General features: G+C 38.5%; 1 protein-coding gene across 1 annotated transcript; it reads right to left on the bottom strand.

The window, feature by feature from the left end:
• Window positions 1-62,087: 62,087 nt before the first annotated feature.
• Window positions 62,088-120,116, bottom strand: LOC149183898 (auxin transport protein BIG-like). Its single transcript, XM_089417305.1, is given in 16 exon segments — window positions 62,088-63,383; window positions 63,539-64,042; window positions 64,168-64,541; window positions 64,712-65,363; window positions 65,502-65,645; window positions 66,373-66,777; window positions 67,416-67,638; window positions 67,742-67,861; window positions 67,863-72,311; window positions 72,444-72,684; window positions 95,852-96,032; window positions 96,242-96,853; window positions 97,069-103,262; window positions 103,433-103,598; window positions 104,439-104,545; window positions 119,624-120,116. Coding segments are annotated over 16 exon segments (15,504 nt in total). The 5' UTR covers window positions 119,862-120,116; the 3' UTR covers window positions 62,088-62,489.
• Between the last annotated feature and the right edge of the window lie 24,063 nt (window positions 120,117-144,179).

The following is a 144,179-nucleotide window of genomic DNA, read 5'->3' as shown; positions in this document are numbered from 1 at the left end:
CATCGTACTCTCTTTTGTTGTATCATTTTATGACGAACTGAGAAGAAGAATATTCGCAAGGGTTTTTCCCATAGTGGGTTTTTACCTAGTCTCAGACCAGTCTTGGTGTCTCTATGTGTGTCCACGATTTTCTTTTATTGTTCCTTTATGTTCTGTTGTATTGATGATGATGATGACGTTATTTCTATATAATTGTATATGTTGATGTATAATGGTGTAGATCTGAATAATTTAATGATGATTTGGGGTGAACTTAATGTATTAATGATGAAATGAAATTATCAAAGAAAAGAACAATGTGTCCCTATGAAAAATTAACATGGTATCAGAGTTGGGTTGAAGAAAATCCATGGAGATCACCCCGAAGATGACACCTTTGATGGAAGCAAGAAGAGGATGGTGGAGACCTAAAATAATTCTAGGGTTTGAAGAAAACCCTAGGCAACTTTATTATTAGGATTTGATGGTTAGGGTTTTATGAGAAACCATGGTTTATGGAAAAGACTTTAGATTTGATGTATGAAACTCTAGCATGCTCTATGTGAAGATTCTCAAGCACTTGGGATAGATTTGATGAAGCCCTAGATGGGATAATATCTAGCAGACTTGGTTGGATAACTGAAGGAAACATTGGTATAAGGACCATGGACATTGATGGCTCTTGAATATTGGTTAAATAGGGAAAGTATCACTTCTCATGGAAGATAAGTATTTCTTGACTTATGATACTTCTTACTTGTTATACTTATAGATCTTATGATTATTTTTATTTCTTGTACTTCATGCATGTCTATTTGAGTATATGGATTTTTGTAACCTCCTTGATGAGATGTGATGCGTAGATCCTTCTTGAGGATAATTTTGAGATGCAGAACTAGAAAGAGATAAATAGGTAATTGATGAAAAGATGACAAACTGCTTCAAGCGGCCTATGTCTAATGAAAAGGTGTACAGGTAATACCACAAGGTATGCATGGTATGTTTCAGCTATTAGCTCCGTAAGCCCTAAGGTATGTTGAGAATGTATCTTTCTTTAATGGCTCATACATGCATATGAAAGTGACTTAGATATATGTTTCCTAAGATGAAATGATGTACTTGGTGTTGAAAATTTTTATCTTCCTGAATTCTATAAAGCCTATCTAATGTTGATACATTGATACACTTGATGTCTGGCTAACATCTATGATCTATCTGTTGGATATCTTGATCCTATAAATAATTCTAGCACCTTGACTCTAGTAAATGATACTCTTGATACTTGTCATGATGGATTTCATATAGAAGGATAGCTCATTGACTCCTATACATGAGTCTACTGGTAATGCTTGTGATAAGCATGATGAAATCATATGAAAAGAGTGATTGACACTCTTATTGTTTTGATAAAGCTTTATTGAATGACATAATTTGACCTCATTGGTCATGAAGAGCATGGTAACCTTGATGTGAGAGGGATAAGTGTAAGATTGATAATTAGATCTCTTACTAACTATGGTCATGTCTTGACAACATATGGTTAAAATGAATGTCCTAACTTGATGGAGTGACTTGATATAAAGTGCTATTGTGTTCATATTCTTTGAAATATGATGTTGTATCTATCTATTTCTTTGATTCTAACCTCTAATGAAAAACATTGATGTCAGAATGTTGATAGCCACAATAGATATATGGTTATGATCTAACAAGATTTGTTGTTGGTTGACTCTAGTAGAGATAGGTTGATGACATGAATGAAGATGAATGATGTAGATCCCCAATCAAATGGAGAATCTCTTCTCAAGACTCTTACTCATATTACTATTTTGTGTTGTTGAAGTATGGTTTATGTGCATTTGATGTTATTGATCTGCAACAAAAGTCTCGGATCTGGAGCCTGTATAGAAATTAGGGTTTCTTCCCTTATGCAGTAATAGATCTTGGAGGTCCTGTCCCTAGACATGCGCATGCTAAGGCCTAGATAGCGTCGAGGTAGCTAAAGGCTCTCCCACGCTAACCTGAAGGGAGAATCCATAGGTTTGACTATATTGACCATCATCTAAATCTTTCTAAAGTTGTCTAAACTTTGAATCAAGATGTCTCTGACATATTTTTCTGTTGTAATATGATTTCTGAAGTTTTTGCATTAAATTGTTGATCATTGTGCTTGAAATTAGATGTTCACCTAGTAGATGCCAGTCCTACAGATATGTGGCAAATATCAATATCAACAAGTAGGAAAATGTTGAATGCTTGCCATAATATGAACATCTAGACTGAACTTGTGATTGCAGGTAACCGAGACATACGTATAGATATGTCACTATGTTTGTGCTACAAGGTTGGCATGATTTGGCATACTAGTACATATGAATAGTGTTTTGTCATGGTGCTTGACAATAACTTTTAATTGATTATTGAGATATGCTTTGACTATAGATCTCTCTACGATAGAAAATTTGGACTTGACCTTATGTCTAATGATCTGATGCTATGTGGGCATAACGAATTATGTGAACATTTGGAAAAATGATTTTGTATTGGCCTCCTTGTTCCTAGCACAATGGATGAAGTAATGATAGTTGTGATTCAGCATGAAAATTGAACCTGCATGACTCATCCTTGTTTTATGCATTTTCACCTAGTGACAGAAATGACTAACATTATGGTTATGAGAATGACTTGATCAAGTTCGGATTGATAATGCATGGTTGATAGTAACTTGTTAGCATGATGCATTCATGATTTGATATGAGCTCCACCTGTCTCCTGGTTAAGTATTAATATTGTGATAATGATGACTTTGATAATGGTTGTGTTCGAACTTCTAAGGTTTGATAAGCTGACTTTGTTTATGTGATGGTACAAAATTGAGTTATGCAAGGTTGATTATGATTCCATACAAAGGCATTATGCTTAGAGCAATGCAACCAAGATATGTGTATATTTGACAGATATATGAGGAAGTCAGGATGATCAGTTCCAAGTTATGGATTTGATATTGATTATGGTTTTGGTTTTATATCTTGATGAGCTACTTGTGAAAGGTGATGAGCCTTTGATGATCTAAATCAGAGTGAGATGGCTTCTGAAGCTCAAAATGATGTATCATAGCACGATGAATCGATTTCTAGAATTTGGGAAAGAAATTCCATATTGCAAAGCTATTGGAAAAAAAATTGAATAATGAAGATGTAAATCCTTGGATACTCTTATTTGTAGTTCAATATGATGTTTGACTTGACATAGCATTGGACAGTGTTTCTGATGTTTTGTTTTGAATATCCATCTCTATATATATGATGTGCATAGAACCTGAATAAATTCATGATTGACCTACTTCATTCACATAGAGTTGTCACCGAGCATGCTTTGAAATATTTGCATGAGGTGTTTTATTTTTGAGAATAATATATTTCTCCTATGATATGTGACAACATGGATGTATTACTGAGATTATTGTTGATCAGCACATTTAGATGTTTCTTTAGATCTACCATGATATTTTGGATGAGAGGTCCATAATACGATTGAGGATGAGTATGATGTTACTAGCATGGCTAGCTATGAGGCAGGATGAAGAAGTTCCTTAGAGATTTGTCTGAGCATGATCTGGATATGACATGGATACATTGAGATCTGATTCGCTGAAAGTCCCATATTTATAGTTGGGACCGAGATACTCTCATACATTGAGACAATGGAGTTGTTTGAAACAAGCTCAGGCTTATGGTCGACACCTCATTGAGAGGGAGGGTGATTATGGTATCCTTTTGTGATTTATATGATTATTTATGTTGTGACATGATATTTGATTTGATGTTGAAAAGGAAATAGATGTTATTGAGACAAACTAATACCATATATGAGTCTGATGAGAGCAGTGTTGAGTGAGGACACTGAGCCAACTCTTCCCCCCTATTTGAGCTCCTAGAGTGAGGAATTGAGGGAGAAGGGCTCCTAGGGTTAAGGGAACTCTAGACAATAGGGCATGACCCCTATCTGTTACCCATAGGGTTGAGGGTGCTACTCCCTTTTCCGGTCTTTGCAGAGTATACCCCATTTGGCATCACACCCACAAGCAGGGCTTGTTGGGAATACCACTCCTCGTCTGGCCAATGAGTTGAGAATGTACTTGGGGTGTACAACACAACGCGATTATGGTGCAGGTGTTCTACCACATGACTAGTGAGAGTCATTGTTGGGAGGATCGATAGGTAATAGGATTTTGGGTTGAGGGTAAGATCCCCGATGAAATTTCGGGTTGAGGGTAACATCCCTGATGAGATTGCAGGGTCAAGGGTGTACTCCCATGTATGATGAGTTATCCTATTGCTTGGTATGGGTGGAAGCTATTTCTCCCCGATGTGGTTCTAGGTTGAGATGTGCTCCCTGATGATATGCTCTCCAACCGATGATGATATTACAGGTAGCAACTCGCTGGCAAAGATTCTAGGTAGCAGCCTGATGGATAGAGGGTGGGAGCTTGAGATCCCCTCTGGTGAAAAATTCTTCTTCTTCTAGATCTGAGAATTTTCAGCATACGAGTAGGAACAATCAAGAGATAAGCAGGAATAAGAAAAGGACATATCAATATGTACAATGATGATTTGTGATGGCATGATGACTACATGACATGGATGATCTATTATGATACGTGATGACTCTTGAAGATTCTAGAATGGCATATTTATCGATGGACAGATAGTGGTAGGTGAAATTCTCCTAGTTGAGTGGGAGTGTTAATTTTTGCAACTCTAGTCAAATTCCACCTTGGAAATCTCAAATAACCAAGATAATTATTCTATTATATTCCTCTTTTCAAGAGGACCAAAATCGACCTAAAGATCACCCAATTTGGTCAAGCAGAAGTTGAGTTAGGAATTAGTTTATTCATACATGTATTATGGAATGGATCGGCCCTAACCACATGAGTAACTGCTTGGGTTAGCCTTAACCCCAATTGGACCCTCATGAAACCTATAAATAGGAGAGACCTCAAGCTCATTTGGACACATTCGATCAATATATCTTCTCTTCTCTTTTGTCTTGGTCTGCACATGTTCGACGGAAGGAGTTCATGCAAGGGTCTGAAATCACAGGCGTGAGGTTCGCTCTGAGTTAGGGATTTCTAGTTTTTGGACATTGGCCCAGAAAAGGGCATTTTCATCCCTAGACATTGGCACACAGTGGTCATGGAAATGTCCTTAAAGCCTTGGACACTGGAACAAAAGCTTATGGGAGTGTTCAAGGCTTCAGAGGCATATTTGGAAGTGTCAGTACATAGACACTCGCACAGAGTGGTCATGAGAGCGTCCAGTCTATCACGAACAGATGCAGAGTAACTACAACGGATCGTCCAATGTTTTTTAAGTAGATATGATGAGTTGGTCCCCGGACGCATGCACATAAGTGTCTTAGAACATTCAGGATTCCATAGATGCTAGCATAAAGTTCACAAAGAGCGTCCAGTTTTGCTATAGACGCTTGCACAACTCCTCCTCCCTACATCTAAGACTCAGAGATGAGAATTTAGTAGTCTAAATTTTCTGCTCAGTGAAAATAGTGTTCAGCAATATTCGACAGAGTGACAGCAGTATACAATTGTTGATTTTAGTTTGTGACAACACATTATAGCCATCAGTATGAGGGTTTTGATTTCAAACATGATTATATATGTTTCATGGATATCATTGTTGTTTTCTTGCATAGATAAAGTTATGAATCATTTTACTCTCTTTTATTACATCATTTGATGATGGTCTAAGAATAAGAATATTTACATCATTTTTCCCCAAAGTAGGTTTTTCCCTCCTCTCAAACCAATCCTAGTGTCTATGTGTGTGCATGATTTTCTTCTATTGTTCCTTTATGTTCAGTTGTATTGATGATGATGATGTTGTTGTTCTTTCTATATAATTGTATATGTTGATGTCTAATTGTGTATATATGAATAATTTAATTATTATTTGGGGTAAAATTAATGTATTAATGATGAAATGCAATTATCAAAGAAAAGAACAATGTAGCCCTATGAAAAATTAACATGGTATCTGAGTTGTACTGAAGAAAATCCATGGAGATCACCCCGAGGATAACAACTTTGATGGAAGTGAGAAGAGGATGTTGGAGACCTAAAATAATTATAGGGTTTGAAGAAAACCCTAGGAAACTTGATTATTAGGATTTGATGGTTAGGGTTTGAGAGAAACCCTGGTTTATGTCAAAGACTTGAGGTTTGATGTATAACTCTAGCATGGTCTATGTGAAGATGCTTAAGCACTTGGGACATATTTGATGAAGTCCTAGATGGGATAATCTCTAGTAGACTTGGTTGGATAACTAAAGGCAACATTAGTATATGGACCATGGACATTGATGACTCTTGAAGATTGGTTCAAGAGGGAGAGGATCACCTCTCAATGAAGATAAGTATTTCTTGACTTAGATACTTCTTACTTGTTAGACTTGTAGATCTTATGATTATGTTTATTTTTTGTACTTCCTGCATATGTATTTGGGTATATGGATGTTTCTAACCTCCTTGATTAGATGTAATGAGTAGATCCTTCTTGAGGATAATTTTGAGATGCAGATATGGAAACAAATAAAGAGGTACTTGATGAAAATATGACAAATTTCTTCAAGCGCCCTATGTCTAATGAAAATGTGCACAACTAATACCACAAGGTATGAATGGTATGTTTCATCTATTGGATCCGTAAGCCCTAAGGTATGATGAGAATGTATATTTCTTTAATGGCTCATACATGCATATGAAAGTGACTTGGATATATGTTTCCTATGATGAAATGATGCACTTGGTGTTGAACATTTTCGTCTTCTTGAATTCTATGAGGCTATCTAATGTTGATACATTTATAAACTTGATGTTTGGCTAACATATATGATCTATTTGTTGCATATATTGATCCTATAAAGAAGGCTAGCACCTTGACTATAGTAAATTATACTCTTGATACTTGTCATGATGGATTTCATATAAAGGATAGCTCATCGACTCCTATACATGAGTATGTTGGTAATTCTTGCGATAATCATATGAAAAGGGTGATTGACACTCTTGTTGTTTTAATAAAGCTTTATTGAATGACCTAATTTGATCTCATTGGTCATGAAGAGCATGGTAACCTTGATGTGAGAGTTATAAGTGTAAGATTGATAAGTAGATCTCTTACTAACTATGGTCATGTCTCGATAGCATATGGTTAAACTGAATGTCCTAACTTGATGAAGTGACTTGCTAGAAAGTGTTATTATGTTCATAATATTTGAAATATTATGTTGCATCTATCTGTTGCTTTAATTCTAACCTTTGATGAAAGAATATTGATAGCCATTATAGATATATGTTTATGATCTAAAAAGATTGTTGTTGCTTGACTCTAGTAGAGACAAGTTGATGACATGAAAGAAGATGAATGATGTAGATCCACACTCAAAGGGAGAATCTCTTCTCAAGAATCTTACTCATATTACTATTATGTGTTGTTGAAGTATGGTTTTTGTGCATCTGATATTATTGATCTTCAGCAAAAGTCTTAGATCTAAAACCTGTATAGAAATTAGGATTTCTACTCCAGACGCAGTCACAAATATGGGAGATCTCATCCCTAAACGCACGCATGATAAAGCCTAGACAGTGTCCAGGAAGTTAATGATGCTCCCATGCTAACCTGAAGGGGGTGTCCAAATGTTTGGCTACAGTTTACCCTCATCTTAAGCTTTCTGAAGCTATATAAACTTTGAATCAAAATGTCTCTGACATATTCTACCATTGTAATATGATTTCTAAAGTTTTTGGGTTAAATCGTTGATCATTATGCTTGGAATCGGATGTTCACCTAGGATATTCTAGTCCTACAGATGTGTGTCAGATAACAAGATCTACAAATTGGTAAAGTTGAATGTTTACCATAATATGAACATGCAGACTGAACTTGTGATTGCAGGTGGTTAGGACATACATATAGATATGTCACTATGTTTGTGCTACAAGATGTTGGCATGATTTGGCTTACCGGTATATATGAACAGAGTCTTGTCATGATGCTTGACAATAACTTTGAATTGATGATTAAGATATGCTTTGAATATAGATCTCCCTACGATAGAAAATTTGGACTTGACCTTATGTCTAATGATCTGATGCTATGTGGGCATAATGACTTATGTGAATATTTGGAAAATTTATTTTGTATTGGTCTCCTTGTTCCTAGAAAAATGGTTGAAGTAATGATAGTTGAGATTCAGCATGCAAATGGAACTTGCATGATTCATCCTTGGTGACAGTATGCATTTGCAACTAGCGACAGAAATGACTTTTATTATGATTATGAGAATGACTTGATCAAGTTCAGATTTATAATGCTTGGTTGATAATAACTTGTTAGCATGATGAAGTCATGATTTGATATGAGCTCCCCCTGTCTCCTGGTTGAAAGTATTAATATTGTGATAACGATGACTTTGATAATGGTTGTGATTTGACTTCTAAAGTTTGATAATTTGACTATGTTTATGTGATGGTACAACATTGAGTTGTGTAAGGTTGATTATGATGGCTTAGAAAGGCATTATTCTTAGATCGTTGCAATCCAAATATGTCTATATTTGACAGTAATCTGATGAAGTCGGGATGATGAGTTCCAAGGTATGGCTTTGATATTGATTATGGTTTTAGTTTTATATATGGATTATCTATTTGTGACAGGTGATGAGCCTCTAATGATCTAAATCAAAGGGAGATGGCTTCTGAAGCCTGAAATGATGTATCATGGCATGATGAATGGATTTCTGGAATTTGGGAAAGAAATTCCATATTGCAAAGCTATTGGAAAATGTTTTTGAATAATGAAGATGTAAATCCTTGGATACTTTGATTTGTAGTTCAAGATGTTTCTTAACTTGAAATGGCATCAGATAGTTGTTTTTATGTTCCTTTATTAATATCCATCTATATATATATATATATATATATATATATATATATATATATATATGATGTGCATAGAACTTGAATAAATCCATGATTGACCTGCTTCATTCACATAAAGTTGCTACCGAGCATGCTTTGAAATATCTACATGAGGTGTTCTATTTTTGAGAATAATATATTTCTCCTATGGTATGTGACTACATGGATGTATTGTTGAGATTATTGTTGATAATCACATTTAAATGTTGCTTTAGATCTTCCATGATATTTTGGATGAGAGGTCCATAATACAATTGAGGATGAGTATGATGTTGCTAGCAAGGCTAGCTGCGACACGGGATGAAGAAGCTCCTTAGAGGGTTGTCTAAGCATGATCTAGATATGACATGGATACATTAAGATTTGATCAGCTGAAAGTCCCATAATTATAGTTGGGACCGAGATACTCTCATACATTGAGAAAGTGCAGTGGTTTGAAACAAGCTCGGGCTTGTGGTTGAAACCTCCTTGAGAGGGAGGATCATTATGGTATCAGTTTCTATTTATATAATTATTTGTGTTCTAAAACGATATTTTATTTGATGTTTTGTATGAACAGGAAATAGTTTCTATTGAGACAAGTTAATACCATATATGAGTATGATGAAAGCAGTGTTGATCGAGAACATTGAGCCAACTCTTCCTCCCTGTTTGAGCTCCTAGGGTGAGGAATTGAGGGAGAAGAGCTCCTAGGGTTGAGTGAACTCTAGACAATAGGGCATGACCCCTATCTATTACCCACAGGGTTGGGGGTGCTACTCCCCTATATGGTCTCTGCAGAGTATACCCCATTTGGCATCACACCCACAAGTAGGGCTTGTTGGGAATATTTCTCCTCATTTGGCCAATGAGTTGAGAGTGTACTTGGGGTGTACAACACAAGGAAATTACAATGAAGGTGTTCTAACACATGACTAATGAGAGTCATTGTTTTGAAGATTGATATGCAATAGGATTCTGGGTTGAGGGTAAGATCCCTGATGAAATTACGGATTGAGGGTAAGCTCCCCTGATGAGATTCCAGGGTCGAGGGTGTACTCCCTTGTATGATGAGTTATCCTATTGCATGGTATGGGTGGAATTTATTGCTCCCCGATGTGGTTCTAGGTTTAGATGTGCTCCCTGAAGATATGCTCTTCGACCAATGATGATATTCCGGGTAGCATCTCACTGGCAAAGATTCCAACTAGCATCTTGATGGATAGAGGGTGGTAGATTGAGCTCCCCTCTGGTAACAAATTCTTCCTCTTTTAGATCCGAGAATGTTCAACATACGAGCAAGAACAATCAAGAGATAAGCAGGAATAAGAAAAGGATATATCAATATGTACAATGATGATTTGTGATGGCGCGATGATTACATGACAGGGATGATCTTTGATAATATGTGATGACACTTGAAGATTCTAGAATGGAATATTTATCGATGGACTTATATTGGCAAGTGAAATTCTCCCTAGTTGAGAGGGAGTGTTAATTTTTTAAACTACGATTGAATTATGCCTTATAGATAAAATAACAGAGACAATGATTGTATTAGATTCCTCTTTTCGAGAGCACCAAAAGTGACTTAAATATCACCCAATCTAGTTAAGCGGAAGTTGAGTTATGAATTATTTTATTCATACATGTATTATAGAATGGGTCGGCCCTAACCACATGAGTAAATGCTTGAGTCAACCTTAACCCCAAGTGAATCCTTGGGAAATCCAATAAATAGAAGATACCTCAAGCTCATTTGGACACATTCGATCAAGATATCTTCTCTTCTCTTTTATCTTGATTTTCATAAGTTTGACAGAAAGAGTTCATGCAAGGGTCTAAAATCACAAGCGTGAGGTTCACTCTGAGTTAGGGTTTTCTAGTTTCTGGATACTGGCATAGAACAGGGAAATTTAGTCCCTGGACGTTGGCACACAATGGTCATGACAAAATCCATAGAGCCTTGGACATTGGCACAGAGGCTTATGGGAACGTCCAACGCTTCAGAGGTAGATCTGGAGATGTCAGTCCATGGACGCTCACACAGAGTGGTCTTAAGAGCGTCCAGGCTATCCCGAACACATGCACAGTAACTACAAGGGAGCGTCCAAGGTTTTTTTAGTAGATCTGATGAGTTGGTCCCCGAATTCATGTAATAAATGGTCTGAGAACATTCATGCTACCATAAACACAGGCATACATCTCACAGAGAGTGTCCATATCTGCCATAGAGGCTCGCACAGCTCCTCCTCCCTGTGTCTGAAACTCAGAGATGAGATGTCAGTATTCTGAAGTTTCCGCTCAGTGACAGAAGTGTTTAGGTGTTTTTCATAATGACAGAAGTATACAGCATTGAATTTAGTTTGTGACAACACATTACATCCTTCAGTATGAGGGTTTTGATAGCAAGCATGATTAGATATGTTTCATGGATATCATTATTTTTTTGTTACATAAATAAAGGTATGGATGTTTTCACTCTCTTTTGTTTCATCATTTGATGATGATCTAAGAAGAAGAAATTTTGCAAGGGTTTTCCCATAGTGGGTTTTTCCGTGGTCTCATACCACTCCAGGGGTCTCTATGCATGTCCATGCTTTTCTTCTATTGTTCCTTTATGTTCGTTGTATTGATGATGATGATGATGATGTTATTTCTATATAATTGTACATAGCTATTGTATAATGGTGTAGATCTGAATAATTTAATGATGATTTGGGGTGAACTTAATGTATTAATGATGAAATGAAATTATCAAAGAAAAGAAAAATGTAGCCCTATGAAAAATTAACATGGTATCGGAGTTGGGCTGAAAAAAATCCATGGATATCACCCCGAGGATGACACCTTTGATGGAAGCAAGAAGAGGATAGTGGAGACCTAAAAGAATTCTAGGGTTTGAAGAAAACCCTAGGAAACTTGATTATTAGGATTTGATGGTTAGGGTTTGAGAGAAACCTTGGTTTATGGCAAAGACTTTAGATTTTATGTATGAAACTCTAGCATGGTCTATGTGAAGATGCTCAAGCACTTGGGATAGATTTGATGAAGTCCTAAATGAGATCATCTCTAGCAGACTTGGTTGGATAACTAAATGAAACATTGGTATATGGACCATGGAAATTAATGGCTCTTGAAGATTGGTTCAAGAGGGAGAGGATCATATCTCATTGAAGATAAGTATTTCTTGACTTTTGATACTTCTTATTTTTTAGACTTATAGATCTGATGATTACGTTTATTTCCTGTACTTCCTACATGTATATTTGAGTATGTGGATTTTTGTAACCTCCTTAATGAGATATGATGAGTAGATCCTTCTTGAGGATAATTTTGAGATGCAGAACTGGAAAGAGATAAATAGGTACTTGATGAAAAGATGACAAAGTGCTTCAAGCAGCCTATGTCTAACGAAAAGGTGCACAGGTAATACCAGAAGGTATGCATGGAATGTTTTAGCTATTAGCTCGGTAAGCGCTAAGGTATGATGAGAATGTATCTTTATTTAATGGCTCATACATGCATATGAAAGTGACTTGGATATATGTTTCCTATGATGAAATGATGCACTTGGTGTTGAAAATTTTGATCTTCTTGAATTCTATGAGGCTATCTAATGTTGATACATTGATACACTTGATGTTTGTCTAACATCTATGATCTATCTATTGGATATCTTGATCCTATAAAGAAGGCTAGCACCTTGACTCTAGTAAATGATACTCTTGATACTTGTCATGATGGATTTCATATAGAAGGATGGATCATTGACTCCTATACATGAGTCTGCTGGTAATGCTTGCGATAAGCATGATGAAAGCATATGAAAAGAGTGATTGACACTCTTATTGTTTTGATAAAGCTTTATTGAATGACATAATTTAATCACATTGGTCATGAAGAGTATGGTAACCTTGATGTGAGAGGGATAAGTGTAAAATTGATAGGTAGATCTCTTACTAACTAGGGTCATGTCTTGACAGCATATGGTTAAACTGAATGTCCTAACTTGATGGAATGACTTGATAGAAAGTGCTATTGTGTTCATAATCTTTGAAATATGATGTTGCATCAATATGTTGCTTTGAGTCTAACCTTTGATGAAAAAAATTGATGTCAGAATGTTGATAGCCATGATAGCTATATGGTTATGATCTAACAAGATATGTTGTTGGTTGACTCTAGTAGAGATAGGTTGATGACATGAATGAATATGAATGATGTAGATCCCAAGTCAAAGGGAGAATCTCTTCTCAAACTCTTAATCATATTACTATTTTATGTTGTGAAAGTATGGTTTATGTGCATTTGATGTTATTGATCTATAGCAAAAGTCTCAGATCTAGAGCCTGTAAATAAATTAGGATTTCTGCTCTGGACGCTATCACAAATTTAGGAGATCTCATCCCTAGACGCATGGATTCTAAGGCCTAGACAGCATCTAGGCAGCTAAAGACACTCCCACGCTAACTTGAAGGGAGCGTCCAGAGGTTTGACTATAGCTTACCATCATCTGAAGCCTTCTGAAGTTGTCTAAACTTTGAATCAAGGTGTCTCTAACATATTCTTCCATTGTAATCTTATTTTTGAAGTTTTTGCATTAAATTATCATTGTTCTTGAAATCAGATGTTCACCTAGGAGATGCTAGTCTTACAGATGTGTGGAAAATAACAATATCAACAAGTCGGAAACGGTTGAATGTTTTCCATAATATGAACATGTAGACTGAACTTGTGATTGCAGGTGACCAAGGCATACATAGATATATGTCACTATGTTTGTGCTACAAGAGGTTGGCATGATTTGGCTTACTGGTATATATGAACAGTGTTTTGTCATGATGCTTGACAATAGCTTTTAATTGATGATTGAGATATGCTTTGACTATAGATCTCTCTACGATAGAAAATTTGGACTTGACCTAATGTCTAATGATCTGATATTATGTGTGCATAATGACTTATGTGAATATTTGGAAAAATGATTTTGTATTGGCCTCCTTGTTCCCAGCACGATGGTTGAAGTAATGATAGTTGTGAATCAGCATAAAAAAGGAACCTGCATGACTCATCCCTGGTTTATGCATTTTCACCTAGTGACAGAAATGACTTGTATTATGATTATGACAATGAATTTATCAAGTTCGGATTGATGATGCATGGTTGACAATAACTTGTTAGCATGATGCAATCATGATTTGATATGAGCTCCACCTGTCTCCTGGTTAAAAGTATTAATACTGTGACAATGATGACATTGATCATGGTCGTGTTCTGACTTATAAGATTTGATAAGATGACTTTGTTTATGTGATGGTACAACATTGAGTTATGCAAGGTTGATTATGATGGCATAACAAGGAATTATGCCTAGAGAATTACAATCAAGATATGTATATATTTGACAGTTATCTGATGAAGTTAGGATGATCAGTTCCAAGGTATGGATTTGATATTGATTATGGTTTTGGTTTTATATCCTGATGAGCTACTTGTGACAGGTGATGAGCTTCTCATGATCTAAGTTAGAGGGAGATCGCTTCTGAAGCCTAAAATGATGTATCGTGGCATGATGAATCGATTTCTGGTATTTGGGAAAGAAATTCCATATTGCAAAGCTATTGGAAAAAAAATTGAATAATGAAGATGTAAATCCTTGGATACTCTGATTTGTAGTTCAATTGTTGTTTAACTTGACATAGCATCGGACAGTTGTTTTGATGTTTCGTTTTGAATATCCATCTATATATATAGGATGTGCATTGAACCTAAATAAATTCATGATTGACCTTCTTGATTCACATAGAGTTCTCACCGAGCTTGCTTTGAAATATTTGCGTGAGGTGTTTTATTTTTGAGAATAAGATATTTCTCCTATGATATGTGACAACATGGATGTATTACTGAGATTATTGTTGATAAGCACATTTAGATGTTGCTTTAGTTCTACCATGATATTTTAGATGAGAGGTCCATAGTACGATTGAGGATGAGTAAGATGTTGCTAGCATGGCTAGATGTGAGGTAGGATGAAGAAGCTCCTTAGAGAGTCGTTTGAGCATGGTCTAGACATGACATGGATACATTGAGATCTGGTTAGCTAAAAGTCCCATATTTATAGTTGGGACCGAGATATTCTCATACATTGAGATAGTGCAGTTCTTCGAAACAAGCTCAGGCTTGTGGTCGACACCTCCTTAAGAGGGAGTGTGATTATGGTATCCTTTTGTGATTTATATAATTATTTATTTTCTAACTTGATATTTGATTTGATGTTCTGTATGAAAAGTAAATATATGTTATTGAGAAAATCTAATACCATATATGAGTATGATGAGAGCAGTGTTGATCGAGGACACTGAGCCAACTCTTTCCCCCTGTTTGCACTCCCAAGGTGAGGAATGGAGGGAGAAGGGCTCCTAGGGTTGAGGGAACCCTAAAAAATAGGGCATGACCCCTATCTATTACCCACATGGTTGAGGGTGCTACTCCCCTGTCTATCTTTGCAGAGTATAACCCATTTGGAATCACACCCACAAGAAGGGCTTGTTGGGAATATCGCTTCTCGTCTGGCCAACGAGTTGAGAGTGTACTTGGGGTGTACAACACAAGTTGGTTATGATGAAGGTGTTCCATCACATGACTAATGAGAGTCATTGTTGGGAAGATCGATAGGCAATAGGATTCTAGGTTGAGGGTAAGTTCCCCGATGAAATTCCAATTTGAGGGTAAGCTCCCTCATGAGATTCCAGGGTCGAGGGTGTACTCCCCTGTATGATGAGTTATCCTATTGCTCAGTATGGGTGGAAGTTATTTCTCCCCGATGTGGTTCCAGGTTGAGATGTGCTCCCTGATGATATGCTCCCTGACTGATAATGATATTCTGGGTAGCAACCCACTGGCAGAAATTCTAGGTAGTAGCCTGATGGATAGAGGGTGGGAGCTTGAGATCCCCTCTGGTAACAAATTCTTCTTCCTCTAGATATGAGAATGTTCAACATACGAGAATGAATAAGCAAAGGAAAAATCAATATGTAAAATGATGATTTGTGATGGCGCGATGACTACATGAGAGAGATGATCTATGATGATACGTGATGAAACTTGAAGATTCTATAATGGAATATTTATCAATGGACAGATATTGGCAGGTGAAATTCTCCCTAGTTGAGAGGGAGTGTTAATTTTTGCATATCTAGTCAAATTCCACCTTTGTTAGGATCCCACCCTAACCCCCTTATTTATGTAGTGGGATCGAGTCATAGTAAAGAGTCAATAAAGCCCATATTAATAATTGTAAGTGGTTAACCCGCAATTAATGACGGGACCACAGTTAGTTGCAAATGGGCCATGGTATTAGATAGATGGTATTAATAAAACCCATGGTATTGATCCATGGTATTGCATGTATGAGTCATATATAAAGGATAGAGACACCCTGCGAGGAGCATCGTGTCTTATTTTTGAATCGAGCTCTGCTCTATTGGAGGTTGACCCCTCGAAGAGGCCAGTGAACATTGCTTTCTGAATAATAAACTATTTACTGTTGTCTCTCACTATTCTATGTTCTGGGTATCTTTCTTCGCATATTCTGTATTTGGGTATTTTTTTGCAGGTTAAGAGCATAACAAGTGGTATTAGAGCACTTTCCTGGGCCGGTGGGATCTCCATTTCTTAGCAAAAAAAAATTTGGCTAGAGACGTGTTCCGGCGTCTTTAAACCACAGGATCTGTCGTTGAGCGCATAAACCTGCGGATTTGGGGAGGCATGCACGCAGGAAATACAAGAGGTGGTCACACTTGTTGGACTCCCTTGTAACCCCTGTGGGTACCCCTTCGAGTAGTAGCGCATTAGACAGAACCACGTACGGACTGTCTTCCAAGTACCTTCTGGGTATATCGGAAGCCCCTTAGCTCCTCTGCAACCTAGCCATAGATAAACCGTCGGTCGTCTTGCTGCTACAGTACACCGAGAACAGCACTCAGAGAGATTACTCGCCCGTATGATAGGGTAATCGGGTTGTACGGCTAAGGGTACGGTTGATCCTCCTTAGTTAGAGCCCTAAAACATTGGGCCGAGTACTACTATCAGACCCTTATGTATATTGCGGTAGCACCTGACACTCCTCGAGACCATAGTTCCCTTTTCTATCTTGGGATCACACATCATCTCTGCCAGATCCGCTCGCGCAAAGGGGTGCAGCAGCAGCAGACATCAGTCCCGCAGTTCCGAGTTAGCAGACCAGCCATTCCGATCTATTAGATCCATTAGATCAGCATCAGCAATCTGTTCCGCCGCTCAAAGATATCCGATCCGCCATTCAGATCTCTCAGATCCACCTGATCTCCCGGGGTGCTTATTGGTGATCTAGCCCATCAGAATCAGGACGACGAGCTGAGCACGGTGGTACCATTCAATTCTTACTGAAAAAAAATTTGGGCGGTCCCAAATTTCAAGAACATCAGGTCGGTGCATGGTAGAAACTAGAGCTCAAGCTATGGCCAATGAGAGGATGGATAAACTTGAACAATCCTTACAATCCCTCCAAACTCAGCTTGACAGACTAACTAGCATAATCCCAAAGGGCAAGGAGGAAGCCCATGAGGAGGCGTATATTAGCAATGGACACAGTGAGGGTGAGTCTAGCCATTCTCTTCACCTCTGGGGCCCCCACCAACAATCCCGTTTGCGACCTCCCAAGTTGGATATGCATAAATTTGATGGTTCTCACCCGGCAGCATGGATAGCACAAATGGAGCAGTATTTCAATCTGAATAACATCTTAGATAATGAGACTCAGCTTATGGTGGGGAGCATGTACTTGGACAATGAAAGGTGGCAATGGTGGGAATGGCATCAACGTTGCAATGGACCTTTTGTGACTTGGACCACCTTCAAAAAAGCTCTTACAGAACGCTTTGACCAGGAATCTTCTTTTTTGGGTCGTCTTACTAAGCTCCGACAGACTGGCACAGTGGATGAATATATTACAGCCTTTGAAGCCTTAGCCTTCCGCACTAGGGGTCTCTCAGATGTGTTCTACACGGAATGTTTTATCAGCGGTCTTAAAGAAGCCATAAAAGCCCACGTCCTACTGCACCACCCTCCCACATGGACGGAGGCTTGCAAGGTAGCTCGTAACGTGGAACATGCGTTAGCAGCCCAGTACAGTCGCCCAAATTTCACCGCTAAGGGTCGTCCCCCACAGGCTCACAGCACGACTCAAACACTTAAGGTTCAAAAGGTGTCACCTGCAGAAATGGCCGAAAGAAGAAAGCAAGGATTATGTTACTACTGTGATGAAAAATACTTCCCAGATCATAAATGCAAGGAGCCCAAATTTTTTCAAATTGATGCCACTGATTACAGCTCATCAGAGGAAGATTCACCACTGGAGGAACATGAGGCAGTAGAAGAGGACAACCAAAAGGACAATGTCCCTGACGAACCAGTTATTTCGCTGCATGCTTTGGCAGGGATTTCTTCTCCCAAACTCTCAAAATCAGAGGTTTTATTAAACATCGCCCAGTAGTAGTCTTGATTGATAGTGGAAGTACACATAATTTCATCCATTAAAAAGTCGCGGAAGCAGTGCATTGTTTTGTACGAGCAATTTCTAACTTCCAAGTCCAAATTGCGGATGGGGGCACAATGAAATGTGAAGGCCGCTGTGAAAATGTCAAACTTCAAATGGGGGATTATCAGTTGAAGACCCACATGTTTGCCATACACATGGGAGGGTGCGACATTGTCCTCGGTGCTGAATGGCTTCGCACTCTTGGGCCAATCACAATGGATTTCCAGGAGTTATATATGAGTTTTAAGCAGAACAACTCCACACATACCCTCCGTGGACTCTAGGCGGGAGCTCCCTCTATCATCAGCTCGCATAGGATGGAAAAATTGCTAAAAAAGGGCCATCATGGAGTTATATCTCAATTTAATGCCATCTAGGCAGTGGAAACCAAGTCTCTGCCGATTCATCCTGAGAAGCAACTAGGGAAAATTTTAAGAACCCCCTCTAAATTTACATGTATAATAAATGGGCGAATCTCCACGGTATATAGGAAAAATGGAAGGCGATTTTATCAATAATATGATATGTATATATAATTTTTTGGCGCACCAGGCATGGCGAATATTTTACTCAATTATAAAATCTTGTGTTTATTGAATACACAAATGAAATCATTGCATTTCTTTAAAATATCTTTTGAAATCAAAATTACCGAAATTATATATGATAACCTAGTGGGTGTAGGATAAAATTGACCTGTGCCATTCACAGAAAGCATGAGAAAAAACCTAATACTATATATAAAACCAAGAAAAATTCAAATCATCACTTCTAGGGACCTCGTAACCACCCTGCCAATACACAAGTATGTTCCTGTTTGAAATTAGAAAAATTACCCAAATTACAATCTTTTCACTCCAGCATATGTTGGAAAGTTATAGAAGGATGACTAGTGCAATCAATCCATTCCTTTTAGCCCTGGATTTGTTTCAGTTTAAAATAGAAGTATACAAATATACTTGTCCAATGTCTATGCTTTAACCATTCACCTTAAGATGTTTTTACAATATAATTTCCTGAGTCTATTTAATATCTTCATTATCATAAAAACCAACCTATATCCATCTTAACTCCACATCTACCACTCTCAGGGGGATGAAACCTATTTATCCCTATGAGCACTTGGTAGACCCAGAATTAAGATGGATCTAAGATGATAAAATTTCCCCTTTAAATAATCTATGCTCACATGAATACCATGGTATTACCATGGGTCAATACCATGGGTTATCATAAACGAGCTTAAAAGTTACTATTAGTAATTTATAAAAATTAATAAAATTAATAGTTGATTTTTAATTTATTTTTTATTTTAACCAAGCTAAAATGTTTAACATACATTAAATTACAACATCCATTTTTACTCTTGATCGGATCAAATATTTTTTCACTCTATGCTAGTTTGCATATCACGATATTTGATACCTCTCGGGGGTTAGTAGATCCAGAGTAAAGATGGATCTATGCTGGTTTAATTCCCCCATTTAAATAGGCTACATTCCAGATGAATACCATGGGTCAATACCATGTGCCATTTTTATTTTTATTAATACTAATATTAGGGTTAATAATGTTTTTTTGCATGGTAATAATAACAATAAAGTCCATGGTATTTGTCCCATAGTATTTTGCCCATAGGTTTCACCTAAATATAACGCATTTTTTGAGTGTTTGTAAATATAAGGTGACTTATGGAGTAAATATAACAAATTTTTTTATTTGTTTACCATACCTCTCGTTTATTTATATTTTTATTAATTTACCATACCTCTTTTACAAATATGGTATTTAGCCCATAGGATTCACTTAAATAAAACCTCTTTCTTGAGCCTTCATAAATAGAACGAGGGTTATGGACTAAATATAAAAAGAGGTTTTATTTATTTACCATGCATCTAGTTTATTTATATTTTTATTTATTTACCGTACCTTTTGAGTAGGTATAAAAAGACGTTTTATTTATTTACCATACCTCCACTTTACTTATATTTTTATTTGTTTACACCCTTGCATGTATATAAGGTGACTTATGGAGTAAATATAAAAAATGTTTTATTTATTTACCATACCTCTCATTTATTTATATTTTTATTAATTTACCATACCTCTTTTATAAATATGGTATTTGGGCCTTTGGCCCATAGGATTCACTTAAATAAAACCTATTCTTGAAAATATGGATTCACTTAAATAAAACCTATTCTTGAAAATGGGCGAATGGAAGGTTGTAACTCCTAATTTCAAGGGCTAAATTTACCTTTTTTACCCTCTCCCTTAAAATAAGGTGGGCTATTTGAGGTGATTTGTAAAACCCCTTAATTTCGCCAAAGGGCGAACATTCGCCCCTAAAATTTTCTATGGAAGCAACCAATTTTAAATAACCATCTGCCGGTCTTTGACAAGCCTCATGAGCTTCCACCCTCGAGAGGAGAACATGATAGCATCACCTTGGTTCCAGGGGCCCAACCCCCAAATGTGCGCCCATACAAATATCCGTTCACCCAAAAGAATGAAATAAAAAAAATAATCAAGGAACTTTTGGAAGCAGGTGTCATTTGTCCCAGCATTAGTCCTTATTCATCACCAGTGGTCATGGTGCTCAAGAAATATGGGGAGTGGCGGATGTGTCCAGACTTCAAGACCCTCAATAAATTGACAGTAAAAGATAAATTTCCCATCTCGGTGGTTGATGATTTGCTAGATGAACTCAATGGGGCTCAATTCTTCACAAAGCTGGATCTTCGCTCAGGCTACCACCAAATTCGCATGAAGGAAGTCGACATTCCAAAAACTGCTTTCCGAACTCATGAAGGCCATTATGAGTTCCTGGTCATGCCATTTGGTCTTTGTAATGCCCCATCTACTTTTTAGAGCCTTATGAACCACCTTCTCAAACCATATCTCAGGAAATTTGTCCTTGTCTTCTTCGATGACATCCTCATCTATAGTTGCACTTGGGCCGCACATCTTCAGCATGTAGATCTACTCTTGCAACTGCTCCGCAAGCATAAATTATTTGTCAAGATGTCCAAGTGTTCGTTTGGCATGGAAGAAGTTGAGTATTTGGGCCACATTGTGGGGCGTGAAGGTGTCAAGGTGGACCCCAAAAAGATCCAGGCAATGCAGGATTGGCCTCAACCTAAGACCTTGAAGAGCCTGAGAGGATTTTTGGGTCTCACAGGCTATTATCGCAAATTTTTCCGCAATTATGGTCACATAGAGAAGCCCTCACTCAACTCCTGAAGAAAAATTCATTCTTCTGGAATGAGGACGCACAACAGGCATTTACAGCTCTCAAAAATGCCATGTGTTCCACTCCAGTCTTAGCACTACCTGACTTCACCAAATCTTTTGTCATTGAATGTGATGCTTCGGGTATGGGTATTGGGGCGGTCTTAATGTAGGAAGGGCGACCTTTGGCCTTCACAAGCCAACAACTAAGTGGGAAAAACCTGGGCCAATCTACCTATGAGAAGGAAATGATGGCCATTTTACATGCAGTAGAGACCTGGCAACCTTACTTATTGGGGCGACGTTTCCAAATCTGCACAGACCATCACAGTCTTAAATATTTTCTGGAGCAACGCCTATCCTCCCCACAACAAAATAAATGGCTCGCCAAAATGCTGGGATATGATTATGAGATCATTTACAAGAAAGGGCAAGAAAATAGTGTAGCAGATGCATTATCTCGCCAATTTAAGGAGGGAAGTACCCTGCTAACAATTTCCCTTCCCATTCCAGAATGGATTGAAGAGGCTCGCAGGGAATGGTTTTCACATCCCGGGCTCTCCCAACTCATTTCTCAATTGCAGGCAGATCCAAATTCCACCAAGGGCTACTCGTGGCAGGATGAGATTCTTCGCTACAGGGACAGAGTCGTAATATCACCAACATCCACCCTCAAAAGTCGCATTTTGGCAAAATTTCACTCATCCCCCATTGCAGGACATTCATGCTTTCAGAAGACGTATGCTCGCACCAGAAGATCATTTTTTTGGACAGGCATGAAAAAGGACATCCTCACTTTTGTAGCAGAATGCGATGTCTGTCAACGCCACAAAGGGGAGACCGCCAAAGCACCAGGCACATTACAACCGTTGCCCATCCCGACAACAATATGAACGGAGGTTTCTATGGATTTCATTACAAGTCTTCCAAAGTCAGGAAACAAGTCAGTCATCATGGTGGTTGTAGACAGACTTTCAAAGTATGCTCATTTCTGCGCCCTACCCCACCCGTTTACACCGACTTTGGTCGCTCAATCTTTCATGGATTAGATCTTCAAATTGCATGGTAGGCCCACTTCTATTGTGTCTGATCGCGACCCGATCTTCACCAGTAATTTTTGGCAGGAACTCTTCAGGCTACAAGGCACCCAACTAAAACTCAGTACTTCTTATCATCCTCAAACGGATGGCAAAACGGAAGCCGTCAACAAATGTCTGGAAACCTACCTTAGGTGTTTCACTTCAGAAAAGCAACATCTTTGGGTACAATGGTTACCTCTGGTTGAATGGTGGTATAACACCAACTATCATGCCACCACCAAAATGAATCCCTATGAAATAGTATATGGTCAACTCCCTCCTTCCCCTACTTCTTATATCAAGGGGGGCTCAAAGGTACAAGCAGTGGATCAACTCCTACAAAACCGCGCAACCATGCTCGCCCATCTTAGAGAGAATCTTCATCAAGCTCAAAACTGCATGAAGCAACAGATAGACCAGCATCACTCAGAGCGCCAATTTCAAGAAGGGGATCAGGTCTTTTTAAGGCTGCAACCATATAAGAAAACATCACTCAAAGACAAGGGTTGTCAGAAACTATCTCCAAAATTCTACGGACCATTTCAAGTACTTCAGCGCATTGGAGAAGTAGCCTACAAGCTGGCTTTGCCGCCTACTGCAAAATTCCATCCAGTTTTCCATGTCTCATGCCTCAAGAAAGTGATTGGGAACAATTGCAGAATTCAATCCAGTCTACCTGAATTGGACGAGGAAGGGTCAATCTGGCTCCAACCTGAACAGGTCTAAACACATGAGAAAGGCATCTACGTGGCCGCATGATTAGGGAAGTTCTCGTCAAGTGGAAAGACACCTCTCCGGAAGATGCAACTTGGGAACCAGCCACTATTCTTCAGCAGTTTCCGCAGCTTCAGCCTTGAGGACAAGGCTATTATTAAGGGGGAGGGCATGTTAGGGTCCCACCCTAACCCCCTTATTTATGTAGTGGGATCGAGTCATAGTAAAGAGTCAATAAAGCCCATATTAATAATTTTAAGTGGTTAACCCGCAATTAATGACGGGACCACAGTTAGTTGCAAATGGACCATGGTATTAGATAGATGGTATTAATAAAACCCATGGTATTGATCCATGGTATTGCATGTATGAGTCATATATAAAGGATAGAGATTCCGTGCGAGGAGCATTGTGTCTTATTTTTGAATCGAGCTCTGCTCTATTGGAGGTTTCCCCCTTGAAGAGGCCAGTGAACATTGCTTTCTGAATAATAAAATATTTGTTGTTGTCTCTCACTATTCTATGTTCTGGGTATCTTTCTTCGCATATTCTGTATTTGGGTATCTTTTTGTAGGTTAAAAGCATAACAACCTTGGAAAGCTCAAATAACCAAGATAATGATTTTATTAGATTCCTCTTTTCACGAGTACCAAAATCGACCTAAAGATCACCCAATTTGGTCAAGTGGAAGTTGAGTTATGAATTATTTTATTCATACATGTATTATGGAATGGGTCATCCCTAACCACATGAGTAACTGCTTGGGTCATCCTTAACCCGAAGTGAACCCTCAAGAAATAATATAAATAGAAGATACCTCAAGCTCATTTGAACACATTCGATCAATTTATCTTCTTCTCTTTTGTCTTGGTTTGCACAGGTTTCACGGAAGGAGTTCGCACAAGGGTCTGAAATCACAAGTGTGGGGTTCACTTTGAGTTAGGTTTTTCCAATTTTTGGATGTTGGCACAAAACAGGGAATTTTAGTCCCTGGATGTTGGCACATAGTGGTCATGGAAATGTCCTAAGAGACTTGGACATTGGCACAGAATCTTATGGGAGCGTCCAAGGCTTCAGAGACATATTTGGAGGTGTCGGTACACGGACACTCGCACAGAGTGTTCCTCAGAGCGTCTAGGCTATCTTGAACGCATGCACAGTAACTAAAAGGGAGCATCTAAGGGTTTTTTATTAGATCTTATGATTTGGTCCCTGGACACATGCACATAATGGTCTAAGAACATCCAAGATGCCATTGACATTGGCATACAGTTCACCGAGAGCGTCCAGGTCTGCTATAGATGCTTTCACAACTCCTCCTCCCTATGTCCAAGACTCAGAGATGAAATTTTAGTATTCTAAAGTTTCTACTCAGTGACAATAGTGTTTATAATTTTTCGGCATAGTGACAGCAGTATACAATAGTTGACTTCAACTTGTGACAGCACATTACAGCCATCAATATGATGGTTTTGATTTCAAGCATGATTATATATATTTCGTGGATATCGTTGTTGTTTTTTTGCATAGATAAAGTTATGGATCATTGTACTCTCTTTTGATGCATCATTTGATGACAATCTAAGAAGAAGAATATTTGCAAGGGTTTTCCCCAAAGTTGGTTTTTCCCTGGTCTCGGGCCAATCCCGGTGTCTCTATGTGTGTGCATGCTTTTCTTCTATTGTTCCTTTATTTTTCGTTGTATTTATGATGATGATGATGTTTTTCTTTCTATATAATTGCATATATTGATGGATAATTGTGTAGATATGAATAATTTAATGATGATTTGGGGTGAACTTAATGTATTAATGATGAAATGCAATTATCAAAGCAAAGAACAATGTAGCCCTATGAAAAATTAACATCGTATCGGAGTTGGGCTGAATAAAATCCATGGAGATCACCCCGAGGATAACACCTTTGATGGAAGTGAGAAGAGGATGGTGGAGACCTAAAATAATTATAGGGTTTGAAGAAAACCCTAGGAAACTTGATAATTAGGATTTGATGGTTATGGTTTGAGAGAAACCCTGGTTTATGTCAAAGGCTTGAGATTTGATGTATGAAACTCTAGCATGGTCTATGTGAAGATGCTCAAGCACTTGGGTCATATTTGATGAAGCCCTAGATGGGATACTCTCTAGTAGACTTGGTTGGATAACTAAAGGCAACATTCGTATATGGACCATGGACATTGATGGCTCTTGAAGATTGGTTCAAGAGGGAGAGGATCACCTCTCAATGAAGATAAGTATTTCTTGACTTATGATACTTCTTACTTGTTAGACTTATAGATCTTATGATTATGTTTATTGTTTGTACTTCTTGCATATGTATTTGAGTATATGGATGTTTCTAACCTCCTTGATGAGATGTAATGAGTAGATCCTTCTTCAGGATAATTTCAAGATGCATATATGGAAACAGATAAAGAGGTACTTGATGAAAATATGACAAAGTTCTTCAAGGGGCCTATGTCTAATGAAAATAGGCACAGGTAATACCACAAGGTATGAATGGTGTGTTTCAACTATTGGCTCGATAAGCCTTAAGGTATGATGAGAGTGTATCTTTATTTAATGGCTCATACATGCATATGAAAGTGAATTGGATATATGTTTCCTATGATGAAATGATGCACTTGGTGTTGAACATTTTGATCTTCTTGAATTCTATGAGGCAATCTAATGTTGATACATTGATACACTTTATGTTTGGCTAACATCTATGATCTATCTGTTGGATATCTTGTTCCTATAAAGAAGGCTAGCACCTTGACTATAGTAATTGATACTCTTGATACTTGTCATGATGGATTTCATATAGAAGGATAGCTCATTGACTCCTATACATGAGTTTGTTGGTAATGCTAGCGATAAGCATATGAAAAGAGTGATTGACACTCTTGTTGTTTTGATAAAGCTTTATTGAATGACCTAATTTGATCTCATTGTTCATAAGCATGGTAACCTTGATGTGAGGGTTATAAGTGTAAGATTGATAAGTAGATCTCTTGCTAACTATGGTCATGTCTTGATAGCATATGGTTAAAATTAATTTCCTTACTTGATGGAGTGACTTGATAGAAAGTGCTATTGTGTTCATAATCTTTGAAATATGTTGTTGCATCTATCTATTGCTTTAAGTCTAACCTTTGATGAAAAAAATTGATGATAGAATACTGATAGCCATGATAGATATATGTTTATGATATAACAATATCTATTGTTGCTTGAATCTAGTAGAGACAGGTTGATGACATGAATGAATATGAATGAAGTAGATCCCCAATCAAAGGGAGAATCTCTTCTCAAGACTCTTACTCATATTACTATTATGTGTTGTTGAAGTATGGTTTATGTGCATCTGATATTACTGATCTTCAGCAAAAGTCTCAGATCTAGAGCCTGTATAGAAATTAGGGTTTCTACTCCAGACACAATCCCATATCTGGGAGATCTCGTCCCTAGATGCACACATGCTAAGGCCTAGACAGCGTCCGGGCAACTAAAGACGCTCCCCTGCTAACCTAAAGGGAGCGTCCAGAGATTTGACTATAGTTGACCCTCATCTGAAGCTTTATGAAGCTGTCTTAACTTTGAATCAAGATGTCTCCAACATATTCTGCTATTGTAATATGATTTCTGAAGTTTTTGGGTTAAATTGTTGATCATTGTGCTTGAAATCATATGTTCATGTGGGAGATGCTAGTCCTACAGGTGTGTGGCAGATAACAATATCTGAAAATAGGAAAAGGTTGAATGTTTGCCATAATATGACCATGCATACTAAACTTGTGATTGCAGGTGGTTGGGACATATATATATAGATATGTCACTATGTTTGTGCTACAAGAGGCTGGCATGATTTGGCTTACCGGTATATATGAACAGTGTTTTTTCATGATGCTTGACAATAACTTTGAATTGATGATTGAGATATTCTTTGACTATATATCTCCCTATGATAGCAAATTTGGACTTGACCTAATGTCTAATGATCTGATGCTATGTGGGCATAATGACTTATGTGAATATTTGGAAAAATGATTTTGTATTGGTCTCCTTGTTCCTAGCACAATGGTTGAAGTAATGATAGTTGTGATTCAACATGTAAATGGAACCTGCATGACTCGTCCTTGGTGACAGTATGCATTTGCACCTAATGACATAAATGACTTGTATTATGATTATGAGAATGTCTTGCTCAAGTTAGGATTGATAATGTGTGGTTGATAATAACTTGTTAGCATGATGAATTCATGATTTGATATGAGCTCCACCTATCTCCTGATTGAAAGTATTAATATTGTGATAATGATGACTTTGATAATGGTTGTGATTTGACTTCTAATATTTGATAAGTTGACTATGTTTATGTGATGGTACAACATTGAGTTATGTAATTTTGATTATGATGGATTAGCAAGGCATTATGCTTAGAGCATTGCAATCTAGATATGTCTATATTTAATAGTTATCTGATGAAGTCAGGATGATGAATTCCAAGTTATGGATTTGATATTAATTATGTTTTTGGTTTTATATCATTATGATCTACTTATGGTAGTTTATGAGCCTCTAATGATCTAAATCAAAGGGAGATGGATTCCAAGGCCTGAAATGATGTACCATGGCATGATGAACTGATTTCTAGAATTTGGGAAATAAATTCCATGTTGCAAATCTATTGGAAAATGTTTTTGAATAATGGAGATGTAAATCCTTGGATACTCTAATTTGTAGTTCAAGATGTTGAATTGAGACTTTTGTGATCCATAACAATTATAAGAAGAGCTTCGGCATAAATCACATATAGAAAGACCTTTGTCGACGCGTTTCGAAACAACAACTGTGGTTCATCGTCAGAACCACACTTGTTGGTTCGAAACGCGTCGACAAAGGTCTTTCTATATGTGATTTACGCCGAAGCTCTTCTTAGTTCAAGATGTTGTTGAAATTGATATGGAATCCGACATTTCTTTTGATGTTCTGTTTTGAACATCCATCTGTATATATATGATGTGCATAGAACCTAAATAAATTCATGATTGAACTGCTTCATTCACATAGAGTTGCCACCGAGCATGCTTTGAAATATCTACATGAGGTGTTCTATTTTTTAGAATAATATATTTCTCTTATGATATTTAACTACATGTATGTATTGTTGATATTATTGTTGATAAGCACATTTATATGTTGCTTTAGATTTGCCCATGTTGCATACTTTTGATGGACCCTAGTACATGAAAAACGTGATTGCAATCACGTTTTTCATGTATTTCTCATTTTTCTTATAGCAGGGTCCATAAAAAGTATGCAACACTGGTACTCCTTGGATGAGGAATTAAATTTTGAATCCAACGAGTACTCCTGCTCAAAATTTGAGTAAAGCCTTAGGGAGATAAGTTCAAAATATGAGTTGAAAAAAGTAGTTTTATTATTTTATTATTTTTTAATCTTTTTACTTTTTTACTCCAAAAATGGTGAATCATCCACCATGGTTGAAAGGTTCTTATAAGGTTTATTTTGGTTGTACCTCAAAATTCCCCTAATGATCTAAAAAAGGAAAGGTACTTACACTTTTCGAGGATGGGACAGGTATCCAAGATAAGAGTGGTCGAAGAGGACCGATATTCTTTGAGGATTAGAGGTTAAAAAAAAATCCAAGATAAGAATAGTCTAAAAAGGACATACCTTCTAAACATTTGGATGGGGTATGTGCCTTATAGAGGTAGTGTGGTATCACACATAAAGCCTCCCGGCATAATGCTCTTGAGTGAAGTTGAGTTTGTCTAGTTAGGCCTTGAAAGACAATGTTGGTTATAATATTGATGCTTACAGATGACTTATCATTCTGACTCTTCTTATGAGAACTCTTCAGTTTAAGAATGATGTTGTACTAGTTGTACAATTATGAATACCTCCCTAGTTAAGAGGGAGTGTTGAAAATGTAACTAGTTTCGGTCTTCATAATTTTTGTTGTACTCATTTCAATATATATCTTATGTAACAAACAAAGGAAGAAAAGAAGCAATTATTATTTTAAAGCATGGGTTCCATGCTCCTTCTTGATGGTCTTCTAGGTAAAATCATTTTCTTCATGTGTTTATGGTTTTTTAGGTCATAGGATATATTTTCATGAGTAAAGAGAGTCAACATCATGTTTATAAGACCCTTCCGGGATATATATATATATATATATATATATAAAAGAATTTATTTTGAGTCTAGAAAGTCCTCCAAACCTCCAAAGTACAAGTCATCCCTGACAGCTTCAAGTCGGCCTAAAGGAGGGAATTTGACCCCTTTGAAAGGTTATATAAAGGAGTAAATTCGACCTCATTTGGCATTCACTCACTCACAATTTCAATCTCAAGAAAGGAAGTTTGATTTGTAGTTGGGAAGCAAGAAGACAAGAAGAATGAAGGTCTAGAAGAAGAAAAGAAGGAATAAAACTTGTTTTTAGGGTTTATATCTCTCACATGTGTGAAGAATTAGGGTTTCTACAGCTTCAAGGAATGTCAAAATTGCAGGTCTAAGTTGCAGAAGGACGAGTTACAGTATCAAGTCGTTAGAAGAGGAAATACTCTATTTTGACTTCGTTGACCTTGGGAAGTCTCTTGCTTAGAAAAGGATCTCTTGAAGAAGATGAATTAGGGTTTTTGTAGCAGCTATAGGGCCGAAGTTGCAATACGAAGTTACAAGATTAAATTTGTGGTCGAAGTTGTAGATTCATGCAGGATTGAGTTATGGTGATATAATTCTATTGTAAGGGATAACTTGGTAATTGGAGGAGGACTTGGTCTAGGGTTTGGGGTTTTGTTGTCTCATTTGAAGCATATTCTATAAGAAGAGGATATTTTTTGGGTTTTCCCTTTGAAGGGGTTTTTCCTTGACTTGGAGCCTAATATTTGTGTCCATTGTCTTTTTTGTATTACTCTTGATATTTGTTTGATGAAAAGATATAATAAAGAAGAACACAGGAAGATAAAAAATTTCACAAGCAAATGTTAAGGAAAATGAATATTTGAATTAATAGATTCCATATTGCATTTTCCAACAACCACCAATATTGGATGATCTACTATTTGCAGGATCAAATGTTTGTCAGAATGACGAGGCACTTTAGCTCTCGTTGATGGTTATGTCGGGTCCTCACATTCTTGAAAAATTTCCTCGACGGGATCAAATTAGGGTTTCCGCATTGGATTCCTCTCATATCTCAGTTGCACCAAGTGGATGCCCATCTTTGGAAAATTTTCAGGGTTTTCTAGTTGGTCATTTTGAATACTATGATAAGATTGTTAATTGGTTGGAAGAATTTTATCTAGAAAATTCCTCTGCAAGCAGAGATTCTAGAAAATTCCTCTGAAGGCAGGGAGAATCTCGTCTCTCTTGTATTGTATTTAGGGTTAAGAACAAATGAATGCATATTGTGGAGAAATTCTCAAGGTTTTCAATTTTATCATTCTATTTATCAAGACAAAGTTGTGGTCTAGTTAGAACAGTCTTTTCTAGCACGCTTTCCTGCCAGTAGGCACAACCTTCTTGCTTGTATGCATGATTTAGAGGTAAGTATATTTGTTTTTGCACAATGCTTTATACTATTTTTAATCATTGGCATCTTTATTGTTGCACTTCGAGAAATTTTATGTTGTTTTCACTGGAAGTTTGAGTTCACATGACCTGATCTCCTCTCTAGCTAAATTAGGGTTTTAGGTTTAGACTAGTTAGGGTACATTTTTTGTATTTTCTTTATTGCATATAGTTTTGTTAATTTCATTACATTGTGCACTTATCTTGAATTCATCTTACTACATTACTCTTCACTACGTTTCATTTATGAATTGTCTGCATAATCATTACATGGCTCTTTTAGTCACAGTTAGCCAAATTTTCTTGCATTGCACTGCATTGTTTTTCCAGTATTGCATGTAGTTTTTCCTGTTGCATTAGATCATCCATTATTTTTGTGCCTGACATGGTCTTCTCCTTACATTGTGTTCACTTCCTATACACCTAACATCGATTTTGTTCTCTATGTTGCATGGCACTGCATTAGCTTTCACACTTTCATCCAAGCCTTGTTCTATGCATGCTCCCTACAGACCTTGTGAGTCGTGATGATATTCCCTTATGCCTCTTTCCACATGTTGAAACCCTAGAAGATCTTTTTTGGTCACTTTTCCCTAATGATGAAACCCTAATCAAATGGTTGTGTGTGGTTGTAATGGCTTCTCCAAGAGGCAACCTCTCATAGATCAAGTTATTAAAACTACATCCTGGACATACTTCCTATGATTCTAACTCATTAACAAGGAAAATATGAATAGGTTCCCATGGGGAACCCTATTCGATTCATATGACCTACATTTTAAACTTGAACCCTATATCTGGCATGGTATAGGATATTTCGATGGTATGTTTTCACTATCAGTTGAACATATGATGTAGGAATGTTTCTGAAAACAAGAAACAACCTCTCTTTCCCATAAAATAATTCAATATCCCTCATCCGCCCTAACATAATAAATACACAATAAATGATTCCAACGTGCATGTAAAAGAAAATTAATTAAATAGAGGGTAAAGTTTTGAGAAATGCTTCCTGTATAGAGAGGTGATGCAAGAAACTTCATTGGGATATTGAATAGGCTTATTGGCAACGAATCAATGCTTTCCTTGAGTGACTCCATCGAGGTACTGAACAAGCATGTTGGCAATGGAACAACACCGGAAACTCACTTTAAATTTTTGGATATAATAAGCCCTAAGTCATGTTCTATGCATCATGGTCAAAGACTTGCATGTGTGAGCTCTTGTTTTAACATGTAAAGATTGACAAGACCTAGTTGGGAGAGAGGGCAAGAGCATATCTCTAAAACATCAAGTATCCCAAGAGGTACCCACAGTGTCTATTCAATACTTCCTTGCATTATTAACAAGACTTGATCTATTGTAGGGATGTAGGTAGAGATCCTGGATTCTACCAATGTAGCCGCTACAACACCACCAAAAATTTTCAACCTGTATATCTAAATTTTGGGTCTCCTTGTGCTTTTCATGGTCTTAATAGATATCCTTGTCAATTGTAATGGTCAAACTCCTATCATTGAGGCTAAGAGTGCTAGTATGTCCATGAGGCAAACTGCCTATACTTGCATGTCTAGCTTCATCCTTCACATTAGCGTTTATGGCAGTTTGCATTCATTTGTTTTGCAAATAATTTTTCAGCACTACCTCTCCATTTGTGTTTAAGAAGATAAAATAAATTGTGGTTGGATCAATTAATTAGAGTTGAGGGTCTAACTAGAGTCATGTAGAGTGTCTCCTACATTATAGGAGCCCTGGTTGACTTCATTTTGAGTTGTAATTAATTAATTCAGTCTAATTGAGTTAAAGTCAGCTAAACTAGTCCCAACTGATGGAGGAACTAGTGGGAGATCTAGTGGTGTGGTGTTGTATTTAGTCGAATATGGTGCTTCCTGAAGTGCAATGTGGTGTTGCCTGAAGTGTAGTATGGCACTGCCCGAAGTCGAGTGTGGTGCTTCCTACAGTGATCAACCAGTAAACTAAATATTCACTCATAATTAGCTCGTGCATGTCAAATCAGAGAAAGACCAAGTTGAGATTGGAGTTCAAGGACAGTGTACTATCAGTTGTATAATTTTCCAAATTGTAAAGATGGTGCATGCAGTTATAGGAAGAGCCTAAAAGAACTGTGCAATCCAATGGAGGAAAATTCCTATTAAATAAGGGTTTAATTCCTCATTGAACAGGGCAAGGAATTAGGAGCTTGGAGGCTTGGAAATTTGGCTAAGTATTGTCCAAAGGAATTCAGTCAAGCAATGGATAGAAAATACTTGTGCAGGTTGAGCAAAAGATATTATATCATCCATATTCTTTGACTAATGCAATATATAAATAGCAGGGGTTTTTAGTTGTGGCTTTCCCTGAAAAATCATTGTGTTATATGTTATTGAATTATTTCTCTTATATGCTTTGTGATTTCATTGATCGTTTGTTTTCCGCTGATGAGTAGAGTATATTCAAGTCCATTAGTTTAGCATATTACCATTTGCAGTTTGAATCTACAAAAAAAATTCTACTATGCAGTTTGCATCCTTCTACAGGAGCTTATATCTGGAAGAGAAGCTTCAATTCAAAATTCTTTGGCACTTATTGTTTTGGAAAAGCAATATCTCCATTGCAATGATAAGATGACATATATAGCAAATCTTGTCTTAAAGAATGTTGTTGCAGGAGAGTTCAACTCTATATGTGAAATTGATGTTGGAGAAAATGTAACTAGGTTCGTTCTTCATAAACGTAATTTTGATATTTGTACTTATTCAAGAAAAGAGAAATTATTTTTGTATTGTTTGTCAATGAGTTTCTTGCTCACTAAAAATAGGTTAAGCACATTTTGAAGTTCTTCTAGAGAGTCAAAGTCAAAATGTAATTATGATAAGACCCTTTGAGGGCATGTTACATCATGTATAATGTCATACAAGGTCAAGGGAACACCTCCAAGCATGGTCAAATCCTCTCCTAGCAGCAACGAAGACTACAATTAGCAAAAACAATGAAGAAGGTGAAACAGTGAAGAAGAAAAGATTGTCTTTAGAGCATAGACACAGTCACACGTGTGAAGAAGTAAGGGTTGCCTACAGCTACAACTACAGTAAGGTGCAGGTCATTATATCTCACAATTTTTTGGTACAAATTAGGCCTACAGGGCCTCTCTCATCAGCGAGAAAAGGAGGAAGAGCCACTGAGAATAGAAGGATTGTTCTAGGGTTCTTATTGTCCACACATGCGAGGATTTCATAGGTAAGTTGTTACAGATTGACATCAATTTAAAGGCAGCACTTTGAAGGATATCATTTGGATGTAGAGAAAGGTCTACAAGATCTCCAAGATAAGAAAAGAAGGACCTACTTATATCGAATAAGAGGAGCCCTAATATTCTAGAGTTTACTAACCTAGAAGACAAAGTGTCGGAAGAAGAGCCAAAAGATGTGTTGGAAGTGACTATGCAGAAAGAGGAAGGATTTGACTCATGCTTGGAGGACATCCTAGTCAAGGGTCTAGGATTTGGCAGTTGTTCAAATAATAAGCTTCAATAAGAGAAAACTTACAAAGGGTTTCCCTCTCAAGATTGGAGAGGCTTTGTCCCTATCAAAGAGCCAAATTTTTGTTCTTGTTATTTTGTTTTGGTAGCAGTTTGATGAAGCACACACATATGCACTAATAAGAAGAAGAAGAAGTATAAGCTAACTAAGAAAAAGTAATAAGAATTCACAAATTGTTATCAAGTCTCATAGAATCATCACAACACTCATTTTCCCTAGGTTCTCTAACATGGTATCAGAGCGATAGGTGGCACATCAAGGAAAGGGCAACTCAAGAAGACTCAAGCATCCACAAAGTTGAAGCATCAAGCCTAGAAGTCTCAACCACTTCAAGGACAAGAAGGGTCTACAATCCATCATTCATCAAGGAGGGCTAGAAAGCTAGAAGGAGAGCCTTATATAAAAGAAGAATCAGATCTACATCAAGCTACAAGCCCTCAAGCACACCTCATCACCAGGCAAGTCCACTTGGAGAATACAACTTGAAGGACATCAAGATCTAGGGAAGACAATCCATAAAGCTTTCAAGGAGGAAGAAAATCCATCAAATCTCAAAATCTATCAAGTAATTACATGTCCCCTTGTGAATATACATCAATGTATTTTTGCAAGGAAATCAATAAATTGGTAGGCACCAATAACTTTCTTTCAGGGAAGAAGAGGATTGATCTACTTCTCAAGGAGAATGAGCTCCTAGAATATGTCAAGGGGAACATCATTGTCCCTACTAAGGAACAGACTCAAGCCTTAGCCAAGTACAATAAGGATGAGACAAGAGCTCAAAGGATTCTGATAGAATCAATCAAGGACTCTCTCATTCCCTATGTCTCCAAGTTTGAGACATCAAAAGAAATTTATGATAAGCTAGTATAGCTATTCGCGGTATCCACCACCAAATAAGTATTATTTCTGAGAAATAAAGTATATAAGATGAAGATAACAAAGGAATTAATAGCTCCCTACTTCATGAAAATATCTTAGATGAGAGGTAAACTTCAAGAGCTTGGGTAAGTCATGTCTGACATAGAGATGAAAACTGTTGTACTCAATGCTCTACCTGAGGAGTGGGGAAACTTCACATCAAGAATTTATGCCAAGAAGGAAGCAACCACTCTCAGTGATATGTGGTCTCTATGCAGAACAAAGGAGACTAGACTTAAGGCGAAATAAGATGTGGGATCAAAGGAGCAAGTATTTGCTACCATGGCCAAAAGAAAGGGTAAATTTGGCAAGTTTGGTCCCCAAAGAACAAGCAACAAAGACATGTCCAAGATCCAATGTTTTGGATGCCAAGAATATGGACACTACAAAAGGAATTGTCCCAAGCTTAAGAAGGACAACAACAACAAGAGAAAGAGAGAAGAAGCTCATATAACTCGAGAGGTGGAAGAAGAAGGAAAGAAGCAAAAGAAGGAAAATCCTTTGGATCTCTACTATGACAAGTTCAAAATCTTTCCTTCTAGAATTCTTTCAAAGTTTTGAGTAGAATAGGAGCATGTAGGAATAAATTAAATTGCATGGCTAGAATTACCCTCTATAATGTAGAAGGAGCATACCTAGAATAGGACCTCATATATGATGGAAGAAAACTTGATCATGACAAGAATCTTAGAATACCTAAATCATCAAAGGTAGGAAACATTTGCAAGGTGTGGATATTTAAGATCCTATGATGGAATCTTCAAGAGAAGGTTCATGAACCAAGGCATATGTCTCATTGGGAATCCCACTCATGGGATTCAAGAAAAGGGATGTTATGCAGGCAGGCTAAGATGAAGCAAGAAGGGATACACCAAATAATGATCAAGGAGGATCAAGATGAGGTATGTATGCATCAAATTTAAGTCATGTCATCATTTGTATATTATTGAGTCATGGGTATAGTTCTATAACATGATCAAGCATGAAAGGATCTCTTTCACCAAGAACATGCTCGAAGGCATGTACCACGATGTAATGAAGGTCAACGAAAGAACATGCTCACATAAGGAGCATAAGATTGTTGACTAAGAAGCAAGAATAAATGCTGACAAGTCCAAAAAGCAAAGGATGAAGGAATGCTTCCACAAGAAGCATTAGGTGGTTGATCAATCTATCTGAGAAGAAGCAAATGAAGAAAGAGATCAAGCATGTGAAGAACACCATCATCACTGAGAATCATTATCTGACAAAATGCGTTTGATAGATATCTCCCAAAATAAGGCAGGATAAATCTGATGAAGGAAGAAAGGACCCTTGACATCTATGAAGACCTTGGAGATATAAAAGGTGCATATAACTGATTCTACTCTATGAAGATGTTGTGATGAAGAAGCCATACAACAAAAGGAAAAAAAATGTTGAAGCAATATCAGGATGAAGTCATGATGGGCTACCAGGTCAAATCATATAACCTAGCAAGTATGATGGAGCATCCATGAGGAGAGCATTCTGAAACATGGACAAGATGACAAAGGAGTATCTAAGATGACTAGAAGAACCTGATAGTCACGTTTCACGAAGCAATGACATGACTAACCAAGAAGGAAAGTGATGGATGGATGTTGCCCTACCGAGAAGAAGTTCGATCAAAGACTTCATGACATCAAGAAAGGAAGGAGATCATGCAGCTGAAGGACCCATGAAAAAGAAGTTATTGATGAAGGAAAGAGTCCCCAGATAAGAGGGAGATTTGACAAGTCCCTGATCAAGAGGGAGTTTTGAATCACCCATGAATACAAAGGAGTGACTATTGTGTTTTCCATGTCGTGGATCATGCAGGACTAACAATCGTAAGTCTAGATGAGGGCCATGAATGGAAATGTAGACACAAGATAGAGACAACATTCTTGTCTTCATTTGGAAGAAAGAATGGGAGGATTAGGTAATCATCTAGCATTTGATACTCTTTGAGGATGTGTAGGGCATCCATGACAAGAGTAGGAAAGAGGACCGATATTCTTTGAGGGCTGGGAACCAAATATAAGAATAGTCCTAGAAGGTCATACTCGAGAACACCCGGGTAGGTATGTACCTTGAGAGACAATGATGAAGGTGTCTATAAATCATTGGTCTCGCTAGCATTGTGGCTCATGGTCTCGTAAAGAGATGGAGTTATTATTCAAGGCCTTGCACTATGATAATGTTGATGAATATGATGCTATAACAGATGGATTTCTAATCCGGTTTCTCTTATGTGAATTCTTCAAGATTGAAAATTTCCAAACACCTTGTAATGTTGTATGAATACCTCCCTAGTTAAGAGGGAGTGTTGGAGGAAATGTAACTAGGTTTGATCTTCATAAACATAATTTTGATATTTGTACTTATTCAAGAAAAGAGAAATTATTTTTGTATTATTTGTCAATGAGTTTCTTGCTCATTGAAAATAGGTTAAGCACATTTTGAAGTGCTTCTAGAGAGTCAAAGTCAAAATTTAATTATGATAAGACCCATTGAGGGCATGTTACATCATGTATAATGTCATACAAGGTCAAGGGAACAACTCCAAGCATGGTCAAATCCTTTCCTAGTAGCAACGAAGACTACAAGCAGCAAAAACGATGAAGAAATGTCGAATTATGGCACAAACTATAAGTCAACCTAATGGGCAGTCATGTCGTCTGGAGAGAGGAGGGACAAGCCTCTATTTATAGAGGTTGTCCACTCCTCATTTGGACACAATCATATCTCTGAAATCTGCACGCAAGGAGGACAAAGTAAGATGAAGAAAAGGTGAGAAAAATGGCTACAAGGGCAGCAAAGAAAGTAGGTGAAACAACGAAGAAGAAAATATTGTCTTTAGGGAATACATACAGTCACACGTGCAAAGAAGTAAGGGTTGCCTGCAACTACAACTATAGTAAGGTGCATGTCATTATATCTCACAATTTTTTGGTACAAATTAGGGCTACAAGGCCTCTCTCATCAGCGAGAAAAGGAGGAAGAGCCAGTGAGAATAGGACTATTCTATGGTTCTTGATGTCCACACGTGCGAGGATTTCAGAGGTAAGTTGTTACAGATTGACAGCAATTTAAAGGCAGCACTTTGAAGGGTATCATTTGGATGTAGAGAAAGGTCTACAAGGTCTCCAAGATAAGCAAAGAAGGACCTCCTTATAGCGAAGAAGAGGAGCCCTAATATTCTAGGGTTTACTAACCTAGAAGACAAAAGTACTAGAAGACAAAGTGCCGGAAGAAGAGACGGAAGATGTGCTGGAAGTGACAATGCAGAAAGAGGAAGGATTTGACTCATGCTTGGAGGACATCCTAGTCAAGGGTCTAGGCTTTGGTAGTTGTTCAAATAAGAAGCTTCAATAAGAGAAAACTTACAAAGGGTTTCCCTCTCAAGAGTGGAGAGGGTTTGTCCCTGGCAGAGAGCCAAATTTGTGTTCTTGTTATTTTGTTTTGGTAGTAGTTTGATGAAGCACACACATATGCACTAATAAGAAGAAGAAGAAGTATAAGCTAACTAAGAAAAGGTAATAAGACTTCACAAATTATTATTTGTTAAACACACACATGGCAGAAAGAGTATGAAAGATAAAACATGAGAGTACATTTTTTATTAACAAATATTATACATTTATACTACATGGTGTGACCGTTGGGTTCCACATCCCAAGGTCTCTTGGACTTCCTTAGTCTATTCCTCTTCCACACTAACCCATAGAGGATTAGGTGTCCAACATTCCCCGCCTTAATCTGAAGGGTTATGTATGAGTCCAAGAAGAGAGCTATAATACAAAATGTGCATAAATGCATGGCAGCACTAGGCTGAATGTGCTCTCTGAAATGTTGGTATAAAGGGTGGTGGTTTAAGGATGACCACCAACACTGGAACACTTAGTGTAGTTCCCAGAACTCTTCCAATTCTGGCATGAAGCTCAAGTCTTCTGCTAGAGGAAGTGTTCCTGATGTTTTGAAGAGGGAAACCTTCAACCATGAAAGGGAGGTCTCACCCCGCATAAAAGGGAGAACCTCAACCTGAAAAGGGAGGTCTCAACCTGTGATGGTTTAAGGATTACCACCAACTCTGTAATGCTTAATGCAATTCCTAGAACTCTTCCGAAACTGGCAAGAAGATAAAGTCTTCTACTAGAGGAAGTGTCCCCAATTCTATTGCTGGAATTCTTCTGAAACTGGCAAGAAGCTGAAGTCTTCTGCTAGAGGAAGTGTCCCAAATTCTTTGAAGATGCATTACCAACTGAAGGCATGCTCAAGGGCATCTTTGTCTCTGGCTGAAACTCTGAAACTGGTGTGGCAGGTTGTGGCTCAGGCTCGCTTGATGTGACTTTGAAGATTGTAGATGACCATTATTTCCCCCCTGTCAGATACAAGGTGAGATGGTGGAGAAAACTCAATTGCAAGACTGTTCAATACTCTTGAACAAGTTCTGACATGTGACTGAAATATCTTCTTAGCTGTTGATGCCCATTTCCAAGAAGCGATCCATCCAAGATGAATCTTTGTTCTTGCAGGAGGTTTGTTTCTGAAGCATCTGTTTGAAGAATGACTGGTTTATGACAGTGCTAACATGGATGAAGATCAAAACAGTGATCTTTCAGATGGCCAACTCGGTCACAGTGTTGGCATTTCACAATCTGTTGTGGTTGCTGTGGAAGAGAACCAGAATCTGAAACAGCTAAAAATGAACTGTCATGAGGAGCAGGTGAAGATGAACCATCCTGAAGAAATCCAACACTTTGAAATTGGATTGGTTTGGAGTAGTCTGGAATATGAAAGGACACGCCCTTGTCATATCCAAGACCAATTTTTTCTTATGGACAAGCTCTTCCCAAGGTTTGATGATTGGCTTGGGAAGTGTTGGCTGAATTTTTGTGTCTGCATGTAACTCTGTTGCTTTATTGGGCACTGGATCTGAATGAACTTCAACAATATTGACTTGTTGTTTATGGGAGTCTTTTTCAATCTTTTAAACATAAACAGGTTCAGAATGATGACTCCACTGCTGTAATTCTTCATGCTGTAGTTGAGATTCAAGCTGCAAAAATTCAATATGTTATTGTGCATATTGTAGACATGTCTGAATTTCTGAGAGAGAGCCTTTGCTGATTTGAAATGTGTCATCAATAGTAGATTGTATAAGAGTTTTCAAGAACTCTAATACTTCACCAATTCGATCCATTTTTCAAAAAAATGCAGTGCCTTGATGATACTTTGAATTCCTCTCAATGAAGGAATGGTATTCAACTTACAGCACCAAGCAACTCCACGCTCACCGCAACTCCACGCTCACCACATCTCCACCAGACCCCGAACGGGAACGAGATTTGGGGGTTGATACCACTACACCAGATGCCCATAGTGCATTTGATTGTCAAGCTGAGAGCAATCTGTCATAGCGCAATCCAAAGGAGGAAATATTTGCCTATACCATGTTGGCTGCCAATGAATTATCTAATGTGATTTCCAGCACTTATTCTGTTGCCAATGAATGCTCTAATGTGACTTGGAGCTTTTATTCTGCTGCCAATGATGAAGGAAGTTCAAGAAAATATTTACGCGTCAACAGTATCATCACTCCAAAGGTACGTGTTGTGCATGTTTATGAACCCAAAATTATCAAAACTAACCCAGAAAACTTTCAGACTCTGGTTTAGAGACTAACAGGGAAATCTAGCCATAAATCAAAGGAGAAGAAGAGGCAATCAAATCACAGCAGTTCAACCACTGAGGTAATGGCCACAGAAATAGGCTCTAAAAATCTTGAATATATGGAAGCCCCTTTCTATAGCAGAGATCAGTCGTTTATCATGGAAAACGAAACTACAAAATTTTCAACTGAAGATTGCATTGGTAGAGAAGAGTGGTTGCAAGCGTTGCCTCTGGCATTAGTAGCAGGATTTGTTAAAATTGACAAGGAATTCCAGAGGAAGGAGGAAACTTCTGGAACTACGGTTACATTTGTTTTGGTTGATGGATGGGCAAAACAAACGCTTCGATGCCAAGGTATGAGGGGCGTATGGACGCAGAGCGAAGGGGCGTTTAAACACAAGCGTAAGAGCAGCCTTCACAAGCATTTAGACAACGGACAGTGGTATATAACCGAACACTGAGGGAGCCATTCATTCATGCGCAGAGAATCACCATTGTTCAGAGTCAGGAATTTGTGCTGGCAGAAGGCAGATGTGTCAGGCTGCAGAAATGCAGAACATGGGCAGAATAGGCAAGAGTGCAGGTGCGTTTTTTTTCTATTTGAGACAGTGGATAGAGAACCCAGCACAAATCTAGCTGAGAGAGGTCAGCCAGACAGTTTGCAGCATGAAATAGGCATGCACACAATAATGACAGTTCTATCCACAGGAATGCAGAATTGACATGCACAGAGAGGCCACAACTAGTGGCTCAAATTTGAGCAGGGCATAAATTCGCCTGCAACTCTGATACCATATTAAACACACACATGGCAGAAAGAGTATAAAAGATCAAACATGAGAGTACATTTTTTATTAACAAATGATATACATTTATAGTACATGGTGTGACCGTTGGGTTCCACATCCCAAGGTCTCTTGGACTTCCTTAGTCTATTCCGCTTCTACACTAACCCATAAAAGATTAGGTGTCCAACATTATCAAGTCTCAGAGAATCATCACAACACTACTTTGCCCTAGATTCTCTAACAATTGATTTTCATTGTATTCATCATGATGCAAAAGTTGAGTCAAACCCAGAAGATGTTATTATATTACTTATGCAAGCTCTAGGGTAATGTTTCAAATTTTTATATATGTTGAAATAATGGTGCATGCAATACTATATTCTTGCTAACAAAGGCCATTGGAATAGCATTTTCAAGAATTAAAAGGAGCTTATTTTAATCTAGCAGCTCAAGTATGCTAATATTCACTCACATTGAAAGGTCATGTCGAGGGTTGCAATAGTGTCAAGGCAATGATTGAGATACTCTTAAATGTTGTAATCAAGGCAATGAACATTATATATCCAAGCATGCCATGAGACCATAGTTTCCATCTTATGCTTGGAGAAGGAAAACTTGCATTGAGATATTTTAAAGATGGTTGAAGGCATCTAAATGAATTAGAGACGATAGATTTGAACTTAGCATGTGAAGATTTAGAAGGAATAAGGAAGGTAGAGCAAGTGTACGATAAGATTGATGAAGCAGTAAATCTTCTTAGTGCAAAACAAAACTCAGATGGTGTATCACATGCATTGCATCTAGTAAACGAGGCTCTTTTAATCTGCTCCATTCTAATAAATGGATTGAATTAAAGGCTCTAGCTCTTTTATCATTAGGCAAGTACAAGCATGTGATACAGGCTTGTGAAGAGGGCTTGGATTCTGTTGATTAGAATCATTATTGTGAAAAAAAGTGACAGTGAAAATCAAATGGGTAAGGACGAAGTGTATGGAGGCCATTGCAATTATCCCATAAAGTTATCATTCATTCTAGCAAATGAATGGAAAGGAAAAATTATATTGAATAAGCACTTGGTTCACTCTTAAATCACGAGGAAGCAATTTCTACATTTGTAATGTCTCCGAAAGGGAGAGTGGAATGATCAGCACCATTGATAGCTACCATCCATAATCTCTTGCATCATAAGGTTGCAGGGAATGAAACATTCCAGGCAGGAAAATATGCAACAGTAAAGGAACACTACATTGTTGCATTGGTATGCAGTAATGCATCAAAGCCTTTTACTTTAGTGTGATTTTTCAATCGAGCTGTATCTAGACTATGATCAACAAACGTGATTTGTGATCATGCCTTCCACATTAGTCGCAAGTCGAATTTTGAGTTTAGAGTGGCTCCTCACTGTGATCTGAAATTGCGACCTGCGACCTCGTTGATCCCGTAGCACGTGATAAACTTAGCACGCATTTCCTATCCGTGACCTTTCCTCTAGCTACCATCATTGTTCTTGTTTCAGTGACAAGTGTCCATTCCCTTCATTACCCTCCCTTGCGCTCTTATACATTTGACATTCGTTCTCTCCTATTACCTCTACGCTTACCCATCAGACCATTGCCCTTAATTATTCCCTTAGCCTCCAAACTCGGCGCTTATGGTCTAATATGCCCATCCCTTGCCATATCATGTTCTGTTCATTTATTTTCACCTTGGTTTGCCCTAAACATTCTAAATTGGGTGACGACTACCAGGTCGAGTTCATGAACTTGAGCTCATGACTCGGATTCTATTTATTTCCATGTGTTTGTGATTGGAGTATGTGGGAATCTGGTTGATTTTTAATCGTTGTTATTTATCACCACCGTGCATTGATTTATGGTTTGAATTATACGATGTATAACTGAATGACACATTTGTGAAAGACATGCGTCAAAGCTAGTATTGGGACCGATGCAGGTCGCAAGTCGCATGTGTATTTCCCTCTCGAGATAGAACCTGCGACAAGGACGTTCATCCTTCCCACCCTCGAATCAATCACATATCACACTATCACCCAAAGTTTCGACATACATAAAAGTTGTGAGTAGCTACTATCATAAGTTTATAGAAGAAGAAATTATGTTAAAGTTTATGGGTAAAGATAGTTTATGGGACAGATTGTTTTTTCATCTGTTTGATGTATTACGTAGTTTTTTTTCTCGGAAGTTTCACAATAAATGCTCCAAGTTTCTAGACAAACCCCTTGCTAAATAGATTATTCCAAGAGCTAACTGCCAGCATATCTTCGTAACTTTACTTTTTCATCTGTTTGATGAATTCGGTCGCCTCACATTCTAAAATGAAATGCACTTATCACCCATGTTTATTGTCTAATTATTCTTTCAAGTTTCACAATAAATGATCCCAGAGTCTACACAAACCTCTCCCTAAATAGATTATCCTATAAGCTAGCTGCCAGCATATCTGCAAAACTTTCCATGTTGTTTCTGAAAATCTCACAGTCATATCTGCATAACTTTCCCTGTTGTCTTTGAAAAATTCACATTCTAAAATGAAATACACTTAACTCAATTGTATGTTTGTCTGCTATAGAGACACAACCTGCAATAGGGACACAAGGTGCGACTTACATTGAAGACTAGGTTTGCATCTTGGACATACCAGTCTTGCCAATAATCGCAAGTCGCATTCCCGGTCAGTAGCACTAAAATCAAAACATGTGACCTGCACTAGGGACACAACCTAGTGCACATACCAGTCTTGCCAATAATCGGCAAGTCGCATTCCCGGTCAGTAGCACTAAAATCAAAAAATGTGACCTGCACTGCTAATTAAAATTGTGACCTGCACTAAAATTCTGAACTGTGACTTGCATTGGCAGTGTAATTGTGAACGCATGGTAAGTTTGTTCATCTATCCACATATCACATACATTGCTTTACTTCTCTCCATATGTCATCCTTTCACATTTTTAGCTTTGTCCTTCATGCCTAAAGGGAGTTTCAACAAAATTCAAAAATGAAAGCAAAGCATTAGCTATCTTCGTATGAAGATTCATTTGCCCACCCTGTAGGCTCTAAAAGGATCCAGTAGCCAGAACATCAGATTTTTCAAGGTCCCAAAAGGCATTCTCAGCATCACAAATGAAGATAAAATCCAGCCTTCTACAGAGATGCAACAAAATGCATTTGCGTGGAAAACCTCAATGGAACGAAGGATAAATGCATGTGCAAAAGATCAAAGCTCAAATAACACTCCTCTCGTGGTATGGCTGATATTTGTTTCAACCCAAAAATTGTATCGGCTTGAGATGCTTTTGCTTACTACACCATGGCTGGATTTCAACCACCCGTGCAAGTGCTAATGAATTCGATGAAAAACGAAAAAAGTTGGAGATCACGTGCAACCCTATCATTTTAAAAAGATGTTATCACTCATATCCCTGGTTATGCCTATGGAACTGAAGATTCTTCCAACTAAGGTTACATTATGATACAAATGCATGATCTAAAATTTAAAGGGAAATGGGCACGGATTGCTATCAATATTTCAATGAATACATGCAACCTGTGCAAGAATACCACCAGCAGTGGATTTTGACCTCATTCTCTTGCTGCATTCTTGAAAGGAATTCAATATGCAGGTTTCTCACCATATAAAATTCCAATTAAAAGAAAGAGTTGATAATGGTCCAAATGGTTAAGGTGTGAAGGTCAATTAATTACTTTGGAACTCGGTCAAATGCAAGGAGAGATAAACACAATTACCTCAGGTTAGGTAGTTTGAAGGCAGTGTCAAATAAGGGTATATCTTGAACCATATATGCTCTCTGGGTGTATTTATTTATGAGTGGGCCAAGGCAAGCTAACACCTTAATGTTGCTGAAATAGTTAGTGGAGCTTTCTGATGGAGAATTGAATCCATATTGTAGATCTCCACGTAAATAGCAAATTTTATATGTGTCACTTTTCTTGCAAAGAGGAGCCAAACAATTCAAGGTGTTTGATTGTTCAGCACTACAGAAAGTAAACCTTTTATAGGGATCATTGAGGAAGAAAAGGTAGTTCTCATTATTGGGCAGCAAGAGAGCTTTCCAATATAGGAAGGTTTTACCCCAAGACAATGAATGAGCCTTGACTAGAATTCTAAGAAAGTTTAGATGAATTTGTTTAGCTTGACAGAAGATTGCATGACATGAATGACACTCAAAAACTTGGCATGGGATGTACAGTGCACGATTAACCATACAGAGCCTTATCATGTCAACTAAGATGTATAAAGCAAATGACCATGAAATTTGGCTCAAAAAATAGGACATTCAACATAGCAAATGGACATCGCCACCATCTTCATCATTTCAAGCAAGTCTCCATGTCTTTGCAACAACATTGGCAACAAACACTCTTGGGTTTTTAATAACCATCTCTGCATTCCAGCCCCTTTGGCATTGAGCAGTAGTACGGACAGCAGAGCTAGCAGTTCTGAGCTGTGTGAGATTTGGCACCGCAGGATGGGGCATATGTATCATGGAGCCTTGAGGACCTTGCGGGAGATCACTACAGGTATGCCAGATTTCAGTACTGATTACTTTGATACTTGCAGAGGATGTGCGATGGGCAAGTTTGCCAAATCCCCTTTTCCCAGCAGTGACAGCAGAGCGACTGGGATACTTGATTTGATTCATTCTTATGTGAGCGGTCAGATGTCTCATGTTTCCTTGAGTGGATATGAGTACTATGTTTTATTCATTGATGATCACTCCAGGAGGACCTGGATTTATTTCTTGAAGACTAAGAATGAGGTCTTCAAGTGGTTTCAGGAGTTTAGAGCTCTTGTGGAGACACAGACAGGTCGGAAGATCAAGTCCCTGAGGTCAGACAATGGGGGAGAGTACACCCTTGGAGAGTTTGTTGACTATTGTGCGGAGGCAGGCATTAGGAGGGAGTTCACTATTCCTTACAACCCCCAGCAGAACGGGGTTGCGGAGAGGAAGAACAGATCCATCGAAGGGGCTGTCAAAACCATGTTACATGATCAGGGGTTGGCATTGTTCTTGTGGGCAGAGTCCTGCAACACAGCTGTTTATTTGCAGAACAGGAGTCTGCATCGTGCCTTGAAGCACATGAGTCCGAAGGAGGCTTTTTCTAGGAAGAAGCCTGATATTGGTCATCTTCGTATCTTTGGGTGCATTACATACTCCTACATACCCAAGGAGAAGAGGACCAAACTAGAGCCCACAACAGAGAAGGGTATCTTTGTGGCCTACAGTGAGACCTCAAAGGCCTTTCGGATTTACATTCCTACACAGAGGAAAGTTGTTGTCAGGCGGGATGTGAATTTCAAGGAGGACAGGGCCTTTAGGAGGTCACAGGAGTTAGAGTATCTGGATCAGCCAGACCCTCAGCAGCAGTTGAGTCAGTCGCAGGGATCCAGTGGGCAGGGATCAGGAGGATTCGGAGGTACATCTATGAGGATGTGAGGGCCGTCAGTGAGCAGTGGCTCGCTGAGCCAGAGGGGTGGTGCTCTGGGCAGCATGCAGAGCAGTTCACTAGGGAGTCCACTGATGGACAGTTCACACGGTACCTCAGCTTCTACAGGTTCAGGTGCAGGCAGGAGGACAGCAGACAGACAGTCAGGAGTTCAGGCTCTTGATGATGATGAGGAGGAGGAGTTTCATTCTCCAATGGGAGAAGTACGCTCAGGGAAGAGGAAGCCCAAGTGGCTTCAGGACACCTTGAGAGATGCCACATCTGTTGTTGAGCCTAAGAGGCCAGTCAGAGAGAGTAGACCACCTGAGAGTTTTTGTAGCTATATGGCAATGGCTACCAGCATCCTTGACTCTGAGCCTTCTAGCTATGAGGAGGCAGCTAGCCAACAAGTCTAGAGAGAGGCCATGCAAGAGGAGTATTCTTCTATCATGAAGAATGATGTTTGGGAGGTGGTGTCAAGGCCGGAGGGCAAATCCATGGTTACTTCCAGATGGCTTTACAAGGTAAAGCATGCTGCAGATGGCAGCATTGAGAAATTCAAAGCGAGGTTTGTGGCTAGAGGGTTCTCCCAGGTAGAGGGAGTTGATTATGAGGAGACCTTCGCTCCCGTGGCTCGATATACTTCGATCCACTCCATTATATCGATAGCAGCAGAGATGGGTTGGAAGATCCACCAGATGGATGTGAAGACTGCATTTCTCAATGGCTTCATACAAGAGGAGGTGTACATTGAGCAGCCACAGGGCTTTGAGGTGCATGGGAAGGAGTCCCATGTGTGCAGACTGAAGAAGGCCCTTTACGCCCTGAAGCAAGCTCCCAGAGCTTGGTACTCCAGGATAGATACATACTTGTAGGGGATGGGTTTCACAAAGAGTGAGGCAAATCCGAACCTTTACTATATTGTGATAGGTGAGGAGCCTCTCGTTCTGGTGTTGTATGTGGATGACTTGGTCATTACAGGTGCAGAGAGACTCATAGAGCACTACAAGAGAGATCTTGCGGCGGAGTTTGAGATGAAGGACATCAGCTTGATGCATTACTTTTTGGGTTTGGAGGTGTGGCAGGAGGAGGGGCATTTCTTCCTGGGGCGGGGGAAGTATATTGTGGACATCCTTGGCAGATTCCACATGGAGGATAGTAAACCCATGTCAATATCGATGATCACCAACTGGAAGAAGCTTCATGCTTCGGATTCCGAATTGGTGGATCCCACATTGTACAGGCAGCTGATTGGTTCCTTGATGTATTTGGTCAACACTAAACCAGATATTTGTTTTGCAGTCAACACGATGAGTCAGTTTATGTGTGAGCCTAGGAAGGTTCACTGGGTGGCTGCAAAACACATTTTGTGGTACTTGCATGGGACAGTGGATTATGGTCTGGACTACAGGCAGGGGGATGGAGTGAGATTGGCAGGTTATACTGATTCTGATTGGGCAGGTTGTGCTTCTGATAGGAAGAGCACTTCAGGGTGATGTTTTGGGTTGGGTTCGGCAGTAGTGTCATGGTTCAGTGGGAAGCAGCAGTCAGTAGCATTGAGTTCAGCGAAAGCAGAGTATATGGCAGCCAGTCTAGCTACTTGTGAGGCCATCTGGCTTCGCAAGATGTTGTTTGGCTTATTTTGTCAGCCGTTGAGACCTTCAGTGATTTACTATGATAATCAGAGTTGCATTAAACTCACGGAGAATCCAGTATTTCATGACAGGTCAAAGCATATCGAGATCAAATATCATTTCATCAGAGACTATGTTCAAAAGGGAGCTGTGAAGCTTGACTATATTCCCACTGATGAGCAGGTTGCAGATATTCTTACCAAAGCCTTACCACGGAGCAAGCATGTCTACTTCAGAGACAAGATGGGTGTGGTGAGGAACACCTTCCTCGGTAAGAGGGAGTGTTGAAATTTGGTACCAGAGGACAGGTGGTTCCCTAAGGCTTTGATCTTTGGCCTAGGGAAAAGTGTCCAAAAGAATTTAATTTTTCTCCTAAAGTGACTTTATAATTTTTATAAAGTCAAATCTAATTTAAAAGTGACTTTAAGTGATAAAGTTACTAAAGTCTAATTTTAAAGTGACTTTAATAAAGTCAATGTAAAATTAAAAAGGAAAAGTGACTTTGGAAATAAATGACTAAGTGGTCTTTATTAAAGTGGGGTGAATTAAAAAATAGAAAGTGAGATTTAAATGAGCATTTAATCTCAGCCCTAAATCTCAATCTATTCCAACCATTGGATTTAAGGATTCCCCAAAAGTCACTTAGGGTTAATTAAAGGAGGGAAAGGAGGAAAAGGTCATTTATTCTTTATGAGCAGATTGAGAGAAGGAGAGTAAGAGAGCAAAGGAGATTTCTGGACGGTGAGGAGAAGGAGGCAGCAACTTGGCACACATTCCAAGGCAGTGTTTCAGCAAGTCCGTACAGTTGAGTTAGCACAAAGTGAAAGGCAGGTTTTGGGCACGATTTTCTAGAAAGGTCGTACAGCAGTTTTGATTCAGATTCCAAGGAGGTTGTACAGCAAGTTAGCACAGAAATCGAGGAGCAGAAAATCTGAAGTTTGCTGGCACATTTTCCAAGGGAGGCCATACAGCAAGTGGTTGTACCTTGGCACGCTTTTCTAGGCAAAAATCCGTACAGCCGTACTGCTGTTTTCTGCACAGAAATCGAGAAAAACTGTACAGCAGCATTTTATGGCAGCATGCATGCTTTTCTAGGCAATCTGTATAGCAGCGTTTAAGGCTGAAATTTGGGCACAAAAATCGAGGAGGTCGTACAGCATTTATTGATGTTCTGTTTTGCTGTTTGCAAGTTTTTCCAGTTCGCTGTGAGGCACGAAAAACGAGATAAGTTGTAAAAATTTGCTTACTGATTTTTTGCTGAATATTTCTCTTACTGTCAAAGCATTTTCCAGAAATAAAAAGGAGTTTTCGAATTGGTTTTCCCCAAGAGTTGTAGGGGGTTTTTCCAGGGTGACCTTGACCAAAAATCATTGTGTTTAAATGTGTTAAATCGTTGTTTGTATGTGCTGATATTTATTTCTGCATTTTCCAGCATTCTGTTATATTTCCAGAATTTGTGTTTTCAGCAAAATTTATTTTTCTGTTGTTGAATGTATGGATATGGGAAAGGGCATTTAACTATTTTTGGAGAAATAAGGTGAAACTGAAAACCGGGGTGGGAAATGAAAATTTTCTACATGCAACAACATTGGCAGGAAGAGAGCTTTCTAATATAGGAAGGTTTGACCCCATGACAATGAATGAACCTTGACTAGAATTCTAAGAAAGTTTAGATGAATTTGTCTAGCTTGATAGAAGATTGCATGACATGAATGACACTCAAAAACTTGACATGGGATGTACAGTGCACGATTAACCATACAGAGCCTTATCATGTCAACTAAGATGTGTAAAGCAAATGACCATGAAATTTGGCTCAAAAAATAGGACATTCAACATAGCAAATGAACATCGCCACCATCTTCATCAGTTCAAGCAAGTCTCCATGTCTTTGCAACAACATTGGCAACAAACACTCTTGGGTTTCTAATAACCATCTATGTTATCCTCATAACTTCTCTTCTATCATGGTGTAAATATTTCTTATCATAATTCCCACAGTTCTGTAGAGATTGATTGAGCATATGATAGTAATGAGAGAGTCATGAGGAAGTTCAAGAGTCATGAGGGTAAGCGAAAGGTCATGGTAGGTGAATATTAACCTCACTTCTATAAATATGCCATCATGCCTCATTTGTAAGCGGACTTTTAGCACTTGAGCTAGGCTAGCTTTAGATAATTGTTCCGTTCTTAAGGAGCTAGAGGCACTCAACTCTTGGCAACTAGTAGTCTGAGTTGTGGTGAGGATAAGCTTTTACTTTGGAAGATGGTATGAACATCCCATGTTCCACTATTGAGATGTGATGGTTTGAAGGACATGTACTTGTATTTGCAGCAGCATTCATAAGAAATTCTTCACTTTCGGCATTGATTATTGTGCTTCTTCATTATGGTTGTATAGGTTGTCTGGTATTTCCATTGTGTTTGTATTTTTGTTTTCACGTGGGAAATATCTTAAAGAACTAGTTCGTGGCTTATGGATTGCATATCCACTTTGAACCCTTGCTTTCTTATTTTACGCTATGTCGGTAACTTATTGTGAATTGATTTGTAATTAACTTATGGCACTTATTCATGTATGTCTAAGATGCTTTTAGCTCACTAACCCTTCTTAACGCATGCTTCTTCTTAGTGTTTTGTTGTTACATTCTTGTATTTTGTTCTGCAAGTTATCAATCATGAGTTGATATCATCCCCTCTTAGGTATTTCATTCTTATCCTAGCTCTAACATCTCCACATTTGATAGCAGCCAAGAAAAAAACTTACATGGTGAGCCCTCATACAGGATCAGGCTCTTATCCCAAACGATGTGAGGTCTAATTGAGACTTAACACCAAGGAGACCCCCTAACTATTGGTGGGACATTTCCCCCATCAACACCTTCATCCATGGGAAAATATAACGGAGGTAGTTCCTGAGCTTTCTCCTTAATTCTCTTTACTACATTGTTCGTCTCTATGGACCAAGGAGGAGGATTTTTCTTCAACCTTTGCTGCAAAACTAAGATGTCTTTAGCTTTCCCTTTATGGAATGGTCTAACATAGTTCAGAGTCCCTAAGAATATCTACAGTTGTATTTTGTCAAGTAAAGATTCTGGAAAATGGTTGTGGGATTTTAAGATATGGTCTTGTAATAATATTTGGCTTTTTGTAATTTTGAAACCCAAGAATTTAATGTCTTACCAATTTCCATATTTGTCTTTGAGAGTACCAAGCCATGTTTAATAACCATGTCACAGAGTTGGTGTAAATTATTCAAATGCTCCTAAATATTCATAGAGCATATCAGTATATCATCAATATAGACATTTATCCAGGGGTACTCCCTGAAAATGTTTTTCATCCTCTTTTGGAATTTACTAGGGGCATTTTTTATACTAAAAATCATCACCTTTCATTGATAATGTCCATGCAGGACAAAGGTTGTCTTGTGTCTATCCTCTAGGGTTATTCCTATCTGGTAAAACCATATTTCAAGTCAAACTTGTTGAATATAGTTTTTCCCTTTATTTTATGCAACAATGAACTTTTGTTTGATAGAGGGTATTGAATGTCTTGCAGAACTTTATTCGAAGGTTTATAGTTCACAAGAAACCTTGGTTTACCTCTCTTTTTCTCAAAATGTTTGTTTACATAAAAGGGTCTACAATCCCAAGCACTCCTAGAGGGATCTACCAAACCTTTTAAAAAAGGTCATTTATATCTTCTTGGAAAGTCTTAATTTCAAAAGGACTCATCAATGCTATAGAAGCCTTTTTGAGGGTTGATATTTACCAAGGATTATATGGCAAAGAGACATAATATTTATCTCTATGCGAAAAAGTGTTTGGTGCTTATGAAGTGCATTCTTCCATAATTTTTTCAACAATTGGGGATAGCATCTTTTTTCCATGAATTTGAGCATAACAAATACTATGTTGTATCTTGTTTAAATCACTAAATTGATTTCAAGATTAGCTCTATGGGGTTCTTTTTGTTCCATTTACCTACTCTTACTTTTTCCTTCCAATAATAGTAGAGCCTTTAATGTCATACCATCAGCATGGAATTCAAAAAAAAAACCCTCTTTAATTGTTGTCACCCAATCAAATAGTTCAAGGAACTATGATCACATTATACAATCATCATTGATTTGGATGACACAATGGAAGGAATGTTTAAAGTGATGATCACATACCTTTACTGGAAAATCTTGTGTCTTCCTTTGCATTGGTACACTTGATCCATCTATAGCTTTTCCCATCACCATAGGATTTTCCCAATATAATTTTGGATTATCTTTTTTCTCAGCGGGTTGAGATGGCATCCAGAGTCGATAAGGAAATCAATCTCATATGGCTTCACTTCTGGTGGATGGAACAATACCTTGATATAGAATTTCACTCCTCAAAAATCTAAGAGTGTTGGTTGTTGTGGTTCTTTTGGGAATTATGGATATTCATAATCATAGCTTTCTAGTCTCTGAAATTGTTATGTTTTTTCTTTGTTTGAATATTTCTTTCTATATCCCTCAGGGCCCTGTAGAAATTCTTCATAGATTCTTGTCAACTCGTATTATGATGAATTGTTCCTTTCCGTTATGCTTTCTTCTAAATCTTCTTTTAATTCTCTAATATATTTTAATCTTTTCTTAAGCACTATTGGTTGTTCTTTGATTTGTAACTTCAAGAATTTATCTTTGTCTTTCCTAAAATCATGCCTACCTTGATGACTTGCCTTGCAGTCTATATATAATTCACTTGGAGCATATTTACTGGGGGAAGCATTGCAAGGAGCTTTCTTTACAAGTTGTCTTTCTTGGCGAAGCAATTTTCCTCTGTAATTCATCTTATTATTTCTTCCAAATTTCTATTTCTATATATTTTCATGTAGGTGTTTCTTCTAACTCCTACCCAATTTATTTTGTTCTTTGTTCTAGGTTTTTCAAATATTGGGTTCTGAACATGCATAAATCAAACTCTAGTTGGGATGAATAGTCTTCTTCACCCCCAACCCAATTTAGTGTCTTGTGATCACTAAATTCATCAGAGGAATCAAAATCACTTATGTCAGAAAATTTATAAGGGTCTAAGAAAATAATATTTCCTTCCGGTCTATCAATGGGAGTGCAAAACTTTTAAACCCACCATTTTGTTTTAAGCTCGTTTGCAAAAAAAAAAAAACTGAAAATTTTGGGTTAGAATTCTTCTTTAGACTGAAAAATTTGGGTTAGAATCCTTCTTTAGACATTGGTGCGCCTTATAGCAAGGCTTATGACAATTGAAGTAAAGTGACTTTTTAGATGGTTGTTGAGTTCTAGAGATAAATGTCATTGGAATACCATTTGAAGTAATTTTTGAAAAAATAATTGTATCTAAAGAAGGATCCATATTGATAATGAATAAAAAAATTCTTGAAAAGAAGATAGATTCAAAAGACCATGCTAAGGAATAGCTTATGGCCACAATACACCTATCCTCAGCTTAAAAGACCAACAAAATGTCTCACATCCCACTATCTTACGCTTTCCATAAAATTACCAACAACAAAAAATTACAACAATGGACACCCCAACTAACAATAAGTGTAGAGAACATCACAAATATTTTGTATACACAAATATTTTATGCAAAAAAATAAGTTCTTACAAACGCAGAGGTCTTGATTGAACTTTACAAAGTATGGCTCTCATATCACTTTCCATGACAAGACTCGACTCTAAGTTCAGTGACATGCTCCATATTCCAATATTCATCACATATAGATTCAAATATCAGTGAAGCATATTTTTTATCACCAAGTTTGTATATGAGCACTGTAGAAATTCCTTGTAGATTTAAACTGCATATTGTAATATGCTAAAATAATTGACTTGAATCTAACCTACTCATCAGCGGAAACAATAATTGATTGATGAAATCACGAAGCAGAAAAATGAAGAATTCAATCACACATAACACAATAATTTTCTGGGGAAAGCCACAGCTAAAAACCCTTTCTATCTGTATATTGCATTAATTAGAAAATTTGAGAAGATTATAATGCTTTGCTCAAGCCCGAGCAAACTCTGCACTATCACAATCTATATCACTGCTTCACAAACAAGCTCTAGCGAATACTTAGCCAAATTTGTTGCCTGCCAAGCTCCTATTTTCTTGTGCAGTTTCCTTGGGAATTAGCATGTATTTCATTGGGAAATTCCTCATCCATCACTGCACAATCCATCATAGGCCTTCCTCTGATTGCATGCACCACCTGTACAATTCGGATGATTATACAATTGATAGTACCCTGTCCCTGAACTCCAATTTCAACTGGGTCTTTCTCTAATCTGACATGTATGAGTTAATTATGAGTGAATCCTCAGTTCATTGGTTGATCAGTGTTGGTTACACCCCACTACTAGATCTCCCGCTAATTCCTCCATCTATTGGAACTAGTTTAATGGAATTTAACTCAGTTAAATTGAATTAAATAATTACAACTCAAAAGAAATCGACATGGGCCCCTAAAATTTAGGAACCACTCTACATGACTCTAGATAGGCATAGGGAGTTTTGAGGTCTAAAATGGGCCTCCTAAGAAAATTATAAAATAATGGTGGAAATAATCAAATAAGATTAGATTACATCACCAAATTTTAGAGGAATAAAAAAAAAAAAACTATTTTTCCAACTCGTATTTTGAACTTATCTCCCTATGGGTTTACTCTAATTTTGCGTGGAAACACTCACTGGATGCAAAATTTGATTCCTCATCCAATGAGTACCCATGTTGCATACTTTCGATGGATCTTACTACATGAAAAATGAAAAATGAAAAATACATGAAAACGTGATTGCAATCATATTTTTCATGTATTTCTCATTTTTCGTGTAATAGGGTCCATTGAAAGCATGCAACATGGATACTCATTAGATGAGGAATCAAATTTTTCATCCAACGAGTACTCTCACTCGAAATTTGAGTAAACCCTTAGAAAGATAAGTTGAAAAAATGGTTTTATTTTTTTTTTATATTTTTTTTTTTTTTTTACTCAAAAAATGGTGAATTATCCCCCATGGTTGACATCATCATCTTGAATCCTATTGGTTCTTATAAAATTGATTTTGGTTGTACATTTTTCTTAGGAGACCCATTTTAGAACTCAAAATTCCCCTAATGCTCCCAACTCGAATCTACTAAGTCAACTAAGTCAAATTAACTTAGTTAACTACTACAAGTTGCTATGAAAACTAGAATTATAATTTAATTCCATGACAAATTAAATTATAATTTTTTATTAATGTTATTTTCAACAAGCGCAAGGTGAGAGCATATGCAGGCTTTCCTGAGAGACTATTTAGATAGGCAAGCCAAACCTTTCTGTTTTTCCAAATCGCAAAGATTGCGGGAAAAGAGTATACTCAAATTCAGACTCGACTCAACTCCAACTCTTGATCATGAGAATAAGAGCTTCACCCATTATTTACAAGATCTAGTTGGTTTTCCTAGTGAGTATGATTGGTACTTTTTTTCAAGGAGAAAAAACCGAAACATCTTCATTAAAAGTGAAATGCTTTACATATTCGTATATCCTTAACACTTTGTATTGTGGACAATATTACAGTCATTCATCAATCGACAGACAAAGGAAAAACCCTTGTTTCACAACCGACAAAGCGGAGAAAAAAATCACCAACACATCAAAAAGAAGCAGAGCTATGCTGTGCAAACAAACCATCAAGGGAAACAAAAAGTGATATGGATGAAGATACATGACTAAGGCAGAAAACATGAACCGCCCCTTGAAAGCAAATATGAAAGCCCAATCAAAAACAGAGTGAGATCAGTGATATGCAAAGGAGCCCTCACTTTGAATGGATCCATCCACTATCTGTTCAAAAAACATATTACCAAGAAAAAGAGAGAACACACTTGGAGAGGACATCAGTGTCGACATTCTTCTCTCTGTAGATATGTTGAAATGAAACCTTTGTGAAGTGATCTTTAAGGTATGAAATGCATTGCACCTAGTTGAGAAGGGTTGGAACCTGAAAAACAAAACAGAGTTGTATCCAACAGATCGTGGAAAGGTCGAGTCCTTGGCTATCAAAATTCTATCAATGTTAAGCCATTGGGCCACCTATAATGCTCCCCATAATCCCAAAATCTCAGCCCTGCAGTTGTTTCCCGGACCCCCGAACCATTTGAAGTGAAAGGATAGAAGAGAGTCAATATGGAGAGAAACTCCACACCCACAATGCCCATTAGCAGAGGCCCCATGAAAGAAACAAATACGAAAGGTATCAGCCAAATCCACATCAACTAGGGTTCAATACCATACTAAATAACTGCATTAAAGATCATATAACATGGATATTCCAAATGGAACAATTATTTGATCTACACCAAGTCACAACCTTACAGAAGGTAACTCACACATCCTTATATTTAAAAAATGATCAATTAGTATCAATGGGTTTGTGGGTTAAAAAAAAAATTATTGCTATAACATCGATATTCCAAATGGTGCAATTCTTTACAGACAAACATTATGGAGATGTTAACAGCAATGCATTCATTCATTACCCAATAGACCAGCCTAGATCCATCATAACTCTAGATCTACCAAGCGTCGAGAGGGATCAAATCTCTTTTTACTTTAAAATAGGTTTGCATCCTGAGAAATTTGATCCCTCCCAGCGCTTGGTAGATATGAGGTTTGCATCCTGAGAAATTTGATCCCTCCTAGCGCTTGGTAGATATGAGGTTGGTTTAATTATTAATTATTATTAATTATAATTATAAATATAAATGTAATGATTAATTTAAGTTTTTTATTTTATTTTTACAAGACAAAATGTTAAATATTACAACATCTCTTCCATACTATGATCAAACGTTTACATAGGAGTTAAGTTTACTTATGATCCTCAAATATAAAGAGTTTTTTTAATAAAAAGTGGGGATGGGGGAAATACTATTTAAAATGTAACATTACTACGTTTTACCTACGCCTAAGCCTAAATATTACATTTTACTCAGTATTTCTACTCACCACTATTAATTTTATAGTCGAGTTTGTTTACTTTCAAACATCAAGTACAAAGAAAAATTACAATAGAAAGTTGACAAGTTGAGAGGGAAATATTGAGTAAAATGTAATATTATAATATTATATTTTACCTAATATAACCTAGTAAAAAGTGGATGGAGGTAGGCAAAAATATTAGATAAAATATAATAATTACATTTTTCCCTAATACTTCTCCCACCTCTGAACATATCCAAGGCAAATTCAACTGTCATTATTTCCTACAACTAATTATGTATTTAAATATAACATCAAACTAAGATGGCCAAATTCAACGCCATCATTTTCTACAACTAATTATGTATCTAAATATAACATCAAACTAAGATGGATCTAGGCTACTTTCATTTCCTACAACTAATTATGTATCTAAATACAATATCAAACTAAGATGGACAAATTCAACACCATCATATCCTACAACTAATTATGCATCAAATATAACATCAAACTATGATGGATCTAGGCTACTTTCATTTCCTACAACTAATTATGTATCTAAATATAACATCAAACTAAGATGGACAAATTCAACGCCATCATTTCCTACAACTAATTATTTATCTAAATATAACATCAAACTAAGATGGATTTAGGCTACTTTCATTTCCTACAACTAATTATGTATCTAAATATAACATCAAACTAAGATGGATTTAGACTACTTACATTTCCTACAACTAATTACGTATCTAAATATAACATCAAACTAAGATGAACAAATTTAACACCATCATTTTCTACAACTAATTATGTATCTAAATATAACATCAAACTAAGATGAACAAATTTAACACCATCATTTTCTACAACTAATTATGTATCTAAATATATCATCAAACTAAGATGAATCTAGGCTAGTTTAATTTCCCCCCAAACAAGTTATATTCCATATGAATACCATGGTAATTCTTAAACCATGGGTCACTTTTATTTTTTTATTATTTAATTTTTACATGGTTACTTTTATTTTGTTATTTTTATCTTATTTTCACATAGTTAAAATATTTACATTACATTACCTTACAGATTTTTAGCATACTATAGGCATTAAAGGAATTATATCCCTCGTACTAAAAAGTCATATATCCAAGGAATTATATCCACGTATTAAAAAGTCATATATCCCTCATACTAAAAAGTAATTTTCTTTTTTTATAATTTCAATTACTTTAACTCACTATATAAAGTTTGATATAAAATAAAGGTGAAAATTGAAGTATTTTATTTATGGCCGACATTGATTTTTAAAATAATATTATTATTTTTTTGGAAGTACAACATCCCTTGTCCACGGGGTCTTGGATAGACAATGATCAGGTGCTCTATTAAGGCACTCCTTAATGTGAAATCCCTGGTTGAATTCCCCACTGCAATCGAGGTGATATATTGGACATGTTGAAGATATAGTCATGCCAAGCTTACCACATAAAACACGTACATCATCCCTTGCATATATATATTATTAGTATTTTAATGTAACATTACATGACAACATCTCCCTCATGTACTGCACTATAAGTATTTTATTTTTGGCCGACACTGATTTTTAATGTAATGTTATTATTTCATTTTAAGTAGCATTACGCACAACGTCCCTTGCATATACATATATTCGCTGACGCATTTTAATTTTTTTATGTAACGTTATATGACAACATCTCCCTCATCTACTCAACTATAGAGCTCCTCTAGGCGCAATAAATCTTTGGCAAATAGATCCAATTACAGAACATGTTTAGCAATACCAAAAACCAAGTCTCAAAGTCCAAGACATTTCAAATGATAATTTGTTGAATCTCTTTATGGGCACTTTCAACGACAATATTAAACATAAAATGCACCTCTTAAAATCTAGCAAAGAAAGTTGATGGATACTAGAAGGGTGATCACTAAAACCCATAGAAAGAACCATGTTCTCCTAACCTCAAGAACCATGTTATCCTAACCTCACTCAACCAAGATTGACACCTCAACAAAGGGATGAAAAAATAATTAAGAGATTGTTTCAATTATGACAAGTACAGCAATAGGGCAAAGATGCAATGACAATAAAATATTCTACATAGATTGTGGAGGAACAAAATCAACAATTGAAAATCAACAATTGAAAATCACAAAATCGACAGATAAAAGAAAGTACTCCAACAATATCATGTCATGCATTGACCAGCATTGGTACTCTATAAACCCAACCCTCGAGATAGAAAAAACATATCAGAAGAATAGTAAATCAATAATTGAAAATCACAAAATTGACAGATAAAAGAGAGTACTCCAACAATATCATGTCATGCATTGACCAGCAACAATATCATAACAATATCATGTCATGCATTAACAATATCATGTCATGCATTGACCAGCATTGGTACTCTACGAACCCAACCCTCAAGATAGAAAAAACATATCAGAGAAAAAAAAAGTAAAAATAACGATTAATTCTGGCAAAGTTCTTAAATGCTTTGTATTTTCAATGCCAAAGTTTCAGTTATGATACAAGTGGTTATTGAAGCACCCCGAAGGAGTATTTTCAATGCCAAAGTTCAAGTTATGATACAAGTTATCGAAGCACCCCTATGGAGTAAAGGGAACACTCAAAAAGTCATTAAAGCATACAAATTATCTACCCATATTGATCATTTTATTGTTGTATAATGATTTTGTGGGGTTATATCTTCATGGGCCACGGTTCACTTTCTCTACCCCCCACAAATAAAAGATTCATTTTTCTTCACCATGGCCTCTGCTAATAGGAGAGCAAGGCTCCTGGGCTCCCCCAAAGTCATACAACCAAGGCAGGCTTATCTGACCCAGGCATATCATGGACTTATCCAATAGTTAAATCGGTAATTTTCACTATTGTAGACAACCCCGATGATGAGACTACCTCTTGGTCCTACTCCTTTGACCTCAGCCACCGTCTCCAGCATATCGTCGCATCCTATCCTTCATATCTCCATCGAACCCACTCAAGTTCTAGGGTTTTAGATCAACTACATCCCATCTTATATATTGTATGGTTTGTTTCAACGCTTTACTTCACATCCTCTATTAGTTATCTGCTTATATATTGTATTTCGTTTCAACGCTTTACTTCACATCCTCTATTAGTTGTTATCTGCTTAAACATGTTTCTTGCTTTTGGTCTAAAACATGCATTTGCATTCTCACGTTATTTTATGTACTCTTATGATACCACTGAAGTACTTTTGTGATTAAGTTTCACATGCTAAAACACCTCTTATTTACATACCCTCAGGAATGAACCATAAAAGGCCTGTCAACTCGTTCCGAAATTTGTTATCATTTTTGGAAAGCTGTAAATAGTGTATATTCCAATGGTTAAAAACTGTAAATATCACAAAATCTTATTTCTACACCCTAATGAAAGAAATGGAGCTTGGTTTAGGAAGCTTAATCCCATAACAGCAAAGGCAAGGCGAAAAAGCCATTTCAGAAGAAGTAAAATACATTGGGATCATTGTTAGTCGTATTGAAGTTAATTCTACGAATGTGATCTTATGTTTTCTCAAAAACCAATCTCTGTGTATTATTCTTTGCATGTGTCCTTTTGCCTTAAGAAATTACGTAACTGTCAAACTTTTACGGGCCAGATGTAACATTCAAGTAGTGACAGAAACATGCACAATTTATCTTAGTCCATGTTGATCCTTTTATTGTTGTACAATGACTGGTAGGTTTATATCTCAGAGGCACCTTCTGAGAGTTCACTCTCCACTTACCCCCACATTAAAAATGTTCATTCTTCTCTACATATCCGTACAAATGAACCATAAGAAGCCTATAAGCTCATTGTTCTAAAAGATTCGTTCTCATCATTTCCGGAAATCTGAACATGGTATCCATTACTAGGGTTTAAAAACATAAGTGAAGGTTCTCAGAACCAAATACCAAGACATTCTTATTTCTACTCCCTAATGAAAGAAATGGAACTTGAATTAGGAAGTTAATACCATAACAACAAAGGCAAACCTCCATTACATATCATGCAATGTCCCGCACTCAAAAACCACCCTCTTCACTTTACACTGGCTGAAGAATTACTATTACAGATTCCCCACCATCCCAACATCATTGCAACCTCAAGAAGCATCTCGTCTAATGTGGCACTTAAAAGAGAAAAAAAAATGCTAATATGCCATAATAGAAATGCTTTCAGCACCCCCACAACAGTCCAGAGTCCAGACACCAAGAATCCTTAAATACCTTCAGGATGAACCTCATCTAGTGTGGCCAGAGGCAATAGCATGCTGCACAAAATCCTCACACCGAGAAAACCCACCAGAGAGAACATCACCAAGTGCACCCATTATATCAAAAGCTTCCTGCATATCACTGGCACTTTGCATCTCTTCCAGCCAATTCATCAACTCCTTTGAAAAGCCCAACATACCCTTTACATCCTGCAACCTCTCCCTCATGGTAACTTCCCAGGGTTCCATACTTACAGGACCACTGCCACTGTCGTCTCCAATTTTTTCACTATTCTCTCTTTCATTTTCGATAGTCCTACTTTTTCGGGCAGTTGGCTTAACCCACTTTAGAAAACGCTGCAGCTGTTCTACAAGGCCAGTATATATAAGCATGGGTTGAACAATAGCAAAATAATTTTCACTGGTTTCACTCGATTCTGCATCTTCTCTACTGATATCATCACTTTTGGAATCCACTGGTGCCAAATCCGAAGATGAAGCACGAGAAGATGAAGGTGAGGATGCAGGGGCTGCCAATGCTGAGCGTCCATGCTTGTATTGCATGTATGCATGGTATATCCCCCTTTGAAGGAAAGTGTGACGATGTTGCTCCCACTCATCAAGAGATTGAAGTAGCACAGCATGTACCATCATATACTGGACTGTTTCTTCTGTTGCTGCATATCTTTGTGTAGTAGGCGTAGATGGTTTTGATCCAGAGGCAGGTGTATCCAATTGAGATGGTGAAGTGAGGTAACTGGTTATAACTTTTGCCATATTACGTCGCTGACTCATACCTCCTTGGTCTAGTAAATGGTGGGCCATCTGTACCATGAAAGGAAGTAGCCGGGAGTTGCTCTCTCTTCCACCACCTTTGCTATCAGTGCTGAATGATGCTCCAGTTGCAAAACGAGCCAGCATCTGCACAAAATCCAATTAATTGTGTGAAGAATTTACATCTCATGACAGTCATCATTAGTTATAGCTTAGACAATTATCGACAATTGTAGAATCATGTCCAGCTCCAAAAGCCATCCTTACACCCACTTAAAAAATGAAGAAAAGTAGATTCATACCAGCACAATATCATAAGTCAGCAATCGAAGACGACCCCCATCAGCTCGCCCAAGGGCATTCAAACAATCCCAAAATTGATCAACACAGCGTGCATATTGGGGAATAGGCACAGAAGGCCCCCTCAAAGGAAAAAGACTGTTACAGAGAGTTTCATTGTTGCGTAAGGCTGCTCCCTCCCATTCCTTCTTAGGGTTCTTTAGTGAAGCATCTGCTCGCTTGGCCTCTTGATGGCACTGAAAATGTATAATATTAAAATGACTAACAGTTGTATACACCCATTCCCCACGAGCATGACTTGTGGTTCCAAGAGGCAAATTTACACGTTTACTAAAAGAGTAAGCCCCCAGCATATCTGTGGGCCTTAGGCTATATCCTTCTCTGCACACCATGCATGCTAATCCAGCCTCCTCCTCTTCAACTTCTTCTAAGCCTTCAATAACAGGTTGTGAAACCACTATTCGCTCACCGCCATCAGAAGCAAGTTCCCGTCGCATACCAAGACCCTGCATAGCACAAAAGAATTTTTATTCAACAATTAAAATTTATATTTGAATAAAATTCACTTTTTGCCATTCTAAATAAACATAACCACCCCTTATGCATATATCATAAAGAGACTTCATCACACCTGAAGTAACTCCTCCCTCCTCCTCAAGGCTCGACGGCGCATCTCATCCCTGGTTGCATGCCTTAGCTGGTGTACCTTATCTGCAAGAAAGCCTTCCCCCTTGCTATCCTTGTCCGCAAGAGTATCCAACAGATTTTCTGCCCTTGCACCAATCTCACTTTCTCCAGGAACACCTTCTAGTGCATGGAGGAGAGGCAATACTCCTCCTTCATCAATGCATTGTTGCATACCAAGATGTCCCCTGGCAAGGCCTCTCAACATGGATAGAATCACAGGCACTGATGGCAACTTTAAGCCGTGCATCCATTCTGGGGAAGTCTTAAAGTCGCCTCTCTCAAAGACAGCAAATACTTCTTTTAAATGTTGAACTGCCACTGCATCCAATAAACACAAACAATAATATTTATCAACTAGGAAGCATCAAAAATATATAAAGGCTTCGTAAAACCAGGAAATTGCTTTTTAGAATTTTAAAAACTGGCCTATAAAAATAACAGCAATGGATGATTGCAGATGCAAAAGGGTTATATGTTTTGTACCATACCTCTTGCAATGCCTTTTTCAATGATAATATCTTTTAGCCTCTCACCAAATGAATTAATCTTGGTTGATTCAGAAACCTTGACAAAGTTCTCAACTGCAAGCCTTTGTTCAGCTGCTATTTTTGCTAAACTTTCATCTTTCATATTTTCTTGGTGCCTCTTTTGTAACTCATCAAATTCAGTCCAATCCTTCAAATAGGGATTGAAGTGCTCAACAAGAACTTCCATGGCTGCCTGTTCTCCATAGGTCAAGTACGGCAAAATGCGTGCCACCATCTCATTGTTACGCTGCTGTTTGTTTGACACTTTGGGACCAGATGGGTGACTTAGTCTCTCCAAAAACATCAGAACTACTTTTGCAGCTTGCTCACCAGCAGCATTACAGTCATCTGACATGGTTGACACACTCTCTGTGATCCCAATGTCACTTTCATTAGCTTCCATAACTAGACTTTCAACAATCAGAAGAATGCCTTCCGCAGGTTCAACAGCATCTACAGAAAATGCCCTCCTAGCTGTCTCCAAGAGCAATGCCAATGCACCAAGGCGCAACAATGCCTGCCTATTATCTCGTATTTTGCAGCAGTATAATAGAAGTTTGAGCACTAAACCCAGCTCTTCTTGATTAGATTTCAATTCATCATCCCTCAAGTGCTGTCCATAGTTAGCATTTACAAAATCAGAAAGGCTCAATATGAAGAATATTATAAGAAAAACTACAAATATATTTTTATTGACCAGACAAGCCCAATAGCGGCAAAGAAAATATAAAATAATGAAGGCATAACTCACCTGAACCATGCTCAAAATAAGATTTAAACCACCACATTCCATCATTGCACCAGCAATTGCAAATTCAACTTCTGGATCCTGTGTCTCTTCTCTATCCTCCTCCAGTTCTTTAGTCATAGGCTCTGTAGCTTCTCCATCAAGCCCCTACATAACAGACATTCCACAACATAGTATATTACCGCAGAGTCCCCTTTTACAGTGAAAACAGAGAAATAAAAATAGTTTTTGTCATATCTGAGAATTCTGTTTTCTTCAACCATCTCATAAAGATATTAAACTTTATTTCTCAACCATCTCACAGAAACAGAACACTCTGCAGTAGTCCTTCACATTAACCCAAAAGTGAGCAAATTAAGTGCAAAACCTATTCCAAGCAAAAAAAACATAGCTGCCTGGCCTCATTAGCCCTGGACATTCTCCTATGGATATTATCCTATCCTGTATTGTTCCAATCTGTGTGGTGGATGATGACACCACCAGTCCTGCTTGAAGCATTGCTATGGACATGTGACAACACAGATCAGTTGCCTCAGCTTCCAGCTCTGGATTCTTTGAAGGCAATGTGTACATGTAATTGGATCATATAACTTCAGATTACTGTGCCCCCCACCCTCTCTTGCTACAATTAAATTGTTCACATTGTCTATATTTTCAGTCCCTGGAGTTCTTTTCCTAGCCGAATTCTTCTCTACTTTACTGCATATAATTTCAAGTCCCGATGACCTATTTTGGTCAATCATGGACATTGATATTCTCTCTCTCTTTTACCATAAAAGCAGAGTCCTGAACAACCACATAAGTGCCTAGATAAGCCCTGCAATGACGATGATGAGAATAAACAAGAAATAAAAGAAGAGAAATAGAAATAAACCTGGAGTCTGTATGTTACAGTCATAGGTGGGCAATCCCTATTGGACACTGTTCCTGAAGCAGATAAAACCCCAGTAGCAGCTGCACTATTTGTAGCCTGACTATGTGTCTTTCTCCAAACCTGTTCATAAACTTGAGCAATACTGAGATCCAGAGAGATGATGTTACCAGCCACTAGCAACTCCATGCCATAGTCATCTTCCAAAAGGCCCAATAAATCCAACTGGTGACAAATTTTATTTTTAACATCACGCATAAGTGGACCAATTTCTGCACTTGAATACGGATTTTTAGTCATTGAACCCCTGATGAACTCTTCTTGTGTATGAGCTTTGCTCAAAATCAAAAAGTAGACTGGCTCAGGCTTCGTCGGACAGATTATATTACACAGCTGCTCCAAAATAAACTGCGCAAAAAATGAAAACCATCAAAGTTACAATGAACAGAGCATAATAGTTCAAACAAGAATGAAGAAAGAAATGAAAACAAGTTCAGTCTCTTAATTATGAAAACAAATCCATCATAGAAAATAATATCGTTCAAAATTTATAGCTCCTTACTCAACTTAGTCAAGATTCAAGAACAAGAACATTGTAAATGAGAACAATGCTCAACTGATAAAAACAAATTGCCATTAACGATTCCTTTGACTATAAAACTAATATATATGTATATAGGAAAAGAGCAGGCCACACACATAGTCACCACAAGCACTAGCTAAAGCAGCTAGCTTAGGCCAAAACACCCAAAAACATACAGCCACTAGTAAAATAAAGCATAGTAGCTTGCTGCTTAGTCCGAGGTGCCACAAGGACTGACTTGTTTCAGAAACAAATCTTATGGCATCACAATAAAATTCACTGCCATTTACTCCAGATCTCCCACATGTGGGAATAACTAATTACACATCAGAACAAAAAAATAACGATAATTAGCAGCTGGTCATTCTTATAAACATACATTCCACTTTCTGCTTAGGGTAGTGATATTGTACAGTAAAAGAAGGCATTAATTTAAACGAAACAATTTAAAATATGGGCATACCAGAGATGTCCTCCCCTTTCTCTCCCGACCATGACTTTGTAGACCTGATATGCATGCCCGTATGAAATGACGCTTGTTTTCATTACTCTCGTGTAGAAGGGAATCCAACAGCTCTCTTAAGAGGCGATTGCAATCACTGATTAGTTTTGTCTTTTGTACAATCAGACCTCTTATCACTAGGAGTGCCTCCAACACTTGAGATAGTAGTCCATCACGCATGAATCTACATTCAATACATATAACAAGCATTGAAACATAAAAATGCTCACATAGAACAGAAGCTGGACCAACCAAAATGCACAGAAAAGCAAGGCAACAAACCATACCTTGAACGTATGTTGGGCACCTCCAGGAATTTGCTAAGGAGCTCTATCAATTTATGAAGTATAAAACCTTGTGATATGTCAATGTGGAAGCTTCGCTCTTGTGCCTCTATTCGGACCACCTAATCCCTTTACTGTCAAATACAGTCGTGCATCTTCAGACTCTACCATCTTGAAGAGCAACTCAAACAATTCCGCAGCACTTTCACCTGCAGATTGTGCTGCAGGGAGCAAAGTCATCAGCAAGTTGAGGAATCTAGACCGCCTTGCTGAACTCTGAGCACACAGCACACTAATTAAGCCACACATTTCTGATCTTATCGACTGGGAACATGCACTCAAAACTAACTCAGATACCCAAGAACTCTGTTCAAATGCTGAGAACTCATTGGTAACGGACACCTTACAAGCTCGCCTTTTCCATCTTAGAACATACTTGAGTGCAAGATAATCAGCTCTCTTGGAATCCCTACGGGATTTTTGAACTGAAACTTTGGTAGATTGTAACACTTTGTATTGCCTCCTCACAAAGTCCAAATATGAGGCACCCTTTTCCCATTCACCATAATTTAACAGCTGAACATCCCGGCTTCTTGCATCCCGTTCTGAATCCTTTTCTGAAAAACCATGATGGGATTTGTTTCCATTGACACTGCTGTTATTTGATGGAGAAAATGCATTTTTAGCACTTTCATCAGATTTTGTTTCAGAATTCAATCCACTTTTTCCATTGCCTGCCTCTTTGTTGGTTACTTCTGACTTTGGAGGAGTACATGCCTGAGATATAATCCTTAGGCAAGGAAGAATAATATGCTCAGCAATTGCTGGATGACGAGCACCAACTTTAATGGAAGAAAACAATAACTGGAAAGCAATGCGCAACCTAGCTTCCCAAAATTCATCTGCAACTGAACAAGTTTCTGATAGTAATTGCATTTCTTCACGTATAGAAGCAGCAATGTCCATAGAACGATGGTGCTCCAGACAATACATGACTTTCTTTTTAATTAGATTATTTATCTCTGCAACTGCAGTTGCATTACCTTCAGAGAAGGCACAAAGAACAGATCTAGCCTGCAGCCGAGCTGATTTAGGACCTTGATGTATATTATTCTCAAACAACTCAGACAAGATACCGGCAGCCACGAGCTGTTGTTTGCAATTTGGATGTTTGGATAAGACTTGTAATAACTCCAGGCACTGTGTCACAAAAGTTGTAGCACACCCATAGCAGTGATTTGGTGATCTAACTGCCACAAATCTTGATGATACCACAGAATTATCAGAATGTTTCTTTTCTAGATAGTTCATTAAGACACGGCGGAGTCCTTGCAATGTTTGAACACTTCTACTAACAGAATCAAATGCCGCTTTGCATTTCTCACCATACAACACGCCTAACAGTGCAATTTTCCTGTTTATTTTGAGTGACGGAGAACCAGGTAATGAGACCATCATTTGCTGAACAGAATCTTTTTGTTGAGAGTCCATCTCAGTTTCGCCAATACTTGAGACAAGCTTAAGCAATGGTTTTTTGAAACCCAGAAGCTGCTGATACCGTCTGTGGGCATTCTCAGATTCTGCCTCAATTGCTGCCAATCCCTTCTTCATGTCCTCATCATTTTCCATGTTATCAAAAGTGAAACTTGGCTTTGCCATGAAAGTGAATTCAAAACGGCCATACTTACTGTATCCACATTCATTACATAGAAATGAATCCAGATTTTCATAGTTTATATTACGACATTGTCTACATTGATATGCATTTTCATGGCAATTGCTACAAATACCATGTTTATCTGTTACGTAGCGGCTGCAACGTGGACACTGCAAAGATTCAAGTGATGAGGCTTGAAGGTTCTCATAGAATGAATCCAGCTCAATCATAAAATTGCAAGCAGTTATAGGTATTGGAAATTCAACTTTTAATTCAGTCTGATTGAATGCAAGATGGCAATTCTTTGCACGTTTCCACAATGACCAGTTATTTTTCAACTCTGACAAATCAGCCACAGGCCTATTATTGTAATATAAATTGAGCAATTTAACTGATTTTGACCGACGAGCATCATGAACAGTCATTGTGACACTCTGGATAGTGTGGCTACCTGTGCATTTGACAATGATTCGATTGTCAGTGAACTTGGTCTCAGACTTCAGATTGTCCAACTTCATTCTTGTATAAGGCACTTCTGGACAGCTACAAGCCACACATGGTTCACTTTCAAGATAATAACCATCAAACTCCACCAAACTGCTGAGTGTGTTGTATATTCGACAATTAGGATGATTTGCCAAGAGTTCATTTTGTGAATGGAGTGTATCAAAAACGCACTTAATCACATCTCCAGTTAGTGATGCCTGTATTAATCCAGCCTCCTGAGAGTTGGCGCTGTGTTCTGGAGTCCCCTTTTCCAAAAGCCAAGTAAGAAGTTCAAAATATTCAGCAATATTCTGACCATATAATGGCAGAACAGCCACTTTCTGTAACAATGATGTAAGCATAAGTCCCCGGAATAAGTGTTTTCCATGAAACCAGGCACCATGGAGAACAGACTTGGCTTCAACCCGTATTGATGTTGAATTCCATTCCAACAAAAACGAATCAACAAAGCGTCTTAATATCTTACCATCATCAGATGCCAATTGATCCACTGCCTGCTCCATGTCTACAAAAGACTTATCAGCATTAGCATCACCTCCACCATCATCACCCTTTTTTTTCTTCTTGTTATCAGACAACTGAGATACTGATTTAGTAGGGGTTGAAATTGAATCCACGGCTTCTGCTTTTTGAAGTGAGTGTCCAAGGTCTTTTCCTGTGTAAAAGGCTAGAGTGAGTAGTTTCAAAGTCTGAAGAACAGATTCCTCACCAAAGGAAAATATTCCATTCAACAACAACTGTAACACATCAATATGTTTAGAGCAATATTTTTGCCAGTTGCGAGGCCTGGCTGTTGCAACTTCAAAAATAGCAGACAAGCACTTGACTAGTTTCACGCCCTTCTCATATGAAAATGATTTCTGGAGACCCCCAGACTTATGTAGAAGCTTGTTCAATCTCTTGATTTCTCTATTTATCTGCCACGCATCCCTCACAGTGTAATAATGACTTTTACTTCCACACAAATGCAAAAACAACCTCCGTGCATATCTTCTCACAAATGTTGTATGGGGATTACTGATATAGCTGCATAACACTTCCTGACATCCATCCAGTTTAAGATCTTTATTGACAAGGCATTTGTATGCAGAATCTGCTCTTTCAGATGGTCTATCTGATTTTTCTGGCCGTATCAGATTGTAAAGCAGACGAAATGTATTTTCTAACAGAAGCCTGTGGAAATCTGAAAACAGATCAGCACGGTGAGCTTTAGCATAAGAATCTGGGAAGTAAGGAACAAAATTGCCAGCTGGAAACTCTCGTTTCACTGTTAGTAATGCACCACATGCTGCCCCAGAAGCTATTATAGGCCCAGATTCAAGATTTCGAGATGGACTCTTGAAAACTTGCACCAGCTGTTGTAGAATATCCATAAGATAACTGACAAAATGCTGTTGTCTTAAAGCAGCACATGCTTGATCTAGATAGGATGCAAGTTCACTTTTCTCTTGACCATCATTTGAACATGGAGAACCACCCCTTGAAGAACATGGGGTTCCTTGAGCGACACTCAAATCTTGAGTGCCTGTGGCTGCCCCAGATTTTGATAGTGACTGATCATTGCCTGGTTGATGCCAATTGCGTAGCATAAAAGTAAAGAACATGAAAACAAGGATGAGAACCTCTCCAAAAGGTGAACGTGTTTTAGCCATAAAGTGGGCATTCAAATTCATTTCATCCATCAACATTTTTACAAATTTCTCCAAATCCAAGCTTTCAGGAGTTGAATTTTCCATGAAAGGGCCGCCTATGGCAGAAGCTAATCTGTAGAAGAGTTGCATGATCGGAATTGCACGGGGTCCAGAAGTTGACTTCATCCACCCTTTGAGCTCTTTCATAAGCTCACTAAGAAGCAGAGTATTTAATGCCCGCTTTGAAGCAGAAAGTGTAACCACTTTTGCATCATTTGTAGCCCCAAGGAAATCTCTGTTTTCACTGCGTTCAATAGGAGGGTTTAAAGAAGGTGCACTCTGCAAGTTGATCTCAGTAGCAACTTGTAACAGACTCTCATCACTGAACTCATCCATTGAAAACTGGATCTCACTGCCGTCAGCTGCACCAGATTCAACTTCAATCGGAATTGCTGACATTGGATGATCTCTGGTATGTGGCTGTGGAAGCCTGTCCGCATCCATCATCTCATAACAAGTTTCACACAAGTCAAAATCTGAACAAACATTACAATGCCAGCGGCGCCTAAGAATGGGGACAGTTGAGCAACCATCACAACAGTATTGTACAGAAGATGTATTTGTATCTTCTTCAATCATCCCCTGGCCACTGCCCCCAGTTGCAGCACTAGTACCTGAAGGCAATGACATTGACCTGGCATTCTCTGTCATATCATCTATTGCCAACATTGTCTGCTTTGGGAAGGGAACCTGAAGCAACCTTGAAGACATTGCCAAGCTGCACCAAAAAATTGAAATAAAAATAAAAAATTAAAGTTTGGACTCAGCAGATAATTCTCATAATAAAATGTCCAGATTTCACATAATGGAAATCAAATACAACAAGCATATCCTAAAATGGAGTCCAAACCTGCAGGATGTTTGTACTGCCTCGTAGGGGGCAAAAAGAAGTCTTTTAAGCAATACAACAGCAGGTGCAACAGTGACGCCTGTTGCTGCACCATTGTTGCCATGTAATGCAAGACATTCTGCATAGCTGTATATAAGCTCCACAGCAGGTATGACAATAGCATTAATGGTTTGTGTATCCGGCTGCTCAAGTTCTAGAATCTTCCAAAGAACCTCCATCAACCCATCAACAACTGCAGATCCTGCAAATGGGTAGTCTCTTCTGAATAACTGAAAAAGGTACTTGAAATAAAACTAAAATACTAATCTCAATATAAAATGACCAACAATATTTTCCTTTATAACAAAATACACTGCAGGTAGTCCATATTGATATAAGATGGCAAAATTCCAGCAGTTTCTAGAGATTGTTGACATTTACAACAGCTAAATATTAGTAAATTGAAATTCCGAACAAAGTAAACGCCTCTCTGGTGCAGTATATATACCAAATCATAGATTATTATCATAGATATCATGATGCAGGCAAAGGGAGGAAGCCTTCCTCAGGACACCAGAACTCATGATGAAGGCAAAGAGAGGAAGCCTTCCTCATGCCACCACTTCTCCCTTTCTGTGTAGGACTAGACAGACAGCTTAGCTTGCTAGTGCAACTATAGTATCAGATAGCAAAACTAAAGTTAGGATCTTTAATATTTGAATGGATCATCATAATATACTAGTCGAATTCACTTTTGCAAATGGATGGTGCACTTCCCATTAGAAGAATGGATGATAGCCTAGATGGTTATATGGTGAGAAGCATTTGCACCAAGGTTGCACGGAGCGGGAGCATATATATACAGCTCCAAGGGTTAGCTCAATTGGTCAAGTTCCTGTTGCTAAAGTACCTCGCTAATGGAAGGTCACAGGGTCAATTCTCCTCAACGCCCTCAGGGTTAGGCTCTGCTAATAAGCCAGCGGGATCTAATCCCTTTGGGTGGATCTGTCCGGATATTTCCTTGGAAATTAAATAAAAACACATCCATAGTACATCAATGCATATGAATATATGAAAACACAAAGAAAACAGAATATATGAAAACATGCATATTTGTACATCAATGAAGATAGAAATGGCATCCATAGTACATTAATAATTAATTATTCAAGCATCAACCATCTACAATCTAGATTCCATCAATCACAAACACATCCATAGTACAGTAATGATTAATCATTCAAGCATCAACCATAAAGAATCTAGATCCTATCCATTACAAACATACAAATTTTTAAGCCATATAATAGAAAGTAGACCATTAACATATGGAATGAAATAGGTTATCTAACAACTGTCAACAATAACATGACTAAATAGTTATGTTTGAAAAATAAGCCATCTACACACCAAAATATGCAGACCGAAAGGTCCAAAATAATAAATTGAGCTATTTGCTAAACATCTCCCTATAGAAAAAGTGTTCACCAATTGTGAAAGCACCCATGTTGCCAAATGTTGTAGCTATGGGGTAGCACCACCATCCACGTTCCACCACTCCTTGACAACCAATGTTCCACCATCCCTTATATTGGGATCCTTGTCATTAGTATCATCCTTCAATCTCCTGTCTAGCATTTGCCTCTACCTCGATTCTCTAGGGACATCAATTGACACCACCCAATTTCGAAATAAAAAAATAATGGTCATGTTAAAAATTTAAAAGGTTTACTTTAATAAATTTAACATTACCATTAGGTACTGCCTTGGGAGCATGCTCCTTGGCTCTTGGAAAATCCTTGGGAAAGCCTTGGGAGCACACTCCTTGGCTTTATGTTAAAATTGGCAACTAGGGCCAAACTCCACATGCGTCATCTTATTTATGATGACTGATATTTTTCTTAGATTCCTCTCTCCGAGAGGTGTAGGATTGATCTAGAAATCATCCGATTTCGACATGTACAAATGAAGTTGTGAATTTATTTTGATTATGGACAAATTGCCAAGGTCGGCCAGCAAACTTATGTAGGCTCAAAAGCCCAACAGTCACGTCTATTCATCCTCAACATTTGTTATAAATACATGATGCGTTAGCCTCATTTGGACACACTCATCTTCACACTTCTCTCTCTCTCTCTCCCCTCATTGATTGGGTGCGGATTTCTGGGCCTCTCTCTCTCTCCACACGTCCGAAATTTCACGTGCGAAATTTCAGGAGCGAATTTTTGGACAGTTTGACCCAGCATTGACCAGCAGCATTGACATGTTTGACTTTGTTTTTGGGTGAGATATTTCTGTTTGGGCAGGCCGCATTTCTGAGCACAGAAATTGAGGTCAAATGTTGACTTTGACCAGTGTTGACTGCAGCTAGAGCTGACCGCGGGTTTGACTGGACTGTTTTGGGCTATTTTGAGGGCTGATTCATCTTGTTGTTTGGAGGCCGAAGTTGACTGAAGTTGACCAAATTGTTGAGGGTCAAATCTGCCCTGTTGACCAGCGTTGACTTTCTGGTTAGGGCTCTTTTACTGCTGTTACAAAATATCAGATTTGTAAATTGTACTCTCTGCTGAACTATTGAAGACTATAAGAAGATTTGATCAAGGGTTTCCCCACATTGGGGTTCGTCCTTGGCTAGTGCCACATCTTGTGTCCTCTTGTCTTAGCTTGTCTTCTACTGTTTATATTTCTGTTCTATCTGCGTTTTACTATCATGTTGATGTGATTGCTTAATCTGAATATTGATACTGAGCTATTAAAGAAATCGAAGTAAAATTGCTCTAATGCATAGAACATACCATTTTGCCTAAAATTAACATGGTAACAGCATTGAGGTGAAGACAAAGCCCAAGCAAGAGTGAAAAAGCAATCACCAAAGACAGTTGGACAAGGACAAAAGGCTCAATGGGTTCCTCATCCCACTTCCCGGCTGAAGACAAGCTCCATGAGAAATCTGACTATCACGGATGGAAGATGTCTCTTTATTTGACCTTGTAAGAACAAGAAGTGATGGATTATGTGCAAGGCAAAATCCCTGAGCCTCCTTCAAATGCACCAGCTGCTGCAAAGACCAAGTACAATAGGACTGAAGTCAAAGCAAAGAAGATTATCAGGGATTCCATGACAAGCATCTGGTGACCTACATCTCCGAATTGAAGACCTCCAAGGAGATCTACGACAAGTTGATCAGCATGTTCAAGGTTAGTAATGCTAATCAAATTCTATTTCTCAAGAATAAGTTGAAAGATATTAAGAAGGGCAAGGACGAGCATATTCAATCCTACTTCTTAAGGATCACTAAAATCAAGAATGAACTACTTTTGATTGGAGAAGTCATTCCTAGCAGGGAACTTACTCTCACCACCCTTGGAGGACTCCCACCTGAGTGGTATGTATTTAGAACCACTATACTCAACAATGATCGAATTCCATGGTTTGAAGAATTTATGTCAAGATGCATTCAAGAAGAAACAAGAATGGTGGAGCAAGAAATGCCTTCTATTAGAAGCAACCCCACTGCATTCTCCGCTCATGCCAAAAGGAGAAATAATGCAGGGTTTAAAGGTCATTTCCATGGAAAGCCTGGATCCAAGGGAGAGAGGAAGGGCGGGTGCTTTGTTTACAATAAGTTTGGCCACTATGCAAGGGAGTGTCCAAATAGAAGGAACACATCACATGATGATGATCACAATCATTCCAAGGGCAACTTCAACAACAACGATCAAAGGAATGGCAGGTCCAATGGCAAGGGAAAAAGGAATGTGGGACATCAAGGAAATGGTCGACCCTCCAAGAGATCAAGGAACTCCAGGTATGAAGAATCCACTACCTCTCCTCCGGACACTTTGGGAAATTAATTGATTGATAGTGGTGCCTCAAGACACTTCACCGAATACAAGGAATCCCTCTCTAATTTGATAGAAAAGGAGACAAACTTGGTGATCATCCTTGGAGACGATACCACCTATCCCATGAAGGGAGTAGGGAATGCTACCCTTCAACTGAATCAAGGTAACACTATTCATTTGCAAGAAGTACTATATGTACCTGATCTCAAGAAGAATCTAGTGTCCATTTCAGCAATGGAAGATAAAGGATTCAAGGTGGCTTTTATCGATGGAAAGGTACGTGTTTGGAAAATAAATTTTAAAGATGCTTTTACTCTTGGGTTTAGGGTTTGACACTTTGCATCAAGATGTAGGAAGTCCATTGGGAGCCATGTCTTGCGACACATCTCTACAATCTGAACTATGGCACCGGAGGTTTGCCCGAATTCAAAGTAGAGCATGAAGGTGTATGTCCAAAATGTGTCGAAGGAAAACTTACAAGGGGACCATTCCCCTCAAGTAATAGCAAGACCACAGACATATTGCAATTGATCCACTCCAACATATCGGGTATGATGCCTGTAAACTCTTTGGGAGGATATTTATATTATCTCACCTTCACGGATTATTATTCTCGCAAAACCTGGATCTACTTCTTAAAGAAGGATGAAGTGTTCACCTGGTTCTGACACTTCAAAGCCTTTATCAAAAACCAATCCGAGTAGAAAATCAAGATATTGAGGACTGATAATGGGACCAAGTACGAATCCAATGAATTCCAAGATTATTACAAAGAAGTTGGCATTAAGAGGGAGACTACAACACCATACACTCTCGAGCAGAATGGTGTGGTTGAAAGCAAGAATCGCACTATTGTAGAAGTAGTATGTGCCATGCTTCATGATTAAGGGCTTCCGAAGTTCCTATGGGTTAAAGCTGCAAATACCGTTGTGTATGTTCAAAACCGATGCCCTCATCAAGCATTGGACTCCAAGGCTCCCGAAGAAATGTTCACTGCTAAGAAACCTGATGTCTCTCATTTTAGAATTTTTGGAAGCCCCATATATTTTCATGTGTCGAAAGAGACAAGAAGCAAATTGGGTGCATTTGGGAAGAAAGGAATCTTTGTGGGCTATAATGAAAATTTTTAAGGGATATAAAATTTATGTGGCTGGTCAAAGGGAAGTTGAGATAAGTCATGATGTCACCTTCGACAAAGATATGGCCCTTAGGAAGATCAACAACCTTCCTATCCCAAGGAAGGACGAAGAAGCTGACACTGGAAAACTGGGTCAAAAAGAAGATGAAACAATGCTAGATGTTGATGAACCTATGGATCCTATTGATCCTATTCCTCAAGAGCCCTCCTCCTCCAAGAGGAGACCTTCATGGCTTAGCCTGAGAGACATATTGGACCAACGGGGACCTTCCATGAAAGCAGGAAGCCGAACAGGTATCAAGGATACTTGACCATCATGAGCACTATCATTCAAAATGAGCCTTCATCATTTGAAGAAGTCATGAAGCAACAAGTATGGAAGGATGATATGAATGAAGAATATGAGTCAATTATGAAGAATGATGTCTGGGATGTGGTCCTTAGACCCCAGGACAAATCGGTTGTCACCTATAAGTGGCTCTACAAAATCAAGCATAGAGTTGATGGAAGTGCTGAAAAGTTCAAGGCTCACTTTGTTGCTCGAGACTTCTCTCAAAAGGAAGGTGTAGATTACGATGAGATATTTGCACATGTTGCCTGATACACCACCATCCGCTCGATCATAGCCCTTGCTGCCTCGCAAGGATGGAACCTACATCAGATGGATTTCAAGATCACTTTCTTGCATGGTTCGATCAAAGAGGAAGTCGATGTGGAACAACCCGAGGGGTTTGAGATTCATCTACCTCTGCTCCTTCGGACTCGCTGGGAATTTGGCTTATTGATAGTGGTGCCTCAAGGCACTTCACTGGTTACAAAAATGTTCTCCATAATCTGATAGAGAAAGAAACTAACCTGGAAATTGTCCTTGGAGATAATATGAAATATCCCGTGAAAGGTGTAGGCAATGTCTCTCTTAAATTGAATCAAAGTAATATGATCCACTTACAAGATGTATTATATGTACCTGACCTCAAAAAGAACCTGGTGTCCATCTCGGCAATGGAAGACAAAGGCTACAAGGTGACCTTCAGTGATGGCAAGTTACGTGTATGGAAAAACAATGTTAAAAATGCCTTCACTCTTGGGTTTCGAGTTGATTCATTATATCAGGTCGATGGAAGTCTTGCTAGGTGTCATGTCTTGTGACACATCTCTTCAGTCCAAACTTTGGCATCAGAGGTTTGCAAACCTTCATTATAAAGATCTACCTGATGTAAGATAAATGGTGACAGGGATGCCCGAATTCCGAGTAGAGAAAGAAGGTGTATGTCCGGGATGTGCCGAAGGAAAGCTCAAAAGGGACCATTCCCCTCGAGCCAAAGCAAGACCTCCGATATATTACAGTTGGTTCACTCAGACATATCTGGTATGATGCCTGTGAACTCCTTGGGAGGATATTCATATTACCTTACTTTTACAGATGACTATTCTTGAAAGACTTGGATATACTTCTTGAAAAAGAAGGATGAAGTGTTCTCTTGGTTTCGACACTTCAAAGCCTTGATCGAGAATCAAACCAAAAAGACGATCGAGATCTTATGGACTGATAATGGGACTAAATATGAATCTAACGAGTTTCATGACTTTTGTAAAGAGGCTGGCATTAAGAGGGAGACTACTACACCATATACTCCTGAACAGAATAGTGTGGCGGAAAGGAAGAATCGTACGATTGTGGAAGTTGTCCGTGCCATGCTCCATGATCAAAGACTTCCGAAGTTTCTATGGGCCGAAGTTGCAAACACCGTCGTATATGTACAAAACCAATGCCCTCATCAAGCATTGGGTTCCAAGACTCCTAAAGAAATGTTCACCGGTAAGAAACCTGATGTATCTCATTTTAGAATTTTTGGAAGCCCTGTATATTTTCATGTGCCGAAAGAGAAAAGGAATAAATTGGGTGCATCTAGAAAGAAAGGAATCTTCGTGGGCTATGGTGAAAATACTAAGGGCTATAGAATCTATGTAACCGGTCAAAGGGAAGTCGTGATTAGTCATGATGTCACCTTTGACGAATACATGGCTCTCAGCAAGGTGGACAATCTTCCTACTTTGAGGAGCTCTCAAGAAGCTGACACCAGGGAACCAGAAAAAGATGATGTAACAATGCCCGATGTGGATGAACTCATGGATCCTATCGATCCACCTAAGCCTTCCTCTTCTAGGAAGAGGCCCTCTTGGCTTAGGGGGCTACTCAATGATGCTGAAGAACAAACTGCACCCCGAAAAACCTTCCGTGAAAGTAAGAAACCTAACACGTATCAGGGATACTTGACCATCATAAGCACGATCATACAAAATGAGCCTTCATCGTTCTCAGATGCCGTCAAGCATCAAATATGAAAGGATGCTATGACCGAAGAATATGAGTCTATTATGAAGAATGATGTTTGGGAAGTAGTTCCCAGACCCCAGGACAAGACAGTTGTCACTTCTAAATGGCTTTGGAAGATAAAGCATGCAGCAAATGGAAGTACAGAAAAGTAAAAGGCTCGTTTTGTCGCTCGTGGCTTCTCCCAAAAGGAAGGTATAGACTATGACGAGATATTTGCACCTGTTGCCAGATATACCACCATCCACTCTATCATAGCCCTTGCCGCTTCACAAGGATGGAACCTACATCAGATGGATGTCAAGACCGCGTTCTTGCATGGTTCGATCAAAGAAGAGGTCTACGTGAAGCAACCCGAAGGATTTGAGATGTATGATCGAAAATCTCATGTATGCAGGTTGAAGAAGGCTCTCTATGGGCTGAAGCAAGCACCCCGAGCATGGTATGACAGGATCGATAGCTACTTTAAGACTAGTGTTGTATGTGGATGACCTCTTTCTAACAGGTGCAGACCCTCTCATTCACAAATGTAAGAGGGAGTTGGCTTTTGAATTTGAAATGAAGGACCTAGGACTGATGCATTATTTCCTAGGACTTGAAGCGTCGCAGAAGCCAGGGAAAATTTTCCTATCTCAAGGAAAATATGTGGTGAAGATATTGGAAAGATTCGATATGGTGGACTGCAAGCCTGTAACTACTCCGATGGAGCTTGACTTCAAGAAGTTAAGCGGTAGTGCTGTTGGACTTGTTTTACAAAATGCCACCAAGTTTCGACAACTTGTCAGAGCATTAATGTTCTTAGTGAACTCCCCGTCCAGATATTCGGGACACGTAGGATTCGAGATTCGTGGTGTCGGATTCGGACACGCTGACCCCCCGGAACAGGACACATTAGGACACGTTATATATTATTTTATTAAAATATATATATATATATATATATATATATATATATATTAAAAATTAGATATTATCATATTTCTTACACAAATTTTAATTAATGATACAAATTTATTGATTTCAAACATAGATCTTCATCTATAACTATTAGCATGCATAGTACATACAAAATTCAAATAAATGTCAGTGGTACTAGTCACATAAATGATAAATCTATTAAAAATTTAAATCATGATTCATAATTCATAACTGAAAGACAACTTACAACTACAAGATAGTAAGATAAACACACTAACAATTGTAGTTTTCTCATTAAATCATCAAATCAAAATGTGTTACATAGGTAGTGTTGGTGCAATGCCAATGGCAAATAGAAATAGAAAATATAAAACAACTACAGGTATACAAGCCTCAAGGCATCAATCAGCATCACTGTCCCCATCATCATGGTCCCCACTGCTCTCCTCTGCATCCTCTTCCTCCCCTGTATCCATAGTCGCCTCTGCATCTGCTGGTATGGAGGTTGACCCCTCTAAGTCATCAAATCTAACAGGCTCTAGCACTGGATCATTGAGATCCATGTTGGCCAATGCCAACTCAACAGTGATGTCCAGACCCATATCATCAGGAACAGTGTTACTTGGGAGCGGGAGCGAAAACAGGAGCGGTAGCAACATATTCAGAAGCTCTTGGTTTGGTGCTCTTGATTAAATACGAGTTCCATACCCTAATACATAAGAAAATTCAATGGAAACATTGCAATCCCCCAATCCTAAAATCCTGAAAAACTGATAAGTCTGCTGGATTTTAAATGAAATCTAAAATTCTACTTTCTCCATATGAAATCCAATGAGGTCGGAACCACTCTCAAACATCCCGAGTCATTTCATGGTAATGTTAAAAATTTAAGTAAAAGGATGAAAATGAAGATTAAGGAGAATGTCACTTTTACTTTAAGAATTTAACATTACCATGAATAGCGTATCAATACTAGGGCCTAGACTTGATCATGAAGCTGCCAAAATGCTCTACTCCTTGCTGCAACAGCACAAATCACTTGCCAACAGCACAAATCACTTGCCAAATGAAAATATTAATGAGCAAACACGCCCTTTTCTTTCCCGCACTGAGCTTAGTGAGTCCTGGAAACAGGACACGTGTCCCAAAATCGCGACACGCTTTTGAAAATCGTGACACGGCCTCAGATTCGACGTGTCGGAAATGGACATGACGTGTCATATGATTTGGACATGAATCCGGACTGAATTGTGTCGGATTCGCTGGATTCGGGATTCGTAGGGGGTTTAGGACGAATCCGGTGACTTAGTTTGCAGTCAACACATTAAGTCAGCATATGGTTGAACCTCACCACATACATTGGATTGGTGCCAAGAATCTGTTAAGATATCTTCGTGGCACAATTACATATGGGTTAAGATACACTGTCAAAGATGTGAGATACTTGGATACACTAATGCTGATTGGGCAGGCAGTGTGGTGGATCGTAAGAGCACTTCTAGGTGTTATTTCTCCTTGGGATCTGCTTCGATATCCTGGATGAGCATGAAGCAAAAGTCGGTGGCTTTGAGCACCGCCGAGGCAGAGTATATTGCTGCTAGCATTGCCTCCTGTGAGGCAGTCTGGTTGCGAAAGCTCTTCAGTGAGCTGTTTGGATTTACATTGGATACCACCGTGATCCTATGTGACAACCAGAGTGGGATTCGTTTGTCAAAGAATTCTGTATTTCATGATCACTCCAAGCATATCGATATCAGGTACCACTATATTCGAGATATGGTGCAACGAGGAGCAATAAGGCTCCAACATATCGGTACAGATGAATAGGTCGCCGACATTCTGACAAAGCCCCTAGGGAAGGTCAAATTCCTGACTTTCCGAGAACAACTTGGTGTTGTTCAAAGACCCTCTGATGAGGGTGTTGTATGATGTATTGGGCTTTGGGAGCTCCGGGGGGCGCGGGGTACTTCTTGGAGCGACATATGACCACAGGGTGACTCACCATCCCTTGGTGGTGTACGTGTACAAGGTAAAAGAATCAAAACTTTCCCTGTGACACCCCGTGGCGACTATGTAGCAGGATGATTAGTTCTCTTGTGAGGTCTGGATGATGTGTTCTCCATGACGATTGTGTCGCAGGATGATTAGTTCTCCTGTGAGGCCTGGATGATGTGTTCTCCATGGCAATTCTGGACAAGATGATTCGCTCTCCTGTGAACAGGATGATTCGCTCTCTTGTGGGACAAGATGATTCGCTCCCTTGTGGGACAGGATGATTCGCTCTCTTGTGGACAGGATGATGTTCAATGACATTGATTCACATGGAGCAAACAGCTCAATGATAATACAAAGATATTTACAAGAATAGAAACATCAGGTTTCTATGTAGAATATCGAACAAACAGTTTCATCTAAGAAACTGCTAAAAGAATAAGAATAGAAACATCTAAAAGACTGAGCATTACTAAATAGAGATATAGAGATATATTCTAATACCCTCCCTTAATGCTCAATCTATTTACAACACCAATAGACCCGCGAAATTTTACAAATTTATCAGGACCAAGAGGCTTGGTAAAAATATCGGCGGGCTGCTCTGTGGTGGGAACATAGTGCAACTGAACTGAGCCGTCTTCAACCAGCTGTCGAATGTAGTGGCAGTGAGTTTCCACATGCTTTGTTCGTTCATGAAAGACAGGATTCTTGGCAAGTTTGAGCACTCCCTGATTATCACAAAACAAAGAAGTAGGCCCTGTCTAAAAAACATGCATATCTGCAAGCATACGACGAAGCCAAACTGCCTCACAGGCGGCCTTAACTGCTCCCCGATACTCTGCTTCTGTTGAGGAGAGAGCCACAACCTGTTGCTTCTTACTAGTCCAAGTAACAGCTCCAGATCCTAGACTAAACACATACCCAGCTGTAGATTTACGGTCATCAACCGAACCGGCCCAGTCAGAGTCAGTGTAGCCACTGAGAATAGGAGTGGAGCTGTGAGTATATAAGAGGCCATAATCAGAAGTACCACGCACATATCGTAGCACCCGCTTTGCTGCTATCCAATGATCAGCTTTAGGAGCTGACATAAAGCGAGAAATGTAGCTTACTGCAAAACTGATGTCAGGTCTGGTAGCAGTAAGATAGATGAGACTGCCCACTAATTGCCTGAATAAAGTTTCATCCACAAGAGGAGAGGATGACTGTGCTGAAAGTTTGAGCCCTGGTTCCATAGGAGTCGTGGCCGGTTTGCAATCCTGCATTCTGAACCTTTCCACAAGATTTTTGGCATACTTGGACTGAGAAAGAAAGATCTGATTTTCAGTCTGCCACACTTCAACCCCCAGACAGTAATGAAGAAGTCCCAAGTCTGTCATCTCAAAAGTTCTGCATAGATCTTGTTTGATCCCATGGATCAAATGTGCAGAGCTGCCAGTAATGATAAGATCATCCACATAGACAACTACAAACAAGATATCATCATCAGTATGCTTGATATACAGGTTTGCATCAGATGGACTCCTCTGAAAACCCTGATCTGTCAGATACTGATCAATTTTTATGTACCAAGCCCGAGGAGCTTGTTTCAATCCATAGATTGCTTTAACTAACCGACACACTTTCTGTTCTTGACCAGCAACCTTGAATCCTGGAGGCTGCGTCATGTAGACTTCTTCTTGGAGATCACCATTTAGGAAAGCACATTTTACATCCATCTGATGAACTTTCCAATTGAACTGAGCTGCTAGGGCAAGCACAAGCCTGATAGTACTCATCTTGGCTGTAGGAGCAAAAGTCTCCTCATAGTCGATGCCTTCCTGCTGTGAAAATCCTCGAGCCACAAGCCGAGCTTTATACTTGTCTAAGGTTCCATCAGCTTTGTATTTGACTTTATACACCCATTTGCAGCCTATGGGTTTTTTGTCTGCGGGAAGATCAGAAAGAGTCCATGTGTGATTCTTCTGAAGACTCTGAAATTCTGCTTGCATAGCCTGTTCCCACTCAGATATACCCTTAGCTTCTGAATATGTTTGAGGCTCAAAAGTACTGTGAAGGTTAGCCATAAGAGCAAAATTGACTGTAGACTGTTGTCTGTTCTTATGCCTAGAAGTTCTACCTTCAAGGAGCTCATCATCCCGGAGATCACCTATGGTTTTAGCCCACCATTTTGGCCGAAGAGAAGAAGAACCAATATCAGGATTAGAGGGACCAATATCAGGAGGAAGAGAAGCAGGCTCAAGAGCAATAGGGACAACAAGAGGGGGATTAGCTTCTGTAGGAAGCTCAGATAGAGTAGTATCAAATCTTGATGCTACATCATCCCTCCCATCAGATGGACTGACTGGAAGAAGAACACTGTGAGGCGGATCCTCAGAACGCTGCTCAGAAGAAGAAGACTGAAAGAATCCTCTGTCTTCATCAAATACTACATCTCGACTGAAGCTAAGTCGACCAGTGGCTATATCTATCAGCCTATAAGCCTTGTGATGATCACTGTAACCTGTCATCATGAGTTTCTGACTTTTGGAATCCAACTTAGATCGCTTAGCAGATGGAATCCAAACATATGCAACTGAGCCAAAAACTTTGAGATGACTGATCTTAGGCTTACGACCAGACCACACTTCTTCAGGAGTCTTCCCTTTAACAGCCTGAGTAGGGGATCGGTTAAGAAGGTAAACAGCAGTAAATACTGCTTCAGCCCAGAATTTGTTTGGAACACTCCGGTGTTGTAACATGGAACGAGCCATTTCAACAACCGTGCGATTGCAACGCTCGACAACACTGTTCTGCTGGGGAGTGTAAGGTGTGGTGAATTGACGTTTGATGCCATGAATATCACAGAAGTTGGCAAAAGCCGAGGAACAAAATTCCCCCCCATTGTCGGTCCTAAGGGTCATGATATTACAACCAGATTCGTTTTCAACTAAAGTTTTAAACTTCTGAAAGGTACTAAGAGCATCAGATTTATTTTTTTTAAAATACACCCACATCTTTCGACTGAAGTCATCTACAATAAGTAAAAAGTATTTGCAAGCAGTTATAGAAGCTGTATTCATAGGACCACAAATATCAGCATGAAGTAACTGAAGTACCTGGGATGCGCGCCAAGATTCTCCATTTTTGAATGACGACCGATGTTGCTTTCCCGCTTGGCAGGCGCTGCATACCCCCAACTGCTGAGTCTGAATATCAGGTAATCCTGACACAAGTCCCTCCCGAGAGAGCTGAGAGAGATACTGCATATTGAGATGCCCATATCGTTGATGCCATAGAGTACTGATGGGAGAGACACGAGCTGCTAGTGCCACTTCTGGAAAGTCACCGGTGTCAAGTAGCCTGTATAGACCATGGTCCTCGAGGCCAGTAGCAACTGTCAGACTGGTCTCCCTGTCAATGATGGAACACTTGTGTGCACTGAACACAACATCAAGCTGAGGAGAATTCCTCATAATCTGACTGACAGAGAGCAGATTAATCTCCATACCAGGAACATAGTATACATTTAGAAATATGAGCGTGCGTCCACCAGACTGAATTTGAACTGTACCCCTGCCAGCAACAGTGTACTTTTCACCTCCACCAAATACAACTGAATCACTGAAAGGTGAAAAGTCAATAAACCAGTCACGCCTGTGAGAGAAGTGGCGTGATGCACCAGAATCAATGTACCATGCAGAGGAAGGAACATGTTCTGAAGACCTTTTAGCCATAAAGGCGTAAAAGGCAGAATCTGTCTGCTCGGAATGTTCTGCAACATTCGCTGTCTGATGTGACCCTCCCTGTTTCTTTTGTTCAGCAGCAATCCTCTGCCTGCAGTCTTTCTTCATGTGACCGAACTTGTGACAGTAATTACACTGTACACTTTTCTTCCAGTTAGGATCAAAAGACTGAGATGATCCTCTCTGCTGAAAAGACTGAGAGGACTGATATTTTGCAGCAAATGCATTTTCCAAGGGCACTGATGAAGTACCACTACCAAACTGCTGTTTCCACCTATCTTGCTGCAGAAGTTTGGTACATAAATCTGAAAACTTCAGATCAACATTTGTGGTTGTAATGTTGAGTGTTTCAATGAAGTGTTCATAAGATTTTGGTAGACTCTTCAGGGTAATGACTACCATATCTTCTTCCTCCATGGTCCAACCAATGGCGTCGAGCTGATCTCGAATGTCTTTAATTTTGTTGAGATGTTCCTGTAAAGACATATGTTCATCCATCATGATGGAGAACAACTGATTTATGAGAAAAAAAGCTCTGCTTTTATCAGATGTCTCATGCAATTCTTTCAACTGTTGCCAGATTTCAGCAGCTGTCTTGCCAGAAGGGATCTGTGGTAATTGATCATCAGCTACAGAGAGCTTGAGAAGCATAACAGCCTCTCGATTTCGATCATCAAATTTATCTTGATCGGTCCCGGCTGTACCTGGACGAAGCTCTTTGCCCAAAATGAGTTGATCAAGACGCCTGTACTCAAAAATGGTCAGCAGTCTTTGTTTCCAAATGTTATAGTTGCTGCCATTAAAGCGTTGATTTCCTTCTAACATCAGATTGGTGAGCGTGGCCATTTTCTTAAATAAAATACAGAACACTGATGCTCAAAAAAAAATTGGCTGCCTGTTTATCCTGATGTAAACCAAAACAGATGCTGTTCTGGAAAAAATTACCCAGCAAAAAAAATTTTCCCTGTCTAAAAATTAGCAATACTGACTGCTGCAATGTCCAGAGGTCTGACTGCTGCTATAAAAAGATAATTTTTCTTTAAATCTGAGTTATAATGGAGGCTGTCAGAATCACTATGAAGAAGAAATTCATTGACAGAAAAAAACAACTGCCGGCAGACAGAATTAAAAACGCAGATCGAACCAAAGAAACGGACCCACGGCTTCTTAACAGGTTCACGTCTTAAGTTCTAAGGTTTCACGGTTTTACAAGACGCCAATAAACATGGACCCACCGGCAGACAAAGTGAAATACGCGGATCTAACCAAGGGAACTGACCCACGTCTTCACGTCTTCACGTCTTCGTCTCAGCTATGCTTTACAATGAGTTATGGCTTCACGTCCTCGCGGAATATAACCTCGATAAGCTATTTCGATCGAACAGCATATATGTATGAAGGTTATATTGACTGAATATTCATCCACGTATTTTTTTTTTAATATAGTTTGACCATTATATTGGATGGGTTTTGAGCATACCAAGACGAGATGTGAAGCACGCAGAGATAACCCGCAGATGTATCCACAGTGGCCACGACTTTGACGAAAATAACTTTGACGAAAATAACCGGAAGCACGCAGAGATACCTGGCCACGACTTTGACGAAAATAACCGGAAGCACGCAGAGATACCTGGCCACGATTTTGACGAAAATAACCGGAATTGAATCCCGCTCCCACGAAAAATTACCCGGATATGTGTGCGATTGCAGATATCGTGAATACTGAATACTGAATTCTGGGGTTGAATACTGAGATTTCACGGGCCACAAAAAATAAACAAGACTTCAAAAAAACAGATAACCTGTTCAACCGATAAATCGACTGCTGCCCCCAGATTTCAAAATGCCGGATTTAATTTCAAGAGAATTTCAGGATCCCTTTCTGTATCGAGATTGACGACTGTAAGCTTTTATCACAATGAGCAAAGCCGAAGCTAAGACTCAGTGAAGGCTACCTGGCTTACAGAGGGCTCGACCTTAGAAAGAAATGAAGAGGATAGCTGATCAAGAAATCTACAGACCCTGAGAGCAGTTTCGAAATGAACTCCTGAATTTTTCAAGCTATGAAAAATTATTTCGAAAAAAAATCCCTGTGCTCTGATACCATAAAAGAATGTTCAATGACATTGATTCACATGGAGCAAACAGCTCAATGATAATACAAAGATATTTACAAGAATAGAAACATCAGGTTTCTATGTAGAATATCGAACAAACAGTTTCATCTAAGAAACTGCTAAAAGAATAAGAATAGAAACATCTAAAAGACTGAGCATTACTAAATAGAGATATAGAGATATATTCTAATAGATTCGCTCTCCTGTGAACAGGATGATTCGCTCTCTTGTGGGACAAGATGATTCGCTCCCTTGTGGGACAGGATGAATCGCTCTCTTGTGGACAGGATGATTTGCTCTCCTGTCGAGGCATCCTACCCATGCAGTCTGGGACTCATGGGAAGTACCTCTCATCTGATCAATGAGCAGGGAAATGAGGATAGGGACCATAGTAGTACCGATGGACACATCGTTGTATCTACCGTACTCCCTATGCTAGGATGACCTTCATTGATCTAGGATCAATGATACTAGTCTAGGACCAGTGGTAGGAGTTGTACCCACTATGACACCGACTTCGGGTCAGTTGAGGATTGGTCTATGACCAGTGGTACACACTCTGAGACTGACTTTGAGTCAGTGAAGGATGGTATGATACATCCTCGATCATTTCTTCTTCTTCATAATTCAAAAAAGCAGAGCAGAGCAGATCAAAACAAGGCAGAACAGAACATAGCAGAGCAGGCAGAATAGAGCAGAGCAAAGCAGGGGTCAAGTTGTATAGGGCAGTGCATTTGATGGATGAATAGTAGCGATCGACAAACAAATTGCAAATAGAGTTCTCCCTAGTAGAGAGGGAGTGTTAAAATTGGCAACTAGGGCCAAACTCCATATGGGTCATCTTATTCATGGCTGATAATATTTTTATTAGATTCCTCTTGTCAAGAGGTGTAGGATTGATCTAAAGATCATCCAATTCCAATAAGTATTTATGGAGATATGAATTTATTTTGATTATGGAATAATTATCAAGCCGACCAACAACTCATGTAGGCTCAGAAGCACAACAATCGCATCTATTCAATCATCAACATTTGTATATAAATACAGGAGGTCTTTTCCTCATTTGAACACACTCATCTCGTCACATCTCTCTCTCTCTCTCCCCTGCGCAAAAAGAGGCTCTTCTCCTACTGCACAGAAAGAGACTCTTCTCTCACATGTGTGGAAGGACGCAGATTTAGGGCTGCAACTGCAGATCGGAAGTTTGGCCAGCGTTGACCATCAAACTCTCTCAGAACTGCATTGTAGGTGGAACTGACTCTCCTTAGAAGGCCACATTTTTTGGTGAAGGAATCAAGCCGATCCGACGGTCGGTTTGCAAGATATTGTCTGCCCTAGTTGAGGGTTGGTCTAGGGTTTGTTGCTGCTGATGTAAATCAGATTTATGTACTATTTCTCTCTGCTGAATTATTGAAGATAAAAGAAGATATGATCAAAGGGTTTCCCCATATTGGGGTTTGTCCCTTGCTAGCTGCCACATCTTGTGTCTCTTGTCTTGGCTTGTTTTTCTGTCGATCGTTTAATGTTCTATCTGCACTTTACTTAATGTACATGTGATTGCTAATCTGTGGATAATAATAAGAAAAGAAGTAAATTGCTCTAAGCATAGAACATACTATAAATTAACAAACACTCTGATACCATATTGAAATTTCTAACTCTAACACGTCAGAAATTCTTCCTACATTATCTAGTTTATTTCACCTACTTGTTTATTCCTTAACAATTTATTTAACCATATAAATACTGAAAATAAACACAAATGCAGTCTCAACTCATATACAGATCATCAACTGAAATAATAGACAAACACACAAGGGACACTGTTATTTTTGGACAATCGTCCCGAGAAAAACCCAACTTGAGAAAACTGGTGCAGCAATTCTGAAGGTTTTATTATTAAGCAACTTTCTTGAGTACAACTAGGGTGCCAAACTGGCTCACCCAACAGAGATATCAATCTGGCAATAATCCCTCTTCGGAAGCAGATATTCAACAAGTCTGCGCCACAAAAAACCTTCCAACACTTCTCTAAGGCTCTACGTCAGCCCTCTTGGCCTTTGCGTAGCTTTGGAACCCCCTACGTCAGCCCTCTACTGCTTTATGCTAAATCTCTGGCCTTCTGCGTAGCTCTGGAACCCCTTGCGTCAGCCCTCAACTACTATGCGGGCTCTCTGGCCCTCTGCATCACCCACACAATCCTTGCTAGCCTCTGCGCATTCTCTCTGGCCCTCTGCATGGCTCATGTTGGCTCTGCGTAGCCTCCTCAATCACTACGCTGGCCCTCCAGCACTATCTTTGCCTCTCCGTTATGCACTCACTGCCCCTCGCTGCAACTCAGATCACTTGTTCAAATTTTCTCAGCAAACCCCACTCCAGAAAATCGAACTGACTGATTAGTCTCAGTGTATCTTCAACTGACCCTCAAGCTTCCTCTGATACTTTTCTTGTTGAGTCTTCAACAAGCCGAGATTAAGTCCCTAATCAACGCTAAGATTAGATTTGGCTTGATCCATGTCATTTAGAACCTTCTCACCCAGTTTTATATTAATACCCATTAATATTTTAATTTCCCTAAGTTTAGACTTAGGAACTCCATTAAAAATATTAATTATTTTAATATCTTTCTAACCAGGTGGAATTTCCCCAAACCATTTCTGAGTCTTGGAGATCTCATGTGCTTTAGCCTCTCCACCAATTTTCATGGCTAGAGCACATCCTATACTACCAAATCAACACACCTCATTACTCTCAATGCAATGCATACAAAGTCCTAAGAAAAATTGAAAAAACAACAATGGTATATACACAATACACAGAGATCTAACCTGAAAACCCTAATCAAGAAAACCACAAAAACCTTAGTTGCACCTCTTTTTTCGTCATTGAATTAACTTGACTATACATAATACAATATTTAGGTATTCTGCAGCATCCAGAAAATCTAATTCGTGAACCCATATTAGATTGAACCCTTTTCCCTTGACCAGGATTAGATCACATTGGATTGAAAACACATTAGCCAAAAAACATAAAACAGGTCAAAAAATGGACCAAAGTAGCCCCAAAAAAATTCCCCAGTGGCTCCAGCATCCCCCTGCAACACCCACAGTACATACAAGCAAAACATTGACATAACCATGCAAAGAATATAGAACATTCTTAGCATCAATAAAAGTTCAGGATTTCACAATAATTAAGTACATAGAAAAATCATGCAGATAGGAAAACCAGCTGATCTTTCAAATCATTTGTTTTGGAATGAATGCAAATACACTAGTCTGGTAGTTAATAGCGGGTTACATAACTGAGGAATGTTCAGTGGCCTTTGCATGATTTGCCACACAAAAGAAAAAATAAAGCACACCGTTTGGACTCTGGAGCTGTATGCTGACTTAAGCTCGTTGGGCCTGGATTGCATTGAAGTTCTCAACTTTTCTGTGTAGAAATGGAAATGTGTAATTCTAAAGACAATTGGATGATCAGACAGCATGTTAGAGAATTGTGGAATACAATTTGTTTGACTTGTCTTTAATATTTATGGAAAAGGTGGTAACAGCTACTTTTAATTGTGACTATTCTAAAACTTAATCTAGGAGAACATCAGCTTTAAAAACTGACTTGACTGATCAAGTGGCAACAAGAATAGTGAGACCAGATATTGAACATTAGAGTTCAGTACTAAGGCTGGGATGTTGCCTCTCTAGAATATGTAGGATAAGGGGGGTAACATTAGATCTTATTCCCCCGTTGTACTTCTTTGTGCGATTCTTCTATTAATGAGTTAACATAGAGCAGTGTGTAGAGCACATTTTCAACCAAAAAAAAACCTTCAAATGAGACATGAAATGAATTTATTTCCATGTTTGGAGGTTAGGCCATTGATATGTTTAATCTTACATCTATTTAAGGATGTAATTTCACGACCTAGCTTTTCCATGAGCCCACCTTCACACCCTTCTATGTAATGTCTAGAGAGAAAGTTAACAACTGAATTTTTAGAATATCTTCATTTAAAATCAGTAGTGTAACATCCATTGTTCTCTACAGAGATTTTGGGATTCAGCTTATTCCTCACTAATAGGCCATATATGTTGAAACAATGAGGACACACCTCATATTGCAGATTATGCATTGGGAATAAAAAATATCTCAAATGTACCCAACTGAATTTAGCACAACCTGATCAAAATTTATCGTATGATTATGTCATGTAGCTTCAACTGCAGCTTTGATACAAAATACCCCAAGCTATTTTGTAAGTACCTAGTCTTTGGACATGCAACTTAGTTATTCAAGTTCTTTAGCTTGTGACTTGAGACTCAAGAGGTTTTAACTTTTACAAAGTGTCTCAAAACTCAGCTGCTTTATGGATTATTATTCCCCGTGTTTATGATCCAAAAAACTACAAATGGTGTCTCAAAAATCAGCCTTTGGATTATTATCCCATGTGTTTATGATCCAAAAAACTACAAATGGTTAAATACAAAGTATGACAACACATTCCACACAATCACCTCACAACAGTTGGGAAATATGGTCTTTATACCACTCTGCTGACCTTGGGGTTGCAACTTTTAGATAGCTCTGCGGCCCTTGAGGCTAGGATTTGTCATAGGTCCTGCAACTACCCCATGATGTTTGTTGTGTTTACATCTGTCCACAACATAACTGGCCTGAAAATTAAAATGTCTTCTATTCACCTGCAATGAAATCGTAACTTTTGGATTTGCAAATCTTTTCCAAGACACAACATCTCCTTGCAGGATGTTTGTTGGTCTACAACCTAGCTCTTGCACCTGACCAGACTTTGCAGTTCCCACAACATTCTAGCATTGAAACCTTTTACAAGATGCAAATTTTTTCTACAAAGTTTTCATAGGCCCACAACTGAAGCTTGCAAGATTTCAACTTTCTCATCCAATTTTTTTCTTGTAGGACATTCCACAAGTCCACAGCCAGACATTGTTGCATTGCAACTCTCATCAACCTACAATTTTTTTCTTAAAATTGCATATCAATCCCTGCAACTTTCTCCATGAGTTTTTGCAGGGCTTTGTAAAACCTTTCTATCTAACTTAAATCACAACCCCTCCTTAATAAAGAAACCACTTCAAGATCATTCCTATTTAGAAAACAAGGTATTGAAACACTAGCAATTTAGTTAATGCATATCTATCATATTTCTCTATCTTCTCTTTAGACTTTAGCTATACAGAGGTCTCTTTATGAGAAGAGACAAGGTCAGCAGTAAGAAAAAGGTCGTGTACTTCATCAAGAAACTATAACCCACATAGGTCCATCTTCACCCAAGGATCAAAAAGAAACCAAATAATCCAAGGTTACAATGGGTTTCTGCTAGTTTATCTTATTATTATATAATAAACTATATTTTTTTACGTTGTGGTAACTAATAGTCTGCCTTTTTCCCTTTTTATTTACAGACCTGTCTTTTTTTCTCAAGTTGGCTTATAAGTATAAACACACATGGACACAATAAATCTCATCTGTGCCACACTATAGAGTGCACCTCAATTCTCTGTGTGAATCATAGTTTCTCTGATTCAGAAACAGTCAAACTGGCTGAGTTGATAGGCCACTGCAGCAACTCGGCCATCAACTTGGACTGGGGGAACGGTTTGGTACCAAACCTGCCCAGGCCCCAAACTGGCCAGTCAAACCAACCTCCTCTGTCTTCCATCAGCTAAGATTTTTCAATTCCAGCAATTACTGTAACTGATTCCTTACGCAGTTCATCTGCACAATGTGGTATTGAACTTAATTGCTTCAAGTCTAGAATCCCTACTTGCAAGGCAGGGCCAACAGAAATATGGCTGATACAGTTTCTCCACGTAATTCTGCAATAAAGCTAGTTTTTTTTTAAAACAAATTCCTTAGACAAGGCTGCCACATCCAGAAATAATGATAAACAATTCAAAGTTCAAACAGGAAATCTTCTTCATTGATAGTTGCAGCAGAGAAGTGTTAGTGGAGTAGCTGGAAACATCAAAACATAAAAATTCCAGGTTGCATAATATAATATAGGAACATGCATGAAAATATGAAAGTTGCCACTTTTTCAAATTCTTGAAAAATTCCATCAAGAACAAATTCTGTGTGCAAGAGATGTTTGAAGAATGTGGGACCTATTAATCCACCATAGAAAACCTAAATCACGTTACCACAAGGGGGCAATGTAATACAGATCACAGAATTTTTACAATGATGTCAGAAGATATGAGCCACCAAATGTTGTTCGACTTCTTACCAACTGTGAACTTTGGTGATGAGGAGCTGTAAGGAAACGTCACTAGTTTTGCACGAAGGGTAACAATTACGATAGCTGAAAAGAACTCCAATAACATTTTATGCACAATCCAATTCATATCTAGGATTGTCATCTATCAGAATGTTATATTTTTTTGAAAATCAGGTCATTGAAATCAAACTGGTCCAAGTCAAAGTCCAAGTCTGAGTTTTAAACTATGGTGCAAATATTAATTGAACACTTGGTACTTGCTAGTTTCATGTGCCCCTAAGGTGGAGATTTGGGGATATTAAGGCCATAGAGAAATAAAAGGCTTACTTAAAGGACAACTTAGATTCTCCTATCTAGGTCACTGAGCCTTAGATGGCCCTGAAAGTTGACTATCTCCTCAAAAATATCATGCTATTGACTCTAATTTTGTCACATGGATCAACATTCCCCATGAGACAGCCTGTACTCTATTCTCACCGAGAGGTGAATTCAAATTCCACACTACACTCAATCACCACATCTACCAACCATTCTTATCTGCAGAAGAGCTACAGCAACACTCTATTAAGTTCACCATCATTTTCCAATACCCAACCTAAAATGAGATTGGATACAGATAAGATCACCTGTTTATGCAACTGCCCATATTATTCTTTGTCTTCTTCAATGTCTTTCTCCATAGCTCTTCAAGGAAGGGACTTGGGTTAAGTATAGACAAAGAATACTGACAGGTTTTAGCTTAATATGCTATTTTTCAGTTAATCACTCCCATATGGCAGTACAAGATGTACTATATTGTTTCTAAAACTCAATGAGAAAATAGTTATTGCCCGAAAGTTCATTCTGGCCACAAAATTGGCATTTGGCAGTGCCCAAAGCAACAAAATAGAACCATAACCAAGAAACTAATTTTAACACCTTTTGTTTAGGACCACAATAAGAGACTCAACCTTCGATAGTACAAGAGAAGTAGCAGTTCAGAGAAACTATAGAGTGATAAAAAATAGAAATTGCAGTTAAAAACAAAGACAGTTTACCTCTGAATAAGAAGAAACAAACAATACCACAGAGAGATGTAACAGAAAGAATACCGTGATTCTCTAAAAATGCAGCCAGGTTAGCCTGTCGATGCAACGCAATCTTGCAAACCGCATGCATCTGTGCTGCAAATTCTTGAGTTACCCATGCAGTTGTTGCACCACCAACTCCTACTTTAGAAGCAAGGAATGGACAAGTCCTCACAACTCCAGCAAGTCGCATCGTATCTTTTACCTGAACAACAACTAGTCCAAATCCACATTAGAACCAAACTGCAAGGAATGGACAAGTTCTCAGAACTCCAGCAAGTCACATTGTATCTTCTACCTGAACAACAACTAAATGAAATCCACATTAGAACCAAAGTTATATGGAACAATATAAGCTTTTCTGTTCCTCTCAATGATTCAGTTCTTTAAGAACTAACAATGTGAAAAGGATACCTGATAGTATATTTCTTTTGTAGGATACAAAGCTTGCAGCACTTGACGGCCAGCTGACTGCAGAATTTGTTGCCGATCACTTTGGAATATTGTCTCCAAGAATGGTTGGAACTTTCTTCTACCTGAGTCTAGCCCAGTTTCCACAGAATCTGCACCCACTTTCATCCTGTATAAAGAGTAGTACCCAGACAAAAGTTTAAGACCATCTGCAATTACCTGTTCCCAAATAGAAGCAGTTTGCATGCTTTTTTGTTTTCTTCCTGTAGTTCCAGCTGCTCCATTCAATGTATGTGCCTCTATATCGAGCACTGCATCAAGTTTCTCCTTCCAACCAAAATCATCCTTAGCTCGACCATAAACTTCTAATGAGTCTATTCTGGGCAGAGAGGAACCATTAAATGTTGGACCAATTGTTAATGTAAATTCCTCATCAGCCAAAAGTGCTTCTGCATTTGTAAATGGTATATCATACCAGCATCGCATTCCCTCCTCCAATTTTATGGCCCTCTGAAAGATAGCAAGCTCACGAGGAATGTGACTTGCTGATGTATTTCCCACATGAACACGGCAACCTACCATTACAATGTCTGGATTGGAATTAAACACAGTTATCTGCAAATATGAAATCATAGACAAATCAGCACAGGTATCCATAACTCTTGACCAAAATATGCTCATGTGTCTAATTTTACAACTACTTTCATTCATACTGCACTAACATCAAAGAACTTCCCCTTCAATGGAAAAACATGAGCTACCCAAATCAAGGCAAACCATGATTTAATTATTATAACAAAAAAATATGATTGAAGAAAAAGTGCATAAACCTTAAATCCAGTAGGGCTGGGGCTCTCTAAGAAGCCTTCTTCTGATGCTAGATTCATCTTAACACCTTCTGAATCGCTGTTTCGAATAACATCACCTCCTAGCTTAATATCTGTAGTAATGCAAGTTGTCTTTTCAAAGAAATCCAGTGGAAATTCTGGGTTGAGCCCAGCATTTTCTGTATTGCTGAGGATGCCAGAACCTAGCTTTTTCACCTGCTCTGATTTATTACTGCAATCATGTCTTAGTAACTCCAATCCTCGAGTTCCACTGCCCATTCCAAACGAGAATATCTGCAAACTACCGTCGTCATGTAAAAAAAGAGCAGTATTGTTGTCCTTAGAGAGAGGCCTGTAAGCTGCAGTGCCAACCCATGGAGAAGATGAATTTCCAGACAATCGCAGAAGTTGTGCAGAAAGTTCCGTAGGACCAAGAGACACAGTGAGTGGAGAGTTTGACTTTAAACTAGACAGGCAGACAAAAAAACCACTGCCATCAAGCAACTCCTTCCAGTGATGTAGCCCAGCAGGCCTTAACTGACCATCTTGATCACCCTCAAGAACACTTGATACTTCACTAATACAAGTGCCTTCCGGATTCAATTGTCCAATCAAAGTTGAACCATCATGATAAGAGAGGAAAAGTAATCTGTAGTCTGCTGTGAAACACAGAGATATACCTTTTGACTGCACTTCTCTACCCTGGACCTGGATAGTCTCTGTCAAAACTTGAGCTCCAGTGTAACCTTCTACTCCTATTTGTTGCCTATACAATATACCATGTTGTGATAGTACAATAAGAACTAGCCGGCCACGTAAGATGGGCACCAATACTGCATCTATGATCGAATCTTCCAATAATGTAAAATAATGCATAGGGCTAATGTTGTCTTGGGACAGGTCATAGATCTTCACAAACTTGTTGGTGACCACCATGAGTTGAACCTGAGAACCAGGAAGCCAGGCTATTTGTCGGATGTAGGCACCTTGTAAAGCAAGCTCAATTGCAAGACGGTCTGTTATTTCCCCTCGAGAACTGAAAGTGAGAATTTGGCATTCTTCATACCCAGCTACAGCCAAATAGTTCTCATTTATAGGGTTGAAAACGAGATGAACTAGTTCAAAGCGAACCGAATTTCTGGAAAGAGGCTTCACATTAGTCTTGTCTGTTGTCACAGGCGCAACAGTTGGCTGTCCAATAAGTTGCTTCACATCAAATATTGTTACTTTGTCACCTTCTCCTGCTGCAAGCCTGCCTCTGCTATTTATAGTAAGCAGAGATTTGACAATAGAGCCACTAGAAAGATGTGATTTAAGTTCCCTTGCATTAGAATATTATGTTTTAATCTTCATGTCCAGAGATCCATTTTTATATGCCTTCCTTAATTGCAAAAGATCTGAATTGTAAGACAAAACCTTGTCATCACCCAAAACTATCCTCTCATCTTTTGATAATACTGAATGACTAGCCACATTAATACTAGGTAGAAGTTGTCTACATAACATCAAAACATGGCCTTCAATATCCATATCCATAAAAAGTGATAGCAACCCATCCTCTTCCTCTTTAGGGATAGATAACTTGAATGGTTTCTCATTCTCCATGCAACCATCATCCTCAAGATCAGAGTCACTGTCAGATGGCTGGAGATGGTCCCTCTCATCTGGAAGAGGCAAGAATGGTTCAACACTGCTAGCCCCTCTCAATGATGTAGTGCTGGAAGAAACATACTTGTGAGGCTTCAAGTAGAGGCAGCTTGTCCCTCTTACTCCTCCTGCTCCACAATCACAGAAGAAACGGCTTAAACGAGAGTAAACAACTCTATGACCCCTGTGGCACACCCTTGCACAAATAGAACAACACCCTTTAGAAACAGTCAGATCGCATGTGTAGCAGAAGTACCAATGTTGTTCCATAAAGTTGCTCCCACTAGATGTGAATGTACAAACTTTTGATGCAAGTGACCGTTCACTGTTACTCTCATCATCATCTTCTTTGTCCATACTAGCCAATTCTCCATCAGATGTGCCATCATCCTCGTCATCCTCTGCTGATGTGGCATCACACTCAATTGCAGTAGAATGAACTCCCTGATTGACTGGATTGACCAAAGCCTCTGAGTTCTTTCTAGGAACATTAGACTTCAACTTACAGCTAGCAGAATCATTGCTAGAACTAGTGTTTGACCAAGGCTTCTCCGTTGATTTTTCAGAAACATGCTTGTTAGCACCATATGCACCCAATGCAGAAACCAGAAAACCCAAGATGAACTTCAAACCTTCAAGGTGGGTTTCATCAGCAGACAACTTGACCACCATATCAATTGCTCTCTTGATCAGAGGCTTTATTGTAGGCTCACCATTTTCCAACTGAACCACAAAGTTGAAATATGCTTTTGCAGTAGGAACATCGAATGACAGGAATGCCTTCTCTAAGCCCACAAGCAATGCATCAAGAATGTGATCACATAGTTCTCTTGATTTTGAATCAGATGGAGGTAACACCAGAGCATTTATGAAAGCAACAGCATAATCTCTTGCTGAATTAGAGACTCCTGTTGGCAAATTACCCACAGCTGATTGAACAGTACATCCTAGCAGCCTTTTTTCCAGCCATGTAGACAAAGAAGATGAATCCATCAATAATAACTTTTCTTGCAAGGTGTGCTTCAGGTTAATATAACTCGGATCACCTGTTAAAAGATTGACAAACAGCTGTAGCACCTTTGTATTTACTGATTCATTATGGCATCCATCCAACGCATCAATTAAAGGTAAAAAGTTACCATGGTCTCCAAGAAAATCCCGGAACTTATTGGATTGGTTCAACATCGATGAGTCCTCAGTGTTCCCCAAATAAAACTTAAGCAGAATGACTTTACTAGAATATGTTCTCAGGCATTCCAACGTATCAATTGCATTTGTAAGTAGATGCTCTTTGATAGATAAGTTAATCTCCTTACTTGAGTTCATTTCTTTTACCAGACTTTCCATGTGCTTCAGCAAAAATAGATCACTATAAATACATCTCTCTTCCATACAGGGAATTAAATTATTGAACAAGACTCTACATTTGTCATGTATACCCTCAAATAGCCTGTCAGACATTATCATCATTATGATGTCAAGCAAACTATTGAAAATTTCTGCATCCACCTCAATCCCCCCTAATGCATCCCTTGCTCTGAAAAATTGCTCAATTGTATACAAAAATCCCTCAACAGAAAGGGTAGAAGAGACCATGGTTGCACTCCCTGAATGAACATGTGATGGGAAACCATGCAATGAGGAGCTCAGAAAAAGTTTGTTCAGGTTCCCTGTGTTTTCTTTGCTAACAACTCCTCTTAACTTTGTTACAGTGCCAAGTACAGACTCTATAAGCTTAAAACTAGCTCCTAGCTTCCCCAACAACTCTTCCTGCTTTGACTTGTCCAAACCTGCCTGAAGCAGCAAATTTAGTGAAAATTGTGCATTGCCTTCACATCCTTTTCCATCAAGAACAAAAATTACAACTTTTCTCATTGCCCCCACATGCATGCTCAAAAGGGATGTCAAAATTTTCAGCAAAAAGCTTGCTTTTCCATCCTCCAATACACGAAAAACTAACTGCTCACAAAGTGTAAGTAATGAAGTATCTTTAGACGTCTGCTCTATCCAAAAAGCATCCTCTCTTGAAACTGGGCTCTTTCTCAGAGACACTTTCCACAGACCTGCCTGGAGCAATGATAAAACTAAAGACAGCCATGCATTGTGCCTTAAGAATAACCAACCCCTTTCCTTTACACCATGTTCTTTGTATAATGTTTGAAGCTGAGAGAATATATCTACAACAATATTTTCCAGCTGTGATAGATCCCCTGTATGGCCAAAATGAACATTATGGCACAGAATTCGGCTAAAACTTATGAAGTATTCAGTTCCAAGCAACTTGTCTCTACCCAATTCAGCACTCCATGGCAGAGCAGCAACTTCCTTAACATCAATATCGGATAGAGTGATCCATCCAAGTACAAAACAATACCTTTCAAGTATAAGCTCATGCACTTGGGAAGCTTCCCTACTCTGCCACACATCCAAAATACGACAAATAACCGAATAGAGATCAGACCAATTTAAACCCAGATCCTGAAGAACTTTGTGTTCTACAATACCCCAATTATGAACCCCACTAACATCAATCAGTTGCTGAAAGATGTCAGCCATTCCATGCTCTTCTGTGACTCCCTCATTCACATTTATAACACTTTGTACCACATGATATACCCATGATTCCAAGCAGCCTGTTCCTGTGTGCAGCCGAAAGGTGCCTCCTTGTGTGATCTGTATTAACTTATTTCTTATATTGAACATCAGCCAGGATGGGAAGGTGGTGGAGTGGAGAATCATATGCCGGAGAATCAACATCAATCTTGAAATGAGAAAAGACCAGCAAGCTAATTGCAGGCTGTTGAGTTCCAATGGAGGACAACTTACATTGCTGAGGGCAGAAAAAATATTCTCTGCCATTTTGATTTTTTCAACCACATTCGAAAAATGAAAAGCCATGAGAAGAACTTCCAAATGAAATAGGGATGGAAGACTTGCACATACTTCTTGCATATTTAAGCACACTGAATATGTAGCTTTCACTTTCTCAACAATAAAACCTGTGTAGCCTCTGCAGATTTTAAATCTCAAAGAGTCATCACCCAAACTGGACCATGTGGATTTCCTTATAATAAGAATGCGAGCTACAAGAACAAGAGCATCATCAGTATAAACAAACCTCCCATCCTCTACCTTCAGAACTTCATTTACTAGGTGTTCTTCAAGTTTGTTGCATAAGGCATGCCTCATAACAAGTTCATGTAACAGGTTAAGGCATGCTTTATGAAAATGTTCAAGGAAGTGTTTTTCATAAGGCACATCTGAAGCACCAGCCCCCTCCATTCTTTCATCAGCAACTGAAAGCTGTGGCTGTAACATTTGTAAAAGAGCACTGACATGCTCTTCATTAAGTTGGTGACAGGCTTCTTTGTAGATAGAAGAATGCCAATCTGGAGAAAAAATGCACTCTTTAAGAAAGCTAAGCACTTCAACAGCTCCTTGTAAAGGTATATTGGAGTCAGAAACACTGTCATTTGTCGGGCAGGGCTGTTCATGTCCATCAGACGTAGCTACTTGCCTGCCAGCCTCTGAAAACAGATCTCCAAAGAGTGCATCATCTTCATGACCACTTGCAGACTCTGCATCATTTACTCCCAGCCCATCCTTGCTAGCAGTTGGCCACGACTTATCCCCCCTGGGCCTTGTTTTTACTCCTTGTGCATGCAAAAAACTTGCAATAGCTATTAGATCCTCTAGCCAGTGACCTGTCTGTGGAAATATAACACTCAATTGATTCTCCTTGCTGCGCTCACCAATTAAGGCAAAATGTTGTGAGCGAAGGTTACAGGACAAAGCAGTAGAAGTTAAGTCTACAACCCCATCTCCTTCATGACCACCCTGACTTGTTTGTTTCCAATGAAGTTTTTTACAGTTCTGTGATCCACTGTCCCGAGCAAATCTCAAAATATTAATAATAACCTCAGGTTTGTAAACCAAAGGAAGCTTCTGAACAGTATTATGTCTCTCATACCTCCACATTCTTCCATCCAAGATGTCCAATAAAGCAGCAAGAATAAATGTGCGTATGTTCTCAAAAATGGTATCATCCAAAACCACATCATGAACAAACTGCAAGAAAGTTTCCAAAATAAGTGACAGTTGATGATCTAGATTGTTCTCCACATCCACAGGATCATGATTGACAGTTTCAAAGCTCATCTTAAACAAGCCAGGCAAAAGACCAGCCACTTCACTAATATTTATCAGTAACTGGTTACTTGATACAACAAAAGTTGTCGCCTTTGTAAGGCTAACAAGAAGTTTCAAAAGCTTTGTAATCAAAGCTATCCTTGACTGAACTTTCTCATCTGAGCTTTCCTCAGTCAGCTGAAGAGAACGCAACAATTCTCTACAAAGAACCACCACTCGCAAGATGCACCCAAGATGGGTTATTGCATAATGTTGTGCAAGACATATCACATCACTGTCATTCTTCCAGAAAGTAGACCCTTGTAGATCTATTGGTTGTTCACCATCCAAGTGAAGTCCTTCATTGGCTAAAACAACAATGGCATTCTCTACTGACTGTCCTCCCTTTATCCATATATGGTCTTTTCCATGATCACATAAAACAAAAGATATAAAGATTGTCTCAGCAGGTTTGGTACAATAAAAATAGCTTCTTAGAAAACAGACTCTAACCACAAATCTGATTGAAAAGACCATCCAAATAGGAAATGCTCAGATAATTAAATATGTTCGATGCAAGAAAGGTCATTACCTTGTGAAGTACATTCTATGGTCCTCTTTAATTCCTCTGATTCAAGATCAGAAGAATTCACAGCAAAACACTCCTCCAAATTCTGCACTGGCTTTAAATCTGATAATGCCAACTCTCTAGCCCTTCCATCTATGACTAGCATTTCAAGAAGCTGTAATACAGACTCCTGCCAATTCAAATGAAATGCTTTAACAAAAAGACAAATACGACATCTTGTGTTGGACCAGTAGATACAATGACATTCATAAAGAAAAAAGGAAGCAAACAAGATTACGAAAGCCACAAAAGAAACTAAAGCCTATATGCAGAAGAAACTAAAGCCTATATGCATTCCATCGCTGATCAAAGAAAAGGAAAAGCACACAAAAAAAAAGTCAGCCAAACTTTTTGTCAACCATGATATGCCAGTCAGTAAAAACACCAAGATCATGCAGATATTAATGATATAGCCCAGGATTGAAAATGAACCTAATAAAGATCGAAGTCCATGCAATGAATAAAAAAGATAAAAGCATATTCATCCCCAAGTATCCAACTGAGTGGCATCCAAGCAATGTAGCAAATTATTGTTTCCTATGGGAAATATTCAACTGATAATTATAAATCTAAATGAGAACAAATGAAATTATGCACGATGGATCTGTTCATGGCATCATGATTAAGATGGTATGGTTAAGCCATCATTCAACCCATGTCATTTCATAAATTGAGATAGGGGTTAGGAGTCAGGACACCTTTCATTCATTCAGTAGGTAGTTGCGCTACCCACTTGACGTAAGCACCTTAGATTAATGACACCTTGTTTATCTATAAAGGTCACTTAATCTTAATGTGACGTTTATTGCACATCTCAATCACTCTATTAAACTTGGACTCAAAATAACTGAGATTGACCTTTTTCAATTTTATGTATATTATACTGAAGCAGAAACACTCCAAAGCAGAAGTGAGAAGACATATTAACAGAAAATAATAGAAGCTAGAAATTAAGTTAAAAGCAACAAACCTGTTCATCAGGAGTTGGCCATCTCAATGCGTAATTCTCCAGAAAACAGATGCAAAACTCAACTGCTAGTTCAAATATCCTCACAACCAAAGATGTCCCATCATCATCTGTTACATAACAAATTAGAAGTTAGAACAATACTTATTAATTTCATGTCTTTTTGTTTTCAATTGAATACACTGATAAGAAAAAAACAGGATTCCCCATCTGTATACCCTGTCTAAAGGCCACTTTTAAGAGGCAGTTTAAGATTAAATTCAAACTTGCGCCAAACTGTATCCTGTTATGTTATGGTTTACTCACTGAGTACAGTTTTTGAAATTGTATTCAATCCCTATAAATTTGCAAGGAAAATTATTCAAACTAAACAACTTTGCACATAACATTGTTTAAACTTTAAAACAAGGATTAGCTAGGGTGGATTAAGAACCCATTAAAGAAACAGTTGGTATTGCTGAAGAAACATATTCATCAGAAGAAGACCCAGGAAGGGTTCGATCCAAGGTTACAAGAAGCATCCCCCCACCATGCTCCTGCCCTGGAACCACACTCCAAGCAGAAGCACTTAGAAGCAATGTTTTAAAACTCCGACTCCGGATCGAAAACGGCCGAGGGTCGGCTCCGACTCTGACTCTGACTCTGACTCAGTATTGACTCGACCGGTTTGATTTCAATGACTCGGACGTTGTAAAAAATACATTAAATATTTATTATTTTATAAAAAACATAATTTTAAAGATTTTCATTCATGTTTCCAAACACAGAGCTTTAGAATATAGAGAGAAGACAACATGTGATCAAAGTAGGCTCATGAATATATCCATTATATCAAAATGGCACCCAGTGCACTGTCCAATAGAAAGTTCATACTTAGCCACCAATGCCAGGATTCTTTTCTGCCTCAGCCCAAGGACAATCACTAGACAACAACAACAATAATACCAATTCTCTGCAACCAATCATAGCTTCCCAAAGGATAAGCCAATGAACTAATCAACAGAGGTCTTCAAATTTGTGCCTTTGCTACAGGACGGTCTGTCTCATGCTTCTACCTAGACTGCTGGAGATGATTTTAGGAAATCTGCCCCTAATGAAGTCTCAAACGCTTGATTTAATTCTGGTCAAACTCCAGAACAATCAACGGTAAATATGTACCTATTAGTCCATTGCCACAACGTTTGCCTTTTTAAAAACATTGTATGGCTCAATGCATTGTTTCAGTTTTCTAATTCATGCCACTAGGATAACCATACTACGGCCTTGTAATTTTCAAAACTTTCTCACAGTGATAGATTACTTTAGGCCCTAGGGCTATAAATATGCAATAAACAACAACCCAGCTGTTGATGAGTAGGAGGCGGAACAGATTTTGACAAATGTGCTTCAGGATCTTTTTCAAAGAGCCGAGGACTGAAAGATTCAAGGCTTCAATCCTTCAAAATTGCTAATGCACAACAGTGACCGCGCCAGCCAGTTTGTTACCGAGACAGCCGAGTCAGTGACCGGCTCGGCCAGCTCAGTAACAAACCGGCCAGCCATTCTGTTTCACCCACCGAACCAACCCTGCCAAGCCTTGGCTCCGTCTAGCTCAGCCGAGTCGGAGTCGACTCGGCCATTTCTGAAAACACTGCTCAGAAGCACACTCCCAAAATCCAGGACGATGATCCAGACATTTTGGGCACACTCCAAACTAATTTAGGAGTGTTGCACTCCCAAGGACATTCCTGGAGCCAAGGAGCATGCTCCCAAGGCACTCCCTAGACAATCCCTAATGCTAATGTTAAATTCTTAAAGATAAAGGAAATGCCAACTTTTACTTAAACTTTTAAGTTTTAACATTACAATTAATTGTTTTAGGATGTTTGAGAGTGGCTTCAACCATATCGGACTTTACATAGAGAAAATAGCATTTCATATCCCACTCAAAATTCTGCATCCTTAATAGTTTTTAGGATTTCAGGATCAATGGCATTGCAGCATTTCCATTGGATTCTATCATGTATGAGGGTATGTGATTAGAATTTAATCAAGAGCACCAAGCCCAATATGTAGTGCAATTTTGGTGGTGTTGATTGTTGAACTCCTTTGTCATGGCCTTAGCAAAAATGCAGTTTTCACTCAGCTAAAAATCATTGATCAGACATGTTGAGCTTTTTCTACCATAATTTAAGGCTTGGCTTAGAGGCAGTTTCATCAAAATTAGGTGGTGTCAACACATGTCCCTAGAGGATCAAGGTAAAGGCAAAGGTTGGACAAGAGGAATGAAGGATAATACTAATGATGAGGATCCTGAGATAAGCGATGGTGGAACAATGCTTGTCAAGGAGTGGTGGAATATGTATGGTGTTGCTACCCCACAGCTACAACATTTAGCAACATGGGTGCTTTCAGAATTGGTGAACACTTCTTATGTAGATAGGTGTTCAGCAACTAGCTTAGTTTATTGTTTGGAATGACTAGACCTTTCAGTCTTCATACGCTGGCGTGCAGATGGCCTATTTTGTAAACATGGTCATGTTATTGTTGATAGTTGCTAAATAACCTAATTCATTCCATAAGTTAATGGTCTACTTTATTTTATGTGGTTTAAAATATTGTATGTTTGTAATTGCTAGAATCCAGATGGTTGATGCTCAAATAATAAATCATTTATGTACTACAGATGCCATTTATATCATCATTAATGTACAAATATACACAGTTTCATATATTCTGCAACTATTTTCACATCTGGATTTGTTTTTGAGTATAAATGCAAGATAATACACACACATATATAGAAAGAGAGAGATGTCATTGGGGTTTATCTCGGGTGGTAGGGAGGAATAATTGGGACCCTCTCCACCCAGGTTCAATTCCCATAAGTGACATGACGAGCTTTGATGAAATGGCTTCGAACCTATGATGTAATGGACCGAAACATACATATTCCTCATATAGAATATAAAGAGTATTTTCCACATGCAAAAAAGTATAGAAAGTAGATGTTCCCGCCCCCAGGACGCTTCACTCCCAGGGATTTTTTGGAAAATAATGATGTTCCCACTCCATGCAACCTTGGCTCGAGCATATGAGAATAAAATACCTGCCCCGGAGCCTGTTGATCAAGGTCATGATCCAGAGCCTCCCTCACCCACAGATGGGTGAAGGTTAAAACTAGCTGCTTCACACTGCATCCTATTAAATCTTCCATTGAGAGTAACCCCTTCTGACAGTTGTATTACTTCCCAATTATCATTTACAGTTTAATTATTATTCTGACAAACTGGTTATCTACACTTGGGAACAATATTGTTTAGAATCCAAATACAAATACAAAGAGCTTGAGGGCCACTTCTATTGTGTGCGAGCAAATCAACCAAGATAAACTTCAAAATCACTTCTTTCATACCGTTAAGTTTTTGCTAGATGTCACCTTTAACAATTCTATTAATTCCAATTTCCCTGTCGTATTATCTACTTGTAATATGGTTGAACTGATAAAAATAGAAGATCAATATGCAGATACAGATTGTACACAGTGCACTGCATGGCTTATTCATTTCAAACATGATTTAAGGTTCTTTTGCAGAGCATCCTTTTAAGCCATCCATTGGGAGTCGTTTCTGATCATTTTATACGAGGAAACAAGCTTCAAATATTTTTCCATGAGCAGAACATGTTGAAAAGCATGGACCAGCAAAAAGTCAAAAGGATGGCCCAGGCATTACACTAACACAAAAAAACATGAATATGATGTTGAAAAATGTAACTAGGTTCGGTCTTCATAATGACATGTAATTATGATTTAATGTAATGAGATGTAAAGAAGAAAAAATAAAATTATTGTATTGCTTGCTTCATGCATTTCGTGAACAAGAGATTTTATTTTTGAGTCAAGACTCCCATTGAGAGTCTTTAGGAATTATTTGTCACCTAGTCATAAAATGATAGAGGCATTGTCACGTAATGAAGTCATATTACACTTTGTAAAAGGTCAAAGTTGTCTATGTAAAGTATCTCCAAGACCTTGTCACTTATCGTCTTCAAGTCGGCCTACAACGATGGAAGAACTTGCTAGAAGAAGTTGGCCTAACTACTTCTGATCGTGTCGGCCTAAGGGACATGTGATGAGGTGTATAAATAGCCACACTCGGCCTCACTTAGAGGCAAGTAACTCGACAAGCAATTCGGTGAAGAGAAGTGCGAAGAAGAGGCTACAAAGAGAAGTGCAAAGTAGGGATAAGAAGGATTCTTCTGAGGTCAGCGAAGTAGAATCTCTTCTGGGTAAGCGAAGGAGAGTTTCTTCTGAAGTTAGCGAAGGAAAGTTTCTTCTGAAGTCAGCGTAGGAGAGTTTCTTCTGGGGTCAGCAAAGGAGGTACTCTTCTGGGTCAGTGAAGGAGAGTTCAAGACTAGAGACCGAGATTTTCTAGAGGAAGCCAGTGAGATCATAGAGACTGAATTCTCTAGAGGAAGCGGAGAAGAAGCAGTGTAAAGGATAGAGACCAAGTTTCTCTAGAGCAAGCCGAGGAGAGCAGTTTGAGATCAAGAAGAAAGTCAAAGAAGGGAAGAGGCAGAGCATTAAGGTTAGTGACAAGGTTCCTGGGAGGATACTAGAGTCAAGGGTCTCTGTCATGGTATTGGTACTCATCAATTGAAGATCTAGAAGAAGAATTTTGATCGAGTTTTCTCTCATGAGGTGAGAGGTTTTGGCCCTGGCTGACAAGCCTACATATTGTGTCACTTGTCTTCTATTGTGCATATTGGTAATTGTCTTGATGAAAAGAACACAATAACAATAAGAAGAAGAGAAGAATATAAGCTAAGAAGTAAAAAGTATATCACAAGCAATTATCAAGCAGAGAAATCTTTTAACTATTCATGCCCTAGATTTCTCAACATGGTATCAGAGCTTAGGTGTTGAAGTCAAGAAGGGGCGTTCAATCAAGAAGACATCAAGTCTCGAAGAAGGATTGTAGCAGAGTTAAAAGCCATCAAGGTCAAGATCTTCAAAACCCTAGATCAAAGGAATCTATACCAGCAAAGAGTCTTGAATCCATCTTCAAACAAGAAGGAAGACTAAAACATTTATGTAGGATCGTGAATCAAGCTCTATGTCATCAATCACTCAAGAAGCAAATCCTTTGTCAACATCAAGATTAAGGAGGAAGCAAGCAACAATCACTCAAATAAGTCTATGATTATATCTGATAATATCAAAATGTCTTTTTGCAAGGAAAGCAATAAACTGGTTGGTGCTGCAAATTACCTTGCATGGAAGAAAAGGACAGAAGTAAATCTTATTGAGAATGAGGTCATGGATCCTATCAAGGGGTCGATAACCCGGCCTCCAAAGGAAGATACTCAAGCACAAGCTAGATTCATGAAGGAAGAAATGAGAGCCCAGAGGATTCTTATAGAATCTATAAAAGACTCTCTAATCCCATATGTATCAAAGTTGGAGACTGCAAAAGCTATATATGACAAACTAGTAGAGTTGTTTTCCGTAAGTACTGCCAAGGAAGAAGGAATAACCTCATACTTCATGAGGATCTCAGAAATTCGAGATCAACTACAAGAGCTAGGAAAAGTCATGTCTGATAGAGAGATGACCACATTGGTACTAAATCAGAAGAGTGGGGTAACTTCGCTTCAAGTTTATATGGGAAGAAAGAAACTACTCCATTTCAAGATCTATGGTCACTCTATAAGATCGAAGAAACCAGGTTGAAGGCAAAAGTTGATGTAGGATCAAATGAGCAGAATCAAGCATATGCTGCTATGACAAGAAGAAAAGGGAAATTTGGAAAGTTTGGTCCTCCAAAGAAAAGGAAGGACATGGCTAAGGTAAGATGCTATGGTTGTCAAGAACTTGGGGGCTATATAATAGATTGTCCTAAACGTAATAAGGACAAGAGGCATAGGGAAGAAGCCCATATTACTGAGGAAGTGAAAGAACCTGAGACAAAGAAACTTAAGAAGGAAGAAGTAAAAGATCTCTACTATGACTGAGATGATCTTCTTCACGAAAAGGTACTTTTCACTTGTAATGTATAGACAGGTAACAGTGTAAATAAGATAGGAAGCATCAGATTATAAAATAGCATCATAATAGAAGGATTAGAAGTAAGAGCTCATGACATGGAAAGCAGAAAGAATGTCTGGAATAAATTCTATTGATTACAAAGAATAAGAGCTTTTGGAAACCTCATTGAAATCTCAAATGATACTTAGAAAGAAGTAGAGGTCATCATCAATTGGAATCATCATACAATAGTCAATAAGGAAACATCTGCCAAGTGAAAATATGAAAGATCCTCAAGTTTCTTTGATAGAATCCTTAGCAAAGGATTCACCAATGTAAAAAGGTAGCAAATGTTTCATTAAGAATTCCAACTCGTGGGATTCAACGAATGACGGTATGATGACATAACAATGAAGCAGGTCTAAAGGATAAAGTTATTTCGTTCAAATGAAGCTACTACAGGAAGTCTGGATGACCCAAAGGAAAGATGAGGTATGTATGCTTACATAGGTTATTATGAAAGTCATGTCATATGGTTGCAGATAATATGATCACTATTTTGGGAAACATGATCAAAAGAAGAAAGGATCTCCTCCTCTAAAAGATTGCAGAAAGGCATAAGTCACACTAGATGAAATCAACATAATATGTTCTCATATGAATTATCAGGAAGCTTACTACAATTGAGGAACTCTGATTAGAAGTTCATGGGAATGAAGAGTGAAATATAGAAAGAGATCATAAAATATGCAACAAAGGTAGAAAGCATTCAACATCCGAGACCAAGAAGAGTTGACTAGAATATCTCCCAAAAAGATATGAAGACTCTGATAGGAGTCAGAAAAAGAAGGAGACCCTTGACAATGAATATCTTTAGGAGATGTGTCAAAATGCATGCAAGATGTTGATACCTACAAGAAGATGTAATGATGAAAGACCATCACAAAGGTAATTTTGATTTAGGTGATTTTTTCTTATTTTTGAACTAATATTTGGATGGGCTTATGTAGGACTGCCAAAGGGAAGATTTGTGGATGACTTCCAGGAAAACCATATAGAAGGATATAAGATCCTTTCAGAAAATATGGCATGAAGAAAGCAGCTTGACATGAAGCAAAGCCAGATGGAAAACTAATGGATCACTTTCTGATGAAAGGAATGATGACATGACTGACTCATGGATAAAAGTGATGGATGGTCTGTGCCCTATGAAGAAGTCCCAAAAGATGAAGACTCAATAACAAAAGAAATTCATGACATCAAAAAAGAGAGGAGTTCTTCAAGCAGTTGATTGTCCCATCATCTCCACCTAAGGAGTTGTTGTAGATCCCTAGTTAAGAGGGACCCTGAAAAGAAGTTTCTTACTTGGAAGAAACTTGGAAACTCCTAAGCCAAGAGGGAGCTTAGTTACATTCCTTTTGTAGGAATGAGTACATTCCTTTATTAGAATATGTCCTTCCTATTTAAGAGGGAGAGATAGACACATCATTCTGGTCTTCACCTGGGAAGACAGAATGGAGGATTGGGTAATTATTTGGCATTTGATACTCTTTGAGGATGAGATAAGGCATCCAAGAAAAGAGTGACTGTAGAGGATCGATATTTTTTTAGGACTGGGAATCCAAGATAAGAATAGTCATGATGGAACACACCCTGAATACCTAGGTGGGGTATGTTCCGGGAGAGAAAATGATGAGAGTGTCTATAAATCATTGGTCTCGCCAGCATTGAGCTCAGATCTTATGAAGAGATGGAATTGTCAGTCAAGGCCTTGCCATATGACAATGTTGGTTGATATGATGCTATACAAATGAGTTACCAATGTGAATTCTTCTTATGAGGAATTCTTCAAATTGAGAATAACCAAGTACCATTATGAATACCTCCCTAGTTAAGAGAGAGCGTTGAAAAGTGTAACTAGGTTAAGTCTTCATAATGACATGTAATCATGATTTTGTGTAATGAGATGTAAAGAAGAATAATTAAATTTTCGTATTGGTTGCTTCACGGGTTTCACGTGCAAGAGATTTTATTTTTGAGTCAAGACTCCCATTGAGAGTCTTTAGGAATTATTTGTCATCTAGTCATAAAATGATAGAGGAATTATCATTTAATGAAGTCATATTACACTTTGTAAAACGTCAAACTTGTCTATGTAAAATATCCTCCAAAACCTCGTCACTTATCCTCTTCAAGTCGGCCTACAACAATGGAAGAACTTCCTAGAAGAAGTCGGCCTAACTACTTGCGATCATGTCGGCCTAAGGGACATGTGATGAGGTGTATAAATAACCACACTTTGCCTCACTTAGAGGCAAGAAACTCGACAAGCAATTCGATGAAGAGAAGTGCAAAGAAGAGGCTACAAAGAGAAGTGCGAAGTAGGGATAAGAAGGATTCTTTTGGGTCAACAAAGTAGAGTCTCTTCTGGAGTCAGCAAAGGAAAGTTTCTTTTGGAGTCTGCGAAGGAGAGTTTCTTCTGGGTAAGCGAAGGAAAGTGTTAGGCCCCCATACTACTAGTGTAACCCCTTGTTGTTATTAGTACAACCCACTTGTTATATTGATGTACCCATGTAGTGCCCATATTGTTACTATTGTGCCCCATAGAAGCCCACTATTGTTATTATTGTGCCCTTACATTATTATTGTTATGTCAGCTCTGATTATGTTATGACCCCTTAGACTCCTATATATAGAAAGGAGGTCTTTTCATTTGTATCAACCATGAATTGTTCATTTATGTAATGTAAATGAGGTTGCCCCCTCGAAGAGGCTGAATTTTAAGGCGTTGATCTATCTTTTCTATCTTTTTCTTGAGCTGATTTCATAAAATTTGGTATCAGAGCTCTGGATTCTAGGGTTTCGCTGCTCCAAACAGGTCATCGTGACATTTTCGCTATAACTTTTTTCTGCGACGTTTCAGAAGCTAAGAAACAAACCCATTTGAGAAGAAATCGCGTTGAATCTCAGGTCCGAATTTCAGAGCTTTTCGCGCTATATTTGCGGAGATATGCTCTGAGGAAGTTGGTCTTTTTGCAGACTCCTGAATTACATTCCAACAGGTGACCTGGGGAAAATCATCATAACTTTCTCTCTAAGCATCATACTAAGATTTCGTAAGAAGGTACATAAAGAAGACGGATTGTAATTTCTTACAGATGTTTTTAGAGCCAAAGGTCAAAACAGTGACACGTGGCACTTCATACAAGTTCGCTCTTCTGGAAAGGTCTATAATCAGGTCATCTTGGGAGATTGTGCATAACTCTTTCTTGGAGAATCCAATTTGGATCAGACTGGTGGCATTGGAAAGAGGATACAGAGGGCTACTACAGGTCGCAATTTTAGAACTTAAAAGATCCAAAAGTATAGAGTTACAACCGTTTCAATATCGATCTCCTAAAATCAAGAAAAAGCAAGATGAGGAAGTTTGATGGCAAGGATCCGATAAATTGGATACTTCAGATGGAGCAATATTTTGATCTACATGGTGTACCACTGTTACAAAAGGTATGTATTGCATCTTCATATTTAGAACCAGATCAATTTTTATGGTATGAAGGGCTTTGTTCTCGTAAACAACTTGCTACGTGGTCAATTTTCACGGAGGAAATGATAGCACATTATGAGGATACAAAGAGCAACCTTCTTTAGAGCAACACCACAACAATTGGAAAGAGTAAAAGGGCTTTGTGACATAGTGGAAAGTAAAATTATGGAAACCAGGAAGCATACCCCTCACAACTATAAAGATGGAAGTGTTGTTTCTCCTAGCCTTCCACAACCTACAAAGGTTAACCACAACATTTGGAAGAAAAAAGAGAAAAAGGGCTTTGTTACAATTGTGATAGCAAATGCACTAAAGGTCATAAGTGTGCTGAGAATAAATTATTTTACATAGAATATGAAGAGGAGGAAGAAAAGGATCAAGAAACATCAAAAAAAGAAGATATACCCCAAGACCCCACCCCAGAGAAAGAAGAAATGAATCAGACCATATCTTGTAAAGTATTAGCAAGAATTACCACTCCTCAAACTCTCAAGATAGAAGGGCATATCAAGAAGAAAAAGGTGCAAGAAGTGAAAGATCACATTGAGAAAGAAGAAATGAATCCAACCATATCTTGTAATTTATTGGTCGAAATTACCACTCCTCAAACTATCAAGATAGAAGGGCATATCAAGAAGAAAAATGTTCAAGAAGTGAAAGATCGCATCGTGCATCAAGAAATGAATCCGACCATATCTTGTAAAGGATTGGAACAAATTACCACTCCTCAAACTCTAGAGATAGAAGGACATATCAAGAAGAAAAAGGTTCAAGCAGTGAAAGATCACATCGAGCATCAACAACAAGTTCTCCAAATTTTAAAGGATAACGCCACTTTGGTGCAAAATCAAACGAAACAACAGGTAGATCAACATTGTAGTGAAAAATGTTTTGATGTAGGTGATTGGATATTTTTACTGCTACATCTCAAGCAAGCTATTTATGAGAAGGAAACATTGGCAATACTACATGCACTTTAAAAATGGCGACCTTACCGAATGGGAAGACTCTTCAAGGATGAGGATGTGGAAACATTGTTTTGTGTTATTTCTATTATCCAACCAGATTGGATAAACGAAGCAAAGGGATGAATGGAAGAAGGACGAAGAAGTATGGCCACTTATTCAAAAGTTGCAAAAGGTCCCAATTCAAACAATATTGCTAGAAATTGAAGAGGAAGGAAAAATCATATTGGAACCTGGAGCAGTCACAGAAACAAGAACTCGACAGCTACGAAATCGATCAATTTCAGAGTATCTGATCAAGTGGAAGAACTTACTCGCTGAAGATTCCACATGGGAGGACAAGAATTTTATACAGAAGCATCAAGAACTACTCTTTTTGAAGGAGAGGGGCATGTTAGGCCCCTATACTACTAGTGTAACCCCTTATTGTTATTAGTACAACCCACTTGTTATATTGATGTACCCATGTAGTGCCCATATTGTTACTATTGTGCCCCATAGAAGCCCACTATTGTTATTATTGTGCCCTTACATTATTATTGTTAAGTTAGCTCTGATTATGTTATGACTCCTTAGACTCCTATATATAGAGAGGAGGTCTTTTCATTTGTATCAACCAAGAATTGTTCATTTATGTAATGTAAAGGAGGTTGCCCCCTCGAAGAGGCTGAATTTTAAGGCGTTGATCTATCTTTTCTATCTTTTTCTTGAGATGGTTTCATAACAGAAAGTTTCTTCTAAAGTTAGCGAAGGAAAGTTTCTTCTAGAGTCAGCGAAGGAGAGTTACTCCTGGAGTCAGCTAGGGAGGTTCTCTTATGGGTAACCAAGATAGAGTTCAAGACTAGAGACCGAGATTCTCTAGAGGAAGCCAGTGAGATCATAGAGATTGAATTCTCTAGAGGAAGTCAAGAAGAAGCAGTGTAAAGGATAGAGACTCTGACTAAGTTTCTCTAGAGGAAGCCGAGGAGAGCAGTTCGAGATCAAGAAGAAAGTCAAAGAAGGGAAGAGGCAACGCATTAAGGTTAGTGACAAGGTTCTTGGGAGGGTACTAGAGTCAAGGGTCTCTGTCATGGTATTGGTACTCATCAATTGAATATCTAGAAGAAGAATTTTGATCGGGTTTTCCTCTCAAGAGGTGAGAGGTTTTGGCCCTGGCTAACAAGCCTACATATTGTGTCACTTGTCTTCTATTGTGCATATTGGTAATTGCCTTGATGAAAAGAACCCAATAATAATAAGAAGAAGAGAAGAATATAAGCAAAGAAGTCAAAAGTATATCACAAGCAATTATCAAGCAGAGAAATCTTTTAACTATTTGTGCCCTAGATTTCTCAACATATGATACCTCATAGTTTTGGTTTGATTTGTGGAGAATTTTCATGATCTTTCTAAAGGCTTAACTTTGGCTAGCCCTTATAAAACTTACTGATTTTAAATAATTGTCAGACCATCGACTCTGCTCTCTTAACAACATACAAGGAGCCCCCAACCTAGCAGCAGCAAGCTGGAGGTATACGAGGACTACACAAAGCATGAAGACAGGGGAGACCAGGGCCCTGAATCTCGTCGTCTTCCATCAGAGTTCCCTCACATTTTAATATGCTATGTTACCAGCTAAGTCACATGATACGATGATACGGGGGACAAAAGACACAGAAATACAAGTGTCAAACACAAGACATGACAACCCTGACAACTTGACAAAGAAGACACGTTACGCACACGCACACAAAAACTTGTTATATATAACAAGTTTTTGTGTGCGTGTGCATAACGTGTCTTCAATGTCCAGTTGCCACAGTTGTCATGTCTTATAGATAGATATAACAAATTAGTAAATTACACATACAAAAATGAAATATAAACAAAGATTCAATTTTTTTAAGAATTTAAAAGCAAAAAAAGTTTATAATTTTACATGATGATAATACAAATTCAATCATACACCTTTTTCTCTTGAGCCTATTATCTTGCTAAACCAACATTTTTCAGTATTTGAAGCTATTGTCACGGCCCCACTTCAAAAACAATTGAGCACTAACAATCCTGGAAGAAAAATGAAGGATAAGGAAAAACATCAACTTGTTATTTATATAACAAGTTTTTGTGTGCGTGTGTGTAACGTGTCTTCTATGTCCAGTTCCCAGGGTTGTCATGTCTTATAGATTGATTAAACAAATTAGTAAATTACACATACAAAAATGAAATATAAACAAAGATTCAATTTTTTTTAAGAATTTAGAAGCAAAAAAGTTTATAATTTTGCATGATGATAATAAAAATTCAATCATACAACTTTTGCTCTTGAGCCTATTATCTTGCTAAAACAATGTATTTTCAGTATTTGAAGCTATTGTCATGGCCCCACTTCCAACAGATGGAGCACTAGCAGTCCTGGAAGAAAAATGAAGGATAAGGAATAAAATCAACTCGTTATATATATACCAAGTTTTTGTGTGTGTGTGTAATGTGTCTCCTATGTCCAGCTGCCAGGGTTGTCATGCCTTATAGATAGATATAACAAATACAAAAATGCAATATAAACAAAGATTCAATTTTTTTAAGAATTTGGAAGCAAAAATGCTTATAATTTTACATGTAGATAATACAAATTCAAACATACAACTTTTGATCTTAAGCCTATTATCTTGCTAAAACAATGCTTTTTCAGTATTTGAAGCTATTGTCGCGGCCCCACTTCCAACAGATCAAGCACTAGCAGTCCTGGAAGAAAAACGAAGGATAAGGAACAACATCAATGGGGGCATTCCTCCCTTTCCTATAACCTTTTCCAGCTACCCTTGATGATTGAGCCATGATTTCTGTGAAATGAAGACAATGGACTGCTGTAGGAAAACTTGAAAATTGGTGGGCAAATCCACTTGCACAACACTTGGAATACCTTCTAACACTACACAGTAACCCCTCAACTTCACTCCAAAACATTTGACAGCTCTAACCTATTGAGTTAAACAAGTTCAAATGAAAGGGAAGACGTGCTTTTATGGATAGCAGGCCTCTTTTATGGCCAACACAGCGAGGGCATGTGTCAGACATGTTTGGCAGATGTCCTGTGAACAGGACACGTGCCAAACATGTGTCAGACACGTGCCAAACATGTGGTGTCTGACACATGGGATATGGGACACAGGACCTGTTTGGAGGTGTCCTGTTACTTAGGTTACCAGAAATGAGAAACTGTAATGGAACCAAAAACAAGGGCTAGAAGTAATACACAAGATGACGTTTACCAGTGTAATAAACCAAATTACATTTACTTTATAATGTTTAAATTTGTATAATTCATTATTTTTTTTAATTTATGGCTTTTTTATGTACAGTTTCTGTTTCTTGACCATCCTTTGTCGGGGAGAAACAGTGCCCTGGGATACCGTTTCTGGTAACATAATTAATTGGGAGGTACTCTGAGGAGGCAATCAGCCGCAAGAAGGCCTGAAGAATAGAATGTTTCTGCTTGGTCTATCTCACTACTATGGGAAGAAAATCATATGGATCAACCAGGGTGATGTGTGAATACATGTATAGAGGCAATTGATGGTGACAGGGCAGGGCATTAAATTACCAAATGTGGAAATCCTGCCCTGTAAAATGATTAATTGCCCCAAAGGGTTTGATTTTGAATTGTGAACATTGAATTCCAGGCCAGATTTTGATAATTATTTTTATTTTTTATTTTTTTGTTTTTCAGTAACTAGTTTTCTTCTGGTGGGTTGACATTGCTGATTTGTAGTGTACAATCACAAGCGAGACGCAATCCTCCAGATAAAAAATTGCTAGTCTGCACTTCTCAGTTGTGGTCAATCAAGTGAACATTGTTCACAGAGACCCAGGTTCAATCCCTGTAATAACATGTTTAATGGTGGCCAATTAGGAGATAACAGTCCAGTCCAGTGGCAAGTTCTAGGTGTGTTTGACAGAATAAATAACACTCACTCATGGCTTCCAAGCCAAAGGTCATCAGATTGTAAATTTGATATCGTAAAAGAGTTTCAACTTTAACCCTTTCCTGTTAAAATAAAAGGGATCCACCTGACCAAATATAAAATATAAGAGATAATTTGTATACTGTTATTTAAATCGTTCCTTCGTGGAGAGAGAGAAAACTTCACATGAAAACTAACGGCAAATCATAGGATTTCATTATGCCAATTCCGGCAAATGTTTCGTTATAACAAGAGTGAATATTATTGACAAAGGAGGCTTGTTGTCAGAGAAAGTAGGTAACTGTTATTGGCCCCACCCACCAGGGTTTGAGTCTCCTTGGTGATATGTTTGCACCTTGTAGGCAGTGCTTGTGCTTTGGTGAAACCCAACCGCAGCTTCTCGATCAAAAAAATTCAATTTGAATGTTGTAAGCTGACTACATTAAGTGATATTCCATCGCCCCCATTGACAGTGGCCAATCTATCATAGCAAGCTACAGGATGAAATACGACCCAAAAAAACACCCAGTATCATAATCCACGCCCGTTGACAATACGACAAGTAATATTTGATACCGTTACCTCTTAGGTTATTCGGATTTGTTATATTCCTTATTATGCTTTGGAACGGTGGCCTTGCCTATATTTATCCTAATCAATATTTCTCTGGCTATTTTGGGGAATCTACTTTATTCTGTTTTAGAGGTTCGGACAGCCAAACTTACCTCTCAGAGAGTAGCAAGCTGCGACAACAGCCTGTGTAACAGACAAAACCCCTCGAAGCTGCGAATTGCTCCAGTGCTGCAAGCCCCTCGTCCCTTGGCTGGCCTCTTTGACGCCCTCTGCCAGAAGCCGGGCCAAGCCCTTCAAACCCTCCTGCACCACAGCTTCATGAAGCCGAAGGGATAGATCCGCCAATCCATCGTTCTGCTGCAGAATCTTCACCAAATTGGCGATCGTCATGGCTGCCGGACTCCGCCGCTAAACTTACAGGACAACCATGAAAAAACACCCCCAAAACCTCAAAACCCCGGCAAATTCAACGGCGTTTCATTTCAGAAACCAAAGACAGAGAAAAATGGAGAGAAACTGGCTGCGAAGCCCCCGAACGCTTGTGAACCGGCGTGGAATTTTGATCGCATATACACATATATTTTACATTGACATATAAAATGTCCCTCTCTCTGTTTGGTTTCTTTACCTTACAGACTGACTGGGTGTTGGCCTTTAATAATTGAATCGTATGGCGGTGAGAGCAAAAGGCATCAGAAAATGTGGTATGGCAAGATACCACTATACGCTCCTTTTAAGCTTTTCTTTATTTATACCACTATACTCTCTTTTTAAGCTTTTCTTTATTTTTTTAACTTTTTCTCGGCCACTTTGATTTCTGTTCAAATACTTTTTAGGTGAGGAAAAGACATTCGAAGAGTCTTTAGCTTTTCAAACACGGTATGAAGCTGTGAATGTGAGGAGAATTTTTTTTTTTTAAGAAAAATGTGAAAATTGAAAAGCAGATTAAATATGATGTATGTTTCATTTTTTAAGTGATTTCTTGGATTTATGATGCTGGTTGTTTTGTTTTTAAATAAGTTTTTCACCTTTATCACGAATAATATAATTTACATAATCCCTTGATGATTACATTTCCAACATTTGTAGTGATTTTAAAATTAATTTGTGATTAAGTTGGTTATAATTTTATGTTGTATGTATTCATAAGTATGGAAAAGTATGTTTAAGTATTTTTTCATGGAAAATAAAATAAAGGTTAGTTAAACAATTTCTTATCAATATTGATGGGTATTTAGCTAGTTTTATAATATTAAGTGCCTAGGTCAAATCTTTTGAGTGAGGTGTACTAGTCTACATTGACAAGTTTATTGTGGATGTCATCCATGAATGTGAGGAAGCAATATTTGGGTTTCCTCATAAAGTTTACCTTGCGGAAGCTAATCTATCTAACTTGAGATAACTATGAGAGATAAGTTGGTGATTGGGTTTCAGTTAGGGGTAGGGCTTTTTGGTCCTTCGTTGACTTAGTGATTAGAGTTCAGTTAGGGGTAGGACTTTTATGTCCTTCCTTGACTAAGGTTGAGAAGGACTAATCTAATCTCCTAATTAAAATGCACTAATCTACAATATATATACAATGCAATGGTGATATGGAGGGTTGAATCTCTTCAAAGGGGGGCTTATCTAAGCCTCCTTCACTTATCTCGAATTATCAAGACCTTACCTTAATAAATAAAAAAAATCCATATGTAAATTTTATTAATGTTTTAGAGGTGTAGAATAACATAAAATCATCAATCTCGAATGCATATAAAAGATATCAAAGTGCCAATATTGTGTTGTGTCACAAATGCAAAATACGTTCAATCACAATTTGGGGCACTATGACATAATCGCGCCATTTTGATGTTGTGACTCACTACATGGTTTCACAATTCAATCATGCATATCCTTGTTTAATATGCATGGACCAAAACAACACATGGGTCTCTTGCATAGATTTACTAGCTTAGCACAAGGAAGCCTAACAATGACAACGAATCATCCTCCTCTTCTCGAATTTTCATACCATTTTATGATTAGGAGAATATAAATAAAGAATAACCATTAATTTGTTTGTATCCCTAAATAATTGTTATATATGTTTGATGTAGCCTCACAAGGCAAACATTGTGTGGGAAGGCGGGGGACTTGCCATCCTCTCCCCAAATCATCCAATTTCTTGTAGACCCATAATTGGCCAAACAATTTCAGCGAACTCATGGCATTCAAGTTGGTTCTCACTTTAACATGTGAAAGCAAGATTACACATATACAAATTATAGTTGACTCCTCCTTAATTATTCAATAGATGAAAGTAGATTATACCTTGAGGAAGTACTTGCTTCTACCTTTATTTCGGGACGTCAGGAGTTTACAATCTCCTTTCTCTCACATTTCCTTTGCACATGTCTATAGAGAAGAAAACTTTAAAGTTGACAAGTTACCCAAAGAAAGTTTGGACCTACAAGAAGGAGAAGAAACCTTAGAAGTCGTTGAGTTCCATAAAAAAACACTCTACTTCTTATCTCCATGAGTATTGGTTTTAACTTCTTTATTATTTTGAAATTGTTAGAAGTATAATAAGAATGAGAATAAGTTAAACACTTATACTTTTTTTTGTCCTATTGTGTTAAGAAGTTACACTTATTTTGTTATCTTTATATAGAGTTCATGAATGTTTTATTTCAAAGGCATGGCTACCCATATATTTATTTATATAAAAATTGTTGTTAAATATACTCATTACCCATATATTTATTTATATAAAAATTGTTGTTAAATATCATTAGCAAAATGTTATTTTTTAAAGGGTGTATAATAATCTTTGTATAAGGCCTTTTTCTATGGTAATATGAAATACTTCCTTATGCTTAATTTTGTAAATTTATTATCTTCAATAAAATCATTGTTTTTAGATTAGAGGGAGCTCTCCGGTATAACCACTCTCCTCGGATTCAAAGGACAAGCAACTTGGGATAGATTCAAGTATCTGGGCCTTCCCATCATATCAGGAGCCAATAAAAGAACGCTTTGGAGTGAAATAATCTCGAAAATTAAAACAAAAATTGCAGCGTGGGGAGGCTATTGGCTGACGAAGGGAGGCAAAGTAATTTTAATAAAAGCCATGTTGTCGGCGCTACCAATCTATCAGGCAACGTTTCTCCTAGCACCAAGAAATGTGTCGGAGCAAATATCCAAACTGCTCAGAGACTTCTTGTGGCAGGGAGGAAAGGGAAACGAAAACAAAATACATCTGGTGAACTGGGATGTGGTGAAAAAAACAATGGCAGAAGGAGGGCTGCAAATTAGAGATCCAGCTCTTGTCAATTTAGCGCTGGGAGGAAAGATCTTGTGGAAGCTGATCCACGAGCCCTCCCATCTGGTTAGTGTATTGTTGCGCACTAAGTACATACCCAACAAATCCCTCATAATCTTCAGAACGCAAATACAGTCAACAGCACGCAGGTGTGGAAATTATGTTGCAGGAGCAGCAAGTTCTTCAACAAACAGGTTTACAGGATCCCCGGCAACGGCAAACGCACCCACCTATGGCTTGAAAATATTATGGGGAAAGAACCTCTGAAGAATAATGAGGACATAGTTGATCTCAGGGACTGGCTGAAGCAAGCAGGAGTCAACACCATATACGATCTTTGAAATTGGGATCATCGTGGAGATTGGGCAGGATGGGATTTCCATGGAGTCCCAGCGCGGTTATCCCATCAACAAACCCTGCTTGAAGATCTGCTGGAGGAAGCAGCCCCTGTCAACAGATCCATGAAAGACAAATGGGGTTGGGGTCAGTCCGGAGTCTACACCACAGCAGCAGGTTACAGAGCATTGCAGGCCTCAAGAAATAGCAGACAAACTCCGGCTTTTTGGAAGAATGTCTGGGACCCCCTAGCCCTACCAAAAGTGAATTTCTTCTTCTGGACCCTGGCCCATAATAAACTCCTAACTGGTGATAACCTGGAAAAAAGGAATATAGTAGGGCCGCACAGATGTGTGTTATGCAGCAGCAATTTCGAAACAGCCTAACACCTTTTCTTGGAGTGAAATTTTACAAAAGAGGTATGGGGAATTATTCTACATGAATTTCAGATTATACTGCCTTCACAAATCTCTGTCGCAGATCTCTACACCACATGGAGTCGACTCTATTCCCATTGCATCCCTTCCAAATCATTCTGGAGTAAAATTTGGACAGCTATCCCAAAATATGTTTGTTGGCAGTTGTGGCTGGCTCGAAATCAGCAGATTTTCAGAGAGATGAGGCACTCTCCACTGCAAGTTGCAGCAAAAGCTAAATCCTTTCTCCTGGAAGCAGCCCAACAACAGTATTTCAAAGAAGACCCTTTGTTACTGCCTGAAGAAAAAAGATGGCTAGGCCCGTTAGAGCCATGCCCGCATAAGCAGCTCCTCTCTCCACAGAAAGCAAATCAGGAATGGCGCATAAGAGACGAAGATGACAAATTCCAATCATGGTGGCGGTCACAAAACTTAACCACAATTTTCTTCGATGGAGCGTCTAAAGGTAATCCCGGAGCCGCTGGTGCTGGGGGGGTCATCTACTCATCGAATGGGGCTTCAAAAGACTGTTTCAGCTGGGGATTAGGCCAGAAATCTAACAATCAAGCAGAGATTCTTGGGCTTCTCAAAGCTTTCCATATTGCAAGAGACAAAGGTGCCAAAGACCTCCAAGTTTTCGGAGATTTAGAGTTAATAATAAAGAACCTAAAGCTGGGAAATCTATTTAGCAATGCCAGCCTCAACAAAATACTGGACAGATTGAAGAGAGTTCTCCTAGACTTTGACACATGTAAGTTTTATCATATTCTTAGAAAGTCAAACAGTGAAGCTGATCAGATGGCAAACAAAGGCAGCTCTCTGATGAAAGGACTGCTAATTGTAAACAATGAAAGCATTGTACAAATGCCCTGAAAATCTAGTAGATCATAATCAGCAACAGTTAGAAATCTGCAATGTAATAGGAGCCGCTTGGGCAAAGACCCAAGATATTTTCAAATAAATGAAGATCATAACCGTTTTAGTTAAGAAATAAAATAAAATCATTGTTTTTCTTCTTTTTTTTACAGGGTGGGAAAACCTATCATAACTCAGTTGTCAAACCAGCAGTGAGGACAAACATCTCTGACTGTTATCTACGAATGCAAGCTAACTCATCACTGTTATTCAAGGAAAACCATGCCACTTGAAATAACCCGTTGGTCATATGTAATGAGGCAGGCTTTCACTCCTACGAGATGCCTCTGGATCTTGGGTCGTTAACTTGTTTCCTTACATCTGAGGAAAATGAGCTCTTAGCTAAGCAAAAACAATTTTAAGACATACTCCAAGTCCAATATTTTATTCTAACACACCATCTTAAAATTTATCCAATATTATATAATTTTATACCTATTTTTACTTTAATTTATTTTAATTTAAATAAATTATATTATTCATTATATTATGCACATGAATTGAACTCTATCACAATTAGTGTGATCAAAGTGATTGCGTTAATTCTATGCATCGTACACTCTTTAGTGTGCCAAAAAATTGTGGTCGAAGTCATAACAATTACAATTTCAAAAATGGTCAATGCACAACTCATAAACCATATTAATTATAATGTATAAACCCCTCAATAAATAAATAAATATATATATGTGTGTGGGGTTATATTCCATTTGCTTTGTCAATTAGAAAATAAATTCATTTTGAATATATAAATGGTAGTGATGATAATGTGAAAACTTAGTAAATATAAATTTTATTTAATATCATTTCTATATAAAGTTTTTTTTTAATAAATTAAATAGTTTTTAAATATTTTTAAGTTAATTTTATTCCAAATTTAATATAAATTTTTAAGAATTATAAGTTTAAATGATTTATTTTGTAAAGTTTAAGTGTCTCAAAAAAATTAGAGTGTCAAATCTATTTATATTTTTTAAAGTAATAAGAAATCACAAAATTGCTCAAAATTGTATTGTTGGATCTTAACCAAGAAAATTATTTCATTTATTAGTTAGATCATGCATGTGTGTGTAGTTTAATTTTATCCTTGGATGGGGTGACAAACGTGGTGGGGGCGGGACAATAAGTCATTGCCCTACTTGGTAAGTGAGTCGGGGGACGTGGTGCCCGCCCCCAATGAAGTTTAATGCACACATCGTATGAGTATAATGGACAACGAGTGAGATTTATTATCATTGATGGGAAGGCAAAGGCGACAAGTCGCGATTGGTGAGAGACGGCAGTGTGTTCGTGCGATGGCAAGAGGTTCAATAATTTCACCCTGGTTGTTTAATTCGCAACAATGGAGAGTTAGAGGCCTGGTTCCACACAAAGGGAAGCAAGAGGTGGGGGATGCATCCAACCTGTTAGTTATCAAGGCAATTAAACTGGGAGCTAGTCACGAAGGCACCTACAAGACAATGTTTCCAACCCCTTAATCTCTTTGCTTTCTGCATGTAATTGGTGTCCTCTTCTAGTTGATGCAATGTCTTCGTCTACCTGGTATCAGTTTGTTTATCCCTTGATTTCTTTATTTCAGTTAATGTTGCATTGTTGCAGTGGGCTTTCTTTGTTTCAGTTAATGTTGCATTGTTACGGGGGGTTTTCTTTGTTTCAGTTGATGTTGCATTACTGCAGGGGGATTTATGCAGTGTCTAAATGAGAGTGGTGGTCTTTGTTTTTTCTGTCCTCGCTCTCTCATGTCGGTTTCCCCAAGCAAATCTTTCATCCTTTATTGTTTGACAAATCCCAAAGTGAGTTGCTAAGCCCTTTCCCATAATTTAGGTCTATGTTTTTCATCCTCATCTTCCATCCCATCGAAAAAGTGTTGTTTCCCTTCTTGTCAAGTTGTCTCATGCTAAGTAAAGTGATTTCCTTTTAGTTTTCTGACACTAGTGTTGAGTTGTATTGGGCAGGGAAGTCGCGGTTGTTAGGTTGCTCTGTTGTTGCTCATCTCTAATGCCTTGTACTTCTATCCTCGAGCAATTATTGGGATAGTGCTCTCAACTTCATATCTTGTTCATTGTCTACATCTAGTCCTATTGACTCATCCTCTCTGTGAACAGAGTTGAAGTCCTATTAGCATCCAGTCTTTTCCTCTGTTAGGGATGGATTTTTAGGCGGCTTACTGTCGTTGTCGGGCGTGTAAGTTGCACTAAAATTCTTTGGGCAGAAGAATTCTATATTGCCTTTCTCACTCCAAGGCTGGTTAGAGGTTTGGTTCAAGGTGGAGACTTTTTAGGGTTTCTCCTCTACAACTCTCACGCACGAGGGCCAAGACTTGTTATTGTTTGGATTCCTTTTTCTAACAAGGCCAACCACCATGCCACACTAGTGGACTTGGGTCTGAAGAGGGGTCGCTTATTACCAAGAGTGAGGCCACAAAGACCACATGTGTATGCATCACAGCTAGAAGTATTTGTATCTCGGTATCAGGAGTTTAGACCGGTCAATGTTCAACAAGAAATCTCTCGATCTAAGCAAGAATCTTCCTCTCATAGGGCTACTCTCTCGAACACAGAGGTGATGGCTGAATGGGTTGCTTAGATCTTGAGGCTCCTGGAAGTACCTGAAGAACTACTCCTCCTCGTCACTTGCTCCTTCTCAGGAATTAACATTGATCCTGTATCCAAGATCCCCTCAGATATGCCCATAAGTTGTCCAAGAACCTGTATGATTTCCCTTATCTGATTCCAAGCACTACAACTGTGTCCAAGTTCGCTCCCTCTAAATATAGAAGCACCTATCCATCTCGGAACAAAACTCTATATCCAACATCCTCCAAGGTTGATACTGATTGCATGTGTACCATCAACCCTAGAACAAATAACATATTTGTCACCTCCATAAATCCCCCTGACTTTAGCTGAAATCTGACACATCCAACCCCCTTTCACTACATGCATGGTAATAGTCCCACTAAACACATTGCAATCTGAATTTGTCTCTGAAATACTACAGAACACTAGCCTCATCCCTATCATGTGACTAGATGCTCTATTGTCCACTAGCCATAACCCATTCTCCTCATACACAATAGTACTATTGTCATAAACACATGCAACTAGAGAAAATTATTTTTCAAATTTCTCAGTAAAATCATCAATCTCAATTGATGTTGAAGTAGTCACATGATCCTCTTCCTCCTTCTTCTTTTTTATATTGGCATTGACTTGCATAGTTACCAATCTTGTCACATGCAAAGCACTTTACTTGCTCATGTCCTTCACAGAAGCAAATCCCCCACATCCCTTTACTTTACTTTTTCCCTTTACAACAAGAGAAAAATTCTCCTCGTCATCCTTACCATCATGTTTTCCTGCAGTTTTGGAACGTCTCCTTGTGTCTTCCTGTATGAAATCATCCCACAATCTATCCCAATCAAACATATTTTCTCATGTGACGATCCCATCAACAGAGACATCCCATTTTGGAGGAAAGCCACTCAGGCTTGATCTAACAAACTCTTCACTATAAATAGTTACCCCCGTTGCTACCAAGTCATCTCTAATTCGAGTGATCCTGGTTAGGTATGATGCAACTGTGTCATTTTCAAACATCTTGGCATTTCTCAGTTTCTCCTCTAATGCCATCTTTTTGTTTTGGTTTGTAATCAAGTATAGCTTGTTTAAGAATGGTCATGTCTCAAAGGCATACTTTTTCCCCATTACATGAGATCTAATATGGTATTTAATGAAGTCCAAGATTATTCTCTTGTCCTTCATATTCTTCTTATCGGACTTAGCCAACTAAGTAGGATTTGTGGTAATTTGGATGGCCTTCTCCACAATGTCCCACAACTCCTGCTCCTCAAATAACAGAACAATCCACTCCTTCCATGGGCTGAAATTTCCTGCCCCATCCAACTGATCCTCGTAAGGTAACCCAATAGCCATCCCTCTCAAACTGACGAATGGTTACTTTTTATTATTAACTTCCTAACTTGTTGCCTCACTTGGGCCTGCACCCCTTTTTTCTTATTATTATTGTTTTTCTTTTCTTTTATCTTCTTTGAAAAAAAACGAGCCTCCCTTTTTTTTCCTTCTTTTCCGTTTTTTTTTTTTAATTGTATCTTTTTTTTACTAAAAAAGCCACCTGTAAAAAAAAATATATATATATATATATCTCGACTTTTTTTTTTTTTCGTATGATTTGAGCCAATCTAGCTCCAACAATTGGATACAAACTTGACACCTATAATTTTGAGATCGATTCATATATGGCACTCTGATACCATGTTAGAATTCCCAAAACTAGCACCTGGTATTTGGTTCCCATTAATCATTAATTGAATGAATACACGACTAAGTTCCCAACTGACAAAAAAAAAATTAGCAAAAGCAAAATTACTCAATCAGAATCACATTCACATAAACAAATTTATGAGTGGTGGTCTTTGTTTTTTCTATCCTTGCTCTCTCATGTTATTTTCCCCAAGTGGAGCTTTCATCCTTTATTGTTTGAAAAACCCCAGAGTGAGTTGTTCAGCCCACTCCCCTAATTCTAGTCTATGTTTTTCATCCTCATCTTTCATCCCATCAAAAAAGTGTTGTTTCCCTTCTTGCCAAGAGGTTGTCTCATGTTGAGTAAAGTGTTTGCCTTCTAATTTTTCTGACACTGGTGTTGGGTTGTTTTGGGTAGGGAAGTCGCAACCAGTAGGTCGCTCTGTTGATGCTTGTTTCCAATGCCTTATACTTTTATCCTTGAGCAATTATTGGGATAATGCTCTCAATTTCATATCTTGTTCGTTGTTTGTAATTGGTCCTATTGACTCATCCTCTCTATGAACAGAGTTGAAGTACTATTAGCATGCAGGATTTTCCTTTGTCAAAGGATGGCTTTTTAGGTGGTTTAGTGTCATTGTCAGTGACGTAAGTTGCACTAAAATTATGTGGGTTGTGGAATTGTATATTGCCTTTCTCACTATAAGGGAGGTTGGAGGTTTGGTTCAAGGTGGAGGCTTTTTAGGGTTGTTCCTCTACAACTCTCAAGCGTGAGGGCCAAGACTTGTTGTTGTTTGGATTCCTTTTTCTAGCAAGGCCAACCACCATGACACGCCAATGGAATCAAGTTCGAAGAGCAGTCGCTTATTACCAAGACTGAACCCACAAAGCCCACATTTGTATGCATCACAGCTAGAAAGACTTGCATCTTTGTATTAGGAGCTTATACCAACCAATGTTCAAGAATAAATCTCTCGATTTGAGGGAGAATCTTCCTCTCATAGGGCTACTCTCTCGAACACAGAGGTGTTGACTGAATGGGCTGCTTAGATCTTAGATACAAGTCACACAAGGGGCAAGTTCAATCAATACATGTAGAATATAAACCTATATTGGCGGATGAAATTCTTACCGTGCCAGGTGAGCTTGGACTAGCACGAGAATCATATGGATATCCTACACTCTCTTGAACACTTGCACAAGTACTCGAGAGATATGGACAGAAGAATGAAGAGGATTGAGTGACACCTTAGTATCCCTCTAGTAGTGGGTGGCATGCCACATAACTTGAATGCACCCATCTTGTTAGAATTTCCCAGACCTAGCACCTGGTATCTGGTTCCCAACAATTATTGACTAAACGAATATACAACTAAGTTCCTAACCAAAAAATGTTTAGCAAAAGAAAAATTACTCAATCAGAATCACATACCAATAAACAAATTTATACCCAGTTAACAGTTCTTCATTAATAAATTAATCACAAAATTACTTGGGCTCCCCCTCCTGGGATAATGGCCCAATTGAGAAAATACAAAATTGATCACCAACCTCACTCCACTCTTTCAAACCCAACACAGGCTCATTGAGAAGCCTCTCTCAATCTTGTGTTGTTGATGTGTCTTAGCTCCTCACTTTAGGCTCAATTTATAACTTTCCTAAGCTAAGATTGACGACCAAAATTAGCTCATCAAGTTAACTGAAGATAAGTGACGTTCCTTGAGTTAAGTATCCTACCTTTAGCTTTCTCTACTTTAACTCAAGTACAAGGCATAAATTTATCTTGCTTTACATTGACATCTCATGCATGTCACGTGCAACACATTCACATGAGTGAAACTCACTTACATACTCTACATGTCCCATGCAAACTCCTAAATAGGCAAATCAAGGTCCTTCTAGTCAAGACACAAGACTATAAGTACCTTTTGCGCTACAAAAATACTCCCACTTAGCGAGTGAGGTACCTCTAGAAGAACCTCCTCCACCTGGATCTGTCTCCAACACCACCATGTTATTTGTTGTTGTAGTTGCTCCCTCTAAACTAGAACACTTGCATGCTATCTGCTTCAAAATCTGATATGAATACTTGTTCCTTTCAACCATGCTCCTAGGTTCCTGCTCCTGAGCATCTAAGAATGTCATATCATAATAGTTGAGGCTCCTGGTAGTACATTAAGAATCACTCCTCCTCATCACCTCCTTCCTCTCAGCAACTCACATTTATCTTGTATCCAAGATCCCCTCATATATACTCACAGGTTGTCCCAACAACCTACATGACTGCCATTGTCTGATGCCAAGCACTACAACTACATCGAAGGTCTCTCCCTATGAATATAGAAGCACTTATCCATCCCAGAATAAAAATCTATATCCAACATCCTCCAAGGTTGATACTGAGAGGACATGTACCATCAACCCTGGAATAAATAATAACCCTGACACCTCCACAAATCCTCATGACTTTAGCTGAAATCTCACACATCCAACCCCCTTCACTACATGCATGGTACTAGTCCCACTAAACACACTGCAGTCCGAGCCTATCTCTGAAATATTATGGAACACTAACCTCATCCCTATCATGTGACTAGATTCTCTAATGTCCACTAGACATAACCCATTGTCCTCGTACACAACATTATTATTGTCATAAACACATGCAACCAGAGAAAACTCTTTTTCAAATTTCTCTGTAAAGTCATCAATCTCAGTTGATGATGAAGTAGCCACCTGATCCTCCTCCTCCTCCTCCTTTTTTGTATCGAAACTGGCTCGCATAGTGACCAATCTTGTGACACGCAAAACGCTTTACTTGCTCATGTCCTTCACGGAAGAAAGTCCCCCACATCCATTTACTTTGCTTTTTCCCATTACAACAAAAACAAATTTTTCCTCGTCATCCTTACCATCATGTTGCCCTACAGTTTTGGAACGTATCCTTGTCACTTCCCATATGAAATCATCCCACAATTTATCCCAACTAGGCATATTTTCCCATGTGCGATCCCATCAACAAAGACATCCCATCAAGGTTGATCTTATCGACTCTTCACTATTAATAGTTTTCTCCACTGTTGCCAAGTCATCTCTAATTCGAGTGATCTTGGATACGTATGATGCAAATGTGTTAGTTTCAAACATCTTAGCATTTCTCAGTTTCTCCTTTAATACCATATTGTTGTTTTGGTTTGTAATTTAGTATAACTTGTTTAAGGATACACATATCTCAAAGGCATACTTCTTCCCCGCCACATGATCTATAATATGGTATTTAATGGAGTCTAAGATTATTCTCTTGGCCTTCCTATTATTATTATCAGACTCATCCAACTGAGTAGGATCAGTGGGAATTTGGATGGCCTTCTCCACGATGTCCCACAACTCCTGCTCCTCAAATAACAAAACAATCCACTCCTTCCATGGGTTGAAATTTCCTACCCCATCCAAGCGATCCTTGTAACGTAACCCAGTAGCCATCCTGTCAAACTAACCAATGGTTACCTTTTATTATTAACTTCCTAACCCATTGCCTCACTTGGACCTGCACCCCTTTTTTATTTTCTTTTTTTTCGACTAATAAAGTTGTCTGTTAAAAAAAAATTCTCTCAGCTCCAAAAAAAATCTTGTTCATATGATCTGAGCCAATCTGGCTCCAATGATTGGATACAAACCCAACACCTGTAATTTCAAGATTGATTCAGATTTGGCAATCTTATACCATGTTAGAATTTCCCAAACCTAGCACCTGGTATTTGGTTCCCAACAATCGTTAACTAAATGAATTCACGACTAAGTTCCCAATGAAAAAAAATATTCAGTGAAAGCAAACTTACTTAATCAGAATCACATGCACATAAACAGATTTATGCCCAAACAATATATCTTCATTAATAAATTAATTACAACACTTACACGGGCTCGTGTCTTGGGATAATGGTCCGAGTGAGAAAATACAAAACTAATCACTAGAATTATTTCACTCTCTCGGACCCAACACACGCTCATTAAGAAGTCTCTCTCAATCTTGTGCTATTGATGTGTCTTAGCTCCTCACTTTAGAATCAATTTATAACTTTCCTAAGCTAAGATTGATGACCGAAATTAGATTGTCAAGTTAACTGAAGATAAGTGACTTTACTTTAGTTAACTATCCTTTCTTTAGCTTTCTCTACTTTAACTCAAGTACAAGTAATAAATTTAGTTTTCTCTACATGCACATCTCATGCATGTCATGTGCAAGCTCCTAAAGAGGCAAATCAAGGTCCTCCTAGTCAAGACATAAGACTAGAAGTACCTTATGAGTTACAAAACTCAACACATCCAAGTACCAGCATCAGATATAGATCCTTCGATATAGACATGTTATGATCTTGGTCATGGATTTCATAATTTATTTTTCAGTTAACTTTGTACAAGGTAATTTAGGCCAGTGTTTATGTCCTAGTTGGTTTCTTTTTGTTTAAGTTAGAACTTAGGTATCTCTCTCCTCCTCGTGCAGAATATATTTTTGGATATGGTCATGTCTCCCCAGTGAGAGATTGAACTATAACGATATACGCTACATGATGTAAATTCGGTTTTTGATGATAATAGAATTCACGCCACCAAAAAAAAACTTATTTATAATGTTACATTTTGAACATATTATAATTATTAATATAAATAATTATGGAAGAGATGTTGTAGTAGTTGTAAATGAGTGTAAACATGTCAATCCTTTTTTTTCCTCGAGAAATTGTATGTCTTGATTAAAATGATTGATATTTGGGGTGGGCACTCCATCCAAATGTTGACTTAATTAAAAATAAATAAAGGAAGGGGGACATACCCCTTTTGCCCCTACCACCAAAGTTCACCTTGATTTAGCCTTGACCCCAAATTAGACATGTGATCAACCTTGAATTTGTTTGATCTAAGTACATAGAGACATTTCTTCTTGGGGATAGACTGATACAATTGATAAATCTGCTTTAAAATGCGACTTAACTTTGTATCTAAGGGGAGAGATCCTAAATATAAATGGTGGATTGTATTCAAAGAATCACAAAAATAATCACCTCTTGAATTCTCAGATTCTTAATTTGCCTCAAACTCTGATAAAGGCTTCAACAAAGGTGTTAGAAGTGTGATTGATCTGAAATGGAGCAAATTAGTAATGTTGTGCTAATTACCCAATCAAAATAAAACTCAAGATGCTTATCATTTGCTTATCAAGTGCTTAAGGATTCAATTTTTTTGCTTAATTAACTAATTCCCATGAGAGTTTCTTATGTAAATGTTAGAAACAATTTAACATAAAACATATGCTAAACAACAGCAAAATAACAACAAATAACATCAAAATACAACACACAACAAGCAAGTTCATCCTTCTTGGGCTACGTCTCCTTGGTCTAACTTCCAATGGCTTGGGCCTCTCTATTACGCTCAAATTACAAAAAAAGTGTGTCTACAATGCTCAGATGCCTTTGAAACCTGTTTCCATGAGTTCATAATACTAAAAAATGGCTATGTAGCCTCTTTTCGCATCCAATTTGGATAAGAACTGAAGAAGTTATGACTTCTCCTAGGTCTCCCACTATTTGTTCCACAAAATGTTCGAAAACCGACATAATCCCACAAATTCACTTGAAAATTCACTAAATGAGAGAGAATTTGGTAGCGTCGCGGGTCATAACATATCGTCCATATTGCAAATCACAATTGGTGGAGTCCCACAGTCTTATGGACTGTGAATTAGGGGGGCGATATGCAATTGTGATACGGCGGACCCGCCAAGAGTATTAAACTTAACATATAAATTATCGCATTCGAGAACCCAATCGCAATCGACGCTTTCCATTGGCTGATACCAAAAGCCAAACCATTGCGGAGCCACCAGTATTATCAAACCTAGTCCATAAAATATCGAGTCTGGAGCCCCATTGCAAATCGCAATCAGCGTTTTCCTTCGGCGGATATCAAAGTCCATACAACTGCGATATTAGCAGACCTGTCGGGCTATGAAATATAGTGTATAACATATCGTGTCCGGGGACCTTTCGCAATTGGCGGAGTATCGAGAGTAACATAAATATCAACGAGGTTTTGGTGCGATATGCGATTATCGCAAATCACAATCCAACCTGCCAGGGGTCGATTTCCGTAATACCTTCCACCTGCGATATGCGATTGCGATAAAATCACATCGCAACCTGTCTGCGCCAGGGCCGATTCTTAACTTGCGTCCTCTGTTTTTCACTGATATACGACATGCGGGACCCAGTGGCAACCTGCCACTTGGCGCTTCCCCATTTGCTGGGACCTTTTCCATGTCATCCAATCCTGCCATGTGTCCAAGTCAAACCTGAACTTTGACTTGCTCTAACTTCTGCATATGAGCTCAGATTTGAGTGTCGTTCACACCGTTGGATTCAGAATGACGAGCTCTTCGATCTGAAGTTGAGTTTGACAAAATTCTGACACTTTGATTTTGAGCATAAATTTGAGCACCTGATCACTCCTCCCCAATAGAAGCATTTTGGACCCCAAAAGATTATATTCAGTTATTGAACAGATGAGAGTACTGTTCGCTTACTTTCCCTCTTCAATCCATTTGGCTTTTGATGAATTTGTACCTTTGAGACCCACTCGGAGATAATCAAAATTTCCCCTTTGATGACCTCATTCTTTTGTCAAGTATGGTGTCTTGCTGAAGCTCATCGAGAAATTATGGAGAAAAATCTTCAATTGATGGAATCTGTACACTTTCTCCTTGATCTTCAATCAAAGGAGGCCCATACAATCTCAAATTTTCAACATTAACAACGGAATAAATTTGCATATATGAAGGCAAATCTAGCTTAAAAACATTATTACCAATCTTTTCCATAATTTTAAATGGACCATAACGGATTAATTTCAGCTTTTTACCTTCACCTTAAAGCCTTTCCTTGTTAATGTAAAGCCAAACTTCATCACCTACTTGAAGCTGATGATCCACACGATGCTTATCATGTCTTGCCTTATACTTGTCTTGACTATTTTCTAGTTTTTCTTGAACTTTTTGATGAATCAATTGAATTTTCTCAATGAATTTCTTTGCTCTATCTATGTCGCTATGTCCATCTACAGCTACATCTTTCTCAAAGATGAAATCCAAAGGCAATTTAGGTAAATAACCAAGACATGCCTCAAAGGGAAAAGTTAGAGTAGAAGAGTGTTTTGCTCGGTTGTAAGCATGTTGAATATAATGCAACTACTCATCCCACAACTTAGGATGTTTGCTACAATATCCTCTTAGCAAATGAATAATTGTCCTGTTAACCACTTCGGTTTGACCATTTGTTTGTGGATAGAAGGTTGTACTTTTCTTCAAGTGGGTTTCCATTAAGTTCCATAAACTTGACCAAAAGTTTCCAACAAATCAGGAATCACGATCACTTACAATAGAAGTAGGTAATCCAAAATGAACCCATACATTTTGAAAGAAAAGTTGAGTTGTTTATTTAGCTGTAATTTTTTTTTACAAGGCATTAATATGCACATCTTTCTTAACCTATCCAAAACTACATAAAAATAATCATGACCTTTTCTTGATAAAGGAAGACCTCCTACAAAATCCATAGAAACATTTTCCCATAGACGTGAAGGTATTGGAAGTGGTGTGTACAGTCCTAGTTTCCTATTACTAGGCTTACTGACTGCACACAATGAACAACCTCTGATAAAACGTGACACACTTTCAAGCATACGAGGCCAGTAAAATACCTCTGAACATTTGCCATTGTTTTACTTACACCAAAATGTCCAACAATAAGAGAAGTGTGTGCTTCCCTTGTGACATTTACTCTCTCTCCATGTGGGACACAAAGTTTTTCCAAATGATACAACCGATTATCATGAACATGGTAGTCTAATTTCTCAACTTGGTGGCCTTGGCTCAAGTTTGAATATACCTCTTGAAAGTCAGCATCATTTGCGTATTGTTCAACATAACTTTAAGGCAAAACATAATTATTCTTCAGTAAAATGGCTACATAAACAACCGATCTAGAAAGCATATCAGTAACTCTGTTATAAATACCTTTCTTGTACCTTATTACTATGTGGAATTGTTGTAAAAAACCCATCCAACGAAAGTGTCTTGATTGCTGCAATTTTGTTTGAGATTATAGATATTGCAAAGGCTCATGATCGATGTGAATAATGGTTTCTTTACCCATCAAGTAATGCTTCCATTTCTTCACACTTTGCACCAATGTGTAAAGCTCTTTATCATATGTAGGATAGTTAATAACATCACCATTAAAAATCTCAGAATGAAATGAAATGGGTTTACCATGTTGTAAAAGAACTGCACCCATGGCGTAGTCACTTGCATTTGTTTGTATTTCAAATGGTTGTTTCAAATCCGACAATGCTAAAACTGGGGCTGAACTGATCTTTTGTTTTAAAGCATCAAATGTTTTTTGTTGTTTGCCTCCCCACTGGAAGATAACCTTCACGCTGGTCAAAGCATGTAGTGGAGCTACTATGGAAGATAAATTGGAAATAAAGTTCCTCTAGTACTACGCTGCTCCCAACAGACTCCTTACTTCTTAGACTAATTTGGGTATTGGCCAATTCACAATGACTGGAAATTTAGAGGGGTCAATCTTTAGCTCAAATCCTCCAACTATATGGCCCAAATGCACTAAGGAAGTTTTCTTGAATTCACATTTAGACATCTTCAGAAATAACTGTTATTTTCTCAAGACATCCAACACTTTCCTCACATGCTTGACATGCTCTTCTCGTGATTTGATAAATATCATCTAAATAGATAATTACAAACTCATAAAGAAAGGATCTTAAAACATCATTCGTAACTCTCAAGAATGTAGCTGGAGCATTGCAAAGACCGAAAGGCATAACCAACCACTCAAACAATCCCTGTTTGGTTTTAAAAGTAGTCTTCCAAATATCCTCCTCAACTATTCTAACTTGATGATATCCACTTCTCAACTCTAATCTAGTGAAATATTTTTCATTTTTCAACTGATTTAGCAAATCATATATTCTCAGCAGTGGGTATCGATTCTTTATGGTAATTTTATTCAAAGCTCGATAATCTACACACATGCGCAAGATGCCATATTTCTTGGGTACCAATACAATTGGTGAACCACATGGCGAAGTAGAGAAACGAATTACATCTTTATCTAATAATTCCTGGACTTGTTCCTTAATTTCTAAACTTTCTAGAATTGACATTCGATACATACCAATGTTTGGGAGTGAACAATCTTGTTGTAGCTGAATTTCATGCTGAACTCCCCTTTTTGGTGGCAATCCCTTTGGTTTTTGAAACATGTCTCCATATTGATTGACCACATCAACCAATTCAGCTTTTAGCTTCACGTCACAACTTGCAAAGGATTCATGCTCCGTCTCATTCTTCTACTTGATCATAAGGAGCACGAGACTCTTGCTGGAATTGACCAGTCGTTTCATTTTCCCCGCACTTGCTAAAGACAGATTAAGCTTCTTATGATGGGCTCTCACAATATACTCCACTTTGTCTTCAAACAAATGATATTTGTTCTCAAATCTATGGAAAACGACTTTCCTGTCATACAAATACGAGCTTCCCAACACAATCCCAGAAATAACCAGCGACACTACATCTAATTCGACTTCATCAAAAAAATTGACATTAATTGCAAACCTGAAAACGCATTTCCTTGTGACCTAAAGATTTGCATCCTTGGTTATCCAACCCAACGGATACAGTTTATGATGAGGCATGGTTTCCAGATTCAATTTCTTAACAAAGTCTGTAGAAATTAAATTTTCTTGAGATCCACTGTCAAACAGCGTATCGACCTTGGTGCGTTTGGAAATAACTCGGATATGGAACAACTCAATTTTGTTTTCCTCATTTGAAGCAATATTGGAGTTATTTGCTATGTGGTACTTGCCAAAAATTCATCTTTTCTTGCTTTTCCTTTAATGATTGATCTGAAAATGGGGCACTTAGGCTTCTTGTCTAACTTACAAGAACCTCTCCCACTTCCAAAGCTTAAATATTCCCAAGTCTTTATGATTAACCAATGCAGAATTAAATATGTGCTTGAAAATAATGGGTGTATGCTTATGTTTGTTTAAACTGTTTATGTGTTGTAAATGATTTTGTTTAAACTAATATAAAGCATATAACAATGAACAATGCAGCAACAAGCATCACACATAAGACAACAAATTAATGTGGAGTTCACCCAAAACTCTTGGGCTACATCTCCTTGAGCTCTAGTCAACTCGACTAGGCTCTCTGGGATTATGGCAAAGTCCTTTTACAAGCTCTTGGCTCAACTCCACTGTTTTACACAGGAACAATGGGCTCAGAACACCATCTCTCCCTGGCTCTGAAGCTCTCGGCTTTCTGGCTCTCGGCTCTGGCTCTGGCTCTCTGCAAATGACAGCTCTCAGGCTTTTCACTTGACTTCCAAGTGACTCCACTCAGCTGCTCTGCGCATTAGCTCTGCGTTCTCTTTGCCTTCCCTTTCTGCGCTGCTCTCTTTCACCTTAGCTTCTTGCTTTGGCTTAGCCTCCTGTTTTTTTTCTTAGTTGCGCCTTCGCTCTCTGCTTATTACTTCCTGTCCTTGTCATTATGTCTTCTGTGGATTTTTAGCAAATCAGCGTTGTCTGTTCGTTTCCCCTTCTGGGCTCTCTGGCTTCCGGCCTCTGTCCACTCAAATCCCCCTCTGAGAGTTAGCAATCATTGCTAAATGCCTCCAGGGATGGTGCCTGTTCTGTAACGGAAGGGACCATCGCGTCTTTGAAATCCCCAAAATAGTCGTTCTCGGCTTACATAGGAAAATACATAGAAATGCTGCAAAATCCGCCAAACTGTCGGTTATCGGACTTCAAAAATCATTAATTCCACCCTATATTCCATTGGGTCCGCCTTTAAATAACTATCACAAGTCGCATAGGCGCGGGTTCCTTTGTATTTGGGTTTATTTGTTAAAAATCCAAAATACAAAGAAAATCCCGACAAAATGGCTCATATCGGATTTGAAATAATTATGCAACGGAATTTACAAACCCTTTCGGGTCTGGCTCCATCACATCGACGCATTCCCTTTGTATTTCATTTATTTAACGAAAACGTGAATTTACATTGAAAAACTCCTTTTTACGGAACTCAAAATATATTAAATTTGGTCCATAATCCCATCGGGTTCGGCAATCGCAAGTCACATATATATATGGCCCCACTCCTCTGTATGGTCGCAATGCGACATGTCGCAATCACATATCGCAAAGTCCCGGGGTCTTTCCATATGGCATGGTCTATGCCGATGCCAATCTGCTGATGCCGATATCATTGATTGTAATATCGCTCAGCCCAGGGTCCCGCCTTAAGTCACAAGCCATCGCCAATATTGACGATCACAATATCGCTCGGCCCGGGGTCCCGCCTTAAGTCCCATGCCATCGCCGATGTCGATCCGCCGATTTCGGTGATCACACGATCGCATTGGCCCGATCCTTATGTTATATCGCATGTCTGCCTCTGACCCGATATGTCAGGGATCGACAATTGGGGGTTTCTCTCCTTTCCGCATAAGTCTGCTCTTTTTCCCTGGTCCGATGTGATTTCCCTTTATAAGGGTTTTTTGCCCATTTTAGAGGATTTTTCCTCTTTTTCTAAAGAACATAGGGCATCTTGTTTCTATGATAACTTCTGCATCCTAAGTCCATTTTTGACCATTCAAGTTGCAATAGGTTCAGAATGAAAAGATCTTTGTAATGGAGCTATTTCCAAGAACTTCCTTGGACTTTCATTTTCCTTAGTGAGGAACAATTAGACTTAGGAATCTATCCAAAATCCATTTTGGATTACGCCTTCCCACTAAAAGAACTTTTGGTCTCCAGAAGACTGATATATTGATCTGAATAGTACCTGAGAGTAACAACACCCTCTTCTTTCAGCCTCCATACACTTGCCTTGCATAGTGCCTCTGAACCAAAGCCTTTGACCACTTTCCTTCTTGGATGTGCTGGTCCTCCTGGGAAGAGTTGCCTTCTTCTTTGCCTTCCTACAGAATTCCTGCTTAGATGGTCACAGAAGGTAGTTTGAACTTCTCTGCCTTGATCATTGATCCAAGGTGGCTCAAACAAATGTGAAGTACACCTGCTCCACAAAACTTTCATTTGTACCTGTTTGACAAGCTGTCAACAACAACTGTTAACAACAACAGAAATACAGACAACAACTAGATGGCCTAAACTCCTACTCCAACAAAAGAAACAGATTCAACATCTTGTGAACACCCCCATGTCTTATATCTGCATATAAATGATGGACTAGGCAACAAGACCACAAAACATGCCTTTAAAAACAAATGACCCTTCAAGTCAAGCATGTAGAAAAAGACCATTAGGACTCTTTTCAAAAGATGAAACACTTCATTATTATCTCCCTCTTGGAGACCAAGTTAACTTCTCCCAAGTCAACGTTACATGCATGTTTACAACTAAGAAATCAACCCTTCAAGTCAATTACACACATGTTCAAATACAAGGAAAACATTGACATCCCTGTGTTCATTCACATTATGCTTATGCATGCATTTCATCCTTCAACTTTCACTTAAGCACGCTGTACTTTTGAAGCTAAAATGAAATATAATGTTGCAGCAACAAAGTGAGTCTCCCACTCAACCTTTTTACATTCACCTTCTTGGTAGAAACCTTCAACTTGCATCTCATCAACAAAGAAATGCAAATAGATGCATCAATAGACATGCAATCCTTAAGTGGAAAAGAACTCTAACCATTTCTTACCAATCTAGTTCAAAGGTCTTTCCTTTGTCTACACATCAGAATCAACATGTGAATCATCTTGAGACACATCATTCATGGAAACTTCCTTTCCATTTCTGCCATCTTCTCTTTCCACCTTCCTCAGCTTTTGTGGAAGCATTGTTGGATTCAGAGTCCAACACCTTTCAGCGAGATGCCCTTGCTTATGGCAGTAGGTGCAACACATGTGCATCCTCTTGATAGCATGATTTGCCTTGTCGAATGGACCTTTGGCTTTTTGCTTCTTTTCCTTCAAAAGTTTCTTGTATGTGGCCATTCTCTTCCAACATCTAGAAACATTATGGTTATCCAAACCACAAAAGGAACATGCAATTCTTTTCCCATGCTTATGTGGAAATTTACCATGCTTTGCAAAATCAAAAGGAATGTGTTTAGAACTAGATTTATACTTGCCTCTTTCACCTTTATTACCTTCATGAGGAGGTGAAGCACATGAAGAAGTGGCTCCCTTTGGAACACCATCAATCTCTTCAAGGCTTTCAGGGTTTCCACAGCTCTCTGGTTCAAGTGTGTGCTTCTGAACACCTGCATCCTACAAATGATGTTTCAAGCCATTGCATTCCTCCTTAATACAATCTTCACACTCTGTAATGCAACTCCTTCTTGGAGCTGTTCTAATGGTCTTCATGGAAACTTTGGAACTCTCTCCATAAGACTGTCCATAGCCAAGACCCATATACTTGGGCCTTTCCTCAACCATTATTGGTTCAACAATACCTTTTGCATGCTTTCCCAAGCCCTTTCCTTCATAGCCCATCTTGGACATTAGCTTGGAACCTATGCCTCTAGTACATTTTTCAAAAGAACCAATATAAGCATTCTTAGAAGAATTTGAAGACAAACTGGAATCATTTACCACTTCTTCAAGTGGATACTTGATCAAGGCTTCTTTGGCAACAAAGAGCTGTGACTCCAACTCATGCATCCTCTTCAGGTTCATATTTGCAATATGAAGTTGCCTCTCCATTTCCTACAGTCTGTTAGAAAGCAACTGCTTTTCTTCCTTCATGGAATTCAGCTGCTCTCTAAGTATGCTACTCTTTCTTCCATCCTCATACATTTCCCTCACCTTGTCCATAATGATGAAAAAGTCTTGCTTCATGTCTCATCAAAGAGTCTTGTGATGGAGGAGGAATTTGAGGATACACTTGTAGAAGTTTTCATTATGCCAATGAACAAAAGAACTTCAAACAAGATTAAAAGAGCTTATTTAAGCAACCTTTTGCAACAAAACTCTTGTTCTTTGGATTTCCTTGAGATAGAAGAATACCTTCAACCCTTCTTCCTTCTTGTCCTTACTGGACTGAGCTATCAATAAATTTTCCTTCACCTCTTCAAACTCAGAAAATTGTCAGTCTGCAAGCAAGCATACATCAATAAGACAATCAATCCTTAACTGTCCAAACACCTTTTAGACAAGCAATCTTTGCTTTGTCAATCAAGCATTATGATATCACCTTCTTTGAAGGTGAGGTTAATCAATCTCAAGCTCCGATACCACCTGATCTGTAAATGGGTTACTTAGGCTTCTTGTCTAACTTACAAGAACCTCTCCCACTTCCAAAGCTTAAATATTCCCAAGTCTTTATGATTAACCAATGCGGAATTAAATATGTGCTTGAAAATAATGGGTGTATTCTTATGTTTGTTTAAACTATTTTATGTGTTGTAAATAATTTTGTTTAAACTAATATAAAGCATATAACAGTGAACAATGCAGCAACAAGCATCACACATAAGATAAAAAATTAATGTGGAGTTCACCCAAAACTCTTGGGCTACATCTCCTTGAGCTCTAGTCAACTCGACTAGGCTCTTTGGGATTATGGCAAAGTCCTTTTACAAGCTCTTGGCTCAACTCCACTGTTTTACACAGGAACAATGGGCTCAGAACACCATCTCTCCCTGGCTCTGAAGCTCTCGGCTCTTGGCTCTAGCTCTCTGCAAATGACAGCTCTTGGGCTTTTCACTTGACTTCCAAGTGACTCCACTCGGCTGCTCTACGCATTAGCTTTGCGTTCTCTTTGCCTTCCCTTTCTGCGCTGCTCTCTTTCTCCTTAGCTTCCTGCTTTTGCTTAGCCTCCTGATTTTATTTTCTTAGCTGCACCTTCGATCTCTGCTTATTCCTTCATGTCCCCGTCATTCTGTCAAAATGTGGCTTTTAGCCAATTGGCGTTCTCTGTTCGTTTCCCCTTTCTCGGCTTTCTGGCTCCCGGCCTCTGTCCGCTCAAATCCCCCTCTAAGCGTTAGCAATCATTGCTAAACACCTGCAGGGATGGTGGCCAGCTGTTCTGTAACAGAAGGGACCATTGCGCCTTTGAAATCCCCAAAATAGTCGTTTTCGGCTTACACAGGAAAATACACAGAAATGCTGCAAAATCCACCAAATTTCCGTTTATAAGACTTCAAAAATCATTAATTCCGCCCTATATTCCATCGGGTCCGCCTTTAAATCGTTATCGCAAGTCACATAGGCGCGGGTTCCTTTGTATTTGGATTTATTTGTTAAAAATCCCAAATACAAAGAAAATCCCGACAAAATGGCTCATATCAGATTTGAAATAATTATGCAGTGGCATTTACAAACCCTTTCGGGTCCAGCTCCATCGCATCGGTGCAT

This window comes from Pinus tabuliformis, chromosome 3_2 (assembly GCF_031772625.1).
Source record: "Pinus tabuliformis cultivar Carrire ecotype Pingquan chromosome 3_2, CPIR1, whole genome shotgun sequence".
Taxonomy (NCBI): domain Eukaryota; kingdom Viridiplantae; phylum Streptophyta; class Pinopsida; order Pinales; family Pinaceae; genus Pinus; species Pinus tabuliformis.
The sequence above is the reverse complement of the archived record's forward strand: the minus strand, read 5'-3'. Positions and strand labels throughout refer to the sequence as shown.